This window comes from Nymphaea colorata, chromosome 4 (genome assembly GCF_008831285.2).
Source record: "Nymphaea colorata isolate Beijing-Zhang1983 chromosome 4, ASM883128v2, whole genome shotgun sequence".
NCBI lineage: Eukaryota > Viridiplantae > Streptophyta > Magnoliopsida > Nymphaeales > Nymphaeaceae > Nymphaea > Nymphaea colorata.
In genome coordinates this window covers 24,878,378-25,000,273 of record NC_045141.1, presented here as the reverse complement: position 1 = coordinate 25,000,273, position 121,896 = coordinate 24,878,378, and the positions used below count along the sequence as shown (strand labels likewise).

The following is a 121,896-nucleotide window of genomic DNA, read 5'->3' as shown; positions in this document are numbered from 1 at the left end:
GGGAAATTAACTGCCGGAGTTAATACTACACGCTTAGGATCACGATTAACTGACTTTTAAATTCATTTTATACGGTTTTGAACCAAAAAATACGAGCGTTCATCGACAACACCTGCATTTCTTTGTTATGTTAAGGCCAACTTGTTAGTAGAATCTTTAGGCTTTTTTTTTTTTTTTTTTTTTTTTTGGAAAAGCCCCCGCCAGAAAATAGAATAATTGAAATATAGCTAAAAGGCATATATCATATGTTTATTTTTGCATTGTAAACTGTTACATTGAAATTTACTATTTTACCCTTCATTAAAAAGGATGAAAAATATTGTAAACCTTGTTCTGCAACTATACGTAAATTTTTATTATGTAACTTTATAGCATTAAACGAAAAAAAGCTTCGCCTAATTAATTTCGATATTAATAAAAAGTAACCAATTAATTTGACAAAGTTGAACATGAGTAAAGAGGTCAGCACAAACTAATCAATGATCAAATAAATTGATTTGTGTGAAGGGCATGTTCTTCTTAAGTTGATCAAATGAGTTGGTAAGAGCAGAGCACTTAGAGGATTGGCTCCTGTACTGGTTCGATTCTTGTGGGTATTATAATCTCGAGAGTAAAAGTCGTAACCCCAAAGGTTCCTGGTGAGCGACAAACTCTCTCAACCCAGGTGATTTTGAGTCGAAAAAAAGAAATTAAATAGGTGATAACTTAAGGATTAATTAATGCAAGCTTATTTCTTATTGTTGTGCTAAACTTAGATAAAATTTTGTAGATGTTGAAAAGTCAAGTGTACTCTTTAGTATTCTTTAATTTATTTGCTGAATGTGTAATTGGGAAAGATTAGTTTGCTTGCATGCGACTTGAAAGCTTCAAAATATTCACGGTAGCTTTTTTACCTTTCCCAATCATGAGGATTTGCACTTGTCTTTTTTTTTTTTCTTTTTTTTGAAGGACGGTAATGTTTGTCTCTTAGTTACTTGGGCACATCCTAATGGCTTCTTCTTCCTTCCTCAACTTTTTCTTTTTTAGGGTTTTCTCAATAAATTTTGGAAATTATAGATATAGACGCAATAAAAAACACATATATCTTCCCAATCTTGTTCAAAATGCACCTCATTTTTCTACCATGGAAATTAAAATAAAAAAAATGTGTAAGAAATTATTGTTTTACCCTCTATATATTCATTTTATATACCCCTCCTTTTTACTTACCAAACTTGTTTAAGATTATCGAAAAAATGTACAATTAATATGGATCTAATTAGATGTATCGTCACCGCGACTAGTGCAAACTAATCAATAATCAACAAGAAAGTAATTCTCGAGGGAAGGAATAAGCACATTGTAAGAAGATGTTGATATGCAAGTATAGTTCATGTGTCGCTCTGAAATACCAAAAACAAACATATTATTTGAGGAAAAAAGATTTCGACTTTGATGTAATGCTCCTCTTATTGATCAAATTAATAGAAAAATAATTAAAATATTTATTAATCAGCTCAAACTTTGGCCAAAAGGCTACAGTTTTTTTTTTTTTTTTTCTTTTAATAGTGAAGCCTCGGCCAACGAGCGTTACAAGGACAACATCAGTGGTGGGCTGGTGAGGCCACTTGGCCAAAGCCAGTGCCATGTAAATTCTTTATTTTCGTATTCGTACCTCATATTCTTTTACTTATTTACTTATTGGCTGCCCCCTGAAAATTGCAATATAAAGCACAGTGCTCCTCATTTAAGTTTTTTTTTCTTTTGGCTCCGCCAGTGGACGCCACAAGGGAATGCTCAGGCAAACATTTTCAACTTTCATTTTAGTTTACTTTTTTACTATTCCCAAAACTTTAAATATATGTTTGATAAATTTGTTTTTTTTTTTTCACTAGAACAAGAAGAGAAATCTTATGAAAACTTGGGTGAAACTCCACCGTGTTTTAATGACGGAGACAAATTATCCTCAAAGGTTTCGCAACACTTGGCTGCCTAATGCGTCACGTCTTTACCATATTTGCATTAATAGTGGTCAGGGGAGAAATTGTTTTTCTCCTAGTTGGACCCGCTAAGCAGGTTGGCCTTTCCAGCATTTCTTTGAATAATAATAATAATAATACAATGTTGCATAAAGTATCTTTAAGAGTATCCATGTGAGATAGATGCAAGAATTTGAAGTTATTAATGCTCACAATTAGGATTTAAAGTTGTGTCCTAAATAAAAGTCTAAGCGGATCACTCTTTTGGGGGACGGGCCTCTTAAATAAAAAGAATTGCTTAATTGAAGCTTGTTTTTTCCTTTTATATGTGTTTAGTGACACAAAAATATTTCAATTGTGATTTATTTAAATTATTTGACGCCAGTCATTGGTTCCCTCTCTTTCTCTCTCTCTCTCTCTCCAGTTCAAAGAATACTTGTTTCGTACACAAATTAAGAAGAAGCACATGCAACTGTGATCTTTGGTTAGATCCTAACAAAAACCAAGGATGCTAATCATTGCCTCTTTTATATATGTGCGTAAAGTTTGCAATGCGTGACATATTTAGGAGTTTAATTTTCTCATTATTCTTTTATTTGGATTATCACAAATCCAAATTCAGATCAAAATTGTTTGATTACAAAATTAAATTGGAAGGTCACAAAACCATAATTCATTTGCGGCCTGCACACACACACACCCGGCTATGCATAGCGGATATGTGTGTGTTGCATGATAGCATTCCTAAATATGGGTTGATTCAGTATTCCTGCTCGTGGAATGGATGCCCCTTCCCGGGTTCCGCCACGGACAAGCTGGTGGGCACATGCAAACGCCAAACAGGAACACGACATTCCCGAAACGGCCGTCTGGACAATACTAACCCGCTAATGTTGCATGTCCCGTTCTTGAAAATGCCAAGGCGGGGTATCCCGGACTTGAAAATGCCAAGACTGGATGTTCCATCGAAACCAGACCCAGCCTTTGAGAAGGTACCAAAATAAAACCATGCTGACTCTTCTTCTCAAATGAAGGGTCAGGTCTAGCCCACTATTGAAAACTGACGCTATTCTCATTGGCCCCATGTCCCGCCCTTCTCAATAGGTATTTGGATCGGCCTTTGCTCGGTGTCCACTCTTATGCTTATGGTTCGATGTTTGGCCCTTTTCGATAAGTTTTGAGATCGGTCCCACCCAGCGTCCACTTAGGGGTGAACACAACGAGTCGAGCTGGTTAAAGCTCGGCTCTCGTGAACGCGTTCGAGCTGAGTCATTTGCTTAACGAGTCGAGCTCGAGTTCATGAGTCGACTCGTTCAAATAATCGAATTGAGTTTGAACTCAACACTTAATTGCTGAGTCGAACTTGAGCCTTAATCGAGTTTGTGGAGCCTTAATCAAGTCGATATATTCAAAAGAGTCTACGAGTTTGTCATGTCTTAATCGAGTCGAGCTCGAGCTCAACATGTAACGATGAATATCAACTCTATTCAAACGAGTTTGTCGAGCTTTAATGGAGTTGAGCTCAAGCTCAACACGTAACGATGAATATCAATTATATTCAAACGAGTTTCTCGAGCCTTAATCGAGTTGAGCTCGAGCTCAACATGTAACGATAAATATCAATTATATTCAAACGAGTTTGTCGAGCTTTAATCGAGTCGTGCTTGAGCTCAACACGTAACGATGAATATCAATTATATTCAAATGAGTTTGTCGAGCTTTAACCGAGTCATGCTTGAGCTCAACACGTAACGATGAATATCAATTCTATTCAAACGAGTTTGTCGAGCCTTAATCGAGTCGAGCTCGAACTCAACACGTGCCTGTTGAATCGAGCTCGAATTGCTTCCGTCGAGCTATTCTCGAGCTTGAGGCTAGTCGAGATAAGCTCGAGCTGACTGAACTCAGACTCAACTCGACTCGTGTTCACCCCGGTCCACCCTTACCGCTTTGCCCAATTATGAAAAAAGCAATAAGGGAAACATTATAAGAACACGAGACCATGATTCATGCATATGCACTTCACACATTTAAACAACATTATAGTTTACTAAAAAAAATATATTACGTAACCTTCTCTGCTACTGTGCATTAAGGCCATATTTAAGTTGCATTAATCTGTTCATGGTTGAACGTTAGGATTATTTATTCTCAAGTCAGAACTATTAATTTTTCAATTTTTTTTTTTCTTAAATAGAAAGATAGCGCTAGTCATCTAATTCGGAATCAGAAGTTTGGCAGACACCTTGCTGGCACCGAGAATCCATCATTATGAGGAGGAGGAAACATTTTGGAGTTCATGAAGTTCGAGAACTTGTGCGCGTTTCACCGTCACAAGATCAGGAACTTCTGAGCTCGGGAACTTGATGGCCGGGCAAAGCGGCAGTGCCGTCGCCTCTGCAACTAGAAACGGGGTGGCCGTTATTTCCTTGGCTTTCAAGCGGATCTGAAATTATACTTTGATTTGACCATCTCTGGGAGCAAGGGTGTATCTAGAAATTGTCCGAAAACTTTGCTACGTGGCGGCTTCAGGGAGCGTGACTTGTTCCTTAGGCTGTTAAAATCGCATCCATTTCATGCATGCAAGCTTTTCGCTAATGAAGGGTAAAGTAGTCATTTGATAACGTGGAGAGTCGAACCCAGCCCACTCGAGCACGTAAAACGAGAGAACCCGTGCCCTGCCGGTTCTTTAAACTGTGGATTAAATAAAAAAATTGATGACAAATAAAAAATATTAAAATGGGGGGCTTCATAATCATAGTTCATGCTGTCGGTGTAAAATTATGGTGATGCCACTCGGACCCCACGCTCGAGTATAAACGAAATCCCAGAGATGGTTTCGATTCCGCTCCGACGTCGGTGGAGGGGCTTTTGATCGTTCCTCCGTTTCCCCCCCCCTCTCTCTCGGCCCACTTCTGAGACTCCACGTTGCTCGCGGTTAATATGAGCGCGAAGCCGAGACCATGGCAGGCCGCGCATTCTCTCACCGGTCCCGGGCGTACGGCACCACCGCATTGACGGATTCCGCCGAATGTATGGAAGGAGCTCGAGGTGAGGAGGAGCCCTCGTGCTTGCTTTTTCTGTTCCTACTTCCTTCTTTTGGCTAGTCGTTTGCGTTTCTCTCTTGTATTCGTCAGGTTACGGTCCTTGGGCTTCCTTCCACCAGTTGCGACAGCGCTCTCTATCTCTCTGTGTGTCTCTGAGAGAGAGAGAGAGCGAGACTGGGAGTGTTTCTTCGGGAGTGCAGATCTGAGAATGTAAAGAAAATGACAGTCTTTTTTGCTGAGATCTGAGAAAAAGGATGGCGAGGGTCTCCTTTTGAGTTTCCTTTTCATTGCATTTTTCTCTTTTTTCTTTCGTTGAAAATTTTCAAACTGTTCTATTTCCCGTATTTTCTTGGTGTCGCGTGGATTGTCTGGATTTTTCCGTAACCGGTCGGAAAATTGGAAGTTAGTGCTTGTAGCTAAGTAGGCTAAGCTTTTGAAAGTCTGACCGAACTTGAACAAAGAATTCCCCCTCTCGCTCTCTCTCTCTCTCTGACATTTTTATTTTCTTTGAAAAATGTGCTATTTTAACTTTTTATTTTCGTCATCGCATGGATTTGTTTTGTACGCATCCGAAATTTTGGGTTCAAAATTAATAAATTTGCGGTTTTTCCCTGAAATGGAGAAAAGTAAGCGCATATTTGCCTTGATTCTCGATTTTCCCTGATATCTTGTAGTTTGTACTTCTTTTTCTGGCTAAGCATCACGAGCTTGTCTCCGTTCTCTCTTTTCTTTTCTTGCTTCTACGGTGAGATCACCGGAAAAAGAGCTTGTGTTTTCGCGTTTTCCTGGTTCTGTTTCTCCTCCATTCTTGCTCTTACTCTACTTCAAACAGCTGATGGGTAAGTACGCAAGACTCAATCCAAAATTTTTCAGATAGTTTAAAGGTAATATGAAGCGAAAGCGACGAGGATTTACATGCATTCTATTAATTTGTATATTTTTTGTTTTTCTTTTCCGGAGATAAATTGGTTCTCTTGCAGTTTAATTGCAACCTTCTTAATCTTTATTAGGTCGCTGTAGGTTCTCTAGGTTCCTCCTCTTTCTCTCCTTTTCAGGCAAAACCGCGGAGCTCTTTTCATGTTTGAAGATTTGAGCAACTTTACGTTGTGCGTTGATGCTGGAATTCAAATTTAGGCCTCGAACGTTGGCTATCTTTAGCTTGCATTTTCATGGTTTACTTTGTTTCCCTGTTCTACCTGTTGTGAAGCTTTCCGTCCTCCCAGTTGATTGATCGTTAAGTGTCTGCGAAATTGTAGGACAAAAGACAGTACGTGCCGTTTATCGTGTTATTCAGTCTGATTTCTCCCCGACGCACTTTATGCTTTTCCAAAATGGAACTTCCCCCCTTGTTTGTAGAATTTCCCCTGTTATTTCCATTGATTTCTTCGTTCTTCCTCCTTTCTTTGTCGTCAAACTAAATATTGATGTTCGGTTAGTTCATTTTTGTTTTTTTTTTTATTTGCCTTTCGTAATTATTGAGGCAATAAGACCTGTTGTCTGCCATGGAGGATAGGTGTCGATGTGCTCTCCCTGGTGGACTTCCTTTTGTTTGGTCAGACGAGCGAAAATGTTCGTTGCCGGAGGAGTCCTGTGTCTACTCGTTCTCATCTTTTCGTAATTTCTCTGTGTTTTCCCTTTTCTCTTTATGAGATCTTTATTCGGGTTGATATTCTAGTACGTCGCTCTTGTTCTGCTTCATTTGCGTTTTCCATCTCTTACGAAGTTGCAAAAAAGTTAATATTTATGCTTCTTAATGTTTTTCAAGTCCTGTTTGGTCTGGTTTGATATCACAATTTTCGTTCTGTCTGACTTTATTCAACATATCAGATACATGGAATTGTCTGTCAATTCACAAAAGCTGCTTTCTTTAGTAATTACTCCCTTTAATTACAAATTGCGCCTTCTTTTCGCCTATGGCTCTCTTTTTGCGATGCATTTATGTTCTTTTCTAGTGCAGTTGACTGGGACTTTCGTCGTGTTTATGACGTTATTAATGTTATATACTCAAAGCTCCCTTCTGTGCATGATCTGTCTATGCTCTTGACATTCGCTTACAGAATCTTCTATTTTGAACGGTTGGTGGATTAGCTTTTGACGTTTCTCTCTCTTAGTTTGGTTAATTATGCAAATAATAGTTACATATATTGTCACTATCTGGATGTTATTTTTTACAATAATATTTTATTATACTATATTATCCTTTTTCAAGCTATTAATCATGACTCCGTCCACCCTTCCTCCGCTTTTTATGTGGACTTGTCGTTGCTGCTGTTGTTACTGCTGCGTCTGCCGATGCTGGAAAGCAGCGTTAGCTGGTCTCTTACCCTTTTGCTGATCGAATGACATTTTCGCTAGATTAATAATTAGACTTTTATTCTTTCCTTAAAGAATATTCAGATTCCTTTGGTTGGACTTCTAAATTAATAAGGTTTGCCTGATATACTTTTCTCCTTTCTATTGGCTTACATACCAACTGGAACAGTTGTTTGCTTCTACTTTTCCTCTTGAAAAATTCTTGTGGTTTGCTTTCGTCTTCAGCGCGATGGGCCTGGAGTTTGTGGTCCTTTTTACTTGTAGTCATTCTGAAACTTGTACTAATAACATCTGAATGGTTAAATCTCGGATAACCACTGCATCTACGAAACCATCATGCCTTCTGTTTCGACAAATATTCGCCTCTATGCTATGTCTTTTTCCAAGTCTACGTATGTTCGCATGAATAAGTTCTTGCATAAAGTTATGCGTGCTGTTTCTAATTTTCTATCTTAATGTCAGCTCGCCGCTAAATTCCACGTTCTCGCATGTTTGGCTTAAAAACCTTTTTTCCCCTTTTCTCTCCCTCTTCCTCTGGTTGCAGAGGGCGCTACAGATGACGATTTCTTTCGACCAGTGTAGATGCTAATTGTTGCGTTTAAGGACTTGACAGGGTGAGTGCGGTACTCTTGCATTATCTTTTCTTTTTCACGGTTCTCTTTCAGGCTGTATTTGAGCTAATATTGTTGGTTTTCTTGCTTAGCAGGCGTTTAGATGGCTGAATTTCATCGGAAGAAATCTAATGGCTACAAAAGATCATATCCAGGCTGTATGGGAGGGATGGTTAACCTGTTTGACCTGGGGGTTTCAGGAAACAAACTACTTGCTGACAGACCTCATAGTCATGGTGAGTTTTAATTCATCCTTTCCTTTGTGAGTTTTCTCCTCATAATTTTTTACCTTTTTTGGGTTTGATCTTTAAGGCAGTAGGTGATTGGAACTATATCTGTGACATGCTAAACAAGAAAATGTAATGCTCGTGAACCTTCTGGCTATAGTTGCTGAGTGCAAGTTTTGCTTTTGCCATGGCATTTATTTTCCTTCTCCCTTTCCTTGACATTCCCTCCAAAGTAGTCCTTGCTTCCAAATAACCGGCTAAGTCAAGGACTTCTGTTGTCTGGTTAGAAATGCAGTCCGCGGTTGAACTAAATCACTAGTTGATTGGTTATGTATGTTGAATTGTATTTTCCCTTTTTTCAGTTGTCATTAGAAACTAGTAGTTCATATTACTAATGCCTTATGCAGGATCAGACCTTTCTGGAAGCCGACTGGAAATATCAAAGAAAGCACCAGATCCCACTGTTTACGATGATGAATACTTAAAAGAAAAACCAGTAAGCCTTCGGTGACTGTTATGTTGCAAACTTGGAAATTTTCACTTATGGAAATTTTCAATTACGAAAGCAATGGTTGAGAGAGAGAGAGAGAGAGGGAGAGAGAGGGAGGGAGTTTTTTTCCCGATGCAGGCATTGAGCTTGGGGAACATTTCATCTTGCGTTAGTTGATAAGTTTCCTTGTTTTATTCCTTAGCAGATAGCATATGAACCAAGGAGAGGTTCCTTAAACAAGACTGCAAATGGAACGCCTATGAAGATGCTTCTGGCACAAGAATTATCAAAAGAAGTGGATCCCAAGCGAAAGCCACCCAGTGTCGTTGCTCGCCTTATGGGGCTTGATGCTGTTCCTGCTCAAGCACCAGTTTCAGCCCGGCAGAAGAATAAATCTGAAGGCTTCTTGGAAAGCACTACATTGAGGAATCAGGAGCACTGTCGCCACCTGTCAATAGAGTTAGATACTTTCAATCGCTCACGGTCTGGACCGAGGTACCAGCGTCGAGAACATGATTCGGAGGTGAAGCGCCTTCCAGACAGGTCCCTGTCACATTCTTCTATTTCTGAGAAAGAAGAATGTAAAGATGTTTATGAAGTTTGGCAGTCGTCTAAGATGGAGAAAATTGGTCATGGGTCATTGCAGAAAGCAACATATGACGACCTAGATGAGAAAAGAATGGATGTTGTACGTCAAAAGTTCATGGAAGCAAAGCGACTTGCTACTGATGAAAAGCTTCGTCAATCTAAGGAATTCCAAGATGCATTAGAGGTGCTAAGTTCAAACAGAGACTTGTTCCTGAAATTTCTGCAGGAATCCAATCCTTTATTCTCAAAGCAACTCAATAACTTGCAAACCGTAGAGCCACCGGTTCAGTCAAAGCGCATCACAGTTCTGAAACCTTCAAAGAAAGTAGCGCGAAATGGTTCCTGGGAGCAACTTAAGGTCGGTGAAAGATGCGTTACCTCAGAATCCAAAACGGGCCACTGTGGGAGGACACAGGAACTTGTGCATCATTCCCCCAAGAAACAACAACTAAGCAAGGCAAAAGGACTAGAACAGAACAGAGTGGAGAGGAACTCTGTTTTTGATAATCAGAACGGTTTTCACGTCAGACCACCAGGGAAAGCCGATAGTGCATCCCGGCCCACAAAAATAGTGGTCTTGAAGCCTAGTGCTAGGATGACCCAGGACATAAGAACGGCGATCACATCACCACCTCTGTCACCTGGGCCCCGCGGTAGAGATTCATTTTCGAGCAGTCCGGAAGAATATTTTGATTCTGCAGCAGAAGAAAACAATGATTCTCAAGGGATAGAGGGAGCCCATACGCCTGGAAGCATGATCAACCAGGCAATGCATGCATTTGGTACAAGAGATGAGCCAATGATCTCATCTAATTTATCAAATGGCTATGTTGGAGATGAGAGCTCATTCAATAGATCAGATAATGAATATGTTGAGGGGGGCAATCTTAGTGATTCTGATGTTATGACCCCAACCTCGAGGCATTCATGGGAGTTCATCAACAGATGCAGTCCTTATTCATCGTCTTCCTTGAGCAGGGCGTCTTGTTCACCAGAGTCTTCAGTGAGCAGAGAAGCCAAGAAACGACTTTCAGAGCGGTGGGCGTTGATAGCATGTGGTAATCCTGAATACAGGCATCTAAGGAGGAGCTCGAGTACTTTAGGCGAAATGCTTGCTATACCTGAAGTGAAAAATCCGACGGACTCAGTTGGGGAGACTAGCGAGGAATCTCCTTCCATGTCAAGCGGCAGGATGCATGCTCAAAATGATGTTCAAGAGTCGAGCTTTGTTTCTAGCGACAAGGCTGTAGAGGATGGTGCTGGGGAAGGTTCCTTCAGAAACCTATTGAGGTCAAGTCTTCAAATGCTGTTGCTTCTGTGCCTCAGAAGCGAGGCTTCTAAGGCTGAAGTGCAAATGCCTTAGCAAAAACAGAGAAACCAAAGAGTGGGAAGTCATTCAGGGGAAAAGTCTCGAGTTTGTTCTTCTCAAAGAATAGGAAGTCGAGCAAAGAGAAATGTCTTCCATCCCCCTCTCCCTCAAGTGAAAGCTGCCAGGCTAACAAAGAGATTTGTAATGGTGCCCATGATTTGCAGCAGCTCCCTGTTAGAAATAATCGTGGAGACGGTCAATCTCCTTGGCAAAGTTCAGACGAATTATGCAGAACACCTGCTTCAACTTTGTCACCGTATGGACAAAAAGGAGGCGGCTTTGTCAAGGTACCATTTTTTTCTGGGTATTTTGATTAATGTGACACACATTCACGTGCACATGAGAACTCTTTCCATACAGAGGTCATGTTTTCCTTCCAAGGATGACAAACCTATTTTCTTATTTAATTGCTTATTGGTTTTTATTTTTCTCATTAAAGCCAGAAACTTTGTGGTTGAAGCATATTCAATTGAAATATGAAATTCTGTTTCAACTATATCCTTGTGTGACTTATGCTGACATAAAACTTGGTTAAATGTTTTTACTGGTCAGTGTGCTGATTTTCTAGTTGTTGCTTTGTATTTGCCGCCCATCCTCGAGCAGGCAGAACAAGGAGACATTCCGAGTGAGAATGCAGAGCAACCAAGTCCTGTTTCGGTGTTGGAACCACCATTTGAGGATGAACTTAGCCCAACCGGAGTTGGAAGGAGCATCTCGGAGTCAGAAGGTGAGTTCATCACGAACCGAAAAAACATTTTAATCTTAACTTCATCCTTTATCTTGCCCCCTGAATTCCCTGACGTGATTTCTCGGGTTACAGCTCGTCATGGATCTCTTCCCCTCAAAATGGGCACAAGTCGGGTATCTTCACCGGAATCATTGGCTACCATATTGTCATGGGACGACCCCATCCCTGTGGATGGCCGACTAGGAAAGAACATAGGGCCAGAAGCTGCAACAATTGCCAGTATGGTTGTCGAAGAAGAACAACGCTTCCTATTTGTGGAGAATGTGCTCACAGCTGCTGGCTTGGATGGAAAACAACCTGCCACTACCGTCTTTTTGGAAAGGTGGCACTCCCCAAGCAGTCCTTTAGACCCTTCCTTACTGGATGGTTTTGATGATTGGAACGAACGCTTTATCAATATCAATGCGGCCATGAGTGAAGCTGCAAAACTGCGGCGAGCTGTGTTGGAAAGAAAGCTTTTGTTTGACTGCATGAACACAGCCCTCCTGGACATGGCAGGACCAGCTTTAGATGTCAATCCGTGGCTGCGGGCCAGGATTTGGACTGGCAAAGGCATGACCCTAGCAGGGAACGAGCTGGTAGAGGAGGTATGGAGGAGGGTGAAGAAGATTTTCTCAGGGGAGGAAGCGGTGTCAACGGGGGTAACGGCGACCGAGTGCCGGGATTGTGTGGACAAGTTGTTGAAGAAAGAGGTGGCCGGCAGAGGGTGGGATTGGTTGCAGTTGGAGTGGGTGGAGATCGACGTTATTGGGAAAGAGATAGAGAACGACCTCTTCAAGAACTTGATAGACGACATTGTGTCTGATTTCGTCCGTATGCGATTCCATTAACTGTTTGATTGTGGCCCTCAATGGTTCAATGTCCATGGTGGCCTCTCGCTTTCTCTCTCTCTCCCCTTTGGAGGGGAACAGGGGAAAGGATTGAATAAGGTACATGCAGCTGCCCCTTGTCACCTCCTATTATTATTCTTAATTTTTTAAAGACCGTTGCCCTCCGCTCCTTTTGTAATGTATGTACGTAGGCATAATCATTTGTATAAACATTTGTTGTGTAAGATTCGAGTTTGGTTTCAACTACGATGATTCTGTTTGTTTCCGCCTTCAAACTATTATATGAGAAATCTCTCTCTGACACATACTTGGAAGCATCTTGGTAGGGCAATGCACTGTAGCAGTACACATGATCACGCATAGGTTGCTCGCTGCTGTCGGTGTGAATGCAGGTGCAATTTGCAGCTTTTGCGGTGGGCCAAGCTACACCGGGCGGAGATTCCTGACTCTTGGAATCTGGTTCGACTGTGGGAGGCGCATAAATTTTGTACCCTGGCAGATGCAGTGATAAGATATTTCCCTATTCCTAAAACCATGTGAAATCATTCATGGAAGGAATCTGCTAAAGTGAGCAAACTGAATCCTGCATTTACTGCGCCTGAGAATGGCAACTGTACTGAGGAGAGGACCGTGTGGTCACTTTTAACGAAAGAACTGTACCTATGATGCAACGTTACGCAGCACGCTGCCTACTTCGAGAACCTAGACCCTTTTATATACGGTGAAACAGTAGAAAGAACAAAAATTTTTTGCAAGTGGCAAGGCCAGGAACGCGCCGCTGGTTTTGGTCGCGGGCTACGTAATGGAACATTTCCGCCGGTCTTCATCAGCGTCGCTGCTTCTCGTGGCCTGAAAATGTTTTTGGATCCACAGCGCGCTGTCCGAACTCATGTGGGTTCAAGCCGTACTGCACACCATTAAATATTTATCTCGGATCAAGTTCTATCGGAGTCTCACGATGCACATCCAAGCCAAGTGATTACCACCAAGAAACAGAGAGAGAGATGGTAGCAGGCATACCTTTTCTTTCATCCTCAAGCGCCAGGAGTCGAGGCGGTCGCTTTTACTATCCTCAGAGGGATTGTTCTCCAGGGGGAATCATTAAGGGTTGCCGATGGTTGACCCTCAGATAATCATCCTCATTTTCACTGTCATAATCTGTTCTTCTTGTCACCATGACTCTTAAGATGATTGCCAGTAGCAGCGAAAGTACCTGCGTGGGCATGGAGTTAACTCTTTTTTTTTTTTTCCTTTCAATTTTCCTACATTTACATTTAGTTGAGCATGTTTATTTCTTCTAGTTCGTGGGTCGAGCCAACTTAATAAGCTTATAAAAAAACATGTCTGGAAAAACTGTCATTGCTTGATACCTATCTAAACAGGCCAAACGTAGAACTTCAGATTGGGTTAAGAGTATGATCTAAGAAAGCAATTCTTGCAAACAAGGGCTCTTCCTGTGTATTCAGGGGATTGGGAAGGACGGAGTCAAGAAGATCAATTATTCGATAATTGGGATACAACTCTTGGCATAGTCCGTTAGGGTTCTGAGTAATCTCAGCCCGATTATTCAGACAAAATTCAAAAGAAGAATCATCCTGGGGGCTGCCTTTAGAACCTTAAGCCCAATCTATATACATTAGCAGTCTGGACTGCTGCTCGCACTTGGAAGGATGCGAATAGTTGCACCTCTGTGCCCTTCAATCATACCTTTGAGCCTCGAGTTCCAGATATTGGAGATAATAGTGACAATGGCATTATTATGCACTGTTTCCCCCCTATTCCTGCCATTAGATACCCATCGAACAGTTGCAAGAATAACATGAGGTTGATGTGATTGCCAACAGAAAAGTTTGGATATTTAACCCGTTTGCTTCTCATTCCCTTACAATAGTATTTTCTACTTTCCATAGCTTCACCTGTCGTGGTTCGTGTATCTAATGGCTAAACTACTTGACGGCAGCATGTTTTTATACTGCTCGAACTAAATTATTCTTATTTATAAGAGATAGACGACACACCTGAATAATGATCACAACCACGCCAACCATTTCACAAACTTCAATATTTTCTTGAATAAAAGATCTAAGATTGTCAAACTCTCCGGTAGGATCATGTGGAAGAACCTGTCAAGAGAAAACATTAATTCAAATTGGTGAAAGGAAACAAACAAACAGCACTTTTTCGAAAGTTATGAACTGGTTGGCAGTTACCTTTTCCCAATGCTTGTTTAAAAGGATGCATACCACAAAAGCTGCTTCCACAAGAACGAGGATAGCCGCAAGCAAAGAATACTAGGTCAGTGGTTAAGGAAACAAGATACTTGAGATCTCAATAGTGATTGATGAATGACAGCGACGGATAGTGGCCACTGTGACAACGATATGGTCCACAAATCCATACGTCGTTTGCTTGATCAGTATGATCACATAGTCCTAAATTATAATTCTAAGGGGACATCACATTCTTTAAATTTTACTTTCAAATTTCAAGAATCTAAATCATAAAAAAAATACAATGACTAAATGAGAAGAGATAATAAAAGAAGAATCTTCAAGCCATGCAAAAGAAATTTATTTAGCTATTTGGATGACAATAAACACATTTTAAAGACTACGTTTCGGGGTCAGCACAAGTTTTTTTAACTAATTTTCATGCTACAAAAAAGTTCTGACATGGTTTTAGGCTTTTAGCGTCTCCAAACTGGTTGCAAGGAAGTACAAATGAGGTGAAATAAGGACACATGAAATAAGGACCGATGAAATTTCCATGATTTAGAAGAAGCTACTATGCAGTGCACTTGGATATATCGCAGTCCATGCACTCCAACGATAGAGCATCTGAAAATAAATTGAAGCCCCTTGACACAATAGGATACAAAGAGCAGACAGAAACCATTGACAGTTTCTGCAGCAATGTAGCCAATAAAATTTATCAGGCAAAACGTGAAGCCAGTACTCATAGAAGAGTAGATAAACCTGTGTAAAATGCCAAAAAAATTACCATTACAAATCAACTAATCAAATATAAAGTGATGCCATCAACCATACAAAGATTAGATAAGCCTGTGACAAATGGTAAAGCCCGTTATCGTGACATCAGAAGCAAAAACGTAAAAAATATGTATAATATTTTCTACAATGAATAGCAGTTCAAACGTATAAAGCAACAGGTCACCAAAATCATTTAGTTCATTGTAACTGGTTCTAGCACTCCTAGTCTACTGAAAATATTTATATCCAATTAACAGAAAGGGAAAGCAAGACCAATGCAACACATAGACATAGGGTTGAAATGACATGGATGAAGGAAATGGTATTGGAAGGTAGCACCTACCAAGGTGGTGGAAGCTTTTCAAAACTGGAGCTCCTCCCAGCTTCAAGATGAGAGGACATCAGCCCCGCAAGCTCGTCAAAAAATATATGTTCAGAATTTTCAACCAACTTTCTGTTTGGCTGTGAACCGTATAAATTCAACATGGTAGAGTAAGCACTTTCTGGTGAAGGTGCTGATGTAGGAGGAATATGATTATGGTGATTCCAGTGACTGAACATCCACAATGAGTAGAGTATAATGGCCACTCCAACAAAAGTTTGCAGGTAATTCAGAAACTTTAACATAGACGCCAGGAAACCCTTACATCCCCTACAAGTCATTCTTTCCCGAGATCAATTAACTGCAGCAGAGAAAGACCATTCTGATGTCACAGTGAGGTTATCAAGCAGAAAACACCAGTAAAAGGATAACGCATCATAGTCTCTACTAGAAAGATCGGAGCTCAAACATACTGTGATAGAGCACGTCAGAATTTGGAAGAACTGGGTGCCGTTAATTTGCAATCAATTTGCAACTGCAGTCGTAATTACTCTAGTTCTCAAGTACCTGATGAACCTTGCGATGAACAAAAACACAGAGCGGTACACTGGGTTAGTTGTTTTATTGTAGAAGGAAAACAAAGAAAGAACATTGTAGTCATTGGCAGAACACCTCAAAGAAAACAGTATAGCAATTTCTCCATAATTTGTCACGTACTAAAAGGAATGTGATCTAACAAGTGAAGAAAAAGTCCCAAAGATCAATCAAGTGAAAAGAGGGGAAAAGTCTAAAATTTAGTTACCAAACCAAGATAATCCAAAAGCAGTACCGATTCAAAGTAAATACAGGATTTGGTATTTAAAAGTGTAGTATTCCTATAATACTATAATTCAGTTCTGGTAAACGTGAATGAAGAGCAACATCCCTTTCGGTTTGGAATCACCAAGTAAATCTGTCGCTCGAAGAATATGAAGCAAGAGAAAAATTAACACCACAAAGCCAACTAGTTACGCAACCAAACATCCAAATTGCACGAGAACGATAAATGTAACCAACGAGACAGTCTCTTACTCTAGTACAGAATTCCCCGGATTTGGTGCTGCTGCTATGCCATTTTAAACTTCGAGAAACAAAATTGATGTAACAAACAAGCAAAACTATAACGCTCGCCACAAGAGAAGCACAAACACTCTTTATTTACTCACTGACTCGTAAAAAGCGTCAAAATATAAGCACTCAAAGTAGAATTCAGAGAGTACTTCAACACCAAGTCTTTAAAATGCACCAAAAGAAAAGGAGCAGTTGGTGATGCCCAGGAAACGCCTTACCTCCTTCAGAAACTTGGGGTTGTCAGGCGTTCTAATTCACATCAGGAAAAAAAATGAAAAAACCACCACCTAAGTCATTCGAAAGATAGGTTCTTCATAGTTTCCCTTAAATTGAACACCAGCGCTGATGACATTGACGAAAGCTAAAAGCAGGTGCAAACAAATGCATTATAATTTTTGAAATTCGGCAAATTAGAGGATGACCCCAATTGAAGGCATGAGTAGAGGAACACCAATATGCTAAAAGCTGAGTTAAACAAAACTCCGAACCACATTAACAACAAATTAAAGCGATCAAAGAGAATTGGTCGTTGAGAAGACTAAAAAAAAAGGATGCAATACGCCAAAAAACAGTACCTATTGGAACTTGGAATGCGATCATTAACTGATTCAAAGCATCCTCTATAGAATTCTTGTTTCTCAGAATCTATAGAACGAAAAACAAAAGGGCACAAAATGGAAACCGCTCAACAGCTGCGGAACGCTATTTATGACTAAAAACAGAAACGAGAAAAGCCATTTCCGTTCTGTTGTCAGCCGTGACTTGTCTCATTCCCAGGCGACTAAACGCCATTTGTCGCTTGCATTGGGGACGCGTACAGAGAAAGCAGAGGATGAGTCTCAGGGAGGGGGATGACTCGACCACCCACTTCCCGCCCATGTGGCCAGTGGCCTCAATGTGTCCTGTAGCCATCCCATGCATTCTCGTGAATCTGAAAGACGGAGGGAAGTTTCAAGTTCGGGGCCTGCCTTGTCCTCGAGGAGGATGAACACGCTTAGAGTATATATATTATTGAACCGCTGATTTAATATAAATTACAATAAACACGCCTAGATTTTGAACTATATATTTAAAAAGCCTAACATGTCTAAAATTGCGGATGGCAGCCTAACCTATTAAAATAACTCTCGTGCTTGAAAACTCTCGTAGAAAAAAAAAATATTACACTAGTATTGATCATTTGGGCAAATAGCAAAACAACGCAAAAATGTTAAACATTTTAGCGAGTAGTTTTAAAAAAGGTATTTGATTTTACTTTTTAGTACTCAGGTAGGAATTTTTTATGACAAAGAATAATTATAGTTTCAAAAATTTGACAGGATTGAAATATTATTTTTAAAAAAAAATTTATAAAATAAATATTTCTTTAAAAAATATATTTTTGAGAGAAGGGTCTCTATCGGCTTGATGGTCCCTGGTTGGCGTTGCGTGGAATGCCTTAACACTCAAATGTCATTCTTTTAAATGAAATTTATTTTTTTTTTACAAAAATGACAAAAGTACCTCTTTGACACTAAAAATATTTTTCTTTAACCAAGGGAAAATGGGTTTTACATGAGGGTATTCTATAATTTTATAAAAAATAATATTTTTTTTTAATATTGCTACCCTTTTAAGAATTTTTCGGAAGTCTGTTAGCTTGGGCAGCAGTGTGTTATTTGCCTAAACATTACGGCTCCTTGACGGAGTTCGAACGGATCGGGACCTAGTTCGACTAAGGCGACCTGAGAAAGCCTTTCCCGGGGAACTTTTGGGGGCCGAGTTTGTCAATATCGATGAAATTATATCGGTGAAAATTCTTCCACCAAAATTCCCGCGCTAGTTCGCCGCTTGTCGGATCCGGTAGAACTTAGAATTTGGTCTCCGGTAAACCAAGTCTCCGTGTTACTTTTATTTTCTTGTTATTTCCTTCTGCTTTTCTTTTCTAGATTGAAACAAGAATTCCAAATTGTGAAGGTCGACCGCCTTTTCAGCTGCTTTGGAGTTTTCCTCTTTCGATGGTGTTACGGCAAATGAGAATCCTTCTTTCTACGTCCCGTTGGGTAATTGATTGTTCATCAGAAAGCGGAAGCAGCTTCTCAATGTTTCTTTGTTTTTTTTGGCTATTTTCTTGATCTTTCTGGCAATTGCTTCCGAGAAAATGAAGTTTCTTCTCGATCGGTTATGGTTGTTGTTCCTTTTTTTTTTCCGCTGTACCGATCGGTGATATATAGTTGTTGCTTTTCGTGATTGCTACAACTGAAGCATCAGAATGGGGCAACAAGAAAAGAAACAGTTCCAATGGAGGAAATGCAATGTCTTTCAATTGAAGACGTGAAAATTATGGGTTACTTCTGCACGAAATAAAATGTGAAACATCATCCTTGAGGGGAACTGTGTGTTTTTCACGGGAAACATAGTGAAGAGCAAAAGCGTTTGCACTTTTCTTCTATGTTATTTCTTGGCCGAGAACGGTTCAGGGTTTCCATTTAGTGCTTTGGTATTCATGATTATTTAGTATGATATAGGTGAGAAGGTGGACTTTAGATCCTGCAACTCCGTTCAGTGTGTTACAGTTGTAGCGAGTTGGTACAGTTCATATGAATTGAAGCTCCATGTTTTGTGATAGCTGCCTTTCTCTCTCTCTCTCTCTCTCTCTCTCTCTCTCTCTCTCTCTCTCTTTTAAAGACGGGAAATGAATGCTTGGCTAGGATTTAATTGACACGGGAAAACATGTTTTGTGTACAAATCAATAAATGTATTAGACCGCGCACTACACTAAAATATAGAATTTTAGATATCAACCTTACAATTTCTCACATCCAATACGCATTAATGAAGACTAAGCTTTTTAAATACGAGTTTTTTCTTTTAATAGTTTGCAGCTCTACATATTACATCATTTTAGTACTTTCTTGATATACAACTTGTTGAAAGAGTAAGAAATTTTTAGCATTAGTTTTAATTTTATCGCTACAATTAATATTGCAGCTTTACTAACTTTCTTTCTTTTCCAAAATCAAAAGAAAGCAAATCTCGAACTTTAGCAACTCCATATTATTACTTTCTAAGAAGAATGTCATCCACATACAAAGTGAGTACTACAGCTCATATCAGGCGACCAGTAATCACATTGATGCATCCATCTACAGTTATGTTCAAATTTTACATCTTTTAATGGATCATTTAAGCAACTCCTTTAATCTTGACACCTCATACGTGTTCAATAATTTTATTTCCCGTCCAAAAGATCAAGGAGATCCAAAACCTCATTCGCTTTTCCAAATACCATCTCATAGTCCATTACTCTCTTCTATTCATCTTCGAAGGGCGAGAAATTCTTTCTCATAAGTTTTGAATCTCAATTTCATTAAGTGTAAAAGCAAGTATCTTAATCTAAATAACAATTAACTTAAATATTCTTTTCCTAGTGGTATTTAATAATTATCTTACATTTGGATTAATTGTTAGGTGAATATTAGTTGTCAATAATTTGTTATAGTTAATTTAAGAGTGTAAACTGTTCTTTACTGCTTGTGGTGTAGCATTGTTTGCGTGCATTTTATCTTGTTACTTCTGCAGATTTCGAGTTTAGATAGTTATTTTTTATTTGGATCAGTTTTTAGATGAAAATTAATTGTTAATCTTTCGTTATACTTAGTTTAACATCATGGGATGTTATTTACTGAAATTTCAGGTTTTAGGTATAGAGTGTGCATGCTCTACTCAATGCTTGTTGTGTTTACTTGCATTCCCTACTGTAGCCTGTAGTCTCATAGTATAGATATTTATTTTGTGAAATTTTACTGCTCTGTAGTATAACTCGTAGTTTGAATTAGTTTTTACGTTAAGTTTCAGGCTTGTTACTTTTCTTTAGCATAGTTACTAGTTTATATTTTGTAGTATAACTCGTAGTTTGAGTTAGTTTTTATGTTGAGTTTCATGCTTGTTGCTTTTCTTTAGCATAGTTACCAAGTTCACATTTACAAGTTTTACATTTTACAATGGTTTACTTTATGTTTTCTTATGTTTGATGCACTAGCAATAGTTAATTAAGTGTTTTAAGTGCTTTAGTTGCTGTATAATTATTTACTTAGACAGTAGAAACTGTTCTAAAGCACTAGGATTAAGTTTTGTGATTTTTTCATATCCTAGTTAGCAGTTGTAGATTGATTAGTTTATGTTTTTACAGCAGGTTGTCATTTAGTTTACTACATTTTCTGTAGTCAGATTTATGTTTTACATATGTATTTAGCCTTAAATGGTTTATTTCTTGAATTTATAGTTAAGTTTACTATAGTAGATAAGTAAAAAAAAACCCACTGACAGCTCTTTAGCTGACTGGCAAGCTTGCTTCCGCAATTGGCTCTGGCCGGTTGTGTTCTAATTAAATTTTCTGTTGTTGTAGTTGGTTATGCATGTGCTTGAGGTTCAGAATAGGTTTAAGTTGTGCTTTACCGTGTTCCAGCTCCTTTTAGTGAAATTGCCAAGTTGTAGTTAGCCGTCTCATACTCTAGTAACTGGTCTGTCTAATAGAGTAGTTGTTTTGTGTATCTTTCCATTTCACACTTGGTATAGTTTGTTCTCGTTAATTTTCTGTTTTAGCCACTTAGGATTAGGATAAATTGATCTTTCCACGGACCACACCGCAGGTGGGTTACTCTTTTGAGCAAACATCTTAGCAAAAGGTGTTGCTAGTAGCCGATCATAGGTAAGGGTTCAACAGTTGTTGTCCAATGCTAGCATGTGTAAGGTGCCAATTTGGGTTCAAACAAATATCAAATCAAGTGCAAGAGATTATGTAAACCAGGTTAGACTTGGATTAGCTGAAAATAACTAAGTTTTAGACACATTTGTTACAAAAGTTACGAGAAATTGGTTGACATTTTGTGTTAGCTACATGCATGTGCATGCTCAGACACAATATAGTTTTATTTTTGTGCAGCCATTTTGTTTTCTAACAGGAAGTGCAATTGGATATTACCTTGTGTCTCACAACCTGATCGAGAGGAGGTGGAGCAACATTTGAAGATCAGAGAGCTCTAGCGTCTAAAAGCCGCACCATAGATTTAGGACTTCGTTATTCTTTGTTTGCTTTTACTCCGTGAGAACATTTCATATGTATATTTAAAAGAGTTTGTGCAACACTCTTGAACATCTTGTAGTACTTTCATTTCAACAGTAGATGTATTTCTTTTGAGTATCACAGCTCTTCTTTACTCTCGATTCTGTTTAATTTCAGTACGCTTTGATTGTTTAAAATGAAGCTCAAACATTTTTCCCCAGGGTTCAACCCAGAATCATTACTTGTTAAATCTGGTAAAGTTGTAACTGGTGCATGGTGATATAAATGTAATAATGAGACAATGATTATACAAGTGAAATAAGAATTGAAATTGATTTGCAGAGTGTATTTACATCCAAAACCACACTAATGGACACAACAAAAGGCCAGAATGGCAAGATATCAATCACTTCAAAAATGGTGGGAAGTGATTGCCCTTTAGGAAAATTTATTTAAGCCACGAAGCTCCAAATTTAGTTCACTTTGTGAAATAGGCTTTAGAGCAAAGTCGCCACCTAGACGAGGAGAAAGATTTTCTTCATCACAGTCTCCAAAAAATTGTCCCTCACCAATGGCTTACAAATGAAACCAGAGCATGACAAAGTGTTTGATTAGCGACAAACTGGCCTTAGTGGTCCAGGAGTACAAGAATTAAATGCATAAGATGAAGATCAAGCAAATGGTAGAATACAAACATTCTCAAATTTATATTCTCCTGTGGCTAGATAATGATGCCACCATCTCTAATCTTCATCGTGCCTCTTTAATGCCTCTTTAAAGTGGACTTCGTCCTATTGATGCACTGTCTCATAATCATGAGAGGAGATCCGAGCGCTGCCCAAAGGAGTCACCCAGCAATATGCTGTACCTGCATCGAGAAAACTGTAGGTATACTGACAATGAAGCTAGTGGTTGCCATGGCTAGGCACCACTTAAGGTCCCTTGCGCAACCTTATCCCCTCTCAATTAGGAGGCACTTTGACATCTTTACGGTTATTTAACCAAAACCGGGAGGCACATCTGGGTCAAGATCACTATCTTCCTGTTGCTGGCTTTCAACATGTGGATGAACAGAGACTTGTGGTTCACTAGGCTGAGAGTTGATAGATGGCTTAGTCTCATGGGTAAACAAAGGCTCATCAATGTGCTTCTTCGGCTCTTGATCATCAGGCTTGTTAGGCTCAGGCAGAGAAAAAGCGGGAGTTTCTTTTGGTTTGATTCCCCTAAATAGATGATCCCCGGATGTAGTCAAGGCGGGCAAACTGCTACTGCTTTGCTCTCCAGTTGGTTGCACATGATGTCCAATCGAGATTGTCGGGCTACAGCATGGTCCTCCAACAACCTGTTGGTCACACGCAGTGACAGCAGGGCTGCTGCTGCGTCCTCCTGCATTGGGCTGTTGGTCATTAGCAATTGGAGTGGGTGAAAAACTAGCAGGTGATCTTCTAGTCCAATGTTGATCAACAGCATGGTCCGACATTTTCCTCTCATCCACCATCTTGCTATACACAGTTTCTACAGTCTCGAAAATCTCTTTCTTCATTCCATCATTTGACCTGATCACCTGCCACACAGCATCTGACATTTGGCCTCTCACGTCATTTCTGTATTGTGAATGCACGATAATGGAATCAGTAATCTGAAGAAGAGTTGCCCTCATGCTTGTAAAGAATATGGCACTCAAAACTACTGGACAAGGACTAAAAGAATAGCTAATAACAGACATCAATTGAATGACCGATCCAAGGTGAGTTGAGATGTCTCAGCCCTACCCAATCTCCTGATAGACAGCATCAAGCAATTGGCGTGGCTTTACATTCCTAGATGCATTGGAAAGTGTTTTGGACCGTTTCACAGCTAAAACAATGTTGCTTCTCAGGGCTTCCTGCAGGTAGAGAATGAACAAAGAATTAGAATATTTTTTTCCCTTTTAGCAATTAAACCAGACATACAACTCCCAAACATATGAAATTGAGAATATTCAAGATGGAGTGAGTTTGCCACTGAACCATCATAATGTATGGCTGCAGTGTTTCTCTTTTTGGTGCTATCCAGAAGTCACATTGTTCCTACAACGGCTGTTCTAGCTTACAAACAGTACAAAGGATAAAACTATTCTTTTGTTAGATACCACAACAAAATGAGCATCGGTGCAGAGAGTAACATTCTCTAAACAGTGTAAAGCAAGATAACTAAATCACCAAGATGATGGCATGATCAGCATAAATACGACGTGTGCACAGAAGCACACTTTTTCTTTTCACTTGTTCCATAGTAGGGAAATGCTAACTGATGGTTTTTTCACCTTACGGTTGCATTTCCTCTCCTCATGAACCAAGCGATTGTTAAATAACAAATCACTAAGGTCGCTAGTACTTCCTCCTTATGTCTTTCAAATTTAGCATGCTATTTTAGCAAGTTTAGGAACGTTCAAATCACTTTCTATATTGACTGAATTCTCCAGTACCTTGACATAATTTCTCACTTGAATTTTCAAGTCTTGTTGTTTGACCATTATTTGATGATTATTTTAGAAGTTGGGTTATCCAATTACATTAATTTTTACTGAAAAAAATGTAACTGTGTAGATTCAGCACTCATAGGGTGTGTCAATCTATAACCTTTTGGACAGCCTTCAACTTAAACATGGGAAACCACCATGATTTTAGATGTTAGGACCTACCAACTCAAAAGGTGCATGGTTACCATGCCCTAATTTATCCCTTGACATACAACCTGAGGTCAAACCTCCTCTGCACACTTAAAAGTTAAAAAGGCCTCCCATTGTTTTGGACTCGTGGAAAGAATGTATCCCTTGTTTTATCACCAAATGTCTAGGAAAAGCAGTAATATAAGCACAAAAGCAAGTTAAGGACCATAGCATCAAATTGAACATGTTCGAGAAGATAGCATAGAGATAATTGCATTGTGAAGTGTGGCCTTATCGAAAAGGGAAAGAAGAAAAACGAATGACCATCATGACTCATGATCTAACAATTCGACTACATAAAGAATCACCATGTAAAGCAAACGGAAGGAGAAACCCACATTGGATTTAAGTTGGCTGATGATCTTGAGCCGGAGGCGATCGAAATCTCCGTCGTCCTTTATCTTAGAGATGACTTCTTCAGCCGTAGGGGTGGGAACTCCCGATACCACCGTTGGGTGCGCAGCCTGGCCCTCCCGCTCCTGGGCACCGGCCCAACTGCCATGGCTGCTCCTGCCATTGTTGGTGTTCATCACGTTTGGATAACAGAATCCCAAAACAAGAGACACCACCTTTTTGCGTCTTTGCCACACAAAACGAAATCATAAACCCCTCGTCTTCTCAGAGATGTCGATAGAAAACTAGAAGAATTACGGTCAAGCGATTTCCGTGGAAATCATCGCGGACTTGGCAGGGCTGGGCGCCTGGGCGGGAAGGGAAAGGGGACCTCTACGCCCACTGAAAGGGAAGGGAAAATTAAATAAGATGGTTCCCACTAACAAGGAGTCCTAGAACCTTTAGCAAGGCTGCTGCGATGGAGATTTGTCGAATTACATTGTTAAACGGATCGGACACCATCGTCAGTCCACCTCATCCAACAGGTTCTGGCAAAGCATTACAAAAGAAAGTTTTCTTTCCCTTAAATTCGTGTTTAATAACTCCAATATTTCATCCATCGTAAACATTTCTTGAATAGATTACTATTATTGCCAATAGAAAAAATCTATCATGCTGCCATTAGTTTGTGTTTGATTGGCTGAGATAACGGCAATTAACAAATTCCTTCATTTCTAGGTTTCTCATTTCATCTTTAATAGAAGTTAACCTTTGCTATATCCTCAAATATAAAATGTATCCACAACATCAAACATGAAAGCATTCATTACCACGATATGACCTTACATTACTATTCTCCATTTTCTCTTTTAATGTTTTTACTAACACAAACCGTTGACGGAAGAAACACTTGAAACTCTTGCTAGGATGGTCTTTTTTTATCTCATTTCTGGAAGATTTAGCGATGTTACTTGCTAAAATGTTCCCAATATGAGGTAGCTTTAGTTCACTATATAATGATACACTATTGTAGTTTCCTCCTTATCATTAAAATGATTGTTCCGCATATATATTTGACTTTTTGATTTGATATTCATAAATTCGTCGTAAGAACGATCTTATCAACAATTTCACTTTTTTTTTTTTTTTTACAATTTCAACTAAGGTTGCATACGAGCAGCTCGAGCTCGAGGTCAGCTCGAACTCAAATCCAGTTCCGTAGAACAGGCTTGAGCTCAACTCGATGATACACCATTGAGGTTAACTTCGACTCGCTTCACTCGTTACTAGTAACATGTCTTGTTCTTTTTAACTTGTTTAAGTGGTTTCTTTTAGCTAATTCAACTATAAACGACCATCTAACAAAAAATCCAAAGAATTAATGCAGATATTCTGCATCCAAATATCATCTAAAAAAACTTAGCAACAAAAAATCTCTCATTCACGACATATTTATGTAGTCGAGCCATAAACAGGTTGAGTTCTTTGCACCATTCATTGCTTCTTTTGATACGTCTTCAAACACACCCTCATCTTCATTGGCCTTGGAGTCAAACAGGTTACTAAAGATTACGGTGGAGAAGGTATTTTAAAAAATTTGGGACTGCTTCTCTTTGTACATAGACTTACACCGTAGATCTCTTGAATAAAAGCCTATAAAGTCTAAAATATCCATCGAGGAAGTAATTTGACTATTATATGTGAGCGATATGGGTTTCATTTTATTCGAGTATGGATCCATACTGTTTACACCTGGTTCGGCTCGAGCATAATGCAGTTTAAGATACTCGAGCTCGACTTGGTTAAATACTTGACTCATTCTCAGTCCTAGATTCATCATCATGAAAAAAATGCTGACTCAGTGGGGACTAGAGAGCGTGGCAACACTCAAGAATCTGGAAGTTCAAGATTGCTTTTGTATTTAGAGCATGAGATAGACTAATGATTATATGTTTATCTGTCCCAAATTTATTTCACAGCTACTTTGGTTGAGCTAAGGTTTCTGTAAAGCAAGTTCGAACCCGCAAGGCCTGGGTACTAAGGCCAGTTTTGAGCGAAAATAATGATAATGCACATCTAAACTTCATTCAGCTTCAAGCTTCGACCTCCTATCCAATCAAATGGAATTACTGCTCATATTTTTGCTCGATCAATTCAAACCAGTGTTGTAAAATCAGTCAATGCAGAGTATATCAGCCTATTCACTAGTTTAGTTGGATCTTCTGTGAAACGGCAAGACATATTATTAGAAAAAACAAATAACAAGTTATATACTTTTCTTCCTCTGTTATCTCCACCAGGCGATAACTAACTTGATCGACAGGAATAAGAAGAAAAGGAAAAACAAAAAGTTTCTTTTACTGTGCATCGAGGGACGGAACATACTTTTCTCATAGAATTCTTCAATTGATAGGGTGGAAGATTTGTTTGATGCCTTGTGTTACGGCCTACAAGCGAACTATTTACTCTGCTTGTTCGGTTGGGTGTTGGCCCCAAAGTGTTCCAGGACTGCATGCATACATCCGTAAGTAACTTGGTGCAACATGAAAATTGTTATGGAGGAATTGGCGATGTAGGCCTTCAGGCCATGGGTACCCACCACCACCACCGACGACGGCGGCGATGACGCGCGCGAGAGAGAGATGCGCTCACATTTCGTTTTTAATAATGAAGCAACAGTTTTTCAGAATTTCGAGCAAAGCTGATGTTTTCCAAATAGCTAAAAGAAAAACAAGTGGCAAAAAATTTCAATGGTACAGATAACTTCAATGGTGTGGAAAAATTTGGGGGGCATCAAACATTTTGTTTTTATTTTATTCTGTACAAGTAGTTTAACTTTCCAAAGTCTTAACCAAAGTCAACCTTGAAAGCTGAAAGTAGACCTTACCAATGTTAACTAGAAAACTATTTCAAGGTACGAACTTGAACCAACAGTCGCATAAAATATAACTTTTAGTCTACACGAAGTTGGAAAAAAAAACTACTTTTCCCATTCAAACCCAAAAAAAAGGAGCAGCAAATCCAAAATTTCATACAAAAACACCAAATTACGGCTACAGGAGGCCAACACATTCATAAGAATGAACCAAGTTGAACCACAGGTCCACAGATACCACGCAAAAAAGAAGATTCATATGAAACAAAAAGTCGTACATACAAACATGGTTGATACTACATGCCTCGAACAAATGAATAAACTTTACAATTTGTACAACTACAGAATTTACAGAAGCCATAAGATTGCTGCTTAAATACTAGAAATAGGATGCATGCGAATATACACATAATGCCTCAAGCTCCCTTCTGCGGCAATGTTTCAAAAGCAGAAATTGTGTTTTCATATTTGACACGATGTAAAGGCGCACCACTTTGCTTTATAGCACATGCCATCTTCTCTTCCAGTGGACAACGAGCTTTCAGCATCGAGAAGACATGGTTGTTCAATCTTCTAGCTTTTTTTGCACCATCTATCAGTTTATCCCATCCCTTGTTTCACATGCAGAACAGCCAGGGTTAATACTATAACCGTTAATCAATGATTTACAGGATGAAGAAATCCAAAGATTTATAGCAAGCCAAAAAATGTTACACATCAAGCAAGCAATGGTAGCAAGAGCTTTGAATGTGCAACACAAAATTGGTTTGTTTCTCAGAAAAGATCAAAGTATACAGTTTGTTAGTGCAAACCCTAAAAAAAAGCCAGAACACAGTGAAATATTTCAACTTCTCTGGTAAATTTTTTTATCCTCACTGGCATTTAAGAAAAACTGCTTTAGTAATCACTTGCATCTAGCTTTATCCGTTAGTTTTTGTGTACAAGAATGGCGTAGAGTTAACAACTTAACATGCGCACCTGCAAGTAGCTAGCACTTTTAGCCCTTTCTGAGGAAGTATAATGAGCAACTGCCACACTTTCAACCTCTGCAACGTTGAGGAGTTGATATGAGAAGTCAAAGAGTTCAAAGTGCATCTGCTGACCAAGCAAGTAGATTATTGTGCATCCTCCCCAGGCAACTGAATCACCAAGAACTTCACTCTTGTTCAGCGTTTCCTGACTGTACTCTTCAAGATATCCCTGGCAATTCATGAAATTTCAGTCACCAAACAACTCATTTTACAAATAACATGGAAGAAAAATATAGTTCCCAAGTGCAATGACAAACTCTAACACACATCGAACCAATTGCTATTTCTATTAATGTTCAGTAGAATTAGTTCCTCAATAAAAAAAACAAGGAGCTGACAGTCATAATAACACTCTGCAGTTTGTAATTAGTATATTATGCAGCTGAAGTTCACATTTACATATTAATGACTAACCTGCAAAACAATTTTTCTTTTTGCCATATACATTTCACAAAAACATTCCAGCTGGAAACAAACCACCAGACTAAATCTTCTTGTCGCTCATCAGACATGCACACTAAAGAGGACATATACCCAGCTTGCCATCCACAAACAGAAAAGAATAAGACATTGACCTTACAGGAATTAATGACTCCACAAATGGAGCTCTTACAACAACTGATTGCTGAATTTAGATTATATAACTTTGGTAGCAAATTCCAATCCATAAAAAAAAAATGCATAGATCACTATGTCCAGAAATAGTGTCACAAAAGTTAATCATGAAGATTCCTGCCGAACATGGCGGATATATCTTCATTACTAGGGAAACTTGAAAGGCCGTTGCAATAAAGAACCAACAAAAAGATGTCAACACACTATTTGAGACATTAATTCAATTCCTAAAATAAAAAATGTAATATTATCACCCAGAGAGCTAATCCAAACTGAAACCATCCCTTACTTCACTATCACAAAGGAGAAACACAAGGAAGAAAAGATGTCCCAATGGTAGCACAATTTTACTAGGCTGAAAGGAACTATCATCAAATATTAGGAGAGGATTGAGAATTAGACCCCAAGTAAAATTTGAGACAGAAAACAGTTTTCCACAAAACTACCAGCTATAGTTCAACCAATGCTCGTTCAAAGTTGATGAAAAATCTCATTAGATATATAAAAAATCCTCATGATGTCAACTTCAAGAGAACTTATGAGATAATATTAGTCAACGAGTTATCCATGATCAGTAATAAATAAATAATTTCCTTTGCATGAACTAACCAACTTTCAAAAGTCTAAGATCAGCGTAATTAAAGTTGAATACGCAGGAGTCATCTTACAAGCTGGAGACCACTAAACAGACGATAGAAGTCCTTTGCTGTTGTGATATCTATGAAGCCAGTCTTCGGAGTAGCATTCCATTTGCTTTGGTATTTATCCAACTCAGCACTGATAAATGCAAGACTATACTCCAAGACACTCCCAGTATGCAGGTTATTCCTGTAAAAGAGATCTACAAAAAACAACCAAGAAAGCGACTGATATTGCTAATTTCATCTCTTTTCTCACAGTAATAAATCTATTAAGGAAAATGAAAAACATTAATTATAATGATCAGATGTTAAAGAGAACAAATAGAAGCTTAAAATGCAAATTAGATTAACAACACAAGAATTTCAGAAGCAATCACTTTCCAGAATTATGTGATTTAGGTCTTCATTGAAAATTATACCCATGCATCCACAACAAAAATTAATCAATCGTCCAGGATAACAGAAGAAGGAACTTAAGATGTGTTCATCTATTGCCAGTAAACCTCAACTTTACAATCAGGAAAGTTTTTATGAAGTCAGTCAGACAAAACCAAAAAGCTTAAGCTAGCAAATCCAGAAGACATTAAAGCTAAATTATAAAAGTCCCCTCCCTTTCTAAATGAACCCTATACAGTGTGACAATGATCTCAAATTATCTAAAAGAAAAGTTTTTTAATTACCTAAATCTATGATGGAGAAAATGGTCCGAAATTCTAACACATAATAGGCTAGGTATGTTCTACAGGAAGCCGATCACTCATTGTTACTTTGGTATACCAGCACAAATTTGATACCTACTGCCGATAAGTTGTTTAAATTGGACAGGAAAATAATGGATTGCTTCCCCTAATCTAAGCCCCACAAGGCAATTTTTTGCATGACATTGACAAGGTAGAAGAGATTTTGGACTAAGAGGCCATGAGTAGCAGGTTGATCTAAAATAGTTAAATTATGATTAATTGTTTCTTCACAAGATCCAGCTCAGGATAATTTTCATTATGGTAAAAAAACCAGTAGAGCTTAGTAGTTGCAATAATTCTGAGAGGAAATTTTACAAGAGAATAGTCCCATAAAGCATCCTTTGGACAATCAAATGGCAATTTGCACAATACATTTTCTTCATAATATAACCAAACAATGAAGTGGCAAATGAACCAATTGTTACGAAATATGCCGAGTGAAAAAATGAAAAATGAAATAAAGAAAGGAAAATTCTATTCGAGGTCGAAATATGTTTCAACAATAGGAAGAGGTGCACCTTCAGATGTTTGAGTCTTGAAGCAAGTCGAGAGCGGTAAGATAATGCAACAATTGAACAGATTATCCAGAAGCAGAAGAATCTCTGCAATCAGTAAAGGGGAGGTGCAAGTGGGACTGCACTAAAAGATGACTTAATGAGTCAAAGATGAGAAGGCATAGTCGCTTTTCCACCGATGTCAATCTTGTGTGCTCATCCTGATTTATGTTTTCTTAATGCTTCAAACCATTTAAATTTAGTTTTGGAGCTTTTATAAATGTACATTGCACCATACATTTTCAGCTGCACACAATGACTGATTCAACAATTGGCCCGCTGCTTGGTTTAAAACTTTAAGAAGCAATATCATGTTTGGTGAGCAGTTCAGGTTGCTTAAAAGCAAAGCAACAGGATGCATTTAACTATGGTTGTCATGCATGGGCTGCAGGTGCTTGTGGCTTAAAGATTAATTCACATATGGCTTTTCATTTCACACTTTACGTGCTGTCACAAGACCTAGAAACAGAACAATTTGCATAAAACAGGCAGCCAGTACACTGTATAACATCAGTCACTCATTGCTGCAAACCAAAGTCAGAATTATTTATTCTAGGTCCAAGAATCTCATGAAGGGAAAGTCATTATAAGCCACCAGCTAAGGGACAACCAGAAATCATTACATACCAGCAGCTTCAGCCTGCTTTGATAAGGTTGCAAAAGATGTTGTACTTGGACATCTAGGAGATGATATAATTGCACTTGTTATAGATTTGAACAAGTCAACCATTGGGCTGTGTCCAGACTCAGTCAAAGCTTGTTGTATTTGCCCATCGTTTCCAGGAATTAACCCTAGCCAGGGGGCAATTTGCATAAACTGTGCTGTTTCAGCTTCTTTCTGTCAGGAAGTCGATATCAAAATTGTTAGGAAGCACCAAAAAGAACTGTGTAACATAGTTCTCAAAAGAACAGCTGGGAGAGTTCGGTGCTCATAAGAAAACAAGCAGAAAGAGTAACAGAAGAGGAAAAATAAGTGTCCACCTTCCATTTGAAGAGGGTGACTTGCAAATCGTTAGTGAGATATTAATAAGGTATAATTAACATGGGAACTACCCTTCAGAGATCCGTTTTCAGTATCCACACCATGGAAAAGATAACTGGTCTTCCACGAATTCAAAGTACCCCCAGTTTCTTTTCATGACGCAGGAGGCTATCAACTATTTTATCCTATAAAAATCAGAAGTAGAGATTGTCTAAATCATTGAATGTCAAGCTTCAATATGATTCTATGTCTTGTAGAGGTATTTTCTATGAGCATCATATGACAGATATTGAAATAAGGCTTCAAAAATGGGTGCTAGCAGCTGAAACGGATCCGTGTCAAGGGTAGAGAAAAAAAAATCATAGTGCCAACTCCAATTGAATATGGGGACCAATCCTAATTGGATTATCAAAATGCTCAGAACGATAGAATTATTTGCTTGGAATCTGTAAGGAAATAAAAGAAACAAAAAATACCACAACCACAAAAGTTACTGCTACTGTCAATACATTTTTCCCTTTACGAACTGGGAAAGCTAATTAGCACCTCAAGTAACTCAATGTTCAAAAGTTTATGCAGTTGGCAGCATTGCTCTTTTAGTTTAGTGTGACAAACAGGAACACCAGATGACCAGTCAAAATGATCTTCTACAACAAGCACTCGAGTCTTTGATTGCATCAACCACAAATGTCAGGCAACCCTTGAAAAAAAACTTATAGCACTTTGAAATTTGAATATAAGGCAGCAAGAACATAGTCAATCAGTTACTCATGACTTGACTCTTCCATCTCTAACATGGGAAATTTGAAGCTTTAATTCCTTATTAAGCTAAAGAACAAGATTTTATTTTCTTCCAATAGGGACTTTGTCATTTTTCTTTCCAGTAGCCAGTCATAACTATGAAATCAATAGTTTCAAACAGCACCAGCGTATCAGCAACCTGTTAATTACAGGGCATTGAAACATAACTATCTCCATGTTGCAAAGCAAAAGGCAAATGGAGTGGTCAATAACTCCTAGTCATACTAATAAGTAGGAGTTGGAGAAAAACTTGATAAATTAGACTAAATTATAGATACATGCCGTGCTCCTTACCAGTGCAATATCCAGAAGGCCCATCAAGCATATGATGATTCCTACTTCCTTTAAAACATTAAGAATTTCAGACCTTAGATCTGATTTTGAAGCCCAGTGCAGATGTTCTTGAACAAATTTCACACAACCTACAAAACAAAAATATCATATACTATCCCTCAAGCAAATCAATGAATTGACACTCAATAACAAAGTTCCAACAAACACGCACAGACAAAGTGGTCCTTGGCAATCTTAAAAAGGTAGACCCAAAAAGAGCATTGTCTATGATATAACTTAATGTGCTAAATGGAATCGATTAAAACTACATTCTAATTTCCATACACAAATTGCACAGAAAATTCAAGACCTCTTATGTCCCATTCATGGAATTCACACCTCTGCTTTCATGTACAAAAGCTTCACGAGCTTTCTAGGTCCATTCGGTGGAATAGTCATTTACAGCTTCAGCTACAAATTTCCATTTTCAAATCCAAATTTGTTTGCCTCTAAGATAATAGTAAAACAACATTGAAAGATATACAAAACCCTTTCTAACATCACTTATGCTTCATGAAGAGTAACTGCATTATTTGGAGAGAGAGAGAGAGAGAGAGAGAGAGAGAGAGAGAGTTTTCACATTTATTGTCTATCTACCTGGAATACCACCATCATATGGTAACAACCCAATTGACTTTGGCAGTGATCCTTGCAATACCGACAACTTTGGCTCAAGAGATGCAATCTGCATTAAGAAAGAGCACCATATTACAGTTACACATAGATTACTTTTTAGTATAACAAAGGTGTGGTGCCAAAGTGTTGAAGTATTTTGCTCCCAAAGAAACAACGTAAAGAGAAAAACAGGTAACTGCACAAGGAAAAAGGTAACTGTCATAACAACCTGAACAAAGAAGAGTTAGCATTGGTTTCACTTTTTCCTCCCAACTAACAAAAGATCATCCTACCTGACAGATAAAACTGCTCTATAAGTTGTACAAAGCAAATTATTCACCTTAGTTGTTAGTAGATCTAGCAGCCCTCTAATAAGCCAAGGTATTGAACGTGATCCCAGTAGTTTGGTGATCGAACACATGTGAGGTAATCCAAAAAACTCACTATACAATTGTGCAAATCCTTGATAGGCTGCATTAAGTTCCTGCTTGTAGAAGAATTACATAGAAATTAAGCAAGTCAACTCATATGTACAATAGTAATGGTTTCCAGAATTTGCAACAGAAGAGACCCCGTATCATACATATAGTTTGGTCATGATATACTCAACCAGCGTATTACCACTCTGGAAGTAATAGAAGAAATAGTATACAACTGAAATGAAAGAAAAACTACACTAAACGGACAAAGTTAACAATGAAAATAAGCATTACTAAGAAAAAAAAACTTGGACGCTCATCACATGCAATTCCTAGAGCAGCCAAAACATCAGACCTTTCAGTGACTAAACAATGATGAAGCTACAAATGGTGTTCAAGGCATGTACAGAAAACTGAAGAAATTCTGAAGCATCTAAAGAAAATCACGTTGGGACTTTTTTACTTGATTAATCAATGACATCCATTTCCAATGATTGTCAAACTTTAAGTGTGACAGCAACCAGGAAATCGCATATGGATTTTAATGTCAACTTGCAATCATGCTTATGGTTGTACAGAAGAAGGTAACTGGCCCTTCATATGCCTTACAGACCCAGATCTGAGGATGGGACTTAGCAACATCCCTGCCATGTGCATTAAGACTGGTATGGCTGCTTTGAGTCATTAAGCATCCTTAATGACACAATGCAGAGAGCATGTGTATGATTTTCGTGTTTGAAAACCTAGGAAACAGCTCAAATTATGACTTCTCAACTTATAAATACCATAATCGCAAACAAAAAAAGGCAAAACAAAAAAAAAAGAGAAAAACTCATTTCTCCCCTTTTTTCATTTTGGGCTTTTTTTTGTGTGTTTTTTTTCACGTAGTTTTACTTTTTTTTTTTTTTTGCGTTTTTCACTTTTTTTTTACATTTCCTTACTACCACATTTTTATTTTCACATTTCATATTTAAAATCTTTTTTATTCGTTTTAAAAGTTGCCAAGATTTTCACAAGAAAAACATCTCTGTCATATTATACCCGAGAAAAACTTCGGCATTTAAAACTTGTAAACGATGTTTGTGATGATGATATAGATTTTGCAAGTGCTTAAAAAAATTAATATTTTGAGTTTTTCATGCTTACAAAATTTGTTCTCCTCATAAAAAAAAACATTTATTGGGTGGTTCCTATGTTTTCGTACATGAAGATTACATCCATGAAGTTAGTTTCACAAAGAAAAAACAAGTATGGATGTAAACTGTAGCTAAATTGCATTTCCCTGAAGTGTATAGGCACCAATGTTGTAAAAGACGTATCATAACGTGCATCGGTCGGGCCGACCTATACATTGTGTCATAACGTATCGTAAATGTAGTGTAGCGTATCTAAAATTAATTTTTAGTTAAAAAAACAGAAAAAATAAAAAAACAGAAAAAATCAGGAAAAATGTATTCCATATAAAAAACACATCTCACATCAAGAATGTTACATCTCACATCAAGAATGTTCATGATTCATCATTCATAAGCTATAATATGTCAACAACACAATCAGAAATGAGAAATCATCATAGATTCAGAACAACATAATAAGCATCAATCACAAGTTTAAAATGTTTTAGATTATATCACAAGTCCACAACATATAATTCGTTACTGCCAAGTACCAAATATCATGATTACCATCAATCAATGATAATCATCATCATCTTCGTATTCATCCTCATTTTCTTTGTTTAGAAAACTAGCAAAAACCTCCCCCTCCGACAGCTCTTAGAGATGTTTAGAAAGTGGAAGAGAGGAGCTATTTTAAAAAGAAGCACAAAAAACAAGGTTTTTTCCATTTTGCTCCCATATCGTAAGATACGGGGGCGTATCGGCCGTATCGCACGATACGGGCAATACACCTACAATACACAGACATATCGTGTATCATAGGTGTATCAAATAGGTTTCTCGAACCTATACGATACGTATCGCACGATACGGGCCCGTACCATGCGATACAGATAACACTGATAGGAACAGTTCCCATTTCAAGATTCATTTTGCAAAAGGATTTTTGTCATGGACATACATGTTCACAAAACAAATTTATCAAAATGAATATCCAAAAGTCTTATCTAAGATTCTAAATAAGGCCTAATAGTTAGGTAGATGGAAATTTTTGTACCTGAGAGCCACAATAGAAGCTAAGTTTCACCAAAGGTAACTGTGGTTTCTGAGACTGATGAGACTTCCTTAGACGTATAAATCTCTGGGTAGTATTGCAAAGGACAAAATTGGGCAATAGGTCATTCTGAATTTCTGTCAAAATCTGCAAAAACCATATGAATATTAATTGATCTATAAATTTTCAAGCAATTGAAATTTGAAAGCAGTCAATTCAGGAAAATGAATTCAGTTAAGGGAGAAGCATAGACCATTAGATTCAGTTAAGTAACCAACATGCTTCAGGAAATTTTATAATTTTTTTCCATAGTAACATTATGCATTGGATTATGCAAGAATTAAACAACAACTTTGTGCAACCTATATTCAAACACATGCATATAGTAGCAGACAGGTTATGCAGATATTGGACGAGGAAATCTGTCAGTTGCTATGGCATATGCACAAAAATAAGAAATAAAGCCAGTTTTCATGGATTCCAAACATGGACCTAAGTCACATGGGTACTTGAGTAAGGTACACGTACCCGTGTCGCCGTACCCGTACCCAAAATGGGTACTTTGACACTTGGGTACCTATAGATCCAAATTGCTTAATTTTACTTTGATTTAATTTTTTCCACCTTACTTTTTATTCTATTCTTTGGATGTGAAAATTCGATTGTTGTTCATATTTGACTAGGGGCTGCTTAGTTGTCCATACGTTTAAAGTTTTTCATAGGTTTCTTAAACACACTGCTGCAAGAGCCGTTGATATATATTTTCTATGTTATTTATTTGTTTATGTTGATTTATATTCTTTATTTTGATACATATTTTCTAAGTATTTCTTATTGTTTATATATATATACGGCCGTACCCCCGCACCTAAGTTTTTTGAAAATGGTCAGTACCCGTACCCGCACCGGCACCCGTACCCATACCTATGTGACATAGACATGGACAAATGTTTTCCTTTGAACAAGTCTGTTGGATGTCATCAATACAGTTAAGGTACAAGCAATGTGCAGAAGGAAGCACCATAGGAGCACATTTAGACACTCAAATGCCATTCAGGTCTTTGTTAATGTATGAATATGTGTATATTAAGAGAGCAGAAGATTGGACCTATTCAACAGACTGATCAGGTGCTGACCTTGAAAGAAAGACACAACTTTTGGTTTTTTCCACAAAAGAAAATTGGAGGAAACATACTTTTATAGGTATCAGTTCAGACAAGATGGAGAAAGGAAGATGGAATGGAACCAAGCTGCACAAGAGAGCACAAAGATCTCCATATGTACGCATGCATGTGAGCATGTACATGTTATATCCCTCTGTATGCAAATGAAAAAATAATTGCCAATTTTTCATATTCCAGCTGCCAAAACCTGACAGACTTGATCAATTAAATTAGGTCCAAAAGCATCACACATTTGCCATTCCATGTTCTGTCACAACAACACACGTATAGTAACCTTATACCACGTCCATTTTACATAACCTGCAAACTCGTCCTAGGGATTGCATTTCAGCAATGTGAATCTTATGCTACATTTCCGAAAGAAGAGAGGCTGAGAGCGGAACATGGTCAAAAGTTGAAACAGCAGAAAGTGCCAAATGTCCTAGAGGTCTGGAACGCATTATTATTAATGAATGTCAGGGCTCTCAAGGGTTAACACAATTACAGCCAGAGCATATGGATATGTGCAAACAAGTGAATGCACAAAATAATCAGCAACTCTATTAAGCACAAGAATGATGCCATAAAAAAATGTGCACCAAGAGACCTCCTCACTGACTCATCCTGAGTTCAGACAACCAAAACAGTGTCATGTTGACAAGGTAAAGAATAATTAGAAGAAAGTAGGAAATATGCACGACTTTCACAAGGAATTATCAATGCATTAACAACTATAAGGTACATAGTGCAATTCATGCAGGTGTTACAAACAGATTAAAAAGAATTTGCAACACTAAACCTTCTAAAAGTTTGAAGGGATACTATCAGGACACAGAACCTGTGAAGAGACTCGACTAGAAAATGAAACAAGTGAAATGTTCTCCTGCATCTCCTTCAATATGAGAGGAAAGGAATCCAATAGAAGTTCTTCTGACAAGAGTTTATGAGCAAGTTGAAGGACATCAACGAGTTGTTGCAGTTCCTGAGGGAAGCTCAAATTAGCATGAAAATTTTTTGAAATATAATGATAAAAAGGTCACATACAACTTACCACAACAGCACATAAATCCTGTGTCTCAAACCTTTCAAACAAAAAGTCAAGATTCTCTCGAAACAATTTGTTCATCCGGTGAGCAATCAAACTTCGCAGATCTATGGTTCTGCCAAGCAGCTGCATTATGAAAGGCATCAAATCACATAGGCATACGTGTCTACACCCACATAAGTGTGTTTGCGTGTGTGTGTGTGTGCATAAACATGACAGAGAGAGAGACAGAGCGAGAAAGAGAGAGAGAGAGAGAGAGAGACTTACACACATGGATGTAATTCCCCCTTGTCATAGATTTTAAGGTTTCTCTTTTTTGCTTAAGAATTTGTGCCTACCTTAGAAGGCTATGTTAATATAGAGTGGACTCTAAGTACCAGGCAACATGAAGCTATTATCACACATGGATGTAAGAATCTATACAGTACATGCTTAGTATCTCGAAGCACCTTGATTATTCCTTCAAACAACTAATTGTAGTATTAACTGTCTTACGAAGCATCCAGGAGATATCAATTTGATGCCTATGCCCAGTTTCATAATATCAAAACAAGCTGCTAATATAACAAGAACCTTCTAGAATTCACTTCATAGTTCATAGAAAGTTCACTTACATGCACCATTGAATGTACTTTGGAAACAATACTCAGAATAGTACTAAAGTTTGACATTTTGCTGCACGCTATACAATTCAAACATCTATAGACTACTGTAACATACAGTCAAATAGAAAGCTACTGTTAGAATTACTTTATTGACTCATAGATGTTCTCAGCCATTTTTCTCTCTCAACCTCACACACACACACACAAACATGTAACATAACTAATCATGATTATCATGTAGAAAATCTCACCTTCATCCTCCGCATTTGGAATATGGAATCAAATCGTATGGGTGGAACATAATATTTGTCCGCATTGTCAGATGCAAATATAAATGATGGATCCAGTAACTTGCTGCAGGGAGAAAAGGAATAAAAGGTGAACTGAATACAGAAGATTTGCAGGATTAAGCATGAACATGTATAAACACATATTAAGACATGAATGTACCTTGCAGCGCAGCTCTTATAATATGTAAAAATATTCTCACTCACTTTGAACACCAATTGATCAAAGCAAAGATCTACCTGAAAACCAAAGTCGACAAAGAGAAAATGTCATAGTTACAGTTATCTCATACACACACAGATACACATGCAAGCACATTATTTTATACCTTGAACAAGAAAAGATACATTTTTTAACTTCATATAACAAACAAACAAATATAATCTTCCGTTCATTCATGAACAAAAATGTCAGAGTTCCCCACAAAATGTCAACTATCACTTGTAAGAAACACAATTACGGTGCTAGCAGCCTACAAAACCTGCCAAATATGAGCCAAAACTGTCAACACATATAGTCCTGGTTCTTCATAATAAGATAAATTTAGCCACATCTTTAGTTGGAAACACAAATTTCAGTTAAGCCATAAGAGCAAGTTTATCGTCATAAACTGGAAGCAATTAGTCTCTTCAAGGAATAATCCCATTTTCCTCCAAAGAAGTCCTGCCACCTCAAATCTATCCCAATGTGGTTTCCCATAGCACCAAGCAGATTCTGCAAATAAATAGTATCCTGCCATTTGGTTTACAAACACACTTACGCACTGCATACATACATATTATTTCCAATACACATTATAAATGGATTGAAATTCATCTTAAGCAGTAGATTCTGCAGAAGGAGCTCAAAAACGATGCCTAGCAGTGCCCCAGTTCAGGTTTCTTTACCTACAGTCTCCATTTTTTTTCCAGATCAGATTGCACTACTTCATTTGAGCTTTTCGCTTTGTGCTAAAACCTAGAGAAAACGATGCTCCACATGAACACAGATATTGTACCAATTGTTGGTGTGACATGACATGCTAACTTGGATAGTTGCAACTATGAATCAGTTGGGACCGATCAAGTAGCAGAATAGTGCAAAGCAGCTGTTAGATATGGTGAACACCATAACCAAAAACTCAATACAATATTTACAGCATAAAAGGATCAAGGTCAAATTAGCAGTACCAGAACACTTTAGAGTTTAGAATTTAGATAAATAAATTCCACAAAGATTTGGAGTCCCATAAAAGCTTAAACAAAGGCTCACCTCGGCTTCAATTTCATCATATAAGAAACGTTGCTTCAGAGCAGTTAAAGCATGCTGTGCAGAATCACAATATATATCAAATGGAATCAGAACACTTTCAAGCAGCCCTCTGTCTTGAGACTCGATCACATGATCCACTAGCATCCATGGAAGAGAACATTCGATTGGAAACTACAGAGAGCAAACAAAAATATATTATTAACTTCTGGGGGATAAGGAAAGTACTTCAAGTTTGGATTTGCCATCATAGGCTTTTAGAAAATACAGGCTAACAGTCAGAAATGTTGATAATCATAACCCTCTGACTTCTAACCAGAAACTCGATTTACAGGAAGGGAACATGCTTTCATATGAGAGAATAGAAATATATTCCAATTTGCTCATAAAAATTTGTAAATTGATGAACTCAACCAAGGAAGATTGACTCTCCTCAAAGGTCATAAGTCCAACTTCCAATCCAGATGGATGGAGCTCTTGTTGGCAAAATTCTCTCCCTTAAAAACAATTGATTCTCCTTCACGTGGCACCAGCAAACGTATGGAAAAAAAAAAACTAATGGTACTCCTAAATCAATACATAGTGGCATAATTATTAAATTAACTGTGAAAAGTGTCACTTAGCAGAAGTACCACAATTTTACCTGAATTACACGAGATGTCTCCAAATAAAATTCCCTAAACCACAGGAATCCAAGATCTGTTAATGTTGCAATTGTTGCTGCAACCACCAAAAAGCACTTCACTTATATATATTCCAAGGCACCAATACCAAATCAGAGAGAATAAAGCAAAGGGAGTAGCAGTATGAACAAATAAGACAACAGAGAAGTTCTGGACTCGATTCTGCTTGCTGACACACATCCATGAAGAAAAGCACAAGAATCATGCAGAAACACAAAACACAGTACTCCAAAAATTTGAGGATGAACTTTGAGAGGCCTTACAAGGCGTATTTTGCATGAACTACAGGAACAGCTAATAAGAGCAACTCAGAAGAAAAAACAAGGATGATGTAGACTAGTTCTTTGCAGCAAATAATAGTTTCTTTTAACCACTCAACAAGGATCACTTCTTCTCATTTTCATATCTTCCACCTTTTAGCCCAAAATAATGACAAAAAATTAAATTCTCTTCATAAGTCCTCATGCAAAAAAATAATAGAATAATAAAAGAAGACTTTCGATCTTTTGCTTTTTCATGCACTGGAGTGTTTTCGCACTCTGTACATTTAATAAATTACAGACCATCTGTCCCACCAATAATAATCCTTTATCGCCATTCATGACTATACTAGAAGATATCCAGAAAACAACTTGACTGAGTTGCAAAACAATAATATGCAAGAAAAAAAATGTATGAAAAGCAAACCTGTGTAATCCATAACATGCAGGAAGAAGCTAAGTTTGTGGAAGAATGATTCCAGGAGTTTTAGTTCACTAGGTGGAATGTCCAAGCCACTGCTTCCAAATAATCCGCTAGATTTCCTTAAGTTACCACCAGAAACAAGTTCATGAATTAAAAATTGCAAACAGTGCACCTGCCATGAAATAGAAAATTATCGATGTCACAGAAGCACATGAATGCATGTATACTATATGACAAACCACAAACTTGCAGAATATGGAATAAAAGGAATGACATGTTAAATAAAGGAAAAAAAAAACATTTTACATCACATTTAATAAAAAATTAACTCCAAGTTTAAAAAATAAAAATGTTGCTGAAGCTATAGCTTGTTTTGCATACAAGCATTTCTCCTCACTGGCTAATGATCTACCCTTCACAGGTCATCTGTACACAAATTTTAACAGAATGAGCTAACAATTTATATATGATTCAACTTGTACTTAATATCATGCTAAGCAGCACAACTGCAAGACAGCAAAATTTGAACTTTGAAGTAAGTGCCAAAAACCAAGAATGAGTTTATACTACTAGCAAATGCAACATAGGTATCTTTTTAACAGCTAGAAATAAATAACCATGAGAAATATAACAGCATATGAAATGAAAGCAAACCTGAGCTGCTGTTGGAGCAACTGCCCTTGGGTGAAAGTTGTTCCCATTGCCATCCTCACCTGGATGCTGCACCGATGGCAACTCAACTTCTGGGTTGGCTGTGTTTGACATCCAATCTGCCGAAAGTGTCCGCATATCAGACAAAATCCTGCAATTTGGAAAATTTCATTCAAACAAAAAACCCAGGATATCACCAAAATCATTGGATCAAAGGAACACAATCTAGTCAGCCTTGTTCATCATATTTATAAGAGTACGCTTACACTTTTTAAACAAGGATACATACAATCTATACAAGGGTTCTTTGCAACAAGTATGATTTATCACTTACTTACAGCAGCTATGATTTGGATAGAAAACAGAATTATCCTTATATAAGTTTTTTGGTTGCACACTTTTGTAGGTATTTCTTTGAATTTTATAGGCACATAAAAGCAAAATCTATAGAAAAAAGAAGTGGATCCAATTCATATGCAAAAAAAGACAATGTTACCTAGAAAGATCCTTTTTCTTCCTAAATGTAGTCCTTAACATGATTGCTAGCCGATTCTGCACAAAATCTTGGACCTCACCATGAATTGTTTCCCACAAAGCATCAGCGATTATGGTATCACATCTCTGCATCATTGAACCAACACTTTTTATGTAGCTCACAAGCTCAACCAATGCTTTCCTCTCTTCTGGACTATAGTTCCACCGGACAACCTGCAGAATAGCGAAAGCACTTTTCAGAAGCAATTAGCCAATAGTGTTTTCATTTGAAAGCAGCAACATTTATTTGAATATGAAAGCTAGAAAATGCTCATCAGCGCATACGTACAGCATTCTCTGAAACTATAAGAAAGACTAAACTATCTAAACATATGTTGTCTACAATCGAGACCCACAAATTTCCAAGTGGTCCAGTAAACTGCCACTGGAAGAAGCATTTATCATTAAAAAAAGAAAGAGAAGTGTTTCAATAAGCTAACAGGAAAAAAAAAAAATCAAACATAACTAGGTGCATTACTAACACAGTGTCCATCATACAAAGTTTTTACTTATGACCAGTATAAACTTTTTTCAGGAAAAAAGGTCCAATTTGACATGAGCTGAAAGCTTGCATGTTAATGCGAGGATTTCCACACGAAAGATTTTGTTCAACAGTCCATCAAGTCCACATGGTATTGTGGAAGGGAGTTACAAAGACCATTTTCCTCAAACATGCATGCATAGCCTTTTAGGCTAGTACAAACTGGTATCAAGGGCCTATTCTTAAACATCTAGATCTATTAAATTCATGAAAATTTTGCACACATTTTACCTTGATGCTTGAGCAAAGTAAACTTAATTTACCACATCCCTTTAACTCAATGGCACTCCGTAAATGATTTTCTGGTCAAATGGTTAGGAACTTAGGTGGAGGAAAACACACACATGAGGAGACATATACATGCAGAAAAATGTGAAAAAATGAAACCTGAATCTTTTTTACCAGTCATTGAACTTCAACAATGGTAACCTGAATATATCTGGCATCAAGTCATGAAGTCAATGTGATGTCAATAAGCAGAAAATAAAAACAGATGAAAAGACCTTTTCATAGTCAGAAAAAGAGGTTGATGTCTCGTGCTCCTGTGGAAATATATCTTTGCAGGGATGAGAAAACTTCCATGCACACTGCTCCCAAATACGTCCAGTCCACTTGCTAAGAAGCTGAACACCTTCGACAACCACATCGTACATATTTCCCTTAACTTCCCTGCACCACTCAGAATCTGATGCATCTGACTGCTTCAGCAATACGATCTGGAACAAATTTGAAACAGAAACTTTAAAAGTGCCAAGACCATATGCAGCAACCAAACTACCCCAAAACAAAGTGCAGCTAACAACCCCTCAACAGCCATGCCAAACCATGCAGAAGAAACAGAAAACAAAGTCACAAGAATGAATTACTAACGCTGACACAGTGTCTAATACAAACATAAGAAGCACCTGATTTAATGCAGACGCAAACCGTACAGCGAAATCGTCATGCTCAGTACGTATAGCTCCAATGTGGTTGACTATTAGATAATGTTTCTGGTATGTACGCAGATAAGGATCACATTTGCAGAAAAAGAGACAAGTTCAACTGAAACTTAAAGTGAGGATCCCAGAGAAGAGGTAGTAAAACTAGCCAAACTCCTAAAATAGTTAACTGGGGCTAAAGACCTTTCCATTTTTTCATCTAAATAAAACAGAAAATAAAGATCTCAAGATCCAACAAGGAAGATATCCAAATATTAGTAGCAAAGATACACATCTATAAAATTGTACAGACAGTATAAGACTAACAAAAAGGATTTCATCAAGAACATATAGTTAACGGATATTCTACTTCTTTTTTCAGGAAACAACACAAAAGCAATAAACAGAAAATAGAGATAGTGGTTCCTAGTGAAAAAAAAGAACTGAAGAAGCTAAGCACAAAGGGGACACGAGAAGCAATAATGTCTCCATGAGAAAATATTATGACCTGACACATCTAGCAACCGAGTTCTCCATTTTGGCTACAACCAAGGGTGTTAAGGTGTATCACAGTATTTTTGGTCAGACAATCCTCACCTAGCATACATTTTTGGGAATTCATGGCCGTCAGTACTATCTAAAAGATTTTGGTGATTACGTTGTTGGATGTACATGAACTATTCAACACACTATCATAGGAAAGAGAACACAAGACGACTCAACAGAGCATCAGTCAAAGCATATAAACTGCATAGGATATTCTTGTGCCTCGCGGGGAAGGATTTCATGTGGTGCAGGTAAAGCCAAAAGGCGGGTTTGGCTTGAGAACTTCTGAAAGTACATTGCTAGCTCTTTCAGCATTGCAGCAGGAGAAAGATGAAGGTCTGGAAATGCAGGGATGACAGGATCATTCTGCAAAAAGAAAAATAAGGCCCTTAATATAGACAAGAAAAAACCAGAAGGAAAATGCCACATTCAGTGGATATACTACACAATCAAAACAAGATGTCTGGATAGCGTAGAACAAAGATATAAATATAATACCTTGAATATGCTAACGAGACGATTGATTTTAACTCTTTTAAATAGTGAATCACTATCCTTTTCAGATGCTGCTGCTAAGACTACGAGCACAGGCAGAACACGCAGAAGAGCATGGCGCTCTGGGAACAGAAGGGTAAAATCCAACTCCAGAGTCTCAACACAGAATAGTAAAAGAATCTGAAGAATGTCCTCCATGCTATCTGTTAGTCAAGAACCACAAGTGCCGGTACTAGTGCTATCAAGATCTGAATAACATAAACTAAACATATTGTCACCTTCCAAGTACCAAAGAATGTATTAGAAATGTTACCATATATGGTTAAAACAGTAAACTCGTTGTTCATTTTTTAACAGAACAACATATCCAAAAAAATTAATCAAAATCAGATTTTCCCAGGTTCCATAATAGAAGTTCATTTATTTCCATAACATTTCTAGTCGATTTAAGGATGTATATTGGTCCAATGTATAAAGAATGGATACTTGTTCACACGAAACATTTCCACTTGTAAGTTCAGCAGAATAGCCCACCTTGTACTCAAGAATATCTGCAAGAAAAGAAAAAGTTAGATACCTAATGTGTTATGCAAAAGGAAGAACTACTAAAGCTTAAAAATACTTGATGAACTGTTAAAATAGGAAAGGACTTCCATGAGTATCCCTAGGAAGGCAAGCAATGACACTAGAGAAAAGGATTGCCGTAAATTCCATGAACAAGCTTCTACTTATATATCTCACAAGAGAATCCAAGAAAATTATTGCAAAATGTAGCTCATTTGCATCAAAGAGATCGATAAATAAAATCCAGTAACCTGTAAATCATCCAATTCGTCCCTCATTGAATCAGTATCTTGCCATTGTGCACTCACTTGAGTAAATGTCCTGTACTCAAACAAGTCAAATGATACTCTTTATTCAACAGACAATAATACTCACATTGCTCACAAACATTATCAAAATATATTAGTCATCAAATCAAGATACGGAATGCATCACACCACGCACAAATTTGATATAGCAAAACTAACAAGGAAACAGTGGTTTTCAATATCCAAAGGACCACAACTGATCAACCATGAAGTTACGAGGTTGGAAATTGGATAAGGTAAAATATTCACAAACCATGCAAAGCAGAAGTAACCATTAAACTGTAAAAACTCCTGCTAATAGATTCAATAAAATGCATGGAAGTTGGAACTATAATCAACTTTGTTGAGGGTGTCTTATGCAATAATGAACCTGACACAGAGGTTTAAGCAAAGAAATATCCATACCTTTTATACCATGAAAAATCATTGGGTATACTAGCTTTTGCATTCTTAAGGTGATCTAGAGCCACCAGAACATCAAGCAACTTAAGTATGGACCTGTGATGTAAAAATACAACCAGAAATAAGTTCTTCAAAAGTTCTTCAAAAGAGAATCTAAGCAAGCAAAATATTTGTATCAGAAATCTCATAGGGAACAATTACGAACCAGATGTAAAATTCCACCATAAATCATATATTATCTGCAATTAGATTGATTTTGTTTCACTCTGCTTACCAGAACGAGATTCATACTTTTGTTCCGTATATGTGACAGTGTCACCATTTTCAGGGTGGTTACTGCCAAAATCTGGCAAGCACTTCACACGTAACCTATGATAAATGGGATATAAAAGTACCACCAAAAAATTTGTAGGATCGAGATGAAATGCAGATCCAATGCAAGAACAGTTTTCCTAAAATGCAAATTATGTGTTTTCTCCACTATCAGATTTTACTGTTTATGCTCAATTTAAGAGCTTAAGATATAATTCAGAAAACACTAGTTTTCTCGAAGCCTCTTGCTCGTATTTCTCATCAAAGGGTGTTATTCTATAATGTCTGCCTAGCAGGTCTCCCGCTAACCCGAGCAAGCATTCAAACGAAGGTAACATAACCTATTACAGCTGAGAAGACTAAAGGCCGAAAAATAAGATACCATTGACAATATAGTGGATATACACAAATACGAATTTGTGCCTAAGACGTTCAAGTTGGGAAAAGACACCCTATTCCAAACTTGCTGATAAGTTCTCATATCTTTTATCATCCAAGTATCTCTTGGTAAAAAATCTCCAGGTTGCGAAATGCTACATGAGTTGGATGAAACGGACAAGGTTCAATGGTTTCACATATTAAGTGATGATCAAAGTTTGTACTTTGTACACTTCAATCTGATGATAAACAAGAGCAGACACAAGAGATACAGCAATGTTTCACGACACAGGAAGCTTCATTTTTGCAACTTAGAAGGTACATACTTCAACTGTGGCTTCTTGTGCACTAACAGCCACCAGCTGACACTCAGCCTCCGCATTCAGGACACCATTGGGTTATTACTTGTTAGGTTACCTTCACCTTCATATTATGTAGACTACCTTATCAGGCTCCAGCCTGCAACAGCATGTATCTCTCAGATGAACATCATTCTTAAAAAGGAGTAATTTCCTTGGGCTTCCTTATGTATTAGAATAAAAGATGACAAAGTATTCAGTAGTCTTACATTGACAATTTTTGTACTTAGCCAACTTATTTGCTAGGTCATAAATGAGAGTTATCCAAGGACTAATTACATCATGTACAACTGGTCATACAATGTCAACTAAACAGGTTTTATGATGAAAAAGTATTAACTAGGGGTACCAAACATTCTCACAACAAACTCCTTTTTCTATTGCCCAGCAGATGATGGAGCTGGTATTGCAGGTTTTTCTTGGAGAATTGATTTACTATATATAGTTACAATTATGTACACGATCCTTTACAGAGGGAGGGGGAGAGAGAGAAAGGCGGAAATGCACACTGAATTTCGATTAAAATCGACAGTCAAAATTTCATTAATAGTGCCCCTTAATTAGATATTCCCGTTCTTTTTCATTTGTATATTGCTAAGTGAAAATAAAAAATCCAGCCATATAACTTCTGAAAATACATCCTTGATGTAGATAAAAACATAACTTCCAAAGCAAAAGATAAGCTTTTAAACATGTATAATAAAATTTGTTACCAGTTTCATGTGTTAAAGTTAAAACCAACTAGTTGAACTCTTTTAATCATGTCCATACGGCTAGGTCTATCATGCTGCATGTGTTAAATTAAACAGCATACCAAATGTGGGTGGTGGTGGGGCCATTAAGGCGCCTTTCTGGTCTTGAAAAGCGTTGCATGTCAGCTGCAAGCTGTATCAGATATATAAATCATGAAAACAATAAAAAACAAAAACAATATTATGTTAAAGCTGGCTAAAATATGTTGCACAAACATCAGATAATAATGATCAGGAGAAAACATGAAGTGCAGAAGTCTAATTTCTTAAAACAGAAAATTACTGAAACAAATACATCTGCTCTTGAAATAGACATAACAAGTTTTGGTGAGTCTATAAACATCACAGAATAAGTTCCTTCTTTTTTTTATCAACTTTTCAGGACAATAGAGAAGCATTAAACATTAAAAATTATAACAGATGTACATCTAAAGTCTGCGTCAACAAACATAAAAAAAAATAACCAACTAAAATCACAGTAGCCTATTTATGAGTTTGTTTCCAACTTTAAATTTGCATTCCCAGTAAGGCTGGCTTTGAAAAGAAACATAAGGCAAGTACTTGGATCATATGCACACATCTAGACCCAATTAGATTCTCCACTTCAACTATTACATGGCATCCCCTGATTGGACACTCTGCCATTGGGAGAAACTGTGGGTTCATCCAGGACCAACCGCACGGCTTGCCAACCCTTTTTAGTCACACTCAACCTTGGATACATGAGATTAAGCAGAAATTCTCAACTTTTTCCTTGTTCATGTAGCAGTGATCTTTAGTAATCTTTCTCCCATTTTACAAAAGTTAGTAAGATATAAGATGCATTAACTAGCAATGCAGTTGGGAAACTTGTCAAACAGGGAATGACCCGCTGATTTCCCTATGGCTAATCAGACTATGTAAAAGTTTTGGGTGAAAAAGATGACCCGCTGATTTCCCTATGGCTAATCAGACTATGTAAAAGTTTTGGGTGAAAAAGCCATGTTTTGAGATGGAGTATCCAAAGCAGTAATCTAGAATCTAGATACATTGTCAAGCACATTCAGTTTGCATATGATATAGTCATAGACCTCCAGCTCATACTGCAATACCATTTCATATCTAACATGCCAAAAACTTTGGTCTGCCAACCATCTCAAATAAACTCATAATTCAATGGACTTAAGTATGGTGTATATTTGAACAATTAACTGCAACCAACAGCATCCAAGTCAATTTACATGATAACATGATAAAAATCACAACCATAGGACATCATATGTTTAGCATTCTTCAAAATGGAAATAAGTCAATAAAGTTTATATTTCCATCTTCCACAACCCCCTTGTCACATGTGTTGCCAAGCCACAAAAAGCTAAGAGCACGTTTGGAGTATATGGTGAAAGTCAGGACCCCCTCCAAATGCCATGGGACAAAAGACATATAGCTATACCAAGAAACTGCATCTATTGTCATGAGCAAACAAGGCATAGAGTCCAACTACATTCCATCAGCCTGAAAGTTTGTCAACCAAAGAGCAACAAACTTAAGAAACTAGGAAAATATTATCTTGCCCTCAGCTAACATAAGCCGCTTATGCTCCACAACTCACCTGACCATGCTACCAACAGATACAGCCAACATTTTGGAAGACAGATGATCTAAAGCAGAGGATATTTCCAATAACGGAGGTGGATGAAGTAGAAGCCATCTACATGCTGATGTGATCCACAGAAAAAGAGATAAAAATGATTTGGGGGGGAATACTATAGACTTTATAGGTAAAGAGTGTAAATAGAAAGTTACTGACCAAATAATGGGAATAAAAAGCTGCATAGTAGTATGTAGCAACTAGCAAACAATTAACCAAGAGAAATATACTGGCAAAGCTACGACTATAAACTAGAATAACACAGGTTTCGTTGCCATCAGTGCTGAATTTGACAAATGAATGGCAGGAAATATTTATATGCTAAAGAATGTGATCTTATGAGTAGGCAGAACATAATGTGGTGAAAGATGCTCTATCCAAATTTTTACCACAAAAAGAACACAAATCCATTTTTAACTGCAAAAGGCTATCATTCTTACTGCTTATCACAATGATCATCTGTGCAACAAGTGTTATTTTTAGTACAGTTAGTATACCAGAAATGGTAATAGTTAAACAACTTAAAACTACCTTAGATGCAGCCGATGCTTGCCAACGTTGAATTTCACGAAGACGACTCATCTCCAGATCAAGAACTTGATAGGTCTCTAGGTATAAATCTGCTTGGCTTTGCTTCATAGATTCCGGCAACTGCATTTGTCCTCAATATGTTTGTGCAATAAAATTTGCAAAAGCTCACCATCAGCAAATATCATGTCACCAATTGAGGTTTGCTGCTTATTATCCACCCATAACATGATTTTGCAACAAAATATTAAGTAAATCCTAAAAATGGATACAGCAAATAAAGGATCCATTACTTAACGAGCAGAGATCTACACAATGTGGCCTTTCCTCCAGGAAGGGAACAAAAGATATCATTGTCTCAACTAAGCATCTCATCACAAGTTCAAGTTCAACAAACAACTTTAGATGAAACATATATGTAAGTAGTTACAAATTCAACTGACAACGCAGTTGACTGAACTATTCTACGCTATGTAACATACCAAGAAGCAGACTAGTGAGTTTAGACAATTAGGCTGGGTCAAAATTCTACACTCAGATCACTAACTGTTCATAGGTCACAACAATCACAGCTCACTCACTAACTGTAAGCTATGAATAAGCGACTAGTATAAGGAAAGGCACTGGGTTGAAAATAAACACAATAAGTATCTGCATGTATGCCTCCCAGCAAATAGTTACTGTGTCTTTGTCCATGTGGTGCCTGATAGGTTCAGCATAGAATATGATTAACAAATGTACTACTACTAACATAAGAAAATTCAGGTGATTTCAATGTGTTCTATGTGTTTCTGTTGTATCTTCCTGTAGGCACCATGTGGCATTATTTTATAAATGTGTGCCCAACTATGAGGAGCTGGGTCAGCTATGAAAGCCATCATCCTATAAGATGTAAATAAAAACTTCCAAAATTGCTGCCCCTGACCATAAAGTCGGCCCACAGCTGGCACTCTACCATGTCTTCTCTCATTCAATCCCTATTCAGGTTCCAGCTCTAACTTCAAGTCAACTATCAATATTCAACTCTAAAGTACACAACAACATAAACAATTATCACAAAAGAATCAACAACCTGAGGTAGAGCCTTGACACAACTGCGATATGTGTAAAGCACAGCTGACATCTCCTTTCCTTCTACAGTAAGTGAATTCTGCAAATATTCATCACGAATTCATGAACATAACCAAATAATTGCCTTCGTAAACCTAACCAAATGGGCATCAAATTGTTAGAGATGAGAAAATGTATCCAGTACACGTTAAAGAACCTATGCAAGATGGATCTAAAGGAGGAGAAAACTCTATTTTGAATAAAGTTCGCAAACTTACCACTGCACATCTCAATGTTTAAATAAAGTTAAATGACTACCAAAAGAGCACACATGAATATGGAAGAAGAAAACAATTTTGTACAATAATTTTCTTGAAGGACCATAATAAAGAATACCAGAATAACAGCATACCAGCTGGTTGATGGCCTTCGTGTCTTCCACAAGTGATAGGCGGTATGCAGACACATCAGCATATTCTTCAAACGGAAAGAAGTTAAAGTGAGACATAAACACATGATATATCTGTAGGAATATAAGTGATGGATTTCTATGCACAAATTTTGGACTGAAGTCAGAGAAGAAATATGTGATACTTTTATAATCCCAAAGAACAATGTAGTGAATACCTATAGGACTGACTGTTGCCTGTCGTTCAGTTGACAACAAAATATTGAGTCCTTGAAAGTCTGGTTGATCATCCTGAAAGACACAAATACAGGAAAATGGCTCATTGTTGCTGGAAATACAGCTAGTAGATGCTTATGTTTATCTTCTGTTTGACATATAAGATTTCATTATAAATGAAGATAGACATAATCTATTAAAGTTGCTGAACACCAGACCAGCTACTTTTGTCATCTGAAGCATATGTCTTAAAACCAAAACACAAATCTGGTTGTTCATCATAGCACATGAATTTTTTTTCCAAGCCCATTGAATTCTAGATCTGTTGCTAGCATTGTCTAGCCAATCTTCTGTTCGTCTTGCAATGACTAAAAATTTTGTTCTTTTTGTGCTTGAGAGCTTGAATTTTGCAATAAAATAGGTAATAAGGTGCCGCCATCTCGTGTCTACGGAACATCACATTCACTTTCTCTTCTGTGGCTCATTTAGCAAATAGAACTGGCATAATGGCATTCTATGCTTTATCTATTTCTAGAGCAGTAAGATTGAATTTTCCTTCGGTGAACAAACTCCCCATAATTTTCAAAGCGCCCTCTGGCTATACCATGTAGCATGCAATTTGTTTATAAAATCTACCATGGCTATCAGCATTTGAGCATGATAGCAAGAGTGCATGTCGTATTTGGTAATGCCGTGTCAAAGATCGGTCTCCAGTCAATCTTAAGCACATCTCTCAGCTTAGTGCGAGATGTCATGTATTATACCACACCAACATATAACAGCATTTCAGTTTCCTTGAAGACTAAAACAACATCAGAAACCTACCTCAATCGTTCCACCAGCAACCTTCCTGAATCTCTAGAAAAAATCATGCGCTCCAATTATCGCCAAGAGCTAAACTAAACTTTCTTCTCTACTCTTCGGGGAGAAAAAGTTGGGAATTTCATTATACGTTCCATAATGCCTCTCAACCCGTATCTCGTTCTTCACTATGAACGTCAGTTGAACTCCATTTTGGTTACCCTTCCCGTCTAGAGTGTCCAGTAGGCAATACCACGTCAATGGCGACGTCGCTGTCAGTACAGTCTAATGCAATTTGAATCGTAGAAGCACTCAATCCAACGAACAGTTGAGCAAAATGAAAAAAATCCAAGAAAAAAAAGGATCGTCGAACGAACACCAAGAACCAGATGCATCCCACTAAACCGTCAAACCCGCCGCGCGCTTTCGATGCATGAATGCGAAGCAAGATCGTGGAGCATTACCTCTAATGAGAAAGTAGACAGTGCGGCAATCGCTTCTTCGACGGGAACGGCCATTGCTTTCCTCCTCTTTCAATGCGATCTGCCGTGCGTTCTCCAAGTATAGAACGCAGCAAGGAACGGAACCAAGAAACCCTAACAGAAAGCCGATCGGAAGCACCTAAACAAACAGAGACAGAAGCCTGCGCCCATGTCATCAACAATCTGTTCAAGTAGAAAAGTGAAAAGAAGAGATATAGAAGGACAGATCGTCGAGACGGCGAGAAGGAATCGGGAGCGAGATCGGGGAAAGGAAATGGGCGGGCAGTCGGTTGAGTAGTGCTGCCAGTGAAGGAGAACGTTGCAATCCAAAATGACAAATATACCCCCGACGATTTAGGTATTCCAGTTTTTTTTTTCTTTTTGGCGGGGCGTCGATGCGATGGTGGTGGTGGGTGGTGCGTGCTGCGTAGGGTCTAAGCGAGGTCTTCGGGCGCGTGAGACGCAAGGAACTGGGGCTCCTCTCCTCTCCTTGACAGACAGAAATCATGGCATGGGCCTCGCCCAGCGGTCGGTTTTCCCCGTTAATTTAGGGGCATTGCCGGCACCGAAAATATCGGTGAAAATATTTGTTCAGAGTAGATTCTCAGAGTACTCACCAAGAACGATGACGGAGGACTCCACCAAGGAATGGAGGACCCCACCAGGAAACGGAGGACTTCACCAAGAAACTGTCTGATATTTATCTTCTTTTGGAAAGAGACGCTTAATTGTCAAATATGTTTGGAAATGATCAACGAGTGCGTGAATGGCCGGCTGCAGATGAGATTTAAATCAAGAGTACTCACCATGACGGAGTACTTCACCAAGAACCTGTCTGATCTCTATCTTCTTTTGGAGAGAGGCTGCAGATCAGATTTAAATCCATGGTCGATACCCATTTTGGAAAAAAATTGACGGCAATTACTTGCAGCCAGCCAATTAGGATTAAAGATCGAACGTTCATTCGCCAACTCTCAGCTCTTCGCTAAAACAAGATGAACCAACATAAATCTAACTAAAGATTTTGTATTGTTTTATTGTTTTTCAATTTTTTTTATATTGAGGAAAAGGGATAGAAAGCCGGTGAATTAACGGGATTCTCACCGCTCGAAGTGGCCATGTTCGTGCGTATTAAAGTACAGTGCAAATGTGCAATTGACTGCGTCAGCAACAACTTAAAGAGAGTGGCTTTCTTTCAACATTTCCTTTTGAAAGAAAAAGCCTTGACCAAATAAATAGATGTCAAAGGATCGAATTTAAATAGGATATATGTTTTTTCAAATATTCATATATTCGTATTCAAACTCCAGCAGCAGCAGCAAACCAGGGAAAGAAAGCCCTAGCTACGCGTTGAAATCCAGCAGCTGCAGCAAACCAGGGAAAGAAAGGCCACAGAACCGTAGTCATCCATTGTTAACCGGCGCCCTGCCGACGTGGCCAGGGGCAGACTGCAGACCTTCAAATTGGAGGAAGCTCAAACTTTTCAGCACTCTGCCTTCGTTGGCAGGAGGTTGCGTAACTTCAACCTGTCTTATAAAGAAAAGGTTATCTGGCTTTGCGACATGTCATAGAAGACCGGTATTCATGAACGATGATGGTGCTGAAGTATGGACAAGGTAGGTTGGCACCAAAGCATTTGAACTGGAAGGAAATGAGTTAAAGAATCAGCACTCTAACTGAAAATATGATGTGTGTTCCGCACTTGGTGACAACTGGAGCAAATTTCTTTCAGACTGAAGCAACGGAGAGATCATCTGAGTGGGCAAGAGAAAAGTGCAAGGAGCAATATATTGCAGAGAAGCAGCAAAGTATGGTGGTGTATGGACACCTCCTGGGCCGACAAGTTCTCACAACCAGACAAATAGGCATGTGAACATCATTAGACGTTCATCAGGACATGAATATATGTTTTCCTGTATGGACAAAAGGACATTTAACTTCAGAAAGTGATGTTTAGTGACACTTGGATTTACCAAGAATTAAATATTCAGTTGAAACATATTGCCTAATAGCAAGGCCACCTAAGCCAAACATTTTCGCTACTTGAACCAAAAACATCCCGTCGGTTTTCTTTCGCAGATACCTAGATCGACTATAGCGCAACTGAATTTAAAATGGCAATAGGTCGACCATAATGGGATAAATCCTGTATGACAAAAGCTCCATACCTTTCAGTTCTGGTGACAAGGATGTTCAGAGACTCGAGATTTCCCCCTTGGAGGAAAGTAAAATTTCATTAGCTGAGAGACGACCTTTTCGTAAGAGCCAAAGCTTATCAGTCTGAGACGCATTAATTGTGCCACAAGACAAAACATGTAGTCATCAAAAACACAAGTAGGCAGATATGCCCATCACCGATTATATAGGTTCAGCTAGCAGGAACAGAAAAGTGATAATAGGGTGTGAAAAACTCATATCACGCTCAACACTGCGTTTTCCTATGATGAAATGCAAATGGTCCATAGCTACATGTTTTCCCACCAACAAATCCAACACGAACATACATGGCGGCTCCAAGAAGTTAAGCCACAAAGGACGATTCTTCTAAATATTTTATTATGAGTTAATAATGAATATGTTAATATACATAGGTATCTGGAAGAAAAGATATAACCAGTGCTATTGATTTCCTCATCTTTACATATATTACAAAGAGAAACAAAAGAAATTATGGGCAATGCTATATATGGGTTATTTTTGTGATCTAACAAATTTGATGTGCCTTTAGGATTCCCTCATTGAACCAGAATATTCGTCCTTGTCTCTAGACTCCATCAGCATTAACACAACTTCTCGCATTGATGGACGATCAGAAGGTGACGTACTTGTGCACATCAATGCAATCTTTAGCACAATTGTCATGTGGTCAACAGTGTTTTGGTCATCCAGATTTAGTCGATCATCAAGTATTCCAGAAGATAGAGAAAATCTTTGAACAGAATGCTTTACCCACGTCACCAGATCACCCCCCTGGTCTAATGGTTGAACAGGAGTCCGACCAGTAAGCAATTCCAACAGGACAACTCCATAACTGTATGTGTCACATTTTTCTGTAACCTTAAGCGTGAATGCATATTCTGTCAACAAAAAATCCACCACCAATAAGCGGAATGTATGCATTGTGAACAACAAAACAAGTAAAAGCATCAACACCAGTAGATATGGTAAAAATCAATGTCAGCATTGAAGGAAGCACATTGAGAAAATTATTTAATACAAAAATGAGAAAAAGGTGCTCTGGCCACTGATGAAGGGGAACAGGGAAAAACCAATCTGTTGTCGACAAAGTCACCATATGCATAAAAAAATATTGAGGATGTCACGTGATGCATCCCCTAAATTCTTACCAACGCTATTACAGGTTCTGCAAATTTACTAGATCTTCACATTACTAAACTACCAATTACATTGGAAGCTAGTAAGCTCATTTGTGAAGTATGAAAGCATATATTTTTAAGAAAAAAACTGCAGAAATGCTATTTGATTTTATGCTTCTCATAGACACCTGGTACATGACAATGACAAAAGCAAGGATGTGCATGCCATTCTGTCTCAGGTCCTGTGTAGAATTACTTGCTTCAATTCTCTAAGGTACAGGGTTATGAGAAAGAATACCATTTCGTGTTGTGATTAGGAGAACCTCTGCCAATAAAGGCTGGTAGTTCCAGTCTCATTTTGAAAAGGGACAAATGTCTGAACCATTTAACTGTAAACCGGATCTTAACATATATTATTCATGAAAGACTCAGACGAAACAGAGATTAAAGAAGCCATGTATGTGACTCAGATATAACTTTAGCACAGTAATGCCACAAAAAAGTATGTGCTCTGAGATTTTGTTCATGATAGCATATACCTAACCTATCATAACCTATTTGGCAAATTATGTGATCTGCTGAAGATTTAAATTGTTTGCTTTCTTCAATATTATCCACTTCGTAACTGGCATATCTTTCATTACTCTTAGTCAATTGTCTGTGGTTTCCATATGTACCGACAAGTATGTTCCACATCTATGTGGTTCTAGCTGGCAACTGCCCTACATTAGCAACATATAGCATATGTATGCAAGTATCCTCCCAATTGATTGTTGATGCCATCATCTCTACAGTTGCAACAGCATATATGGCATCATTAGCTGGTCATCTACTCCTACATGCCTTGTTGGACCAATATCAACTTCTCATATACTGCTTTCTTTTTTCATGACTGTCAGGTAGAGCATTTGCTCAAGTAAACAAGCTAAATGCCACATTTGCCAAAGTTTCTATGCTGAGGTCGGGAATGCCATTACACCAAGTTTTCACACCAGACGGAGACTCTCATGGTTACAATGCAAAATGTACCTACTCTGGTTGTCCACAATACATAGGCTACACTCTAAAGCCAAAGCCACATGATAAAAAGTTTGTATCTCTTTCCAGTTGGCAGTTACCAAGAGGTTCACTTGCTCATTGCAGATTGTTTTATGGACTGGTTGGCCTATATTGGGCGTGCTTGGCTTTTCTTGCATGCGCATGTATATACAAGAACACTCTAATTGCCAACTAGACCTGAACATCATACCTCAAATATGTAAAGCACAGTCTGCCAAAGTGGTCGTTCAGCTCTACAGTTAGAAGAAGGCTAATATGACAATGTGACGTATGATGTAGGAAACCCTCTGCAGATTTAACCAATGAACCTTGCAGTTCCTATAGGAGCGGAAGTGCATTCACTAAGCAATAGCCATTTCCGTCATTTATTTAATTTGACTGCAAGTGTGTCAAAGATGGTGACAGCTGGATCCAACGGTATACAAAATCATTCCATCAGTGAATCATAACAGGATGAATCAAATAGGTACAATGATGTATCTAAACAATAGGAACTATAGGCCAATAAAATCGATATATTCAAGGGGAGTTCCCAATGAAGAGATGATCACAGAAAAAAATGGCTCAAACAACTCAAAATATTCAAGCCATATACATTCTCTAGGAATTACCTGGAGCTATGTACCCATAAGATCCTGCAACAGCAGAGACTGACTTTGAGTATGGCATATCAATCACCTTTGCCAATCCAAAATCCCCGACATGAGCTTCAAAATTGTCATCAAGAAGGATGTTGTTTGACTTTATGTCCCGGTGAATGATTCGTGGCCTACAATCATGATGTAAATATGATAGTCCCTCAGCAGCACCAAGAGCAATCTTATACCTAGTCTTCCAATCCAGAACTGTCGATGCCCCACGAAGCAATTCACCCAAGCTTCCTTTAGACATGTATTCATAAAGCAAAATATTGGAGCCCTTGTGATAACAGAAGCCATAGAGCTTCACAATGTTCCTGTGCCTTATCTTTCCCAAAGTGGAAATTTCAGCACGGAAGCTGTTATCAATGTTATTCCCTTCTCTATATGATTCAAGCTTTTTTACAGCAATAACCTGCCCAGTGGGCATCACAGCCTTGTAAACTGTTCCGCAAGCACCCCTTCCTATTATGGAGTTACAATCAAAGTCATTTGTAGCCTCAACCAAATCTTGAAAGGTGAAACCCTCCCTTGGGGGAAGATACATGTCTGAATCTGTATAACATTGTTTATCTTGGAAAGGTGTAATCACCTCAACTGGCCGTCTGATTAAATAGATGACAACTGCAATGAGCACCAATGAAACAGACCCAACAACTACAGATATTATTGCCAATGTTTTTCCCAATCTATATCTAACATCCTCCCGTGGTGCTGGAGTATCAGCTTCTGGTGGAGAGCTACAGCTACTAAGAGGATTGCCACAAAGCCCTTCATTTCCAATATAGCTGCTAATGCCCATGTTCTGCAACAATGGTACCTCAGGAATAGGCCCTGTGAGGTTATTATTGGACACATTGAATCCTAGAAGACTTGAAAGATTAGCAAATGTAAGTGGAATCTCTCCAGAAAGGTGATTATTGTTAAGAAGAAGATATTCTAGCAAGTCAAGATTGCCCAACTCAGCCGGTATTTCACCAGAAAGGTTGTTCCAGCTTAGGTTCATGGCAATCTGCAAACTTGACAACTGACCCAGTTGTGATGGTATGCTACCTGAAAACACATTGTCACCCATCTGCAATTCAATCAAATGTGAGAGATTCCCTAAGAATGAGGGTATTGTGCCTGAAAGCTTGTTACCAAAAATCCTAAGCAACTCAAGCTGTGCAAGGGTCCCAATTTCTTTTGGGATGGTACCAGTAAATAAGTTATTGCTAAGATCAAGTCTTTGAAGCTTCATGCAGCTAACTATCTCTTTAGGGATGGAACCTGTCAACTTATTGGAGGAAATGTTGACGTCCACCAACTGGGTTAGAAGCCCAATCTGCATAGGCAAGGAGGACGTAAAATAATTACCTGAGAGATGGAGTCTTTGCAACGTTTTACAATTTCCTATATCTGGAGGGATTGGGCCACTTAACTTGTTCCTGTCCAATCCAATGGTAGTCAGATTATCCAGCTTACAGAGATCTGCAGGAAAGCTTCCAGTGAGGCGGTTGTCTCCCACACGAATTTGTACCAACGGCTTGCAGTTTCTTATGTCACTGGGAATATTCCCAGTAAGTTGGTTAGACCACAGATTAAGCAGAATCAAGTTTGAGTTTTTACATAGATAGCGAGGAATTGGGCCACTGAGAGCGTTCTCTGATAAGTCAAGTACCCACAGAGGACTTGAAAGCCCGAGAGCCTGAGGAATGGTACCAGTAAGCTCATTCTGAAACAGTTGCAATGTGATCAGCTGGGTCAAATACTGCAATTCAACAGGAATGGAACCTGTGAGATTGTTGATGGAAAGATCAAGTTTGCTCAAATTCTTCAAGCTGCCAAGTTCTACAGGAATAACGCCTGAAAGATGGTTCTGGAAAAGGTAGAGCAAGCGCAAGCCCTTTACCTTACTAAGTTCTTTTGGTATTTCTCCCACTAACTCATTCTCCGAGAAGTCAACCTCAGTTGCTAGACTCAGATTGCCAATCTCCTTCGGTATGCTTCCATTTAATTTGTTCCTGTATATGTATAACTTGTTCAAAAATGTGAGCTTACCAATCTCCGCAGGAATTTCTCCAGCCAGGTTGTTCTCGTACAGTGCAAGTAGTTCGAGCTTTCTACAATCCGTGAGCTCCTTCGGAATTGTTCCAGACAAACTATTGCTCCAAAGTACCAGATCCTTCAGATTCTGTAACTTACCAAGTTCTTTGGGGATCGGGCCCTCCAACGAGTTTTGGGCCAAACCAAGAGTCACCAAGCTTTCACACCCACCTATCTCAGGAGGTATGCTACCAGAGATTGAATTCTGCCCTGATCGGAATGTCGTCAAGTTCTTTAAGTTACCGAGAGAAGGTGGCAGAGGCCCAGAGATGTTGTTGGTGTATGCAACTAGTTCCTGGAGAGCCAAAAGCCTGCCTAGTTCACTAGGAAGATGCCCAGAAAGCCTGTTATTGCACAGGTTCAATTTTACCAAGGCAGATAAGTTACCCAACTCCGGTGGGATCTCCCCATCAAAATTGTTGTTGTTCAATAGCAGAACCTCCAAACTAGACAACTTTCCAATTTCCGCCGGAATTTTCCCGGAGATATAGTTGAAAGAAAGATCAAGATAGGTCAAACTGATCAATCCGCCAATGCTGGGAGATAAAAACCCCGACAGATTCATGTAGCTCAGATTGAGAGATGAAACAGTGAGATTGTAATCACCGATACAATGAACGCCCGTCCAGCTGCAAGGCGTGGGATCAGAAGCATTCCAATCTCTCAAATGATTGAAGTCATCAATAAGATTCTGCTTCACGGCCCATAGAAGCTCAACTTCGGCACCAACATCCACGCCACGAGCCGGACAAACGGAAGTGAAAACGACCGCCCAAATCGTAAACACCACCACTCTTCTCTGAATCAAAAACATGTCTGAAGGTTCTTTTCTCGGAACAAAAGAAAGCTGCAGGACTCGTCAGTGGTTCGCCGGAAAAACGCTCACTCTGTAAGGACTCCGTGCCCGCTAAACACGAATCAGGAGGAAGAAAAATCAAATAACAATAACAAGAATGTCAAGATCCTTCAACACCAACCCGTCTGGCCACGATTTCTTTTCTCTTCAATCCTACCACAAAACGAAAAAACAAAAGAACCCGTGAATCCTTCCATTGATTGAATTCTGTACCTGGTCCCCGAAATCTACGTGACATTTTCACAAATTAAATGCACCAAGAAACACCAAACAGCTTCCAAAGATTAGAGACTCAATGTCACCAAGAATCACCAAGCGAGTTCCAATTCTAGATACTGTACCAAACTGGTTGATGAATTGAAAAAAGAACCGAAAATTCGTCAAACGCAGACGCAGCAAGAATGTGCCAGAAATATACGCACCTCTACTGCAGATGTCTTGCCGTGGACTGAAGCAACGGCCAAGATTTCTCCGCTGAGGAAGACCCATTCTGGTCGTCCGTTCATCATCGACTAGTTCAAACAAAAACCTGAAAATAAGTTAAAATTCAACCAACTACCCATGTAACGAACTTCCCTACACTTTCTGATGAAGCACATAGCAAGAGAGAGAGAGAGAGAGACAGAGACAGAGACAGAGAGGGAACCATCTCTTCGTTTTCCTTCAGCGTCCGGAATCTGGAGGTTCCTACGTGGAAAGGCTTCTTCCAGCTAGAATTCCGGTGGTTTCAAGATGTTCTTGGGATCTGCTATCTCGGAGGAATGATGAGAGCTTGAAGACGCGTTTCCTATAATGGCCGGCGAAGCGGCAAACCTCTCTTTCTCTCTCTGTCTCTCTCTCTCTCTCATTCTCTCTCTCCCCTGCCCATTATAATGATACCGGTGAATGAATACAGGAAAAAGTGTTAGCACGTTTTCATCTGGTCACGATAAAAAAAAAGAAACATCGAAAACTTGTTCTTGGATTCCATTCATTCGACCAATTAACTAGATACAGGATGTGCCCTTCGGCCTCCAATATCACCTGACAGTATTGGTACTAAAAGATTTCTTTCCTTCCGATTTTTCTGCGCTGCCAGTGAATCTCTATTTTAGATTTTCTGAACTGTCACTGAATTTCTTTGAATCACAGTTATATCCTTGTATGCTCTCTCTCTCTCACATTATAAGGTTTATATAATTATAATAAAGTCAACAGTAATTGAAAATGACCAAGTGTAAGCACATTCAGAAAAAAAATAGTTAAACAATTGAAAATTGTGAATGAACATTCATCCACCAAGTTAGAGAGGTGGACTCAAGGCCTTTTAAGTTGCATAAAGTTAAAAATTTAGTTCTTGGTGCAATCTGGTAAAGGTCTGCCTAACCCTACCTAGTCCATAAAAAGAGGAAAAGTAAAGCTCATACAATGTATTCTACTAATCTCACTGCATTTGAAGCTTAATTTTAGCTTTGGATGAGACACAGCATGATATGCTGCTGGAGGTAATCGCATAATTACAAAACTTAGTAAATATTAACTTCACAAAGGGAAAATGCATGAACAAGTTTTTAGAATTAAAAGCTTAAAAATGCTTGCTCAACCCAGGTGACTGTGACAACTTTCGTTCTTTTTCTTTTTTTAGTTTGCAGCATTTTTCTGAAAGAAATGGCTAAATTTGTCGCCATGCTTGAAAGTTGAAAGCATCATCATCGAAAAAGATGTTTCCAGAACAGTATCATTCGGTAACTCACAGTATTCATGCACCCATTGAAGTTGCAATTGGGGGGGTGAAGGTGAATGTCAGTATCACCAGCCAACTTACCTCTTATGATGTTCAGGAAATTTGGCATCAAAGAGGAAAGGAAAAAAGGGGAGGGGAAAGAGTAGTGGAGACTTATTTGTCATCAACTTTTCTGCTTAGTGGTAACTTCAGATTAAGATGTGCTGACAGTAACACTTCTGCAACTGTAAACTCACAAATTAAGGTCTAGTTCTGGACCATATCTGTCTCTTTCATCACTGAAATCTGCCGGATGGAGTATGTGGCCGGATGGATTTCTTTAATCTGTCGTTAAAAACCATCGCAATAGATGCATTACCAATGATTTTTGTTTAACTATGGCTTTTTAAGGCCCAATGCACGATCAATTCGACCACATGGCAGTCTGCAGATTTCTCTCTCTCTTTCCATATATATATAAATAGAAAAAGAGAGAGAGATTTTGATAACAGAGAATCTTTTTAAATGGTGAGGGTGTTGGGGAAATCAATTTTTAATATACTGGGGAGATTTACATGGTGCTTTTTGAATGACATAGTTGATATCCAAAGTGGCAGCCACATCGTGAGCACCAATAGCGTGGATGTTGATTACAGCCTTGACTTGAGCCCACCCATTTGCTCATACCACATTCTCACTTTTCCTTCTGTGGACGCGACAACCAAACTCTTCTTTAGGATATGTTATTTTTTGTCCTTTCTCAAGTAATTTATAGCGAAAGTCCAATAACTAACATCTATATATATATATATATATATATAGATGAGAGAGGGAGAGAGAGGATTTGTACTTCTGATCATAAATTATCCCACAAATGATTTGATTGTCAACAGTTTTGACAGTTGTGATTCTTAGTAAACAAGCTATGCATAGGATGTGCTTAAGGCGTGCTTGGGAGCAAAAGAGAAGACGAAAAATCCGTATCTTGATGCGTTTTCACACTACTTTTCGCAGGACCCATTTAATTTATCACTTTAACCAAACACGGGTGAAAAGTTCACCTCAAAAACCCGCTTCCTTTTCTTTTCTAATTCCCCACAAACGAAGGAAAGTCCTCCCCGGGAAAGGAATGCTTTCTTCTTTCTTAAAGGAAATGTTCAAGTAAGTTGTTCATGTAAAGATAACTCTAAATAATTAAGTTCCACCTGCAATCAAGTGCTTCTTGAGACAAGCTAGTTCGCGTGTGGTCAACACTCTAAGGAACTCTCTCTCTCTTTATATGATGCGTTCAATATCTCGCAGGGAAGTCTATTTTTAATCAGATTAATTTATTGCACAACTTTTGGTTTTTCTTTATGACCAGTTCTGGTTTAGTTTAAGGCTTAATGTTCTTCTCTTCAAAATCATATGTAAGCATCTACTGTATAACACACACACACACACACACATATATATATATATATATATACACTTTCGAATGTTTACATCTAATCTCTATTACAAGCTTCATCTTTCATGAGGTCTCAAATTGGTGAGAGCTTTCACACTATTGAATCATTAATCATTATTTCCGAGAAGTCAATGCATCGATAATAGACCCAAGGCATATATATTCACCTTCGGTACGAAAGAAAAAGAACGGACAAGACCAACAATGCAAGCAAGGCTCTTTCAAGGACCATTGCTCAAGAAAAGAAAAGTGAACAAACGCCTTGATCTTCTCAGCTGAAGATCTTAATCCCCACTTATTATACCAAGAATCGAGCCACTGTGTCTTAGTAACTTCTAAATGCATATTAAGAAGCACAATTCACAAGGAGCACATGCAAAGTTGAATGTACGTTCCCCATGTGCCTAGATGCATCACTATCTTTGCTTCACATGCATGTGATCGCACCCCGAAACAAATGCATGCAAAAATGTGTATGTATATATGTATATATGTGTATATGCATGTATATTCATTCATTCTCACGCCCGCAAGTGTGCGAGTATCATGCACATACTTTTTTCCAATGTAATTGGGTTTGATTAATTACATATAGTTTACTTAATTCAAAGTGCTAATATGGATTAAATTGCTGAGTTAAGCCTTTAAATAGTAGGTGGAGGTCAAAATGAAGCTCAGTTCATATCACCCCGTGAAAACAAACACGGTGAACATCTTACCAAATTTGAAAAGGATTTTTCAAGTGTATGTGCATTTAGATCGTGATGTTTCTAAGATAGCAACAGCTGCATTTTGTTTCTTGTTTGCTCTTTTTAATGGACAAGCAAGAAGGACGGAATCACCCGCCACATTATTCAACAGTATGCGTGCGAAACCCCTTGGCCTTTTTTTCCTCCTTTTGATGATTTAAGCTTACGACCTTTTGATTGAATTTCTTAGTCAGGTAGATAGATCTCTTTGTTGTGATGTTAGTTGCATTACCTACTTGCCATGGATCACTCAATTTTAAAAGCCCAAGTTTTTTTTTTTTCTTTTCGGTGACTTAGCTATTGAGTTGAGACTTTAAAAGAAACTTTTTTTTTTGGAGAAAGTCTCCTTCGGTTGATAGACTTTATTGCTTAAACCTTCAAGCAAGGGCAGAGATAATTTTTTTTTTTGTAGGGATCAAACTATAGTTTCAAAATTTTGAAAATACCAAACATAATTTTTCAAAATTTTTATATAAGTTAAACTAACATTTTTAAAATTTATATGTAAAATTTTTATTTATTTATTTTTAATCAGAAGGAGGGCCATGGTTGTAGCATGCATGGTCACCACTAAGATTGCTGACCAACACCAACAAGAGGCCCAACCAGTTGTGTCACATCCCTTGACCAAGGTCCCACTGAAACTTTCGATGGCCTATTGTACAAGTCACATTTCTAAGGAAATTGATGACAGGGACATGATTTTTTGTAAGCAAGTCATTTAATGAAGAGAGAAAATAAACCCAACTACTGTTCTAGATCGTCTAGACATTGAGTTAGGAGTAAGGGGTTGAAAGAAGATGGATTTTGAAATGTTCAAATGGGGCGGTGGTGCAAGTCGGGAAGCCATAGAAAGCTTGACATCAACCTCTCAAGCACGGCGCAATGCGCACTGCGAAGAGAGGTGGGGCGAGAGGGGAGGCATCATCGAGAAGTCGAAGCCTCCTCCTAACCCTTGCCTGTAGGGACTTGAGTAGCTGTGATGCGGCCGTGTACAATGTCGGCAAGTACGTAGCATCTATGGGAATCAAACCGATTTACATGCAAAAGGACTAAGCTAAGGCACATAAGGGAGGGGGAAACGACGGGCTCCACACAATGAACTTGGTAGCTAGTAATGGCTTCCATGTCATTGATTCTCTTCTCCCTTCTTTAATGTCCTTGGAACGTCCCTTGGGGACCCTTCTGGGGTAGGGTCTAAGTGCCCTAGGATGGCCCTTTTAGATCTTCCAAACAAAGCCGTCCAAGTTGGGGTGGGTGCGTCTGGTAGCTCATGAATTGATGGTAGGAGACCACCACGGCCACCATTGAAGGTGCTCCTTCACTGGGCGGTCGTTTCACGTGCTACCTCTGGTTTTGTTGTTGTAGGTTCACGCCACATCCTCACTCAAAAGTACCTTCACTTTTTCTTCCTCACACTATCATCATCAACTTGATCTTCTTCTTCTTCGTCTCCTCCTTTCTCATCTCATCTGGTTCCTTTCTTTGTTCTCAATGAATTGGAAAGACGGGTCAAACACTTTCTTTCTGTGTTCTCAATGAATTGGAAAGACGGGTCAAACACAACTCATCTACCATTAGACCCTTTGGAACGCGTGACCATGCCAAAAGATAGTGGACTAAAGTAGGCTCAGGAAAGGGACTTGTCCTTCTCTTTTCTTTTATTAAAAATTTGGATGCACCCTTTGTTTATAAATTCACAATTTAGAAACCCCCTCCGAAAAAAGAAAAACAACTGAAAAGTTTTTTCCTTTGATTTTTTTTTTTTTGGAAGAACTTAAAAGGGCTTGACTTTGAAAGTTTGACCCTATTCCCAAATTACACCTTATGCATTTTAAGTTTGAGTCTCTTGACATAGTGGAGGCAACTGTTAAATAAAAGCTTAATACAGCTTCGTATTAAGATTCTGCTTTTGCGCGTGTTGGTATTGTTCGGTACCGTTCAAGGGGGCGGACATGTTTTCCATATTATAGGAGAAAATTATACAGTTAAATAGAAAAAATTCCTTTTTTTATGATTTAATTATAAAATGTGCAGCAAGTGCTGTTCATATTTTTCTGAACATGCCGACACTTCGCTGATGTTTTTTCTACTTACATGGCTTTTTTCTCTTTCTTTCATTTTTCTCTAGTGTTCTTGCTTCTATCTGGCCTTCTTTTGTTAGTAGTCTTTCAAACCCACCATTCATTCGCTTCTTTTCCTCTTTTGTCCTTCTCCCCACCTGTCTGCTTACTGGGGTCGTGTTTGAAGGTCGTGGCTCATTTCAGTTTGGTGGCGCACTTGGGAGGAGCGCAACAACAGGGTCTTCAGGGGCACCTTCTCTTCGCCAAATTATATGGTTCATCTTGTGGAGGGAGATGTCCAGTTTGCCATTCGGTTAAGGCACCGCTGACCGTCTACAGCTGGGTGACTGTGCCGCTCTGTCTTTCCTCTCTCACCATGCCTCATTTCTTTTTTTGTGCATTGTATTGTATATTTCATCTTCTTGCTTCTGTTTTTGTATCTAAGGGTCCTCTTGTCCCCAAATTTTGTTATATATTTTCATTTTATCGGCTCTCTCACACACACACATATATATGTATATATATTATTTGAACCAACTATTTGCCTTAAAGACCTTGACGCAACCATCCATTTTAAACCTTTCCACCATCAAAGTGAAGACAGAAACCCACTTCTCTTCTCGCTTCAAGGGCAGAATTGCTTTTTATTTCTCAGCCCCCATGCCAAATCTGGAACTAACGATCCCACTGACCGCCTTTACTGCACACTCAAGTAAATATAAAAGAGATATAATAAGCAATTGCGTGAAAAACTTAACTCATCAAATACCAAGTTGTTGAAATATTCCCAAATCAAAAAATCAAGAGCAAACGATGGAAAAAGAATCATGGGCAGATCTAACCATTAACGCTTTTTTGGCAGCGATATCTGCGTTGGCATGATCACCAAGAGCAACGACTGCTTATAATATTTGTGGGCAGTACCTTTTACTGTGAAGTCTGGTGGAGGAAGTGAGAGAAAGCAACTTTGCCATATAAGGACGCTGCTCTTTACATTTGCTTTGTTCTTTGTCTGCTAAGTGCACAAGCACAAGAGTGGCATGCGTGCTCCCCATGATTATTGATAGGGAAATTCCAAATACAAAGTTTCAAGAGAGGGGTTTGGCTTTTAGGCTGAGGCCCACAGTCCATTGAAAGGATTGATATTGGTGGAGGATGAGCTAAAAGCAATTGAATCTCAGCACTAAAGTCCCTTTTTCCAAATGGATGTTGTTGATGAAAAGGCCTATCTGTCAAGTCCTTATTTTCCTCTTAATTAATTAATGGCATCTCCTTGTCTTCTGTCCTCATATTCTTAATTTCAAATTCATGGAAACTCGCACTTTTGTATCTTCTCATGCAGTGATGGAGCCAAAAAATTTTGACTGAAGGGCGCTAACAGATTTCTCGCTTAAAAGAATGAATGACTGCAGGACACTGATGGTTGGACCTAGCTGAACCTAGGTCCAGCTTAATCACAATATAAGATTTCAGGGGTTGGCATGGGCAGTGGCCCACGCCAGTCACACAATAGCTTCGCTACTGTTTTCATGCAAAATTGGATGCAGAGTTTGCCTTGAGACCTTCAAAAAGATGTTCTTAAACTTTTTATGGCTAAGAGGCACTAATATAGTAGTTTGATTGCTATACACTCATGTTCCTCAACTAAGTCTTCGAGGACGGGTAAGTGACCGGTTTTTGTTTCGAATATTCAGGCATCAACTCTTTGTATTACAAAAAGAGATGTACAAGTAGAAGCACAGTGGAAGCAACACCCCAAGACACAAGAATCAGGTTATATACCCTAAGAGGATGAAAAGTAAAATTTTAGGCTTTGCCATGTCAATGCACAAAAGAATGCTTCGCATTATTACCCAATGATTCTTCTACCACGCAATGTAGAAATATCACAATAATGTCAAGGATGTTCTGCTCTCACAGATTTTAAGGACAAGAACTAAACACCTTCAACTTATTTGTTACCACCAATAAACATTATACTCTGGAGTTTCCCTCAAAGAAGCTGGAAGCATGAATATATATATATATATATATATATATATATATATATATATATATATGGTCGACAAGCTAGCAGCCATGCATATTTCAAGGGATGGCGCGGAGTGTGATACATCCACTGAGTGGCCAAGTGCCAGACACCTAACTAATTTCTAGCGCTACCATGCAACAAAATCTGGATAGATTTCAACTTTTGACAAACTTTTTGTTGTTCAAAAGCTTTTGGTCCAGAGGAGTTGGAATGTCAAGCTTGCTTTTTGCAAAAGGAAGCCACTTGAGACCCACATGATCCCACGCTTGGAAAGCTAAACTCAATTTGGTTAGAGCCCTTCTCCTTTAATGCATTCATGTTGCTGTTGGCAAGTCTGAAAGGATAAGCCAACAAAATTGGAGACTTTGAGTGCTCATTAATGGTAATTTCATATACATCAAGCTTATGTGGGTCATGTTGTAGACAATATGCATATAAATTTCTTCATCTATCACATCGATATGACATAGCGTTTGTGCACGCGGATGCCTTTGAGGAGGAAGAGGTAACTATTTCCCGGTGAACGGAGAGAGTCCCACTGCTTGGGTTGAGAGGCGGAAGCCCCTTCTCCTTTTCCTTGTCCTCAAGGTTCAAACTGTGTCGGAACCTGAGTGAACTTATAGTTATTTACTTCAACTCGAGAGTGGTGCTTGTCATCTTTTACAGTCTAAAAGAGCAGCATCCACAATAATCGAACTGATGATTGGGTTCTCATTGATGCTACACCCCTTAAGATAGGAAAATTGAAGTATTTGTGAATGGTTAATTAAGCTTAATTAACATTTCTGATATCACATATACTGCTATGTTTTTCTACATCTCAATTCATTTTTTCCCATATGGAAAACTATATACTTGCAATTGGGAGAAAAAACATTATCAACCTAAGCATGGCTGGTAATCCAAGTTTGGTAGTGTTCAAGTGCATTGAAATAATTAAAATGCCCATATACAAGAAAAAAAGGTACTTAGAACAGGAAAACTAAAATACTTCTCATAATTATGACAAAAATAAAAAGGGAGAAAAATTATTTGTTTTCCTTCCTAAATCACCAGCTAAGGTCCCTGTTCAACGACAAAGGAGATAGGGTGCAAAGACTGCCAAGAGGCTTCTTGAGGGGCGGAGAGAAGGGGGGGCCATGGCCCCTTTCAAGTTATGAAAATCTAAATTTAGCTATTACTTTTTTTTTTTAAATTTTAGTTAAGCTCCTGTAAACCTTTTGAAAGAATAGGAATGGGCTCCTGTTATTTTATTTTTTGTTTTAAATTACTTGACAGTCGCATGACTGTTTAAGCCCTTTAAAGATGAAATCTTGGCTGCGCCCCGAGATTAATTTGTTTAGCTAATTAGCTGGTAGTACCATTGAAAGAGTGTGTAGTAACTTACTGATTAAGCAATCTTGTGCCCAGAAGCGAAGCCATGGGGGCCCGCATGGGCCCTGGCCCCACCTCAATAATTTCCTTTTAAAATTTCACTTGTTCTACATAAAAATTTTGAAAAATAATATTTTGGCTCCAGTCAAAGTTTAGAAACTTTAATTCTGCCTCCTCATGAAAAATTTATGACTCCGCCCTTGCTTGTGCCCGAAAGAAATGTCTTTGATGTAAAAGGTAGAATAAGAGCTAGAACATAAAGTTAGAAAAAATAACATGCAGTTGGATTTTGGCCAAAAACATTAGTCTCAAAAGCTAGTTACTTAGCTAGGCGATACAAAAAGTAACTCAAGCAATTAAGATCAAAGATGAGTAATCTAAATATTTTATATGAAAAGTGGCTTTTTCATGAATCTGGCACCCACTAGCAGCTTATCTCTAACCTACACATTTTTTTTTTCCAAAAAAAATAAAAACATCTTAAGTGTTCTTTTTTCCAAATGCAAAAGATTTTCCAATTGTAACCCTTATAGGAGAAGGCGTCGTTTCCAAACTTGGAGGGCACTTTCGTCATTCTCAAGCTCTAGCACGCTGCTCCAAAATATAATATGCTCTGAAGATGTTATGCTATGCATACAGAAAGTTTACACTTAGAGAACTCATTTTTCATAATTATCCATAGTAGATAAGCACCGAATTTTTCATGGTTTTTTGACATAATCACCACAACAATAACATCGTCCCAACTGAAAATGCAAGACACATTTCAAAATCCACTCACAGATAACCACAACAATTACAGTTCGCCACAATGACCGTCGATCTGGAGTCAGTAGACAAGATGGACGGTGATCCTCAGCAGCGTCTCGGCGCCATCAGTCACATGCTGACCCGTTGGGATGAGTGGCTGGACATCGGCGAACCCAGTGGCGTGCTTGAACTTGCCTGTCCCTCCCGTCACGGACAGCCGGGACATGGGGACGCCTAGGCGGTACACGCCGAACATGTTCAAACTGTCCCCGAACTCACCCCCTTCCAACAAGGCCGTGAACGCCATCATCTGTGAAGATCCGTCCCCGGAGCTCGCCACGTACACCCCCTGAGCCTTTCCGATTGGCTGCGAGCCCATGTCCGGTCCCATGGTCAGCTGGTCGTCAATGACCGTGATCGTTCCGAACCCCAAGCTGAGCCCATCCGTGCCTACTTGCGTTTGCACATCGGTGTTCCTTCCATCCGAAGAAGAACGCACGTAATTGGTGCCGGACAGTCCGGTTCCCAACGGGACACCATGGGCATTGAAGGTGGGGATGGCACCGTTAGGGTTGGGGATGGCCACACCACCTTGTGGGACCCTGAAGCCCAGCGGCCTGGCAAAGGGCACTTGACCGTTGTAGATGCTGCCCAGCAAGCCGGTGACCGGTCTGGCGGTTGGGCCGCTGCCCCCCAAGATGTCGTGCATGTAGAACTCCAGCGGCGCCTCCGGGACGCCTCCGGCGGTAGGGTCGGCGGCCGCATGGGTCCTAGAGTATTGATGTGCAACTGCTAGCAGCAGCAACAAGAGGGCCAAGGATTGTGTCTTGAGGAGGAACATTTTTTCAGGCTGTTTGAAAGAGGACGAATATGAGGTGAAAAGAAAGTGGACTGAGAAGTGAGGTGGGAATGAATGAAGCAAATGGTGAGGTTATATAAGGAGGAGATTGAAGATGGAGTTGTTGGGTTGAGGGGGAAGTGTTGCAGTGGTTGGCTGTGCAAGGATGTTAATGATGAAGATGGCCATGATTGATTAAGTAGATCTTCTAAATTGGAATCGATGACTTTTGTTATGCTTGTTCATGGTGCATTGGGAATTTGAAAGAGATGATGATTAGTGAAGTGGGTATAGAAGAATGGAGTTGTTAAAGGATCATAGTGATTGAATATTACAAGTTCTTTTCTTCAAAATTTGTTCCCAACATATTTGCATTAAAAAAAAAAAAAAAAAGTCTTGCCCATTTATAATTAAGCTTCTTTGTGCTTACCTAATCCAAGATGGTTGTTGTCAAGGGCAAGTCTAGCTACTGACTGGACTGGTTAATAAATACAAAGCACAGTTAAATATTCATAAATGAGCATAAGACACGTGTCGATGCCGCATCGCAACAGTGTGTCGGGGATTCTGCATGGTGTCGCTGTGACCGATGACCTGATGCCAGCACAAACTATATTCAATATTATCCTAAACTGCCATCTTTTGGCTTCATTAAGAATAAGCACTAAGCACTCAATTATCTTCAAGCATTTTGGCTCATGATGATATGATAGAGAAGATTAACCGTGTTTGCAGCACGGAAATGAGCTTGTCCAAATCGAGTGAGTTTTCCAAGCTGGGGATAGAGAGTGTCCAATCTTTTCCTTTTAACTAATTAGTTCTGTTCAGGAGTCTGTTTGATGATCTCGGATCCGAATTTAATCTGAGATCTTTAGATTTGAAGTCAGTCCTCCGCCCATCTGATCTCAAATAGCACTTATGTTAATGTGAAACTGGATCCAGTTAAATCAGAAAGGTGTTCAAAATCTTAAAATGAAACGTGAAAATAAAAATCTAGTAACTAAACACTGCAAAAAAATGAAAAAAAAAACTTTAAAAAAATAAGAAAAAATGAAAAAAAAACAGGGAAAAACGCAAAAAAGATTCACGTTTTCTTTTTTCCGTTTTTGACATGTTTTAAAAAATGTTTTTTTTTTGGTATTTTATTCGGCTGACCAGTTTTTCACGTTTTAAACAAGTTTTTTTTTTTATTAATCATAGGCATTTTCTGTGGCCGTGGTCTGCAGTATCCCAATGGGTGGTGGATCAGACCAAAGAGCAGGGAGAATCTTGTAGAGTTTTAGAATTGTTCATCAATCATGAGGCACAAATGCGTGTTCTTGCATTCGCCATATAGAACAAAGCAAAAAAAAATGTACGAAAGACAGTGTCATTCTGCTTCCACTGCATTCCACAGTAAAAGGATTACTCCCTCCAAATATTATAAGCCATTTCTTGGTGAGCATGCCGCCACAGACCTGAACCGGAAGGGATGCAACATCAACTGACAACAAATTAATTTGATCTTCACTCCTTTTTTTGTTGGGTGTCTTACTATGGTCCAAATTCTTTAGGTTTAAGAACTTTGTTTATGTAATCTATGTTCTCTATTCCTTTTATGCTCTCTCTCTCTCTCTCTCTCCCTCTTCTAATATATACCTCGAGAAAAACTGAGAATCTAGGAAATGCAACTCCACCAGCATAGAAGCGTGAGTTCAAAGACTATAAAATCCATATTCCAAAAAGGGATCAATAAAATCCATTCATGAACACTGTTGAACAACAGTAACTCACTTTCTTATCCAACCAGAACCTATTGAACATATCTTACAGTGTGATGAGATAGAAGAGTTAGTTTGAAAGAGTACTCGACCACCTTTGATGAAGGGAGTCTCATCTTGGCTTCTCTATTCGCATCCTTATTTTGTCCTCTACTTCTACCTATCAAGGGCACATTAATATTTGAATTAGAATTAATACCAACAATAACAATAACATAATAATAATAATAATAAACCACCTCATTGACTGCTCGGGAGAGTTCCTTCACTTTTGTTCCCGCTTGGATCTGATTGTAGCGCAATCTAGCCAAGATAAAACGTTAGAAACGATCAGATTACAGTTTTGGAAAGAAAAAAACAGAGAATATGTTTATATAGGCATTGTATCTAAAGTCCATCAAAATAGAAAGCAATATGAATTATGACAATGCAACCTAACCATCTAGCCATCACATGTAGTGCATCCCAGAAGGCCCTTGCTTCGCCAGCGTATATCAGGAAGTTTTTTTTATTCCTGATCTTGGAACATTGGAATCTGAGTGTGCCTGAGCAGAACGGACGCTCCACAGTAAGCATGTCCTGCGTTCCATTCCACCCAAATGGCAGAATGTAGCAAATGTGTTCCGGGCAACTTGCATTTGCGTTTGGGGACACTGCATTCTGTGGTATCAAACATGCTCTAAGAACTCATTCCCATTGTGAAAACGCTGACATTTTTTAGGTGAACAGAAGAAGAGTATCAATATTTCATTTACTGTCAAGAAGAGGGTTGAAGTCCCCATCTTTCTTCCTATCCCCTCAAGGTACCAAGCTTGCCTTGGTGTCTCTAAATGATGCCCTTCTATACTTCAACTTAAATATTGGTGTTTTTTTGTAGCACAAGAAGTTGATGCCTCGAGAAAATCAAAAACAGACCTACCATCCTCCACACTGTTCATTGCACCAACTCCCTGGGAATAAATGCTTGCATTTCAAGAGCAACAACATTCGGAGATAAATGATGAAGCTCCATGCCCTCTAACCAAACAATGATGCGGGGGCTCTCCTCCTTTGGTTCTTGAGGAAGAACAGGTGTTCTTCTGCACTAATCAAACAAGAACTAAAGGAATTATATTTGTCTGCTAAGGGCCTGGACTTAAAATCAGCTTCACGACCTGGGGATTCCTGTGTCCTAATCTTGCACAATCAAGAGAAAGAAAGGCAACTGTGCTCAAGCTAGAAACTTACCCTTTGTGGTATTTGCATTTGGACTTGGCTCAAGTATTGTTGGTATTCTGCAAGAGTTGCAGGCTGAGATGGGCTCAAGAGTGAGTCTAAGCTTCCGGCGACTGACTCTGTCTTGGAGGCTTGGGGAGCCGCCTGGATGCTGTGAACGCTTGTCATTGGGAGAGCTGGGCAGAGCTGGGCTGCACCCGGAACGACCGGCGAAAACGGCAACGTTGAGCGCGTCGAACCGGCGACCATCCCCATCCCAATAGCTATGCCCATGGGATTGATCCACTGGTTGTGGGCAGGGAACATCATGTGTGGCATGCTGCATGCCACTGACATCATCTGTTTCATTCATCAATACAGAAAACAAGACCCTAATTACTTGGTTGTTAAGCATATGATATCATGCCATGAGTAAAAGCCTTAAGGGATCCTCAATACATTGAAAGGAAAAGACAGATAAGCTTCTTGTATAATAATCTAAAATCAGTTTTTCATGTAAAATGAATCTAATGATTTCTTGAAGGATAGTGCCAACAAAAATTAGTGAAATTTCTAACTGCTTTTAAACACCCTCCCTTTCCTTTCTTGGTTGTTGGGATGACTCTGCAACGTGAGTGGCTTAACAGATCTTTTCATGACAGAGTACATTGAGGAAACCCATAAATAAACAGACAGTTTCTGTAAAAGATTAGTCAAGTGACATACACAATATTTGAATTAAGAATGGATATGATATATGGTTGCTTATCATCTTCTCCAAAAGGCATGGACAACCATCAAAAATTCAGTAGTAGATTGAGCAGAGTAAGGACAAATAACAGGCCAATGGGGCAACCAGAAGCAGGAAATATGCCAAAGGGCGAACCTGCACTTGGAGTTGCAGAGCCTTTAGGTACTCTATAGCCTCATCCAGCAATGATGCTTTATCTGCCTGTCAAAAAGAGAGAAAAATAAGAAGCTACTAGATTTTCTTTTTCGCCGGATACTACTCGCTATCTGAAACATTAGACATAGTAAAGTTTTTTGCAACTAAATTCTGCTATGCTTTGTCTTTCTTCAATTTGTTTATATGGTGCATTTTTTTTTCTGGAACAACCACCCAACTCAAACATGTGGATACTGCATAAGATCAAGTGCGTATATCAATTTTAGTAAAATCGACCCACAAACCTCATCCTCCCTCTCATTGAACTGAATAGCAGCACCTGCTAATCTAAACCAGTGGCAAAATTTTGAAACAACAATTTTTCGTGAGATTTGACTAAACAATTATAAGAAATACCTGTAAACGATCAAAACCAAAATTTAAACGAAAGGAAAAAGTTTTGACCTGCACTAATGAGAATTAATATCTCATGCTTGCAATAGAATTAATAATTTAATTGTCCTTTGAGCAGTGGCTTGATTTTTTCTCTTCTGTTTTCACGTTGAAGGAAAACCCTCGCGTAATGGCCGGCCGCTGCCAATCGCTGCTTTCACGTCGACGACGGCCGGCGTCTACCTTGTGAAAGTTCTACCTCTCACTCTCTGCACTCTGCTGCCCTTCGTCCAGCTCATCCACCAGCATCCTGCAGCTTAGTTCGCCCCTTAGATCCGTCCACCGATCGTCATTGTTGGTGGACATGCACAGACACCACCATTTGCTTCAGTGTTATCCAAATTAGCCTGAATAGGTCGGTTTTCGTAAAATCTATAGCAATTCACGCGATGCAGTTTTATGGCTATATTCTGGAGCACAATGTCAGTGTGTCAACCTTTAACTATTTTCTTTTGGCCGTGTTCGATGGAGTTCCCCTTGGCCGTTTGAGACCACGATGGAAGCCAACCAAGATGCCGACGCCATCGCTATGGGAACCGACGGTGGAGATTCAAATTAATCGACTGGGAATCGAAACAAATGAGCATTATTATATTAGTTTATTAATTTCTTCAAATAATGCTTTAAACTTAACAATTCTGTCATAAGAATTTATTTTCTTTGTACTCAGGAATATAATTCCATAAAAGCGAGGGAGCCAGATCTTATTGCTTATTAAGTCATAATTTCCCACCCACACAAAGACATCAAAATCATGAAAAAAAAAATTGCAGTTATTTTGCTTTCATGCCATTTGTGGGCATGGATGAAAAGGGGTTCACCTTGTTGCATCGAGGCAGCAACTCTTGAAGTGTCCTCATCTTCTCATTGATTCTGTCCCTTCTCCTCTGCAATAGTTTTTCAGCAAGGAAAATTGAGTCCATCATGAAGATGGAAGACATAAACAACAATGAGGACGACTTCAACTATGCAAGCCCCAAAAATCTTGATACTAAGAAACAATTAGTATTGAGGCTACCCATATGAACCCGATCCATCTATTATTACAAGCAGCTACCACAGAATTTGGCCCCCAAGAGACAAACGACATTACATCAAAACAACACATCGACCCCACCAAGATAAGGTTCTAAAAATGATCGTTTGCTGCAACTGTTCCAAAAAATGGAGCTTTGCTCCCTAAGTAGCCATGACTCTATTGAAAGGATTGCGTTGGGACAAGGACTTTGTCATTTTGTGTTGTACTGAATATCTAGATATCCTAACGCATCCCCAACTCTCCAATATGTTTGTTCCATTGGTGGAAAGTTGTGCAACTTTTAGTACTTCATTTCATGTAGATATAGGATCTATGCATCTATATCTATAAAAAAAGAGCACTAGATTAATGCTCGGGCCCGAATTTTTAGAGTGTGTTACTGCATTGCATTGAATGGTGTGTGATATGAAAAGCTCAACGACGAAATGATGTTGTGGCGACAAGGGAAGGCTGGACTAGTCAGCGTCGACATCAACTTCAATAGTCGATGGTCGAACATTCAATCCGTCGGCGTTGTAGAGATCCCTACGGCCGGCATTTGTAGGATTAGCGTTGGAGATACGTTAGGTTGAATCGGAACAACCAAATCTTTCACCCCAAAAGTGGTTTCTCTGCCGTCCAACAACATATTCGTTCTAGTCATCAAATGTCACCATCTCTTTTACAAGGAAAGGACTCTAAAACCAATAACTAGTCAGGCACCGTTCTAACTTCATTATGGCCTTCCAAGAGCCTAGTTTCATGTGCCTGGATGAAAGTTCTTTGATTCAATCTGGAGTCTGAGGCAGGTGTAGGCAATTGCCTATACAGGCTCCATTTTCATATTGAAATTTCATTTACATACAAGTACCCTTTAAAATTTTTAAATTATGTACATAGTGCCCATTAGCCAAAATTTTCTGACACTCCCCTCTGTTCAAAAGGCCCCTACTTAAGACTTTCTTTCCTTTTACTTATATATATATATATATATATATTGGGACTCTGATGCGCAGGTCTATTCTGAGAATGATTATATTGTTGTTCATGGATGATATCTTCAGGAAAGAAAAAGGAAAAAAAAAAAAACATTGTTTTATGAAAACCCAGTTTGTAAAATCTTGGTTTTCTACCCTGTTTTTGAGACCTCGTTTATGAATTTTTGGGATAAGATCAAGGGGACGTTTTCTATGAAAAATTCTGAGAGGTGCATGCTCTGCATATTATTCACGCCCTTTTGAAAATGTTGTCTTGTGAGAACTGGGTTCCCACAAACCCAATATCCACAATCACCCCAACACGCCCTATGTTATATGAAAAAAAACCAAAACAAAACATGTTTCAAGTTTTCTATATGTTCATCAAGTCTGTGGTGGCATTCATATGCACCTCCTTATTTTTTGTGAGCATCCGATTCTTCGCTCTTCTAAAAGAGAAACATCTTCCATCAAAGTTTTATGTTCATTGGCTGCGTGTTGCATATGCACGTCCTGATATATGTGAGCGTGTGGTTCGATAATAATATCATTCCAAAAGAGCAATATCTTTCATACCAAGATTTATTTTCACTGTTTGCTTGGTGAATATTTCATCATCTTGTACTTGTGAGCATGTGGATGTGTCTCCCAGTGTCCCAACTAAAGGCCCTTTTCTCCGACATGTCGTTTAAGGGCAAGGTACTTTGTCGACGATGTTGAGCCTCTAGAGTAAGTGCCGTTTCTATGTGTTATAAGTGGACAAATTGAAACGAAAAGTGTATAGAAGAAACATATACATCAAATCAGATGAAAGAAAGTATTTGTGTGTAAAACTAAATAAAATCTCGACACGTAGCTAACGCACTATTATCGCGGCCTAATAAACAGAGGTAGAGCCAGAAATTTTGGACTCAGAAGGATAATACTTTAGACCCTTGAAGGGCCACCTAGGAGAGATTACCATATAAAATATGCAAGGAATTGAGTAGGCAACTGCCTGCACATGCACACATATAGCTTTGCTCCCAGGTAAGAACGAAAAGTTACCCTTTCAGAGAGGTTATGGATCTGCGCTGCTCGATTCCTCCGCTTCGCTTTCGATCTCTTAGCGTTCACGGATTCATCAGCCTCACCATCCTGCACAAGGTTCTGGACATCATTAAGCGCCAGCAGTAAACAACATTAATACAATACAATACAATTCGCTTGGTCTGCCGAGTGCAGGCAGAGCTAGAAAGATTTTTCAGAAGGGCAGTCATTCACATCTTTTTAAATTTGAAGGGTTATTCTTATAACAAATATTTGCAGATGTTGATATGAAAATTAACAAAAAAAACATTGATGGGCCTCAGACTCTCATTATCTCATACGTGGCTCCACCACTGATTTAAGTTAAAAGAATTATTAATTCCTCTCTCTACCAAAAAAAAAAAAGAAACATTAAGAAGCTGTTCATCCTAAAGATGGACGACCAGCACCAAACAGAACGAAGAATTAAGGAAGAGAAAAAAAAAAGATAAAGATCCACGGCCATGGCCAGCATATGTCGGATAGCTGGAACCCAGACGCCCCTTGAGTCCAGAACTGGGGAGATTCCAAATTTTTGCTAACGTTACACTACCAAGAAACAGCGGCGGAAACGGGCGAGGTGGCCGAATAGTTTATTTCCCCAAAATGTACTCGAAATTCTGGTATCGACACGCATGTTTTAGGTGTCGTTCATCGGATCCTGCATGGACAATCTGGACTTTTCCTCGACGCCCTTCTCCCTCCTTCTTTTGGGTCCAATGGCCGGAGGAAGGGACCCAAATCGACCGGCGCTCCCGTGGTGGAATTACGGCTTTCGGAAAACGACAGAAATCGTTGTAGCTACGCTCTTGAATGCATCTACATCCGCAGCTATTGATAATGCAAAGGGTTCCGACTGGGATCCGGATTAGACTAATCGCAGCTTAATTAAACTCACAAAATTAATCTTAATCTTATGGTGAGATGATCCGACCCACTTGGAGTTGGATCCCTAATGAAAGTATCATTTTAGCCCTCAGCACAGTGCATAATGTGCATTGTTATAATTAAATAATCTTAATTTCACGTTCACTACTTCGAGCAAATGTTTATATGGTACATGCTTAATTTAGAGAAAACAAGAGATTAGCTACATTCTTTGTGTTTTTGCAACCAATGTTTTTATAATGCGTGCTTTAGAAACACCGGATTCTTATTACTTGATTTTATTATTCAGCATTCGACTTCTTAGTTGCTTGTAGGGGCTCCCATCTGGGGTGCTCTCTACCACACAAAAAAAAAAAAAAAATCCGATGAAAATTGATAAAATTGAAATAGAAAAAAGACGGGGTTAGAAAATGTATCGGAACCAAACTAGAGCTTCCGGTCCAAGGGACAGGTCTGGTCATTATAACATTAGATACGCATGGATTTTAAGGAGAAAGAAGTGAGACTCACCTCGTCGTAGCGGTTTTCCGATTCTACCGAGTCACGCGACTTCCGTTTCCGGGCCATTAGCTTGGACGACGTGATTGTCGCTTCGTGCCGCTCGGACTCGCTCCTTGCGGCCTCCTTGCTGAGCTCCATCGTCTCGGTCGGTGACGCAGCGGAGAGATCGTTCGACTCGGGTTGTGCTACAGTGTTGAGGCGGCGGGGACCGACGAGCTGCGGCGGCGTGTCGCAGGAATCTACCACAGTGGTCGACTCGAGCCGGGCCTTCTCCGACCCGCCAGCGACGAGCTTCGTTCGTCTCATTCCAACCTCACCGACCAAGCCGGCCGTCTTCGCGAAGATCGAGAAGTTGACCACCTTCGGTCCGGGCTTCAAAGGCGATTCGGCCGGCGCCTTCCGGGCCCTCGAAGCGTGGGAGTCCCGCACGGTTGCCGCTTCGCTGGGCTCCGGCGACGCAGGCACCGGAGCCTGAGGAGTCCGGTCGCCTGGCGGGAGGAAGAGGTCGCGGTAGAATGCGTCGTCGAACGGGTGGTTCAACCAGGAGGGCATGTCGTCGTCCTGGATGTACGGCGGCGGTGGGTCGGAGGAGGAGAGGGTCGCCTCGACGGTCCTGGACTCCCGGGGTCCGAACTTGGAGAAGGTGTAGTTGAAGGGGAGGCCCTCGCCGGAGAAGGTGAGGGCGGAGGCACGGGCCGTCTTCTGGCTGTAGGTTTGAGTGACCACTGTCCCGTCCCGCCATAACAATTCCTGGACGTCGCTCTCATCCCTGCAACAGACAGCAACAAGGAGGATTCGAAATATTATAACGATGAACGAGGAAGACGGTGAATTGTGAGGGTATGGCTAGAAGAGTAGAAGAAGGAGATACTTACGGTTGGAGGACGCCGGCCTCCGGGATGAAACCTGGCGAAAGCGGAAGTGGGTTGCCGTCGATATGCCAAATTGGTGCGCGGTGATTCATCCTTGACCATACAAGGGAGAGAGATGGTGGCGGTGGTGGGAGGCGGAGAGAGAGAGAGAGAGAGAGAGAGAGAGAGTTTCCGGTTTGAAGCGACAACTTCCACCGCTCTTTAGCTCTGAACTGGAATTTCGATTAATAGCAGCTCGTCTCATAAACTGTTGATTACAGATAAAAATCGGGGAGCTCGATCCAGGCGGGAAGAAGACAGGAGCCCCCCCCCTCCCCCGGTGGGCCCTGCTCGGACATTTCAAGGCTGAGAAGAAGTGCGGATGGTGGGCCCCGTTCTCCCCCTCCGGGGCCGTGGGCCCCACACGGGTGAGGCATCTCGTCGCATTTGATTTGCGTGGGGACACGTGGTGGCCCCCGAATCAATCAGCGTCTCATGCATTCGCGTTACGTGATGGCCCAAATAAAGACCACTTCTTCCCCCCACACCATATTTAATTCTTCCCACCCTCAAAATTTTTCTCCTAACAATCGAAAGAAACTACCATTTTACGGTTGCTCTTGCCGCAACAATCGCCGTCATTGTTCCACAAGCCACAGTTTCCTTCCTCTTGGGCATCCAAAGCTGTCACCACCGCAACAATTTGTGTGTGTGTGTGTGTGTTGGCGCACGCACATCTGTGTGTAGGTTATCTTATTTATATATATATATATATATATATATATATATATAATTACTTTGTACTGTTAAAACAGTCATAAAATGTACATGTTATGGTTAAAAATGATAGTAAAGCAACTAACCGTCACAAAATAAAACAAATTATACACTGCTGAAGGTGATGAAATGTGACAGGCCAACAGTAAAAGTGGCAGGAGTTGCAATCTGTTTACAAGTGTTGGGAGGAATCCCCGCTGCGCATCCCATCATGGTCCGCGCTATCCACTGTCATTCCCCTTTCCTTCTCTTCTTTGCCGACGGTGTGTTTTCATTGTCCCGCAAATTCCTCTTCTTCTTTGGTTTTTCGCTTTTAACGTAACGCTTGCTATAAAGAGAGAAAGGGAGGGGACTACTTAGATCCTACTGCTATGAGCACTGCATGTGCATGAAGCGTAGTTATTTATTGCAAAATCGAAGGGGGAGGTGAAAAATAAAACGAAATGAAATAAAAACAGTGATATTGGTAAGCAGATTAATGAGGAGCACACAACGTCTACCTCTGGAGGCATGAATATAATCTCTTTCTGTCAGGACCATTCTCAGCCACCAGCCTCCAACTCTTCTCCCACAGCTTTGAATGTGCACCACAATGGTGGGAGCCACCACCCCCGCTCTCTGTCTTCTGAACCTCATGGCATCCCCAAGCTGGGCCCGCGTTTTGTTTGAGTGGACTATTTATCAGAATTTTCAAATAAAAATGTAAATGGTATAAGAAAACTATATATGGAGGAATTGAAATCAATCACGCTATCTTTATTGCCGGATCGTTGTCTTTTTCTGTCGCTAAAAACCATCAAAAAAGGTACATTTGCGTCGGTTACGGTTTTTTTGCAACATGATGCATCTTTTTACGTCGACTTTTAACAACACAAAATAAAAAATAACAATCTACCCATAAAAATAGTAGGCCGATGTATGGTACCAAGAACATTGTATTCTTCTTTTAAAATGCACCTATGTTCTTATGCCGGACCAACAAACATGATGCAATTATAGATGTTTAACCAAACGTTGAACACAATTACATGATATTTTCATGAGACAGGAAATTTTTTATCTTTTAAGCATTGTTCAAAAGCTTTTTGCTAGAAAATTAGAGTTTGTAATTTTGTATTTCTAAAAGGCTAAAAGGATTTTGATGATCAACACTTCTGAAAATAAGGGGGTGATTTGTAATGGGGAGAGTATCAAGTCAAATTAATAGATGGGCAGCCTCAAGGAACATAGCACAACTGGTCGGACTGAAAGAGGGGGAGAGTCCCATCACCAATTGGATTCCTCCAAATGCTATGCTCTAAAGAGAAAAGAAATGATGTCTGTTACTCGGTTAAAGCCCATATAACCCTGAACCCTGAAGGCAAGGAGAAGGAAAGGAGATGAGGTAAATGATAAACTTCTATTGTGATCGGTGACTATTTAGATAAGCAGGGTACATGGCTGGCTGGCTTTGGTGAGATTAAGGCCACAAGAGGAAGGAGGGGCAAGGGCCCACACGCGAAATGATAGGGCATTTTCTGATCATGCACCATTTGCATGTGGCCTGCTGCTCTGCTGCAGTCCTCATGGGTCCCACCATCAAACAACGACAGGCCAATCAGCGGTCTGCCCTTCTTTGCACCTCTTAACCTGAGACAAACATTACACGTCCTCATGCAAATTAAGTATATACATGTCTCTTCTGAAACTCCATATCTTCACAAACACAGACATATGGTAGCATACAAATTTTAAACATGATTTTGGCTCGATTAACAACTGATCTTGAAATGATGTGTACTTTAGTGAACCTTCAATTGAATTGGTGCAGTAATACAAAATCAGTTTATATAGTTACATTTATTTAATCCACCTACACATATAAATGTTCTTATTAAAATATTAAAAGAGTTGCCGCAAAAGTTATTCTTTTCATGCACTATTTTTCCCTTTATAGCAATCTCGCTTATTCCTTCTTTTCAAGGACTTTTAAGACGTGAAGCCCGGAGTCTGCAGTGACTCATTTGATGGGGTCACTCGAACAACTTTCATATCTTTTTCCTTTTATCTACTTAGCAGCAAAAGATTCTCTAATATCTAATTCTCACCGATCTTTTATGTGGCTGTAAAATGAAGAGAATGTATGATTGACCTTGCGATTATCTAATTCTATATATATATATATATATATATATATATATACCTCATGCACATATTTGCAATTTGCGAAGTGGGCCTATAAGGGCAAAGCCATTCATGTGTTTTAGACGGTGATATATATATATATATATATCACCGTCTAAAACACATGAATGGCTTTGCCCTTATAGGCCCACTTCGCAAATTGCAAATATGTGCATGAGGACTCCTATCTTGTTTATTTCTCACAACTTGGGGACAGGCTTATCAGTAATATCTTTCTTCATGAGGACTCCTATCTTGTTTATTTCTCACAACTTGGGGACATTCTTACCAGTAATATCTTTCTTCTAGAACAGCCTTAAAGCACAGTGCATGAGTGCATATGGCTGGCACCAACATTACCCCCATGAAAGCGATCATCCATGGATGAATATGATCATCCCATGGACCTGCAGTCAATGTCGTGGACCCGTTGCCAGCTGCAAGATGTCCATAATGTTTAGCATATGGGATGTTCATAAGAAAGGTTGGATCATATAATGCCCAAGCCTGATGGGCACACTGCAACATGAAGAAGGATATACATTGATGACGACCATAATGGTAATCATAATGTTAATGGGTACAAAATTAGCAAGCCAATCATCCTGTCATTTGCTGGGGGAGCCGGAATCCTCAACTTTCTCCCCTTGAATTTTTTGCCATAATGAAACATGCGGTTTCACATCCGGCGACATCCCGCCGGGTTTCGCCGGCGTCACACGACACGGGCAAGTATACCCCGACAACATGAGGTGTGCTTGTGATGCAGTTTAAGCATGAGATCTTTCATCGACTCATGCAGGATTTGGCCGATGAACTAGGGATATCCGCTAGTTCTGCCATTGACGCCTCAACATCTACGTGAGAATAGATAATTGAAATATCAAAACCTTATCCCTGCAGTATGGAAGTTGGTAGCAGCAGGTGATGCAGCTGAAAAGTTCAGTTCCCACTTTCCAGCTGTCCTTGCCTCCAAGGGTAGAGCGTCAGTCAATTGGGCAAACAGTGAACTGGATCGCATATTTCAGTTAATTATTTATCCTCAGGCGATTTCATTCACACACACAGGTGATCTTACCGACTTGAGAAGCATCGACGTTTAATGAGTTATATTTGTAAAAGTTCATATTTCCGTTATCTTTGTTGCAGTATATTCACTAGTTCATGTATTGATTGTGCAAGAAAAATAATTGACAAATAACATTTAAAATGGTGGTGTAGCACTGTTTATCAGCATCCTTTCTTTTTTTCTTTTTCATGTTGAACACCGTTGATAGTAAAGCGACAGTACAGGGAGAGAAACAAGTAGTAATTAACCTGTATGAGAACTTTCGCTCTCGAAACTTTGTGGTTTAATACTACAATCTGCTGTTCATCGATCAGGAAGAAATGAACGCAGTTCCTGTCTTACAGACTCAATCCCATTATTATTCTCTGCAGATAACTAAGCTGCGGCCTAATTCACTGATTAAACATTGTCCAGCATTAAGCAAGAGTAATGCTAGTATTTGATCATTTCTGACTTCTTTCATGACAACCAAAGCTTAACCCACTGCACCAACTTTCTTAGAGATTCAATCTCTCTCTCTCTCTCTCTCTCTCTCTCTGTATATATATATACACAGTCAAGCAAGATTACTTTATATAATTATCGTATACCATTAAGTGAATATCCAAGGAAGATTGGTTTATATCCAGAGAGATTGATTTATAGGCTGTTCATGAGAGGAGGGAAGATGCTCTGCCTGCGTGTAGAAACCAATGGAATGTGAAGGATCAGGTGATACCACATTATTATGTTTGTCTTCAATTTCCAATGCGCACAGCAACCTCGATCAACTTTTGATTGATGTTGATGCGCACTCAGCTGCCTCCTTCTCGACCTCCACCCTTTCTTTGAATCTCTGCAGCGCGATTCTCAAGCTCAGGGGAGAGAGCTCTTCAATCCAAACAGTCCTCTCTCTCTCTCTCTCTCTCGCTGTCTTTGACTCAAAAGTCTGACCCTCACGTGCTCTCCTCCTTTTTGACCGCATTCCTGTCAGCAGTCAATAGCCCTTTACTCTTGTTGCCTTCGATGCTTCCTTTTTTTTTGTTTTTTCACCGTGGGGTTACATTTTATATCATTTTCCGGTCAAACATTCCAATCGTTTGTGTTCTTTCTTATCAAGAACCCGGTTACAATAGAATGTGCGTATGAACTCGATCCGTCCTTGCTCATCTTCTCTTCTTGGTTATGCTCGACTTGTTTATGCAGTTGAGGTTAGCTTTCTAAATCGACAATTTTCGTTTCCAATATTCAGAAAAATGATCTAATAAAAAGGAAACTGAACCAGTTTTGCAGTGACCGCATAAAATGCTTTCAGAAATGCAGATGGATGTCGCATAGACAGATGCCACTCTCTTCAGATTATTGAAAGTAGAAAACGTACCACGCTCACTATTTACTTTATCTTTTGGGTAAAAAGCAAGTTGCACCCACAACTTTCCAAAAGAGGTAAATCAATGGTGGTTATTATTTTAGTTGACACTGTTTCAATGTAATATATATACATATATCCAGATGTTGTCAGATAGCTATAAAATTTATGACTGTCACTAAAAAACTTTAACTATATGAGCATTAGTGACAATATACTTTGCAGTGTTCATAGTAACAGTTTATGATGGTTTAAACAAGGGATTGAAATCATCTAGGGATATCCAGCAGTCAGCCCATCTCAATTCTTATATATATATATATAAGTTGGTAAAAACCAGACACTTAACTCAGAGATAAAAAAAGACCTTTCGATTTTGACTTTTAAAGTGTTTAAAGCTGTCGGCCCATCTCACTTCTTTTATATATATATATATATATATATATATATATATATATATATATATATATATATATATATCAGAGAGAGAGAAGTTGGTAAAAACCAGACCCTTTCATTTTGATTTTTAAAGTGTTTTTTTTTTTTGCAATCTAACCTTGTTGATTTGATCTTAAGAATGGGTTGATGCAAAACATATACTAAGTTGATTATTTTTTAGACTTTAATGGTGTTTTTATAATAAGAAAAAGTGAACAGGCCCCCATGGTGACAATAAAGAAATCAACATTTTTCAGTAGAACAACTTGAATAAAAAACCATGTTTCATATCAAAATAGTTTTTATAAATATATTAAGATGTTTGTATTGCATTTAAAATAAATTATGAACAAAAAATCAAAGGATCTGGCTTTTACCAACTATATATATATATATATATATATATAGAGAGAGAGAGAGAGAGAGAGAGAGAAAAAGAAAGAGAGAGATCCGCCGACTGATAAATTTTGTTGGATGACTAAATATTTAAAAGCTGTCGCTCAACCATGTCGTAGAGCCATTAGCAATATTTATGATGTAGCGATGGTTTATTGTGACAGTGGAAAGCGATAAAGATATTAGTTAAGGTTATTAGGATTTAATGTTAGGTTTATGTTTTTTGTGTTCTTTTAGGGGGAAAAAAAAGATAATTCTACAGATTGATGTGAGGTATCTAAGAACGTACCAATTTAAAAAAAAAAAAAACATGCAGTCTTGACGTTAATGTAATATAAGCTGGCAAAGCCGAAGGTGTTGATTTTAGACAACCTCTAATTTATACATCTGAGTTTCATGATTCCTTCTGCAACCGAAGCATTTCTTTCCTATGGTTCGAGTCAAAAGAAGAATTCCAAAATCTTGAGAAGAGCCAGATCTACCGAGTCCCCTACGCAGTGAAATTTACCAAGACTTTTTGAATCTTAATCAAAACGGATTTTGTGCTTGTTCTTCGAATCACCAAAATAAGAAAAGAGATTTTCAGGCCAATTTTCGCCCCTCATTTTTCAGAATATATATATATATATATACTTCTTTTCTTTGATAAAAAAATGTAGATATCTTCTGCCTCCCTACTTTGATGCTGTTTTTCTAAACTGATTGTCTGTGCCACTATGGGAAGTGATTCAGTTTTGATGCTTGTGGACGTGGGGTCGGACCCTTCTAAAAAGAAGCGCAGGTACTGGACCAGCAGATTCAGAACCTATCAGTTCCTTCCGTTGGATTATGCATTGGGAGTCAGTTTTACACAAAATTTTACTTTTTAATTACCATCAAGTTTTCTGTTATATGAGCAGTTGGCTTTTCAATGTCAGAGACGGAAAGAACTTAGTACATAATTTCATACAAGATTAGTCTGAACACCGTTTACACAAGGTTAGATTACACAAGAGAATGTGAATTCATGTATTCAAAATGTCTGGTTTTGTCTCTAACTTGTCATGGATACAGTAATGCCTCATCTTATAAAATATCTTTCTCGATGAGTTGAGAGCTAAAGTACACCATTTCAAAAGCAGAGACGAACAACAAATTATATTCGACATCCCAAGTTGCAGCTCTTGGCATAGTTCAAGTGCGATCTGCGAAGCCAAGGGTTGCACACAAAAAAGATAATATTATTACCTTTCGAGCAGAGAACCCCTGCATATATCCTCAGAAAGCAGGTGTAAATCAAATGGTAACAGGAAATTTGTAGAAGATTTTGTTTTGGACAGGGAGCCTCAATAAACGAAATCCTGAGCAGAAATTCCAGCTAAGTTCAACATCATCAGAGGTTGGTCTCAAGATGCAAGTACTATGGAAACAACACTTTTGAAATCTACAACCGTAAAAATTAAAATCGAAGGGAGCCCACACATAACGGTCACACGCACACATGCAGACAAACATTTGCTCATCCTCCTCCTCTGCAGATCATACACTAAAAACAGAGTTCAAATGACCAGTAAATAAGCTGTATGAATATTACCATATCAGGAATAGAACAAGGAAATCACGTCAAAAAATCCATCCATCAGCAACTATCTCCCAACAAATAAATAAACAAGTATTATGACACTGCAACGTGGATTCTCCACCATGGAAAGCACACTTGCTCTGCTTTCTCATGTGAAGGAGAAATGATGACAGAGGTGACTCTTGAGCATTTACTTTTCCATAGAGAGATAGAGATACAAACCAAACAGATGCTTATCAGCCATTCAGCCATCATTCAACCATGCATGCCCGCATAAATTCCAAAGAATATGCTGAGGAAAAGTGTTATGGTCATGAACCAGCATTGCTTTCGGACTCATTTTGGCAAACAAGCCCCAATAGTAAGTTACATAGGAGGTAAACATATAGGTAAAGCATGTTAGTTATTGCTGCAGGATACAGAACAAGTCATATGGAAGATTTGTTTCTCAACAAAGAACATGAGAGAAAGAGGGAGGCTTCAATGCATCGTTCTGTCATGAGCATAGCATTTACAGACATAATCTGGGTTCATTGTATCGATTGTTTACCTCAGTTTGAAGGTTACACACGTGAAAAAAAAAAAAAATCAGTATTCCTTACCTTTCTCTAAGGCTGTTAATGCAGCTATTGCTGTGTCGTTGGCTGTTGCTCCTCTTGGCTAGAAGCCGGAGGCTGCCACATTTGCTGTGGAGCATATGGATGAGGCTGTTGTCCAAACATGGCAGGATCCATAAGAGGCTTACCCATCATCATTCCTTGAGCTCCAACGGGAGTAACAGGTTGTGTAGGAACATAATAGTAAGGAAGCATTTCGGGTGGCCCTCCAACAGGCAGTGAACCAGCTCTTGGGATTCCTGTAACTACCTCATCCTTCAACTCATCCCTTGGTACTATGTCAACCAGAAAGTCGAAAATGTCATTCCTAGTGATGGCAGCAGCTATGTCGTTCTTCTGCAATGTCCTCCTCTTGTTCTCCTCTGTGTGTATCCATGACCTCAATGTGAGCTCAAGAATGAACATCTCACATGCTTTTGCAAATACGATTGGAGCCTCAGCCGATATCATCCTCACATCCTCATCAGCCTTCATAATCTTTTTGATTCTTGCCAAGGGTAGACTGTGATTCTTGAAATCTGACGTCTGTTCAATTTCTTGAAGCTGGTTAGCCCAGAAAAGCTGGAGCTGTTGAAGTTGATGAGCTTGCTGTTGTTGATGCAGGTGCTGATAAATGAGTTGGTTCTGGGCAGCAACTTGAGCTGGAGGAGCAGCAAATGGAACCGGCTGACCTGCAGATTGAACATTGCCCACGGCAGGTCCAGCAGTACCAGGAACTACCATCTGAGAAGCTTGATATGGTTGGGTACCATAAGGCAATGGTGTACCTCCACCCATTACTGGTGGTTGTCCTTGTCCTTGCTTCTCCATTAGAGCAAAAGTATCACCTGTCGTCAAGTTACGCTAATAAGCCAAAAAAACTCGGAAGATACAATATGGACGCATGAAGTAAAGCTGACATGGAACGGGTTGGTTCCAGGAAAGCTAAAAACGTATTATCCATTGATTGAGACCAAATTCATTGCAGTAAAAAAATCACAAAAGCTTGAAACTAGATCTCACTATACATGACTTATGGAAAATGACAAAAAAATTATATCAGCAAGATGATGAACCATCAGCCATACATTTAAGAGATTAGAGAAACTCCAGCAGGAAAAAAAAAAGCTACAACCTAGAGGTAATTATCTAGAAGTTAAAAACCACATAGCTAGGGCTGAAGACTACATATTGATGGTCTAAGCAAATCAACTAATTTATCAGAAAGTGCTGCACAACATAACTGCCAATGCACTTTGTTTCCTTCCTGGCCACACATCAAGGTAGAAAAGGTTGGCAGGTGCCAACACATCCACTATGACACTGTCATTCAATTGAAAATGTAGATACCAGCTTAAACAAATATGCAATCACTAAGCTGAAAAATCAAAATTCAGGACCAACATCCCTTGATCAATGTTGCCAGTACAATGATTTCATCATCATCTTCATCTCCATTCTCATTTTCTTTGTTAATTGTTTCAATGAACTTCAAACCGATGATTTCTCGCATAAATGGGCGCTTTTTCCAGAACACTAACATGTAGTAATAGCTTAATAGTTGACTAAAAGTAAACACGGATGTCAAACTCCAAAATCAGTAATCAAAAGACAAGTATTAACATATAGAAAGCAAGACGCTTTTTTTGTAGTACATCGTGATGATGTAGCATCTATCTCCAGATCACTTTAGATACAATTGTGTGCCCACACCAGTGACAAGTATGATGCCGTATGTGTTACAAAAGACATGCATTTTGCTATCTGGAATTGCAATAGCAGAATGAGGCGCAAGCCTTCATACGACCACAAGCTTGGAGCTCAAAAGACAACTCGTGACTTCTACTAAATCTTGATGTACATAACTTCTTATACATGCCTCCCTAGCAGTACATGAGAATGTGAAGGCCATATCATCATTGAAATACTTTACTTGTCCTGTAAAAAGGAGAAAAAGGAAAAACAAACTATGGTGCTTTTTGTGAAGAATACGCAGCATATTTTAAACAGAAACTGATAACGAATGCAAGCAAAATTGGTCATGCCTCAAATGCAATCAGTTGGATCATCCATTTTAAGATCGTTACTACTTAGAGCTGACAGCATATCACATTATGTGAAATAAGAATAATGTACTTTATTCTGCCATCAAAACCATTCTTTCCCACTCAAAGAAAAGGTCCAAATATTTGCCTCATTTTTGGCATCTACTACTTCTTGCAGGCCATTTTTCTTTTTTCTATTTGAGTTTCTTATTGTTCTATTAATCACAAAAGATACATCCTACCTAGAACACTGGCAAACCCCATTGATTTATATATTTCTACACTTTTATATTTCAAACAATCATGAAAAAATAACAGTGTTATTTATTCATAATCACAGTTGTTTAATAGAATATGAACCCGGAATGGTGTCCCCACATGCCAGCAGGGAAGGGCCATCAACATCCTTGGATTTTTAATCTTTTGGTCTCACATCCTCAAGTAGCAAGAAGATAGTTGTAAATCCCATCAATAAGTTACATGCAGAATGATTGGATAAAGTGAACAGCTTTAAAGGTTTCAAGGAATTTAAAAGCTCTTTCACTTTCTCCATGAGTTGAATGAGCCATGCTAACAAACAATGGCTTATTTATTATTCAAGAATGGGCTGTAATCAATATGTTTTTCGTCAACAAAATTAGTGCAACATTCTTTTTAAAATAACAGAAGTGGTAAAAACGCAAAGGTAGTATGTAACAGGCTATTGAACTTTCATCAGTCAGCAAGAAGGTAAAAACAGTTTCGAAAGCAAATCTATGGGGTTATTTCCCCATATCAAAGTCCTAGCTTGAAATTCTAGTTGGAACTTACAAGAACACTAAACAGAAAAGATCATTCAGCAGTCCACATGCAGTTGCCAAATAAATTTTTTTATTACTTTGGCGTTTGGAAGTAACAAAAGTGTCACCACTCACCAGTATAGAAATTATGTTTACTGGTGTGCCTATTCGCCCATATCTTGAGTCGAATGTATTTAGAACTACAAAGATCATTTGGTGAACATATTGCCTATGCTCCATAGAGTTAGCCCAAGATCTTTAAAATTCATTCCTTTTCCTCTTTCATGGTTTGAGTAGTCCATGCAACAGATTGCTTTCATTAGCACTAGTATCATTGTTGACAATTTAAGGCTATGATTTTTCTTGAGAGTTCCCTGGAAAGTGTTTGTTCCATTCTAGGAAACACTAAAATTTTTTTGATTTTCTGAAAAAGTAAAGAAAGACATAATAGGAACTTATAAGTTCAGTATTTTTCTTATCATAATACACACATGCAATTGGAAAGGCCTTTAATATATACAATTTAGATACAACATTCAAAATTTTATAGAATATGATTTTGTGAAACTAATGTGACCTCCTTCTTGTACTACTATGCACTATATTGTCAGAAATTATACTAGTGTTCCGCCAAAAAATAAAAAGTAGAATAACTTAGTGTATAACTGTAACATTGTCACAAATTCGTTCATATACTTTCAACAGCAAGGTTTTTCTCGGTTAATTTTTGGCAAAGCTGAAAAACTTGGGAAGTTCTCGGAAAAAATTTGGTATTTTTTTAAGAAAAGGAAAAAATTCTAAAAATTATGAAAAAGTAATACAAATGAAAAGCTTACAAGAAACATAGAAAATAACTTGATAAAATGGTGTTTTAGTAATGATGGAAATGAAAATAAATAATTTAACTTACTTAAGTTCTAAATTTTAAAGTTTAAAGTAAAAATTAATGAAAAAAACTAAAAAATTGGTAAAAACAAGAAAACATACATTTTAGAGTTTAAAAAAAGGAGAAAAGATGGGTTTTTTTTTTCATTTTCATTGTTTTTAACATTTTTATCAGGCCTTTTTCGAAAAACACAGGTTTTTTTATGACTATGGTGTATAATAGTCTTATAGCATGCATTAGTTTCAAATTTCAATTATAGTATTGACACATATGATAGTAATCCAAAACAGTGCTTGATTAGTACCAAGAACCAACTACCAGGGTCACCAATATCAGCCACAATATCTTGTCAAGGTATCTAGTGTCGCACCATATGATGTTTTACAAAGTCTAGGAATAATATCAGAAATGTATTTTTTTTCTGACAATCGAAATAATCAAAATCTAGGTCATTTTTGGCAAATAAAAAAATAAAGGTTTTACCTAAATTGTTTGAAAGAAAAGATATGTAAAACCATTTTGATTACTACTACAAAAATATATCAATGATATCAATGATTTTAAGGGGGGATATGCTCTTATTTTTCCATTTTAGATCATTTTTCTGTTCCGGCAAAAACCTGTCTGAAACTGGACAACCTGCAGCTGCTATAAATGATATGACCTCCATCCCCCACGCCCTTATATATAATTTATTCAAGTGATCACTTAGCAATTATGCATTGTGAAGAGTTGATACAACAAGGGGAAGAAGTGTTTCTTCCCCCAGATTCTTCAACATTCTTCCTACAACATTTTCGTGTGAACAATTAGCAATATATAACCCAAAGAGTTGATTCAACAAGAGGAAGAAGAGCTTCTTCACCCAGCTCCTTCAACACTCCTTTTGCCCTTATACACAACGTGATCACTTATCAATATACATTGTGATCAGTTGATTTAACAAGGGGAAGAACAGCTTTGTCCTCCAGTTCCTTCAATGCTCTGAGAACAAATACAGCAAAACAAGGACTTCCAACTATAGAAATAGGTTTCCACGACTTAGACTACTTAGTATCACCTCTCCATGTACATCAGTGATACCATATACCAGTTCATTTCACTAGCCAGAGGTCAAGCCCATCTTTCTCCAACCATCTACAAGTAAGATGATTCTTCTCACCTTGGCCTCAAACTACGCAAACCTGTTCCTACTCGTGGACTGTGATACACCACGAGATACTGAGGATCACCTATATTTTTTACAACAACACAAATACTGCTCCCATGCAAAGTTGACATGTAACTGACCGCTTCTATAGAAACAGAAAGTTCATCAAAAATATCGAGGAAAACTCAAGACGGACAAATGCATGAACCGTGCCCAACTTACAAGGGGAAAAATATTTTTATGCGTTCTACTACCACTGTGAGATGTCTCCCCTAAATTCTTATAATGATATACAACTCAAACCACAAAGGCCCTCCAAATGAGCTTCCCGATTCAAATTGTTCCAAGCAGGAAGATCCACAAGTAACCAACACCATTATCAGATTTCCAACATCCAGCCAGATGATGCATAATGCCTACCGCCATAAGGTTTACCAAATGTATCGTCTCCCCGACACAAAGGAACGAATCACAACTCCAAAATTTGTAGAAACCCACCAAGAAACGCTGACAAGGAGATGGCATGTGAATTTGCCGGGGGAACTCCTCGAAGAAGAATAAAAATAAGATGATAAAAACTCTGCAAATCAAAAATCTCCGTATAAACAACACACAAACCCTAGAAAGACCAAACCCAGTTCAGTCTCTGTATAAGGCCCCACAGGGCAACGGGGATAAAAGGAAAATCCACCACAAACAAAAAAAGTAACGCCAGATTAATATAAGTCAAAGCAGCCAGCACCAATCTGAAGACGGACGAAAATATGAACCATGGAACTACTCTTCACAAAGCCTAAACCATTCTCACGCATATCATTCTAAGAATCATGATCCTTAACGTAACCAGAGAAACAGCAACCCTAGATCAGTAAAAGTCCAAAGGACCCAAGTAACAAACGAGGACCAAACCAACGTTTTAGTACTTGGGTATAGACACAGAAATAGAGACAGAGGGGGGGAGGGAGGGAGAATATGCCCACCTTCAAGGGGAGGGAATGGATGAGTATATGTAGAGCGGGAGGGGAATCAGTGACAAGCGAAAATCTTCCAATTGGATGGATGGATAATGTTGGAGAGGAGGGGCAGCGGCTGAGGTTTCGACGCGTGAAGCCAACGATCTTGGTAGACGAACTCCTGTTGTTTGTATCTGCAGACACACACACACACACACACACACACAGACAGAGGGAGAGAGAGAGTGGTCCCAACTCAGTGAAGAATCAGCGAACAAATGGAACAGCCATGAGGTCTTTGGCCAGGAGGCGCCACCGTCACCATCCAACCACCTCCTCGATGTTGCTCGATTCAACCGGGAAAAGGGACAAAAAGGAAAGCACGAAAAAAGAGTAAGGGCAACGCAGGCGATATCTAAACCAAATTCAAGGTCACTGCCTTAAAACTCACTTGAAATTTGAAATTCAACCTAACGAGCATTGAATTACCTCTTTATTCACCCACCACTCCCTGTTTAGTTCTTGAAAATGACACCTCTTTTTACTTTTGTTTAGTTTCTGCGCTACAATTTGGGATAAAGAAAGGTTCGCGTTAAAGTGTATTTCGCACGAAAAAGTGTAAAAGCAAGTGCATGCGCAAAATACGAACGAAAATACATCACTGAGTTATAATTAATCCAAAGACAGCATTATCTTACGTTTACTTTTTCTTACGTCGTTCACGGGAAAAGAAGAAAGTGAGCAAGCTAAACCAAGAAAGTTGAAACCACAGTTGCTTATCCGTTCAACCAAGCATGGTTTCTCGTTTTCTCATGATATCATCTTTGTAAAGCATCAGATCTCACTTCAGTCTCCTAAAAAAAATATTCATGTGTACAGTGAGGAAGAATAGGGAAAAAGTATGTGGGTGATAATAAAAATGGTTTGACTGTGGTGAAAATAGAGGAGGTTACCATTGCACAGGAAGGTCCCTATCGTGTTCGCAGAGAGAGAGTGTTTTAGCTTATGAATAGTTATACTAAATCAAGCGCAACTTAATTTTAGAAAATTGCAAGAATGAAAACAAATTTGCTTTGTTTGAAAAGAATATCCACGAAATGTTTCTTCACCTCCCTCTTTGCGAATTGGACTTAAAAAGTATAAACTTAAGCGGACCACAAATTTCATGACGTTTGAGATCAGAATAGGAGAGCGAAAAAGCTGCCAACTGGTCAATTTGTCTCACAATATCAAATATTTGAAACCTGCAATGGAGAATCGCAAACCAGCTGCATATTAGATACCAGAGGCGAGTAAATGAAAAAAAAATGCTGCACTCTACTTAACACAGCTAAGACATGGTGGTAAGGGTGCCAAGAACCGACCGATATGATCTCGGGTGCTGTAAAGTGGGGAGAGAACCGTGAAACCCAGTACTATATCGGTACGCTCCGGCCAAAAAGGACAAGGGAGGGAGGAATATAGCCATCGAAAGATCAAGTGTAGTCATGATTCCACTGTTGTTGACGTCAAAAGTTCAGGTGTAGTCATGGTTTCATTTATGGGCACTTTGGAAAATCAGATTTAGGACTAAAACTTAAACTTCCGCCTTAATATCACAAATTGAAACAACTCCACGCGAGCAATCTAATCTTTTGGCTTTAAGAGAAGAGGGAACTCAACGGAAAGAGCGAGGTAGAGACGGAGAAGGGTCACACTCTCGACCACAATTCATCAGCATTCGGATAACATAGCACCTACATCACTACATGCCTGAATATTAAACAAGCAAATTTCTACTTAACAGAGCAGCAATTGTTCTCGTGAATATACAGATTACATTTTATACGGAAAAGAAGAGCCAAAACTGCTGCCTTTAAAAATCAGAAACTGGGAATTGAGATCTTTGAATCATGCTCTCGAAAACCTAGTTGATGTGTGAGCTACAAGTAGTGAACAACATTTTGCACTGGATGGACATTCTGATGCACATCTACCAGTGGACATCATTGTGCGCTCTACTAAGGAAAGTTAAATCTCCAAAACCTCGATGACTGGAATTGATCCAATAAACTCAGAAGACTCCCATGAGTGTTGCTACAGCAAAACCGAGGAACAATCCTCCGCCCAAATAGCCAACCTGATCACCAAGTTATAGAGGAAAAGAACATTAATGTCACATAATTGCAACTGTCTTCAAGAAATTTCTTTAAAATAGACAGGACAATGAGATAAAAACATAGAAATTGTTTTCCTTACCAGCTTCTCTGAAATATAATTGGCAAGAAATGCTCCTCCAACAACTGCCAGTGATGTTGCAACTAGATGTCCAGCAATGGCTCCACTAGCCACACCCCAGGGGGACTGCATAGTTACAGGCTATAGTGAGAACATGCTTCCAGGTGCAAGGCCAAATAAAATGATCAAGAAAGCAAACCTGTGCTGCACCCAGTGCTATGGTGGCCAGCATTGACCTGTCACCCCACTCCTGTTCAGTGTTTTTGCACCACGTTAGATTTTGAAGGATCAAATCCGGTCAAAGCAATATGCTCAAATGAAACCTGTTATTTGAGCTCAATTTTGTCAAGGTGAGCACTTACCGCAAAAAAAACGAGGCTGAAGGACTTCCACACAATCTCAAATGGATTTGTCAACCTCTTTGCCACCTGAAAAATCAAAAACTAGTAAGCCTTCCACGAGGAAGTAATTAGCTGATACCTGGTTTCCCAAAACAGGAAGCACAAAGAGCGTTAAGTCTCTAGTAAGTGAATGCAAGGTAACACCTTAATCAATTACCCTCTTCAACTAATAAAGGATTTCTGACAGACAAGGCCAGAAAATGAAATAAATAGGTAAACAAATAAAAGGTATGCTGTTGATGGTGAAGAGCAGGTAAAAGAGATACATGGAGAAGATTGAGCATAAAGAAAGCATTTAAGATAGATGCAGAAAAATCAGATCTTCTAGCTTTTCTATACCATATACCTGGTTCCATTACAGCCATAAGGGTCTGATGTGGGACCCAAGGACAAATAGTTGAGAAATAAATTTCCAGGCAAAAATAAAGATGATTGAATGTACCTAATAGGAAAAAAGATAAATAACTGCACAAATTTTGTGTTTGACCTTGTTTCTCTCACGCATGAGAGAGGGAGGAAAGAAAGAAAACAAACTGCATAGATATGAAGTATGTATTGAATCATTTCATGACATTAGGTTAAACTGATAAAAAGGCCAATTTTCTCCAGAAGATTGTAAGGGTAAAGAATGAGTTGCTTGCTGGACCTTGGTGTGGCAAGGAAGGAAAAGGTATTCTACTGACTGATAAATATTCAATGCTGCCAACTCTAAGAAATGCCATACTCGTACTTACAATGTTATTAGCATGCCCAGAAATCTTTCATACTTATATACTCTGACTTCAGCAGGCAACTAAACCTGCTATCACTATTTTGCAGACGACAGTCCTCAGGATCATCATCTTGCCCATGTAGAGGAAGAGCAAGGTCCAGGTTGAAGTAGTTCAGTATAAACTATAAAGTGGCGTGCAAGGTTAATTGAGATCCACATGATGTGCATTAAGGCCTTGAAAGACAAGAACGCAACCTTGAGCTAAAGGATTTCAAATCAGCAGAAACTTCATATGAAAAAGTACAAAGTCATAAAAACTTTAAATAAATAAATATATAAACATATTCATTTTCAAATCTATGAATTCATGAATACACAGGGAAATGGATACATATCAAAAGGCTAACCTTTTCTTTCACTAGCTCCTCTGCTTCAACAAACTCTCCCAGTTCAGGGGAATCATTGCCCGTCCTCTTTACAACATCAGATGGAAGCTCCCACGCATTTTTAATGGATGTGACACCAAAAAACAACAGAAGAGCTATTGCAGCAAATTCACCTATTGGCAGAGCTGTAAGAAACAGAAAGGAGAATCACTACTAATATTTCTCAGCCGCATTATGCAACATATGCACTTTTAGACAAAAAGTCACTTATAATTCAAACTTAATGAGGATCTCAGATTCTCAAAAGTACTTGCATGAGTGAAAGGCCATGACCATTTATAAATAGAACAAAATGAAATCATATAGTACCAGTACTAGTAGAGCTTACTTGTCTGAAACTGGGCTGGTACTGAATGAAAAATTAGACCAATCACCACAGAAAGTACTGTCATAAGTGAGAGTGCAAGCATTGATCCTAATAGGACCTGCACATTGAAGCAAAGATGCACTAAAAAAGAATAAGAATGATAGCCCCATGTCATCAATCATGTTTCAACACTGAATATAACAAATCCATTTGATTTTAGGTTTGCACTTTTCCATAGTTAACTGAAGGCCCAAAAGCATTAATTTGCTAGATCAGTAGATTGTCTCACAAAAAACATGTTTCAGCTTTTGGTACCATGAACTTCCACTAACCATATCAAGTTTATGTCATGATAATCATTAAAGAAAAACCAAAATGTAATTTAGACGTGTTCTTCTATATAATTTATTGTATCATATCCCAAACTGAATAAACTGACCTGTGAAATAACAAGCAGCATAATTTTTTCAGTCTCTATGAGGTAAAAGATCATAGCAACAGGTTTACAGCAAGGAGGGCACTTTTCTCTAGCACTATCACAAGGAAACTTCAGAAGGTCAGAAATCATGGACCCAAAGGGTACTTGGAGAAGCAAAATTTTAGGGATGATTCAGAACAACCTCAAAATGACCTTTGTTCTTAGCCTTAAAGCACAGTAAAATGGAATCCTTTTTTCCCAAGAAGAAGGAAAAGAAGTGAAATTAAATTTTGTAGTCAAGCAATTGCCAAATGTAACGCATGCTTCACCAATGGAAGACAATGAAACTTCAAGGTTTGAAATGATAGCCAAAGAAGGAACTTGACAAGGACAGGAAAAAAAGGCTAATTTGTAGTAAGAAGATATTGAAAGGCTCAAAGAAGAGAAGCCACACACCAGCCCTTTCCTGTATTGCATCGCCAGAAGAGCTGCAATGAAAAATGTCTGCAAAAACAAAAAGAAAAAGTTACCTATGCCATAAGCTCTACACTTTAATTGCAGAGTTCACTACCGAGTAAAAGGCAAATATAACTAGGCCCCTTCAGCCAACTACCAAATGATGCTTTATGCAGAAAACATTATTTATTTGCTGCCTGCAGTAACCAAGGTCTACGTTGTAAAAAGCTTGCCTACATGGGCTTATGCCTACTGCCTGCTCACCTAAACCAACCCACCACTTGAAAATGCCTAGGTTCGCCTAAGCACTCAATAGCCTTGCCTTCTCTTGTTGCAAGCTTCAAGCTTTTTTCTAATTCTTTGTTTCCTCTTCTTTTGAGGCAGATTTGATTCTTTTCTCTTCTGTTTTTGTGCAGCTTTCACTTGTTTGTTATTGCATGTAATTTTGTATTAAATATTTAAAAGTATATGTGCGTATGCACATGGGTACCTATATAATTCATATACTATAATGCATTGAATATATTATGTCATTTTAAGTTTTCAACTTTCATGTATATGCATTATCTTCTTAATACTTTTTTTTGTTTATTTGAAATATAATAAAATATAATTTTTAACAAGCATTGTTAATATGAACTATAATTATACTGAGGATTTACATCCCCTTGTATTTAATTAAATTATATTCTATTTTAAACCTCTTTATGTAACTGTATGCAACAGTATATGTGTTCATGTATGTGAATATATGCATGCATGTGTGTGTGTGTGTGTGTGTGTGTGTGTGTTTATTATAATAACATTTACATGGTGTTTGATAAGAAGAACACTGAATTCTTGAATGCATATTATTCCTCGAACACGTGTCCAAGAACACTATGCATGCTGTGATTATGTCCAGCATGTAATTGTTGGATTTATGAAGAAGCTCTAGGCTCCACTCAGGAAATGTGCACCTAACGCTTTTAATGACATAGACCAAGGTGCATGTAGTAATGCCTGTTGTTGATCATAGAACTAATAAAGCCCAATTTGCATTCCTGGTGCCATTCCATATGGTGGTTCTTTTATGGAACATAACAATTGAAAGTTGTTAATAATAGCCATGCATGAAGTCTCTGATCATGTTCTTAATTGTTCAGGACATAGCTACATTATGGTACTGCTGAAATATTACCCAGTCCAACATCCATGCTGAGAGAACAATTCATAACAATAGTACCATGCCATGTCTGCAATGGTATAGTAAAATTGCTTTCCCAGTCATTTCTCTCACTTTTTTCATGCCTACAATGATGTTCAGAGAGAAAGTACCCCCAAAAAAAGTACGATGATTGTTAGTAGCGTCGTGAAGTATTAGCTGTTAAGGTCATTTTTGGTCCTCCATGTACTGAAGAGCTTATAGACAACAGGTCATGAAAGCAAGCAATAAGGATTCAGGCCTGCTACAGATGATCAGTCATGTATGGCCCCCCAAAATCAAAAAAGGGATTAGACCATCACTTCAGACCCATCAAATACAAAAGGAAACACATGATGCCTAAGCTGCAATCTGCTCCTTCTGGCAAGCAAAATATGGAAATGGTGATGAAAAAGAAAAAACATCTCACACATGAAAGAACTGAGATTGCATCAACGTAGTAGGAGCGTTTACATAAATCAAATAGTACATCATGTTTGTAATGTCTAAACTTGGATACATTATGTCTTCAATAAAAAATTAGTCAAGGATTCAAAAGAATCATCCTACAAATCAATTAATCTTGCCGTAACTATGCATTTGGGCGCATCCTCATCCTATGCTCCTAACTTGTAGCTGTGGGCTTCTTAGGGGTTTCCTACACTTCGCTTTCTTAATTTGATTACAGTTTCAGGAAAAATTAATAAAATTACTGCTTAATTGTAAGTATTAGATTCAATTTCCATAAAAAAAATACAAATCTAAAACATCAAACCAATGTTTTCAACTGCAACTACCAGCATGATGGTAATGTTCTTGGTAAAAAGGAACAAAATCTGATAAAGAAGGCCCAATATTACAATCATATGAACCTATAGAAGCAACAGTTCATTCTTCATCATTAGCTGTTAAATGTACATTTCATGTTTAACTTGGAATTTTGCAATAATAGATTATTTATAAAAATTTAACTATATCTAGGCTCTAGCTATAGCTACATAGAAAAGTTAAACAGGTTGGTGTCAACTCTATGGAGGAGCAAGTAAATGCATGTCATCTAGTATTCGACACAATATATGAGCTTCTGGCCAGGGCAGTAAACTTCAGAAACTTAATGCGTGATGTAGGCCTAATCTATTTAGTCTGGATCTTAGAAGGGACCCACTTTTATTTGTTTCATTAAATTATTAAGTTTGGATCCTCACTTATCCATTTATTTTATTTCTTGGATCCATGGATCCAATCTGCATAGAGCCCTATTTAAAGGGCATGTTTTTTCTTTTTTTTGTTTACATTCGTTGAAACTTTAACGAAAGTTTAGACATAATTACTTTGCTGCTTTACATTCCTTTCCTTCTTTTCTTCAGTCACTTTGCTTTTTAGTATTCTTTGATCTTCCATGGGAATTAGAGCAAGGGACTCTAATCGCCACGTCAATACACCTATCACTGTCAACATATTCTTCTACAGAATTTGACACAACAATGTGAGGAGTTGAAAGGAAGGTAAACAATGAAACCATCAACTAAGCAAATGACAAAATTATTCTGGATCCATCATGTACACAAACTCAGAGAAACTGAAATACAATTTACAAAAGAATGAACAAACAGATTAAAGACTATGAAATGTATTGAGGACAAAGCCTACTGTAGAAGAAAAGCACTAAACAAGAACAACATTGAACAACATGTACAAGACAACTCACTTTATCACCAATCTCTGAAACAAATATCAATGTGAATGCTGCAGTAAATCCTGACTTTGCTACTGCAGACATCAATGCAGAAGGGCCAGCTTTCATAAACGCTGCAGCTGAGCCAATCAGAGAGGCTCCCACCAGCAAGCCAGCCAGATATAAGGGGATGGGTGATCTATTAGATTTTCCACTGAAGAAAAAGAGCAGTTAATTTCCAGCTTAGCAGTTAGCTAAAGCTAGTTACCATGAACAAAGAACAACTACATGTACAACTTCAGCCTTCCATGAGACGCAAAAAAGCTGTGTAAATTTATGGTGATAGTGACCCATATATCAGAAGATAAGCCCTTGCTTCAAAGATAATTCCTCATGCGGATAAACCGTTCTCTGTTTCATGATTTGGATGAAGAAAATAATGTAGCAACAGTGGTGTACAACAGATACAGGAACCACAAAAAACTATTCAGGTTATAGGCATATCTCATGTACATTTGCATTATGCACATTCAAGAACATTTTTGCCTTTCACACCATTAGTTGCAAATAAAGGTTTCATAATATGAAGCGTGAGCCTGTTTTTGCAACTCAATGCACTCATGGATTGTTCAATGTACAAAAAATTTAGACATAAACTGGTTGATGACCCAAAAATAAAACTGCCTATAAAAAAGAAATTTTGCGGCTAACCTATATCGCAATAGAATGCACTGCTTCTTGGGTTTTGGTGCTTCTATAGAGAGGATGACACAGATGAAGAGACTTGAGGAGTTTTTCCTATGCTACTAGATAGAGATGCCTATGTGGTTACCTCCTAATCGGAAAGCAATTAAAATTTGAATGACCTACAGTTAAAAGCTAAACATGGTAGATCAATGGATTTATCTTGCCATTGGTATAAACTGTTGAATCGTCTTTCCAATGTACATATGCATGTGGAGGTAAGATCAGTGCCTTGAGGAATGTCTGGGGCCTCTGAACACAGACCAGAAGCCTGTAAGCAGAGATAAATAGATTTTGTGAAGTCATACAACAGTCTTACTACAGGCAGCACAAAAAAGAAAGGCTAAAGGCCTTAAAATATTATGGTTACTTCAAGAATTGGCAGTTGTTATTTAGTCTAACTCGATATTGATCTTCAAGAAGAAATTGGATGGTATTATTAGCAAGTCTGTTCAATCAAATAAAGTGGAGAAACCCTTCAGTTTCTGCAAGAAACAAATGATTTTCCCATCAAAACGAGAAAGTTTCAGTGTTTGAACTTGAAGAACAAAGTTAGTCATCAGGTTCTGAACTTGGCAATGTACCAGGAGAACATGCCTGCACGTCTCTGGCATGCCATGATCTGTTTTTGCACCATGAAACACTTGGCACTAGCCTTCAATGCCCCAACCAGCAAATACAGTAAATATTTCGATTTAGAAACCTTCTGCAGCTTCCCTTAATGGATGATACTTGCAGCCTAGTTTTTCAGTTAATTACTCATCTTTGGGGAGAGAAAAGACATTGGAAACAAAAAAAATGTGTTAATATAACAAATTTAATTGCTTTGTTCCTAACACTTAACACTTAACAAGATGAATCTACCCAAGGAGAACGGTGACCTTGTTGACAACAGAAAAATGCAAACGGGAATCAGTTAACCACCTAAGTATCAATCAACTTCCGTTAGCTCCAAATGTCCAAGGTGTTCCATGTGGAATTAGATGAGATCAATGCTTACTCTTTTGCTAAATCATCTGAGACTGGTCTTCCAGAGATTTCCTGGTCGTCTTGTTTGTCATCTGCACCAAAACTACCAACTCCAACGTTGGCATTGTATCCTTGAATTCTCAATCTTTTCCGAACCAAATCTGACCTCAATGTATTCCTAGCTCTCCCTAGAACTAAGAAACAAAACAAACAAAACCCAAAAAAAAAAATGGTAAGGTAAATCGAATCAGGCTATGCAAATAAACCTCGTGGAACAATAGAACTATCAGCTCATAATCACATATTACATGAAATAAATGCTTCGTATTCTGGAAAAGCAAATCCCCTTAAAATGAAAGTCATAACTTTGTCAACATTATGAAAGGTGGCAGACACTCAAACCACTTTGGTTCATCTTTCCCGTGAGAATGAAGGCACTGACAAGGACAATCTTATGTAATTCTTAAGATACCTTAACTTTTTAAGAGACAAAATGTTAAGAAGCAACTTACCTATAATTATGGGATAACAGTAGTGTTTTTGATATCTTTACATTTCAATTTTAAACAATGAGAGAGAGAGAGAGATGCGAAGAGTGTCCAGTTGTTGTTATGCTTCCTAAAAGAGTACATTATGATCGTTTGGCAAGTAGGGAGCCATTTGTCGCAAAATGTTCTGAACGTTATAAAATCAAGTGCACATTTAGCGTTATTCTATAATGCCTAATAAACAGATCAGAACAAGCCAAAGATACGACAATAAGCACATAAATCTACCGCGCACCTCCTCTCAATTTCTCAACAGTAAGCAAACGAAGAAAATATCAAACGTAACTGCATGCACGTGCGCTAATGAGACCCATTAAATTTGAGAAGCGGGAAAAGATGGAAAATCTCGCTGTTCTTCTATTCTTCAAACAAAATCGTATTGCTGTCCCGCCGCTTAAAACTGGAACAAGGAAAGAAGGAAAACCAGATGCCTACGCATTGCAATTTAAGACCAGAAATTCCAGAGATAGTGCACCCAAAGTGCATGCGAGACTACAAAAGGATCCAAAGCCATCAACGAGGCTTGATGCGTAGACGCAATCCACGCGACACGGAGACACCGCAGTCTATCCTATTATGCCTCGACTCAGCAGCTGCTATATCAATCGCCTAGATCGCTAATCCAAATGTACCCGCCTACCCACCTCTCGGACCTCGGATAAGCAATTGAGTAGGGAACTCTCATCCGGACATTGAATTCCCACAATGGAAACCAAAAGACACGCGAAGAAAGCACAGGAAACGAAACCGTTGAGGCCAGGGGCGGGAAAAGACTCACGGAATCGGACGCCCGGCAGCGACGGCCGAATCGAAGGGATCTTGGCGGGAGAGGATCGAGGGGAGCAGAGCAGCGGGCAGTGGCTCCCTATGTAAGAGGTGGAAGAAGGAGCGGAGACGGACAAATGCCACGTGCAACCTTGCATCTTCGTCGCAGAATCTTTCAACAATTATGCACCATGACGACGTCGACGGGTGCGGAGTACGAACTATCCCCAAGCGCTTCGAAGCACACTCACACACCTCTCTCCCTCTCACACACACACACACACACACTCTTAAAAGAGAGAGGGAAGAAGAAGTAGAAGGCGAGGAGGATGATGGTGATGAAGCAAGGGGAGGAGAGTGTGGAGGGAACGGGAGAGAGAGAAGGAGGGAAAACTGAAACTCTATCAGAGGCAAGAAATGGCATTACCCAAGGACACGTGTACTGTCTTTTTATCCCTCACTCTCTGTGGGAAGGTGGGCTGCTGTTACCTTAGCGGATCCTTCTGCAGAAAAGAGAGAGAAAACCGGTCTCTTTAAAATAAATTATTGATATATTTTTATGCAGTATCGTTATCTTAATTATGATTTGATAGCAAAAGCATCTTAAAATAAATTAGTCATTTTAATGCGTTTTTATTTTAACGAAAAAAATTAGCAACTCCGGTCTTAGAAAAATTAATGAAATTAGCGCTGATTAAAATATATTTTGCTTAAAAATAGCAACTTACTATTTGGAATTGGAAGTTGAATTCCCATTTTGTCTTTTAGCAAGAGCCATCGTCTCCGGACGTCGAAGTAACAAGGTGCGGTCTGCAGTACACATTCCGTCTACTTGCTTGCTTGTGGTCCTCGGTATTCTGTCGGTTTCAGTTGTGTATGTATGATACGGCAGACGAACAGAAAGATTTCATAATTCAAAAAGAAGCTATATCACTTGTTAAATATTGCAGAACAATGGGAATGAGAAATAAGATGAGATCTAGATACTATCTTATTTGTTTTGTGGTTAGATGAGTATATTTTAATATATTGTCTTTTGGATCTGTTTGGATCCCCAAAAATTTTATATCAGGAACCCAGTGAATCCATACGAACTCCACACAAACCTTGCTGTCATGACCTCTCTCTCTCTCTCTCTCTCTAAGCTTGGAATCTAAAGAAAGGGGAGAAGGTATATGCCTTGTGTGTACATCCACACCAACACATTGGTTCGCCAAAAAGGAAGAACAATTAGAACCGGACATGCTATCATTAGAGAATCATTAGAACACGATATTCCTTGTTTCAATGCGAACAAAAACTTCAAAAGTGGGTTGATTCGGAAGAGAATGACCTCCTTATATAGTCTTTCATTTATCGAGAGAGAGAGAGAGAGAGAGAGAAAGATATGGAAACCACAGGAGAAGAAAATGAAATTCAGCAGAGTGTCGGCGACCTCATTGTCAAACTTAGACGCATGCATCTAGTCAGCCATGACCGGAACAGTCTGAATGGAAGCAACAGAGGCGCTACCATGGTCATCAATGGAGAGCCCGGTGAGAATCAGAGTCAAAGATGTGCCTGTGGTTCCATCAACGTATATGTAAACAATAATATACAAGGCGCAGCCAACTCCATTTTGTTGGGGAGTAAGATAAACATGGGAGATCTCGGGGCCTTTGTAGAGCTGGACAAGTCACCTTGCAGTGGGGCCAACCAAGACGTAACGAACCATGTGGAGAGGAACAGACAAGCCTTTTTCTTCCAGGGAAGTGAAGGGGACTCGGGTAGAGAAGGCATCGAGGTCTGCTGTAGAACTTGCGGATACAGCAGCAGTGGCAAAGGCTATTTTTTTACCACTGTTATCATGATACTTTTAATATTTCTGACTTGCATCACCTCCTACTCATTGCATTGCATTTTAAAAATCAAAACAATGAAACCGTTACCTTAGACTCCTCCAGCAGCCATGTGTCATAGCAGCAACTGCAATAAAATCCTGCGAGAACCAAAAAAAGCCGGTCTAGCCTGTGACTCACAGTATTTATGTACCAAGTACAAGATGCTATTGCATAATAATAAGGTCGATTCCCAAGTTTGTGTGTGTCTGTGTGTGCAATTGATTTGTGTGTCTGTGCGTGTGTTTTTTTTGGGGGTTGGGGTGGGGGAGACAGAGAGAGAGAGAACTATGCTGTGATATTTTTTCAAAGAATCACCGTCCAATATACAATTGATGAGACTGCTTCTAGGACCACATGGTCATGGTCCTACACATATAGGAAAGAATATATACACAAAAGATATGCTATTCAAAATTTATCAGATGAAGATAATGTACATCTCTAACGATCAGCAGTTGTACATCATAGGAACAGCTCCCGCAGTAGCCTTGCTGCTACCCGTGAAGTTAGACGACTTAGCACCTCAGGAAGTACACGAGCTGAGATGCTTGGTAAGACCGGAAGCAACTCCTGTAAAACACGCAGGCTGTCTACTTCCTGTAAATCCATAATAAAGATAGTGCATAAGTATCGGCTTTCATTTTAATGCAACAAAAATAAAAAAAATCAACGGGATAAATTAGAAATGCAAAGAAAGGTCATGTGAAGTGGGATATCCTTGGAAGATACTGAGCCGGAAGAATATGGATTGTGACACCTTAAACAGGACACATTAGAAATAAAAAGAAAGGTTATGTGAAACTGAAATGTCATTGGAGAGACTCAGCCCGCAGAATATGGCTTGTAACACTCAAACATGAGGTAGAACCACATCCACATCAGCCTTCAGAGAGAACATGTACAAACCAATAAATTTTGTGAGAGTAAATTGACATAAAGTATTCGAAAACTGACATCCCTTGCATGCCAGGAGGAACTAGAAAATCTGTACAAAAGGGGCTTGCACTATCTATACATGTAGTTTTTGACGTTTTTTGAAAATTTAATGGTGGGAACCTTGACATTTTTTCAAAGAAAAGAGAAGAGGGCATTATGTCAAAGTTCCCAGAGCTAGGGAGCCCCCAGTTGTGCCCCTGGTTCGTTGCTTGGACAAACAACATTTACGGTCTCTCAGTATGCAAATAAACTTTTTCTATTTAGGCATCTGGTTGCGAGAGAAAATAAGCACTCTATAGCTGCGCATTGAAGAGACTGCCAAGCAGTCTCAGGGTCGGTAATAGAGATATTCCTCTCCATGTTTGAAATTTGGGTCTTCATGTAGGCACACAGTCTTATACACGACAAAGCAGGAACCCTGTGGGATGAAGGTCCCACAATTTTGCTTTGCCAAGACAATTCTCTAGGTAAGCAGGGAAACACTGTAAGCCAGGTCCTAAATCGACCTCGCCTATGTAATAAGGTCAAACAAAAAGCATGGAAAAGGAAGGCATTACAAAATTCTGACATAAGAAGAGCAAGATAAATACACTAACATTTTTTTTAATATAAGCAGACTCCCAATTACCTGGCCCATTGTTCTTAATCCTGGAGAACCACTTGTTAGAAACTCAGCTACCTTCTGTACATTGTTTAATACAACTTTGTCCTCCTCTGTAACCGTAGGCAACAAAGCAGTAGGTCTCAAGGGTCCAAGGGTGCGGACCATGCTGAAAATGGGAGCTGAACTTTGAACTCCAAGGGCTGCAGATATTTGTGTCAGTTGCTCCCTTGAGACAGCATCAATTCCCTTCACAATCTGTTTATCATGTCAATACTAGTAATCAGCAGCCAACGCAAGACCATAACTTATATTCAAATGTCAATGCCTTGACATATCTAACTTGTCAGGCCAAAAAATGTGTATGCAAGTGATGATCAAGAGGTATGGAGAATTTTTTCAAAATTAATCCGCCTCAAAAAATTAAATTTTCTCATTTGAATCAAATTTTTAGAAGTACCTCATCTAAGATGGGTATAACTTGTCAGGCCAAAAGTGAATGATATGCAAGTGATGCACAGTGATGATCAAGAGGTATGGAGAGAATTTTTTTCAAAATTAATCTGCTTCAAAAAAATAAATTTTCTCATTTGAATCAAATTTTTAGAAGTACCTCATCTAAGATGAACTCCCTGAAAAAATTGCCCTTTTCAGACAACAGGAATGCCAATGCCGCTCTTGTTTGAACTTGTTCTGTTTGAGATGTGTTAGCTGACATAACTGGCAAAGAAACACTTCGAGCTTGCAACATACCAAGGCCAGCCATGTCTCCATTTAGTCCCTCCCCACCTCCACTTTTTGCTGCATCTATGAAATTTTCAAATGCTTGCATAACATCAATAAATCTCTCTGCATCAAAAACACCTTTTTTTCCATATATGGTGTACCGTAAAGCACTTCTCAACCTAGGGGATTCATCAGTCAATAGTCTCTGGCATAAGGAAGAAGACAAAGGCAGGTAAATTAAAGAGATTGGAAAAAGTGCTTTCAGAAAATACCAAGCACAACATTAAATGAAGCATGCAAGACCAAAATTCCAGTAACGAAAATAAAGCGCAATGAATTGGTTGGAGTGCATATATCTGAACATGGGACATTTTTAGATGAGAATGAGAATTTAAGTGTCTTGATTGAAACTATACAACAATTTCCAATACATAGCCAACTTCATTACGCTTTATATAAAGTAAAATCTAGAAAATTTCATTTCTGAACATCAGGAGATAGCGGGAACAAAAACCTTTCACCATAAGCCAGTGTCTGTTCCTTTGACCACAATAAATTTAACCATTTAGGATTCACCCATAGTGCAGGGTGCAAGATTTTTAACCGTCACAAAAAGAATCCCCCTATGAAACCAGTAGAAGGCCTTTCAGGGGACAATTGAGAGGAAATGCCGGCCAAGCAATATGACCTGATCACACATATATAGAGAAAGAAAGAGAGGCCGAAGTTGAAAAGAATATCAAGAATACCTGCATGCTGTGCACCCTCATTGTAATAATCTAACCCCATAATGAATATGTACCCTTGTATGTTAGACCCAGGTCCTAGAGCTGAACATTGCTTTCTTGCCATTTTGTAATAACTCGTTCCAACAGTCCAACACTAACCTGAGACCCAACCTCATACGTGCCAAACCACAACATCGTTTGTTTTAGTTTAATTTCAAAAAGTGCTATAAGCCAGGACTGCAAGGCAGTAAGTGAACCTGTATAAAAGTACCATTGTCCATAAACTTCCTATAAATCATTCTGAAGTCATTCATATGTGTGGGATGTTATATGGAGGCCAACAATATACCACTGCAAGAGATGCAAAACCAAATAACTATTAGGTGGAACCTCAGAAAGTGATCATACCACAACAATGATGAGATAAGTTTCATCATCAGTTGGGAAACAAATATGAGGTTGAAGAACAAATAAAAGAATATCCATAACATCAGGACAATTGCATGATCTTCACTGCTGGTTTTCTCAGAGAGAGAGAGAGGGGGGGTAGTCTCCCACTATATTTGTTAGGGGAATGCTCTTGAAACTAACAAAAACAAGCATAAAGACACAAATGAACAATATCACACTTTTAAGGTATTCAAAAGATTTTTTGTCCATAGAAGAATTTGACAGCCATGAGAAGAAAGTAAGTACGCAGGATCATGGAAGGTTCTTGGAATAATGGGTTTTATTAAGTAGAAGGCAAAATAATACCTGTGCAAGATATGGATATGCTTCATCAACAATGGCAAAATCAGGATCGCCAACCAAAGCTATTCCTTCCAGTACGCCAATAGCTCTAATTATCAATGCAAAATAAGGTGGTATTTGGAATGGATAGTCAAATGTAATTTGGGCTAGGTCTGATGCCAGCTCCTGGAAATTGATGTTTTTTGCTCCTCCTCCCTCAAGTGCTTGATCAAAAACCTTAGCCAAAACTGGTAATATTGGCTCCAGATTAACACCCTCAGGGATAAACCCAAGGTTCACAAAATCTTTAACAATGGCATCATAATCACGATGAATAAGGTGAGCTATTGCTTCAATCATTCCATATTTCTGATCATCAGTTAACCTAGTGACAAGTCCTGCAACAACATTTAAAAAAGAAAGGTAGCCTTAATATTTGGTTGCCATTGACGATCTGTGTGCTATCATATTCAACAACATCTAAATGCTACAGGATTCTCTAACAAGTCATTAACCAAGAATAGGGAAAGGAAGTGTGTCAAACTAACTTAAAAGTTAATTTTGTGGAAGCAGCGATATTTGCTTCAATAACATATCATGCAACTCCTCTTAAAATTTACAGTTTCAAAAAGTCTACAGCACATCATGATAGATTTCTTACTTCGTGTGTCATCTTTTAGCAATTCAGAACAACACTACTATTGCATTTTAATTTAATTGTGCAAAGCCCAAAAGATCTAGATAAATATGCAAATCAGATCACTATTAGTAACGTCCTCTCCATACATGGAAAAACAACGGCCTAAAGAGAGAAAAAGGCATTATTCCATGAACCAGAGTTAGGACTTTCTGTCATGCAAGTCAGAAAGTGTAATAGACTTTACAATTGAAGAACACATTTAGACGCTGAAAAGAAATATCTAACCACAAAGATAAAGAGGTTTAAAAATGGTTCCCATTTACAAATGCATCTGATTTGTGAGTTTGCATATTTAGAATTCACAGCAAAAGAGACAAAGATTTACCAAAGTCAAGTATGGCCAACTTGCCATCTGGAGTTCGTATCAGATTCCCTGGGTGTGGATCAGCATGGAAAAAACCAGTATCAAGCAGCTGCAATACCACACACATCAAATTATTTCAGTGAGTTGTCTCGCTTAAATGTATCCAACAATAGAATATGCGGGCACAGCAATAATGCTCAGGCAGAAAAAGTAGTAAACCTAGGAACAGAAAACATAAACAATGAAAACTGATAGTTCCCTAACAATAACAACAGATAATGCTGGTCACAATAGAATAAAGATGACCAATCAACTGCTGCATGAAGGCCACTTTATAATAAAAAATGATGGCATAACCCTGTTTAACTCATGATACAAATACTCGATAACATGATTCCCAAGAGGTTGTTTGAGGAGCTTTTGTTTCCTTGTTCACGTATTACTGTAAACATAAGTATCAGAGAATAAGGGGAGGGCTAGGTTCAGAAGATCCTTCTATTGTAATAAAGGTTCAAACTTCAACCAACCACTTTCAATTATATTAAAGGTCATCGAACAGATGATGTGCAACTTATTTCTCACATACAAGAGATTTAACTTTTTGCATGCAATACCATGATAAAAGAATTGAGACAAGACATACAAACAAATTGCATTATGAAGGAAAAAGGGTAACTAAGTAGTGTATCCAAATAAAACCACTAAAATCCCACAAATATAACCTGCTTTAAGTAGCATATAACTCCCACATTGACCAGCTCCCCAACATCACTTTCAGTACTTTGAGATAACTTTTCTCCTTCTACCCATCCTGTTGTAAGAACCCTTCTCGAAGTGTACTTACTATATGTCTTTGGGACAACAACCTGTCAATTGACAATTGTTTGCTTTACAATCATAATAATATTATCAGAATTTGTACAACCAGAAAAGGTTATTTGTGAATTCTATATATAAAGTGCAAAAACTTGATATTTAAATGCTATTCAACAAGATTCATCAAAAAGAAAGATATATGCCCCAAAAAAACTATTCCACTTTGTCTTTGGCCTGGCTGTTAACTTCAAGTACTATATTTAACTATTTATTTGGAATGGTTGTATATCTATGAAGTACTGACATGATAAGAGCAAGAGAGTAAAAGGCTTCTATTAACTAGAACTATTCAAGTTAAAAATGGAGATCTAGTCTTCTTAATAACTAATGTATCGAGTCTACTTAATTTTCAACAAACTTTAGAGATGATGACGTAGAAGCAGGACCCTTGGACAAAGCAATGGATACTGTATCAGCAAGATTTGACTTTCTTGAATTCTTCCAGGAAGTTGGTAAGAGTTAAGTTTCGTGAACAACTGGTGAGACAAGGATATAGCAAAAACCATGACACACCAAAATAAGCAATCCCAATGAATGAAGGTACGTTTTCCTCAAATAGCTAGACAAGTTATATCAGCCAAAAAATTCATAAGAATGTACCATCATGTAAATCAAGATTTTGTTAGCAAATAATAGGATTTATTAGTAAATGTACAATTATTTTACAAATGAAACATACTCAATAGGCATTATATTAGATCCAAATCCAAAAACACCCAATGAGCTGAATCTGTATCTGAAGTATATGTCCTAGTACTGTGTCCGACTAGACATGGTTAAGCACACAATTTTTTACATATATAACAGAATTTAGATACATTTTTACTATATCCAAATCAGATCTGGATTAAAAATTTTAAATATTGATCCAGATCCACCTAAACATGAATTTGATCTAAATGCACATTCAGATCTTGGTCCAATGATCCAAAACCAAGATCAAGAGTCAGATCTAACTCAGCATACAAAAAAATTCTGTTTCATTTCCATCCTACTGTTAAGGCAGCTCCCTGTCGTGGATCAATAAATTCCACTCAGGCATGAGCCCCTATCATGTTCGTGGACAGTTAAAAGATATTTCAAGAGATGAAAGTGAAACTAAAAGATCGTATATGAAACCTGTGGAAGATCTTTTTTCATCATTTCGGCAAAACGTGTCCCATTTTCTCCTTCATTCACATAGTCAAGTTCCTCAAAAAACCGAGCAGCCCACTCATCCACCAGTCCAACAACATCAACAGATATCTGCAAAATACATGTCAGAAAACAAAATCTAAAATTTGAAACTGGAACGCATGAATTAGAAGAAATCAATAGCAAGAATAAAAGAATAAATTGGAGGTAAGTTATTGAAAATTTACCTGTGGAATTTTTCGAAGAACCAAACCGAGATTACGAATAATAAAAAGATCCACTGTAACAGTCTCGAGTACAAAAGGACGTTGAACTTTCACTGCCACCACGTCCCCATTTTCTCTAAGGCGACCTTTATATACTTGCCCCAAGGATGCTGCATAAAAAAAACTCAACAAATATAAACCTGAAATGTGGGCATAACTATAATGAAAAACAAATTAAATTTGTAACATACAGAATGAAGACAAATAAGATAGGTAACAAAAAAGGTGTACTAAACATCAGCAAGTGAATGTGTTCTAGCATTAGACGCAAAACTTGGAATATTTGAGTTTGAAATCATGTTCTTAGAGTTTACCAGCGGCAATTGGAGAGGGAGAAAGTTCAGAATATATCTCATGCCAAGGCTGACCAAGCTCCTCTTCAAGAAGTGACATAGCAACATCATTTGGGAAAGAAGGTACCTTCAATTACCACAAAGCAAAATCCATTTAGAAATTATCTATGACATTTAAGGAATTGACAACAAACATTCTCAACTGGAAAAAATGTTCTGCAATAGTTCAACTTTCTATGAAGGAAACACAAGGTGGTCTATACGTGTACACTTCTGAAAGGATAAAATAGTATAGTCAATAGTGTATACCCATCTATAGCATGCATAGCATTGTATTCAGCAAGGTGCCAGTATAGGAACAACGAAGCATCTGTGTGTGCATTGTGTAGCATGGATGCTTCCCATATACCATCATACCCACTTTATTAGCATCCCACTAGTAAAGATTCTATCAGCTACTAGCTATTAGTGGGCTATCTAAAACATCCTGAATTCCTGACTTGTACATTTTATGATAATATAAACTTGTAATCAACATGTAAGATCAAAAGCGACTAATGAAGTTGCTTGTCTTCTCTTGAACATTGGCAGTCTGGTAACCCAGAAAAAACTGGTTCATCACGATCAACAGTCCGGTCTCATATAAAGGATTGTGTATTTTTTTCTGTTCAGAACTATTCAAGGGAAACATTTAATACTAGCAGGCCTCTGATTGGTGAAACTCGAGACCCTCTGTCTATTGGGAGGTACATTTTGCAGGCCTCAACCATGCAGTGATGGGATGCCCTCCATGGGTTTAAAACCATGTTCATCTAAGTTATTCCTAATAGAATGGCCGTATATATATGAGTTATGGGCCTATGGCAAGTGAGATGGCAAATCCAAAGCACCAGATAGGCAACTACGTCACATGCATGCTTTAAATAGGCTAACATGCGCAGGTCAGGTGCACATAGGGAGCAGGACCGCTGCTGTTAACAATTGATGATCATTATATTTTATGCTCCAAGTCAAATGCAGATATTTCTTTTATACTCAAACATCAAGCTTATTTCACATGCATATATAACCAAAGCTAACATAGGCAGAACAGCATCTAACCCTTAACCAGGATTCTATAGCTATCTCAAATTTCATTGTATTAAGAAACAAGAAGGATTTTATAGTGCATGTTTGGAAGGCAACAGTCATTAGACAAAAATTATCATACTATAAGAAGACTACGGGAAGATGAATATTTTTATCACAGTACCTTATCACAAAGTTTTTGCAGCTCTGTCATAGCAGCAGGAGACAATATATCTGGACGTATGCTTAATGCCTGACCAAGCTTTATATACGCTGGACCTAAAGACGTAACAATCTCTCGTAGTTCAATTGCACGGGAAACTTCATTCTGAAATGGAAGAAAGAAAATTCACGAACAAGATTATAATGGAAAAATGCAACTTATAAAGTAGTTGCCACAGAATGGCAGCAACTACCACAAACAAAAGACAGAAGAGGACAAAAAAAAATAGTGCCTAATATCAAGTTCAAAAATCATAACAGCTCGCATAGACCCAGAAACCCGCTTTCCTTAGAATGTACAAGGATTGAATATAACTTCACCCCATCTGTTTTTTCAGTTCGGTGAGCCCTTTGTTGTAATTAAGTGACATTATTAAGCATAAAATGATATGTTCATGGACTCCAGCACTAGCCTGAAGACTTTAATTTGTTAAGAGTATCTATCATTAGCATGGCTTTAAAACTGCCTCATAATTAACAATGCGAAGAATGCACAAGCATTTCTTATTCATGTGAAAGGAGGATCTGAAGGCCATCAGATGGAAACTAACCTCTTTGATCTTCTTGGTGATCAGATCCCCAAGAAGACGAGAAAGGAAACCACCAGCTACAGCCAATAGCTGAACAATTCGCGTTGCAACCGCTCGGGGACGCTTCCCCCAGTATGCCGAGATGAGGGCAGGATCATATACTAGAGGCAGAGTATCCCCACCTTCAGCATCAGAAACCTGAAAAGAGTAGAGAAAGATGACTAACACTTTTTACAGCCCACGAATACAAGGAATCAACTGCACAGAATGAAAGAATATCAAACATACGAACGTTAGAGGACCTAAACCTTTAATCTGTTCCGTAATTCGACTTCACCCGCACATCAAGAATAACAATTCAATACGGAACAAATAAAAGCAAAAAAAGAAGAAACCAGCAAGAAGGGAAAAGCTAACCTCAACAAGCCGCATCCGAACATCATCAGCGGCGAATTGCGTGTCGATGAGATTTTGCCCCCGAAGCCCCCTCATCAGCGTCGCCAACTGTTCATTCTCCTCCATTTGCGCCCGAACCCGCTTAATCTCCTCCGAAACATCTCCCATTCTCTGCTCCGCCAGAAGAAAACAAAAAACTGCTTAACTAACTCAATCAACCCAAAGCACCATAAGGAAACGCGAACAAGAAGAATGCAATCTCTTACTCCAGACATGCTCGGTCTATTTCTCGGAGTCGTCCTCTTCGCCTCCGCTGCCACTTCCGCCTCTGTCGCGACGGCCTTGACGACCCATTTCCGCGTGCCGGTTCTTCCACGAAGAGAGCGCGAATTCACTCTCGTCGTCTTCCTCCTCGCTTCTTGACCACGGAAACGAAACTGAGGGGAATCGAAATGGTGGTTTCTGAGACAGAGGAGATGAGATGCCTCCATTGATCGAAAACCGGAAATCCTCCAAGAGAGGACGCTCCGCCCTCTCTTCCAAAACGTACCCGGTCAAATCTCGGGAATATCCTAAAAATCACAATTCAATCGCCCGATTTCGCGATTTCGGCTTCTCGGTCGTTTTCTAAGCGGAGCGAGTGCAGACGAAGAGAGTGGGGAAAGCAAATGCGGGGAGGGAAATTTTCTGGCGCGAGAGGAAGACGGTTAAAATGACATGTTTTTGATGAGCTTCATCATTAATGTCGCATGTGTCCCCTGGCTGGCCTCGGGGTGATCCTTCCAAATAGGGGGTGGACTCACCCAAACCAAGTGGGCTCATGATAGAGTTGACTTGCGTTCTTAATGTAAGTGCGAACTAATTCAGACAAAGAAAAACCCTAAACCTTTTTTGGTTTAATATTCTTGAAAACAAAGTTAAATATAAAGGAAATAGACACTTTAAAGGTTGAGAAAAATATTTTTCACTACTTTTCTCAGCAAGAGATCTTGATTCATGTTCTTGTTCTTTACTTTTGAATCTTTAATATAAAGGAAATAGACACAGATAGCTATTTAAGGATTTGAATTGTTAATAACCATGCCATAATTGATATGGGCATCTCGACGACATCAAAATTTTAATTTGCATGATTCATCTAAAACTATGAACAGGATAATAAAGCCCAGCATGTATATATAACGATCATCCTTCAATTTTTGAAACACAAAGTCATTTCCGAATCATTTTTTTTATTTAGTGGTTCATGAGGGCCTAGATCTTGAATGGTTTATGGTACGTCATTCAACTTAAATGATGTATAGTTACCATTTGTAGTCCATAAGAAGAGTAACACCCACTGAAATCAAACTGATGGCATATCATCGGACTGGAAGCAAACTGATAACATGTCAGCGATGTAACAATCATACCAACCAGCTATACTATCGCCCTCATGATAATCACTGTTAGTATTTGAGATACGAGAATCAACTTTTCTCAAATGATTCACATTTAGCATATTCTTGCATTAACTATAATGTTATAGCCCAAAGAACCGATCGTAAGTGTTCAACGTAACAGATTTCAACAAACTGCATGACAATAAAGAACTTAAGTATGCATATGTCTAGGAATGTGTTGATCTCACAAGCCACGTAACCACAAAGGCCAGACCACTTGGAATAGACTATTCATATATTATTTGTAATTTAACATTGTAGATATAAAGTTAAAATTGTTTTGATATAAAACATATCTGAAGTTAATTATTTTTTCAATTTCAATGAATTTCTCCTAATACACTAAAGTTTTCATGAAAAAACAACCAGATTATATACTCATCCAACTTAGAGGCAAAAATTGAAACTAAATCAGGCGGGTTACAAATCAGATCTGGTTTTGCGATGAAAGTTCGAACCAATAGCACCCAAACCGCGCCGCGGTGAAGGGAGACCCAAGTTTTCTGTCTGCGGGGCTCGGGGCGGCGAACAGCTATACCATGTGGGTCATTCTATGAAGATGGTAAGGGTATTTAGGTCTTTCACGATTACTTTCGAACGCTGAGCCGACTGTCCCACAGACCACCACGTCGCGAATGAACCCACCGGTTTTTTTTATCGGTCAAGATTGTGACACGTGGCTCCACAAAGTAACGGGAGGCACCAGAAGGCCGCAGCTCCAACGGTTCTAATTTTGCAGCCCACATTTTCGATCACATGAGCCCTATCACACTGATACGTGACCTGACACGTACAGAATATATATATATATATATATATATAATTTATTTATTTTTTTAAACCAAATAGAACACGGGAACAAGGACCTTGATGGGATTTTTAACCAATAAAAATATATTTGAAATAGAGACAACAAGACGAATAAAATCATACAGGTGTTCTTCTTGGTTCATTGCTCCAAATTATTTTGGCTTAAACAGGTGAATGCATGTAGTTGCTTATGTACATGCCAAGGACATGAAAAAAATTACTTGGATTTTCTTGATTTGAAAGTCTTGCTTGTAGTCCTACCCAAGTGAAAGGAGCTCTAGTTGGCTTTACATAGAACAACTTATTAAACAAAATAAAGTTGAACTATGATTGGCTTTAGGTCTGCCAATGGGTTTGGAGTTACTGAATCGCCAATCCAAATTTGGATGGTTCAAGTTTCTTTTACAATTTTGTGACGCAATATGAAAATGTGTATTAGATCCGACATGGACCAGACCTGGTTATATATGAACATTGGATCTGCAAGACTAGTCGACAAAGTTTTTGTGAAGAAAATATCTGCAAAACTGGTCGATTTTTTGACATATGAAACTAGTTATTGCAAAATTTGCTTCCTACATGTAACTACTTAGCTCAATTGGTGCGATATATATATATATATATATATATATATATATATATATATATATATATATATATATATATATATATATATATA

General features: G+C 38.6%; 10 protein-coding genes across 21 annotated transcripts; 1 reads left to right on the top strand and 9 right to left on the bottom strand.

Moving 5' to 3' along the window:
• Positions 1 to 4,800: 4,800 nt before the first annotated feature.
• Positions 4,801 to 12,427, top strand: LOC116253283 (uncharacterized). The gene is made up of 8 exons (XM_050077604.1): positions 4,801 to 5,009; positions 7,863 to 7,932; positions 8,025 to 8,165; positions 8,564 to 8,652; positions 8,849 to 10,524; positions 10,584 to 10,890; positions 11,207 to 11,330; positions 11,424 to 12,427. The coding sequence occupies exons 3-8, from the start codon at positions 8,033 to 8,035 to the stop codon at positions 12,179 to 12,181; spliced, it is 3,087 nt and encodes a 1,028-aa protein (XP_049933561.1). The 5' UTR covers positions 4,801 to 5,009; positions 7,863 to 7,932; positions 8,025 to 8,032; the 3' UTR covers positions 12,182 to 12,427.
• A 147-nt stretch (positions 12,428 to 12,574) lies between these two features.
• LOC116252515 (tetraspanin-18-like) lies at positions 12,575 to 17,558 on the bottom strand. Of its 5 annotated transcripts, XR_007573162.1 has the most exons (8): positions 17,179 to 17,558; positions 15,967 to 16,069; positions 15,515 to 15,854; positions 15,057 to 15,156; positions 14,392 to 14,472; positions 14,200 to 14,304; positions 13,202 to 13,394; positions 12,575 to 13,088 (listed from the first exon to the last, which is right to left on the bottom strand). XR_007573162.1 is itself a non-coding variant. In XM_031626829.1 (7 exons), the coding sequence occupies exons 3-7, from the start codon at positions 15,832 to 15,834 to the stop codon at positions 13,254 to 13,256; spliced, it is 747 nt and encodes a 248-aa protein (XP_031482689.1). In that variant the 5' UTR covers positions 15,835 to 15,854; positions 15,967 to 16,069; positions 17,179 to 17,558; the 3' UTR covers positions 12,575 to 13,253. The 5 variants fall into 5 exon arrangements, 4 of the variants coding, with proteins under 4 accessions (XP_031482689.1, XP_031482691.1, XP_049933292.1 ...); XM_031626829.1 differs by having other exon boundaries at positions 12,575 to 13,394; XM_031626831.1 differs by having other exon boundaries at positions 12,575 to 13,394; positions 15,967 to 16,060.
• Positions 17,559 to 22,196: 4,638 nt separating this feature from the next.
• Positions 22,197 to 25,143, bottom strand: LOC116252329 (uncharacterized). Its single transcript, XM_031626504.2, has 3 exons — positions 24,696 to 25,143; positions 23,420 to 23,532; positions 22,197 to 23,251 (listed from the first exon to the last, which is right to left on the bottom strand). Exons 1-3 carry the CDS (start codon positions 24,885 to 24,887, stop codon positions 22,645 to 22,647), a joined length of 912 nt encoding a protein of 303 aa, XP_031482364.1. The 5' UTR covers positions 24,888 to 25,143; the 3' UTR covers positions 22,197 to 22,644.
• Positions 25,144 to 27,737: 2,594 nt separating this feature from the next.
• Positions 27,738 to 54,540, bottom strand: LOC116252541 (protein PIR). Its single transcript, XM_031626887.2, has 30 exons — positions 54,045 to 54,540; positions 52,782 to 52,854; positions 52,567 to 52,631; positions 52,177 to 52,254; positions 51,108 to 51,227; positions 49,009 to 49,079; positions 47,149 to 47,241; positions 46,687 to 46,756; positions 46,358 to 46,422; positions 45,875 to 46,070; positions 45,591 to 45,742; positions 44,816 to 44,909; positions 44,414 to 44,626; positions 43,332 to 43,543; positions 42,839 to 42,986; positions 42,188 to 42,356; positions 41,461 to 41,537; positions 40,821 to 40,991; positions 39,732 to 39,808; positions 39,533 to 39,635; positions 38,683 to 38,802; positions 38,470 to 38,613; positions 36,472 to 36,615; positions 34,218 to 34,361; positions 33,860 to 33,947; positions 33,224 to 33,351; positions 31,774 to 31,984; positions 29,880 to 30,052; positions 28,544 to 28,765; positions 27,738 to 28,176 (listed from the first exon to the last, which is right to left on the bottom strand). The coding sequence occupies exons 1-30, from the start codon at positions 54,096 to 54,098 to the stop codon at positions 27,982 to 27,984; spliced, it is 3,870 nt and encodes a 1,289-aa protein (XP_031482747.1). The 5' UTR covers positions 54,099 to 54,540; the 3' UTR covers positions 27,738 to 27,981.
• A 2,043-nt stretch (positions 54,541 to 56,583) lies between these two features.
• On the bottom strand, positions 56,584 to 63,156 carry LOC116252607 (probable leucine-rich repeat receptor-like protein kinase At5g63930). Of its 4 annotated transcripts, none has more exons than XM_031626982.2 (4): positions 62,647 to 63,156; positions 62,440 to 62,546; positions 59,050 to 62,170; positions 56,584 to 57,139 (listed from the first exon to the last, which is right to left on the bottom strand). In XM_031626982.2, the coding sequence occupies exons 3-4, from the start codon at positions 61,973 to 61,975 to the stop codon at positions 56,787 to 56,789; spliced, it is 3,279 nt and encodes a 1,092-aa protein (XP_031482842.1). In that variant the 5' UTR covers positions 61,976 to 62,170; positions 62,440 to 62,546; positions 62,647 to 63,156; the 3' UTR covers positions 56,584 to 56,786. The 4 variants fall into 4 exon arrangements, with proteins under 4 accessions (XP_031482842.1, XP_031482841.1, XP_031482844.1 ...); XM_031626981.2 differs by having other exon boundaries at positions 62,664 to 63,156; XM_031626984.2 differs by having other exon boundaries at positions 62,440 to 62,529; positions 62,664 to 63,156.
• An 8,967-nt stretch (positions 63,157 to 72,123) lies between these two features.
• Positions 72,124 to 73,030, bottom strand: LOC116253420 (dirigent protein 16-like). Its single transcript, XM_031628223.2, has one exon. It carries the CDS (start codon positions 72,976 to 72,978, stop codon positions 72,217 to 72,219), a length of 762 nt encoding a protein of 253 aa, XP_031484083.1. The 5' UTR covers positions 72,979 to 73,030; the 3' UTR covers positions 72,124 to 72,216.
• Positions 73,031 to 74,688: 1,658 nt separating this feature from the next.
• LOC116252103 (transcription factor PIF1-like) lies at positions 74,689 to 82,849 on the bottom strand. Of its 4 annotated transcripts, none has more exons than XM_031626172.2 (9): positions 82,596 to 82,849; positions 81,730 to 82,489; positions 80,311 to 80,412; positions 78,090 to 78,155; positions 76,816 to 76,881; positions 75,963 to 76,289; positions 75,655 to 75,819; positions 74,975 to 75,038; positions 74,689 to 74,895 (listed from the first exon to the last, which is right to left on the bottom strand). In XM_031626172.2, exons 1-7 carry the CDS (start codon positions 82,682 to 82,684, stop codon positions 75,670 to 75,672), a joined length of 1,560 nt encoding a protein of 519 aa, XP_031482032.1. In that variant the 5' UTR covers positions 82,685 to 82,849; the 3' UTR covers positions 74,689 to 74,895; positions 74,975 to 75,038; positions 75,655 to 75,669. The 4 variants fall into 4 exon arrangements, with proteins under 4 accessions (XP_031482032.1, XP_031482034.1, XP_031482033.1 ...); XM_031626174.2 differs by having other exon boundaries at positions 75,655 to 75,814; XM_031626173.2 differs by having other exon boundaries at positions 80,311 to 80,400; positions 82,596 to 82,848.
• Positions 82,850 to 90,754: 7,905 nt separating this feature from the next.
• LOC116252529 (nuclear transcription factor Y subunit C-9-like) lies at positions 90,755 to 97,156 on the bottom strand. Its single transcript, XM_031626847.2, has 2 exons — positions 96,760 to 97,156; positions 90,755 to 91,767 (listed from the first exon to the last, which is right to left on the bottom strand). Exon 2 carries the CDS (start codon positions 91,748 to 91,750, stop codon positions 90,950 to 90,952), a length of 801 nt encoding a protein of 266 aa, XP_031482707.1. The 5' UTR covers positions 91,751 to 91,767; positions 96,760 to 97,156; the 3' UTR covers positions 90,755 to 90,949.
• Positions 97,157 to 98,457: 1,301 nt separating this feature from the next.
• Positions 98,458 to 108,051, bottom strand: LOC116252512 (protein PAM71-homolog, chloroplastic). Its single transcript, XM_031626825.2, has 10 exons — positions 107,587 to 108,051; positions 106,292 to 106,454; positions 104,581 to 104,761; positions 101,690 to 101,737; positions 100,837 to 100,933; positions 100,470 to 100,633; positions 99,312 to 99,377; positions 99,149 to 99,199; positions 98,971 to 99,075; positions 98,458 to 98,851 (listed from the first exon to the last, which is right to left on the bottom strand). The coding sequence occupies exons 1-10, from the start codon at positions 107,729 to 107,731 to the stop codon at positions 98,786 to 98,788; spliced, it is 1,086 nt and encodes a 361-aa protein (XP_031482685.1). The 5' UTR covers positions 107,732 to 108,051; the 3' UTR covers positions 98,458 to 98,785.
• A 1,468-nt stretch (positions 108,052 to 109,519) lies between these two features.
• On the bottom strand, positions 109,520 to 119,628 carry LOC116252511 (uncharacterized). 2 transcript variants are annotated; one of them, XM_031626824.2, is made up of 14 exons: positions 119,232 to 119,628; positions 118,987 to 119,136; positions 118,591 to 118,767; positions 118,002 to 118,145; positions 116,771 to 116,876; positions 116,418 to 116,566; positions 116,176 to 116,301; positions 114,903 to 115,046; positions 114,202 to 114,289; positions 113,201 to 113,574; positions 111,604 to 111,921; positions 111,018 to 111,248; positions 109,891 to 110,050; positions 109,520 to 109,551 (listed from the first exon to the last, which is right to left on the bottom strand). In XM_031626824.2, the coding sequence occupies exons 1-13, from the start codon at positions 119,454 to 119,456 to the stop codon at positions 109,916 to 109,918; spliced, it is 2,367 nt and encodes a 788-aa protein (XP_031482684.1). In that variant the 5' UTR covers positions 119,457 to 119,628; the 3' UTR covers positions 109,520 to 109,551; positions 109,891 to 109,915. The 2 variants fall into 2 exon arrangements, with proteins under 2 accessions (XP_031482684.1, XP_031482683.1); XM_031626823.2 differs by lacking the exon at positions 109,520 to 109,551 and having other exon boundaries at positions 109,729 to 110,050.
• Positions 119,629 to 121,896: the final 2,268 nt, after the last annotated feature.

Bases quoted from the DNA above. Each gene is read 5' to 3' on its own strand.
- LOC116253283 (XM_050077604.1), top strand. From the start codon at position 8,033: ATGGCTGAATTTCATCGGAAGAAATCTAATGGCTACAAAAGATCATAT. The intron at 8,166-8,563 runs GTGAGTTTTAAT...TGCCTTATGCAG, and splicing joins TGACAGACCTCATAGTCATG to GATCAGACCTTTCTGGAAGC. The intron at 10,525-10,583 runs GTCAAGTCTTCA...CTAAGGCTGAAG, and splicing joins TCCTTCAGAAACCTATTGAG to TGCAAATGCCTTAGCAAAAA.
- LOC116252515 (XM_031626829.1), bottom strand. From the start codon at position 15,834: ATGACTTGTAGGGGATGTAAGGGTTTCCTGGCGTCTATGTTAAAGTTT. The intron at 15,157-15,514 runs GTAGGTGCTACC...CATTTTACACAG, and splicing joins GAAAAGCTTCCACCACCTTG to GTTTATCTACTCTTCTATGA. The intron at 13,395-14,199 runs GTGTGTCGTCTA...ATGCCCACGCAG, and splicing joins TGGTTGTGATCATTATTCAG to GTACTTTCGCTGCTACTGGC.
- LOC116252329 (XM_031626504.2), bottom strand. From the start codon at position 24,887: ATGAACACCAACAATGGCAGGAGCAGCCATGGCAGTTGGGCCGGTGCC. The intron at 23,533-24,695 runs GTGGGTTTCTCC...CTCTACCTGCAG, and splicing joins TCAGCCAACTTAAATCCAAT to GAAGCCCTGAGAAGCAACAT. The intron at 23,252-23,419 runs GTAGGGCTGAGA...TTCACAATACAG, and splicing joins GCTGTCTATCAGGAGATTGG to AAATGACGTGAGAGGCCAAA.
- LOC116252541 (XM_031626887.2), bottom strand. From the start codon at position 54,098: ATGGCCGTTCCCGTCGAAGAAGCGATTGCCGCACTGTCTACTTTCTCA. The intron at 52,632-52,781 runs GTATTCACTACA...TTCCGTTTGAAG, and splicing joins GGCAACAGTCAGTCCTATAG to AATATGCTGATGTGTCTGCA. The intron at 49,080-51,107 runs GTAGTTTTAAGT...TATCTGATACAG, and splicing joins AAGCATCGGCTGCATCTAAG to CTTGCAGCTGACATGCAACG.
- LOC116252607 (XM_031626982.2), bottom strand. From the start codon at position 61,975: ATGTTTTTGATTCAGAGAAGAGTGGTGGTGTTTACGATTTGGGCGGTC. The intron at 57,140-59,049 runs GTAATTCCTAGA...TTTTGTTGACAG, and splicing joins TTATGGGTACATAGCTCCAG to AATATGCATTCACGCTTAAG.
- LOC116253420 (XM_031628223.2), bottom strand. From the start codon at position 72,978: ATGTTCCTCCTCAAGACACAATCCTTGGCCCTCTTGTTGCTGCTGCTA.
- LOC116252103 (XM_031626172.2), bottom strand. From the start codon at position 82,684: ATGAATCACCGCGCACCAATTTGGCATATCGACGGCAACCCACTTCCG. The intron at 76,882-78,089 runs GTGAACCCCTTT...TCTTTTTGACAG, and splicing joins TGCTGCCTCGATGCAACAAG to GCAGATAAAGCATCATTGCT. The intron at 75,820-75,962 runs GTAAGTTTCTAG...TTGTTTGATTAG, and splicing joins AAATGCAAATACCACAAAGG to TGCAGAAGAACACCTGTTCT.
- LOC116252529 (XM_031626847.2), bottom strand. From the start codon at position 91,750: ATGGAGAAGCAAGGACAAGGACAACCACCAGTAATGGGTGGAGGTACA.
- LOC116252512 (XM_031626825.2), bottom strand. From the start codon at position 107,731: ATGCAAGGTTGCACGTGGCATTTGTCCGTCTCCGCTCCTTCTTCCACC. The intron at 104,762-106,291 runs GTAAGCATTGAT...CTTTTTCTTCAG, and splicing joins TCAGATGATTTAGCAAAAGA to TGGAAAATCTAATAGATCAC. The intron at 99,378-100,469 runs GTTAGCCTTTTG...TTGATTTTTCAG, and splicing joins AGGAGCTAGTGAAAGAAAAG to GTGGCAAAGAGGTTGACAAA.
- LOC116252511 (XM_031626824.2), bottom strand. From the start codon at position 119,456: ATGGAGGCATCTCATCTCCTCTGTCTCAGAAACCACCATTTCGATTCC. The intron at 118,768-118,986 runs GTTAGCTTTTCC...TACTCTTTTCAG, and splicing joins TTCGGATGCGGCTTGTTGAG to GTTTCTGATGCTGAAGGTGG. The intron at 118,146-118,590 runs GTTAGTTTCCAT...CTTCCATTTCAG, and splicing joins TCACCAAGAAGATCAAAGAG to AATGAAGTTTCCCGTGCAAT.